Source organism: Salmo trutta, chromosome 2 (assembly GCF_901001165.1).
Source record: "Salmo trutta chromosome 2, fSalTru1.1, whole genome shotgun sequence".
Lineage (NCBI taxonomy): Eukaryota > Metazoa > Chordata > Actinopteri > Salmoniformes > Salmonidae > Salmo > Salmo trutta.
The window spans coordinates 66,502,406-66,631,450 of NC_042958.1; the positions used below are offsets into that span (position 1 = coordinate 66,502,406).

The 129,045-nt window shown below is 40.4% G+C and overlaps 3 protein-coding genes across 5 annotated transcripts; all 3 read right to left on the reverse strand.

Annotated features, from left to right (window-relative positions):
• Positions 1–62,926: 62,926 nt before the first annotated feature.
• On the reverse strand, positions 62,927–108,671 carry LOC115161028 (uncharacterized). 3 transcript variants are annotated; one of them, XM_029711712.1, is made up of 6 exons: positions 108,572–108,671; positions 64,615–64,726; positions 64,300–64,398; positions 63,866–64,079; positions 63,305–63,414; positions 62,927–63,196 (listed from the first exon to the last, which is right to left on the reverse strand). In XM_029711712.1, exons 2-6 carry the CDS (start codon positions 64,675–64,677, stop codon positions 63,026–63,028), a joined length of 657 nt encoding a protein of 218 aa, XP_029567572.1. In that variant the 5' UTR covers positions 64,678–64,726; positions 108,572–108,671; the 3' UTR covers positions 62,927–63,025. The 3 variants fall into 3 exon arrangements, with proteins under 3 accessions (XP_029567572.1, XP_029567564.1, XP_029567581.1); XM_029711704.1 differs by lacking the exon at positions 108,572–108,671 and adding an exon at positions 65,403–66,265 and having other exon boundaries at positions 62,928–63,196; XM_029711721.1 differs by lacking the exons at positions 64,615–64,726; positions 108,572–108,671 and having other exon boundaries at positions 62,940–63,196; positions 63,520–64,079; positions 64,300–64,569.
• On the reverse strand, positions 70,425–72,013 carry LOC115161047 (zinc finger C2HC domain-containing protein 1C-like). The gene is made up of 2 exons (XM_029711732.1): positions 71,610–72,013; positions 70,425–71,272 (listed from the first exon to the last, which is right to left on the reverse strand). The coding sequence occupies exons 1-2, from the start codon at positions 72,006–72,008 to the stop codon at positions 71,054–71,056; spliced, it is 618 nt and encodes a 205-aa protein (XP_029567592.1). The 5' UTR covers positions 72,009–72,013; the 3' UTR covers positions 70,425–71,053.
• On the reverse strand, positions 78,792–82,541 carry LOC115163409 (beclin-1-like). The gene is made up of 3 exons (XM_029715247.1): positions 82,530–82,541; positions 82,160–82,302; positions 78,792–79,004 (listed from the first exon to the last, which is right to left on the reverse strand). Exons 1-3 carry the CDS (start codon positions 82,539–82,541, stop codon positions 78,836–78,838), a joined length of 324 nt encoding a protein of 107 aa, XP_029571107.1. The 3' UTR covers positions 78,792–78,835.
• Positions 108,672–129,045: the final 20,374 nt, after the last annotated feature.

Sequence of the window (129,045 nt, forward strand, 5' to 3'; positions counted from 1 at the left end):
GTTTTGTTCCTATTTATCATCGATTATTTCACATAAACCCAGCTTTAGCCATAAGAGTCATTATGGCTACAATGATCGAATAGCCTAATGGACAGTATGACTTTGGTCCGTGTATCGTCTGTTCATAAAAAAAAATGTTAAGTCCAGAGAACAAAAAAAATGCTAGCTAGCTACTTACTTGTTCCGGTGGTGCTTGGCTTTCCTCTGATGGCTGTTCATCTGGTCGGGTGCAATCAAGTAGGTGTTGAAGGTGGTTTCTCTTTACATGATGGAAGGAATTGTACACTATATTCCTCAGAGCATCCGTCAATACCACAGAGCAGCCAGAAATCAGGGCTGCGACTGTGAAATCTATTGATATGGCTCAATAACAGTTTCAATGAAAAAGTAATAAAAACGCAGCAGATAACGCACCGTCAAAGCATCTTGAACGTTACTAAACGCAAGTAAAACGTTCCCACTGCTTTCGATGAAAAGGGCAGAAAGAAGTGAAAATGATGTTCAGTATTTATTATAAAACCAAGTAATTTATTGGAGTAGAGAACAACACCACTGGGACTTTTAACTATACATGTATCACTCCGCTTTACAGGTGTTCTAATAACCGTTAATTACATTAACAATCGTTATCTATCTTAAATTGTAACAAACTTCGCACGGCAAATATGAACATATTTCCACAAATAACATTTGAGTTAAATGATGAATGGTCGTCAGGAGAGGACGGTAACGTGTAGACCTACACAAAGTAGCAGTAGCAAGCTAGTGTGGAGGAAAATGTATATGTGTTGCTTGGCAACAGTCCAGTCCCAGACCAGTTGGGGAACTATGTGTGTTGGCGGAGCCAAATAAATGATGAAATAAATAAACAAATCATAATCTGTTGTTGCTTATTACTGTTAACTAAGAAATTGCGCTTGTAGAAGTGTTGTATAAAACCAATATCACACTCGAGGTCGTGCTGTTATACTGAATATTATTATCTTTGGCCTGCGGCCTCGTACCTACGACCGAATCACAGCCGTGCTGATATTCAGCACTCCCTCTCTTGTGATATTGCTTAACTGACGTACGTTCATCACATTATCTAGCTAAATAAGAGAGGCCTAAAAAACTAAAAAGTCAAATACGGTCCAAATCTTTGAGTCATCTAACAACACCATGAATGAAGATGGAATGGATGACACATATCCAGGCATGGACCATATATCAACCGCAGAATTAAAAGGTAATGTTCATTTGTTTACACCCGTCTATCTTTCTCCTTAGCAAGCTAACGTTAGCTAACGTTCATTTGAATTGGAAAGTTGGCAAACCAAGTTAGCATGCTACCCCCATGTAGATTTGTCAAAAGCTTTTGACACTGTAGACCATGCTATCCTTTTGAGTAAGCTGTCATCTATAGGACTGGGCACTGATGCCTGCCGATGGTTTTATGACTATCTTAAAGATAGAACTCAGGCCGTCATAGTCGACGGGGTCAAGTCTGACCCCCTACAGTTACTTAAAGGGGTCCCTCAGGGTTCAATAATTGGCCCACTATTGTTCTCACTTTATATAAAAAACATTGGTGATGATGTCAGATATTGTAAATTCCATTTATATGCAGATGACACAGTGATGTACTCTATTGCTCCAACAGCGGACCAAGCTTTAATGCAGTTGGAGTCTGATTTTAGGATACTACAGGGGTCTCCTTTACAGCTTAAACTTGTTTTAAACGCTAAGAAAACAAACGTCCTGTTTTTTTCTAGGTCTAAACTCTCAGTTAGAAACACTTTTGTAATCACTAGCTTGGATGGTACTCAAATCAAACAGGTCTCTGCATATAAATACTTAGGGGTATAGTGAGATGATAGGCTTTCTTTTAAAAACCATGTTACTGAATTGGGAAAAAAGCTCAAATTCAAGATAGGGTTCCTTGACAGAAACAGGGCTTGTCTGTCCTCCGTAAATAGAAAACAAATTGTGCAGGCTACTTTTATGTCCGTTTTAGATTATGGTGATATTATCTATATGCATGCATCGGCAAACACATTAAAACCACTGGATGCTATTTACTGGATGCTACCTCCATATATATCATCATTAATTTCCACTAGATATACTAATTTTAAAACCAGATCACAGATGTGGATTACATTAGAGACTCCTGTGGTCTCCACAGAGTTGGGTAGGACTGCCTTTAGTTCCTTTGCACCTTATTTATGGAACAAACTGCAGATCCAACTTAAGTTAGACACTCTGGTGTCCCTTGCCCATGTCAAAAATGTTATGGAGGATCAATATGATGTTGTCTGTGATTGTTTCTGTTGAATTGTGTCTTTGTTTTGTATGTTTGAAATGTTCTTGTCTGTAAACCTAAAACTGTACATGTCAACAGCCGTAAAAGAGATCCAGGTCTCAGTCTGTTTTCCCTGTTAAATTAAAGATTACATTTTTTTTAAATTAAATTTAATTATTGATGGTGCTCTTCTAAAATCACATCCCTTATTTTCAGAGAATCTGTCATCTGGATCTGTAATCCACTAGGATCCTTTGCATCAAAAAACAAGTTGTTAATGGTGTACTACACCCTAGGAAATATGAATCCAAAATACAGGTCTAAACTGGCTGCTATCAGGCTACTTGCCATGGCTAGATCAGCAGACCTCTGTCAATCTGGTGTAGATGTAATATTGAATAGAATCAAGGAAGACATGGATGCATTCATTGTACAGTGGGGTTAAAATGCTAACTATTAACGGCGAGAAAACGATATATGGTGCCATGGTCTCTCTGTCTGGAGACACCCTGGCACAACATGAACTAGCAGGGTTCAGAGGGTGTGGGCTTTGCCTACAGTAAGTGCAGACACTGAGTGTTCTTTTGAGGACATGCAGTCACACTTCAATGAGGATGCATATACTGAAAGGACATTGGAGAAGCATGTCAGATAGTGTGATGAAATAGAAAAGGCACAGACTGACTTGCTTCGCAACAGCCTGAGAACAACATATGGGATCAATAGAAGGAGCAAGTTAGTTGAATTCTCAGCCTTTGATATCATACAACAAACTCCGCAAGACATTATGCATGTAATTCTGGAGGGCATAGCCCCAATGTATTTTGAATCGTCTTGTGGTGTCAGGACAGATTGATCTGGACTAAGTGAATTCTGCTATTCTTGGTTTCTCTTATTCCCCTCTAGATGTTAGCGATCGGCCATCCCCAATTTCTGTTAGTACATTAACGTCAAGTGATGGAAAACTAAAACAGTCATCTGGGCAAATGCTTGTCCTGCTAAGGATATTGCCATTTGTTTTGGAGAGTTTGGAAGTCAATGCATATATACGACTGACAATTGAGCTAATAGAGATTGTACAGATAGTATTTGCACCTGTTCTTTCCATTGTGACTGTGTCTAGGTTGAAGTTACTCATTGTAAATCATTTGAAGCATTGGAAGGAGCTTTTTCCAGACCGCAATGTTACACCTAAACAGCTTTATATGATACATTTTCCATCACAGATAAAGTCATTGGGTCCAATGATTAGACATATGTGTATGCGGTTCGAGTCTAAACAATGTTTCTTTAAACAATGGGCTTCCAAGCTCAATATAAAAAAAAATATTTGCAAGTCTTTGATCAATCAGAACCAAATATATGAAAGTTGCCAAAATGTTGACAGTTCAATGCACCCACTTTTTCAAATGAAAGGGAGATGAGACCTGTATCAGAGGTTAAAGATCTACAATAGTTACGTGGAAAATTGAGGGACTTCCTAGGTTTCAATGAAGTTAACCATGCTGTATCAGTCAAATGGGTTGTAATGAATACATAACTCAGAAGTCGATGATCTTTGCAAAAGTACTGAATGGTAATATGCCAGAATTTGGACTGGTCAAAAACATATTTGCTTAGTTGATTCTCGGCTTTATTGTTTGGAATATTCAACCATTTCAAACTATATGCTTTGATAGAAACATCATGTCTTATCAAGTTGAGGTCCCACACTTTGCACAGGCCACTGAGTTAGTGGATGCTGAAAAGCTGGTTGGTTTTACCTCTCATTACACAATTAGCAACAAGAGCCAAACTTATGTACAAGTCAAATACCATCTTGGGGAAGTAATAGAATTGGACAACAGTTCAAATGACTCAGTGTGTTCCCCAGATATGAAAAGTGTACTGTCTTTGTTCTGTACTGTATTTTGTCTACATGATTGCTGTGCTGTGTGTATGATTTACAATAAAACAGTGAATTCCATTTGGTCATTATCTGTTCTTAATATGTGAAGAGATGAAAAGGATAAGATGCTTGAAATAAGAAATTTTGACTTTGACAAAGCAGTTTTGTACTTGTCAGTGTTGATCAAAAAGCTTTATAATTCTGGTATTTATAGTTTTGAGCATTAAATTACTCAGAACCAGTAACACAATCTCAGTAACAAGTTCTATTATCTTAAGATAATTAAGGACAAAAAGCTTGAAACAAGTGAAATGCTCCAACATACAAACTGGCTGATAAGAAGAAATATCTTGTCAGACCAAAAACAAGCATATATTGCCAGTATTTAAGATATTTAATCTCACTTAGATTTCAATTTTTGCAGTGCAGACGCGTCTTAACATCAACTGTTCAGAGGAGACTGCGTGAATCAGGCCTTCATAGTCGAATTGCTGCAAAGAAACCACTGCTAAAGGACACCAATAAGAAAAAGAGACTAGCTTGGGCCAAGAAACACGAGAAATGGACATTAGGCCGGTGGAAATCTATCCTTTGGTCTGATGAGTCCAAATTTGAGATTTGGTTCCAACCACCGTGTCTTTGTGAGACGAGGAGTAGGTGAACGGATGATCTCTGCATGTTTGGTTCCCACCGTGAAGCATGGATGAGGAGGTGTGATGGTTGTTACCAACAAGTGAGGTCTCGAACTAAAAGGTCCAGTACATGAACACACTTACCGCTGGCTACTATATGGAGACAAACAAACCTTTTTTAATGAGCTGTGAAAAAAAGAGTGAACTATTTTCCAATGCTCATTAGACTGGCCGAAGCCAACCCCAGTGAATAAGCCATGTTGTATATGGTACATTCCACTCTCTCTTTCTTCTTGCGTGTGTAGGAGCTACCACTGTACTGTACAGGGGGCCTGCGCTTCTTCTGGGACAACAAGTTTGACCATGCCATGGTGGCCTTCCTGGACTGTGTGCAGCAGTTCAAGGAGGAGGTGGAGAAGGGAGACACGGGATTCTGCCTGCCCTACAGGTCAGTCAACTAGTCTAGCAGATATCATAGAATTATAATTGTAATCATCCATGGATTATGTCGACAGTCCAAGGATAAAGCTGTCAAAAGCTGACCAACTTCAGTTATTTGTGTAAATTTGGTAAGTTATACAACTCAATTAATTAGTTGATCTTTCTTTTTTAAAACGCATGAAACAAAATCACTCCTTTTAATATTCAGATTTCACAAATATGTTCCCTTGTTTCTTAATATTTAATTTATTCTATTTTCCTGCACTAGTAACACATCTGACAGAATGATTTAGATGAGTGTTTGGATTTGATTTTATTGAGGTGTTTTATACAGGTGTTTCTGTAGATTTGAGGAACTGCAGAACACTGTTGGTTTAGACGTTTCTGGATACAATACTGCCTCCTAGTAGTACTGCCTCTTATTGGAACCCTCACAGATTCCAAGGTAGAAGTCCTCATTTGGGCAGCAGGTGGTTTATCAGTCACTGTATGTCTGTCTGTTCAATACAAAATAAGAAAGAGTGACAGACTCAGGTCCCTTGGTGCATCACACCACGGATCGCTTCACGTAGCCAGCCAGTACAGTGCCTTTGAGACGGTGCATGGTGGAGTCATAGACCCCTCGTCTAGAGCTCTTGGAGGAGAGCTTGGCATAGATCTCACTGTGTTTCTCCAGGCGGACTAGGATCAAAGCACCGGCCTGCAGTGCTCACACTGCTTCAGCTTGGAGTTGACTGCACTCATCCCAAATCGACGTTTCAACACCACCTGAATGAATGGATGTTATCAGATGGGCCAAATAATGGGCAGCTGGGCAACAAAGACAAGATATACAACATGTACAAACCAGATGAGGCTGGTGGGAGGAGCTCATTGTAATGGGCTCATTGTAATGGCTGGAATAGAACAAAAGGAACTGGTATCACACACATCAATCACATGGAAACCACGTTTGATTCCGAACAATTCATTTAATTCCAGCCATTACAACGATCCTATCCTCCTATAACTCCTCCCATCAGCCTCCTCTGATACAAACACACGTGATCACCAACACTACACTAGATCAGCAGTTAGCATGGCTTTGGAATGGCAAGCTACTTTACCTGTCTGTCCTCCTTTTTCTCTTCCATATTCAAACCTTTCTTGACTTCCTTTGGCTTGCTCACAGTGTATCTTGTGGCTGTCTGCTTTGGCTTACTTGCCACACTGCTTTCTTCTCCATTTCTCCTCACCTCTTTAATCCTTTCTTCCTCTTCTTCCTCTTCTTCGTTATCTCGTATCATCTCCCATAGGTCAGAATCCACCTTCATCAGGCAGATCTCCTGGATGAACTTCTCCACCTTTTTTCTCAACCGCACTTTTGCGTTTTTCTCCTCCAAAGCCTGAGCATCCATCTTGGCCCCACTCTTAATCAGTTTCAATTCTTGGGTGACACTGATCAGCTTGGCCTTCATATATGCCATCACCTGCTCAGCCTCTGAGTTAAAGACGTCCCATACCATCTCATCGGGGCATGGCGGTAGATCCTGTACAGTTAGGGTCTGAGTCTTGAACTGAACGTGTTTCTTCAGAACCTGCCTTCTGTAAGCAGGACGAGGGCTGCCCTCTGGTCTGACTGGCTGGAATGGCTTCTTCTTGGCATTAGATATTGTATATTTTATTTTCAATAAATGTGCAAAAATTTCAAAAAAACATGTTTTCACATTATCATTATGGGGTCTTATGTGTAGATGAGTGAGAAAAATATATATTTAATCCATTTTGAATTCAGGCTGTAACACAACAAAATGTGAATTGAGTCAAGTGGTATGAATACATTCTGAAGGCACTGTATCTGCACATATCTGACATAGCACAACATTTTCAGGGACACTTTGGGCTTGTGAGGGCTATATTCAGAACTACTGGCAAAAAACTATACAACAGTACAGAAGAATCATTTGTTAAACTATTTTTTTCTCCGAAAAATCTATTTTATCAATTAAATAATGTTTCTTATTCATGTACAACAACAAATCAAAATACCCAAAAATGACTTAAAACATACATTTTAAATGCAATATATTTTTATTACTATTCTAAAGTAATTATATTCATTTACAAACAGAAAAAATAAGTCTTCAAAGGTGGCAGTCTCCATGTGATCTCATTTGGTGATTCAATATCTGCTGCTTTTATTCAATGTCACTTGGTTTAAGAAGTAGTCCTCGGTCTTAATCGACACAAACCTCAGTGAGTCCGGAATGTGTGTAGCAGGGCTTCTCGGTTGCCTCGTAGTTGGATGCCTCAGTATTGTGAGATACAACTTCGGCTAGCTTGGTGTCGAATGGGTTCAATGCCACCTGGATGGCAGGCTCAGAGTCAGGCACAAGAAAGTTCTCTGGGATGCTAGGCAGAGGTGGCTCACACTCTCTCAGGCTGACGGCACTCTTTCCGGGTCTCTTTACCGTTTCAGATTTGTCCTTGGTGGAGATTGACTCCTTTGACTTGTGCAACTCTTTTGCCGAATTGTCAGAAATGTGGGCACACTGTGGTGTTGAGGATGCCTGTTTCAAACCAAAGTGTGAAGATATGCTCTCCCGAACTCTGGACACCAGTGTCTGTGGTTCATCGGTGGCTGGTTGTCTTTTCTTCAGCCTGGCAGCGGCCATAGCATCAGATCTCCTTCTAGCCTCCTTGGAGATTCTCACAGCATCATAGAGAACCACTATTACGATGAAGCCATAGAAAAAGAGCCCCAAAATCAGGTTCACCTTCACAAGTGGCTCGGAGTAAGAAGGGTCGGTCAATATGTTGACTCTGGGTTTGATCTTCAGGGTGCTCTTCTGAGCTTTTGGAGCTGAAGCCTGAACATTTTCTTTGAAGACGTCATCGTCACCATGTAATGCTGTTTGCTTGTAAGCCAGTAGATAAGGAATAAGTTTCTCCACAATCTTCTGGGGGACTTTAGCTTTACCTGGGAAAGTATCATCTTTCACCCTCTCAAGTTGTTCCAGCATCTGGTCCACTTGCACCATTTTGGTCAGTTTTGCAACATTGGGGATGTCCTGAACAGGGTGGTCCTTCACTGGCATCAAAGGCTTGTGCTCTGGAACAGAAATCAGGGGCTCCACAAGCTTCGAGGGGTACTTGGCAATTTTGGAGGAATATCCTTTTGTCAACTGGCCCACATTACCTGGAGAAGAATCGTCTTTCACCCGTAAACTCTCAAGTTGTTCCAGCAATGTCTTAAAATTGGTCTCTTTTGTAGCGTGAGGGTTGTTCCGAACAGAGTGGTCCTTCACTGGCATCAAAGTCTTCTGGTCCGAAGACGAAGAAGCCAACACATTTGTAGCAGCAGGCGATAGGAGACAGAAAATAACAGCCAAAAAGAACATCTTCATGTTGCACAGCCCACCTTTCTGGGCGAGCTGTGCCATTTTGATGAAAGAAATTGTCTTTCAAAAGTAGGCAGTACAAATTACAAGTCAAACTACTAACTGGTCAGCTGTGCTTTGTAAAAGTGATTTGGGTTTACTGTTCACTGTCAAAGATACATAAGATATGGACCCAACATGATGTAATAGAAGAGTCGATTATGACATCAAGAGTTCCAGAATGTTGACAGTGGACAATCAACAACTCTGTAACCTGCTCTTCATTTTATTCATTAATTCAAATAATTAATTCATCTCTTTGGAGACATTTGGCAATTTGTTTGACGTGCAGTCCCTGTCCCTCCCGTGCAGTCCCTGCCCCTCTCTGGCAACTTTGGCAAATGCCCCTGTGACCTACAGCTCCTCGTATACTACCAGATCATGATATCTACGCTGGTGCTTGCGATGACCCAGCTAATTATGAGCTTTCTGACCAAGGGAGTGAGACACTTTTGGGCCTTCCTCATGGCCCGCACCGCCCCCCTTGGAAACCAAATGTTTAAAAACAAGCTCTGATACTTTGGTCACGATGAAAGTATTTTTTTAAACCTCCTCGCTCTAGCTGGATGCATCAATATCTAGTTCATACACGCATAATCTGAGAGAAGAATTACTGTCTTACCTCAATTAGCCACGAAATCCCTAGTTTGAAAGCGACTGTTTTCTTGAAGCTGTACCACACCATTTTCCCTACATTTACCTCCACATTTACTTCCATGTGGGCCAGCTCCCTAGCAATTAGAATTCTAGCCAATGAGCTTCAGCCCCTCACAATTGAGTGACAGCTAGCAAGAGGTCTGCCCAGCTTTATCCAATGAGGTTGCAGGGCTAACAGCTCAGAGGACACAGCAGAGAGAGAGAGAGCGCGAGAGAGAGAAATTACTTGGTGCACATACAGTGCCTTCAGAAAGTGTTCACACCCCTTGACTTTTGCCACATTTTGTTGTGTTACAGCCTGAATTTAAAATTGATTAAATTGAGATTTTGTATAACTGGCCTATACACAATACCTTATAATGTCAAAAGTGGAGTTCTGTTTTTTGAAATTTTTACAAATTAATTTCAAATGAAATGTCTTCAGTCAATAAGTATTCAACGCCTTTGTTATGACAATCCTAAATAAGTTCAGGAGTAAAGTTTGCTTAACAAGCCATATAATAAGTTCATTGGACTGTGTTTGAAATAATAATGTTTAACATGATTTTTTAATTACTACCTCATCTCTGTACCCCACACATACAATTATCTGTAAGGTCCCTCAGTCGAGCAGTGAATTTCAAGCACAAATTCAACCACAAAGACCAGGGTGGTTTTCCAATGCTTCGCAAAGAAGGGCACCTATTGTTAGATGGGTAAAAATAGAAAAAGCAGACATTGAATATCTCTTTGAGCATGGTGAAGTTATTAATGACACTTTAGATGGTGTACCAATACACCGTCACTACAAAATACAGGCGTCCTTCCTAACTCAGTTGCTGGACCGGATGCTGGAGTGAGTAGTCGTGCTATACTTCGCTCTGCGGGTAATATTACATTTCATTATATTACAACGGAACGATTTTATTTGATTAGCTAGCTAGCTAGCTACATAGTTGTCTTTGCTGTCTTTGTATCAAGGATAAAGGTTCCCTTGGAGAGTTCATCAATGAGCTTGACGCCTTGATAAGTTCCTTTCCTGAGGATGGCTCACCCCTCACAGTTCTGGGTGACTTTAACCTCCTTACGTCTACCTTTGACTCATTTCTCTCTGCCTCCTTCTTTCAACTCCTCTCCTCTTTTGACCTCACCCTCTCACCATCCCCCCCTACTCACAAGGCAGGCAATACGCTTGACCTCATCTTTACTAGATGCTGTTCTTCTACTAATCTCACTCAACTCCCCTCCAAGTCTCCGACCACTACCTTGTATCCTTTTCCCTCCCGCTCTCCTCCAACACTACTCACTCTGCCCCTACTCAGATGGTATTGTGCCGTCGCAACCTTCGCTCTCTCTCTCTCCTGCTACTCTCTCCTCTTCCATCCTATCATCTCTTCCCTCTGCTCAATCCTTCTCCAACCAATCTCCTGATTCTGCTTCCTCAACCCTCCTCTCCTCCCTTTCTGCATCCTTTGACTCTCTATGTCCCCTATCCTCCCGGCCGGCTCGGTCCTCCCCTCCTGCTCCGTGGCTTGACGACTCATTGCGAGCTCACAGAACAGGGCTCCGGGCAGCCGAGCGGAAATGGAGGAAAACTAGCCTCCCTGCGGACCTGGCATCTTTTCACTCCCTCCTCTCTACATTTTCTTCCTCTGTTTCTGCTGCTAAAGCCACTTTCTACCACTCTAAATTCCAAGCATCTGCCTCTAACCCTAGGAAGCACTTTGCCACCCTCTCCTCCCTCCTGAATCCCCCCCCCCCTCCTCCCTCTCTGCGGATGACTTTGTCAACCATTTTGAAAAGAAGGTTGACGACATTCGATCCTCGTTTGTTAAGTCAAACGACACCGCTGGTCCTGCTCACGTTGCCCTACCCTATGCTTTGACCTCTTTCTCCCCTCTCTCTCCAGATGAGCCCCATATACTACCCACCACTGCGACCTGTACGCTCTCGTTGGCTGGCCTTCGCTACATAATCGTCGCCAAACACATTGGCTCCAGGTCATCTACAAGACCCTGCTAGGTAAAGTCCCCCCTTATCTCAGCTCGCTGGTCACCATAGCAGCACCCACCTGTAGCATGCGCTCCAGCAGGTATATCTCTCTGGTCACCCCTAAAGCCAACTCCTCCTTTGGTCGTCTCTCCTTCCAGTTCTCTGCTGCCAATGACTGGAACGAACTACAAAAATCTCTGAAACTGGAAACACTTATCTCCCTCACTAGCTTTAAGCACCAGCTATCAGAGCAGCTCCCAGATCACTGCACCTGTACATAGCCCATCAACAATTTAGCCCAAACTACTACCTCTTCCCCTACTGTATTTATTTATTTTGCTCCTTTGCACCATATTATTTATATTTTAACTTTGAACTTTCTTCAAACTACAAATCTACCATTCCAGTGTTTTACTTGCTATACTTTATTTACTTTGCCCCCATGGCCTTTTTTGCCTTTACCTCCCTTATCTCACATCATTTGCTCACATTGTATATAGTCTTATTTTTTTCTACTGCATCATTGATTGTATGTTGTTTTACTCCATGTGTAACTCTGTGTTTTTGTATGTTGTCGAACTGCTTTGCTTTATCTTGGCCAGGTCGCAATTGTAAATGAGAACTTGTTCTCAACTTGCCTACCTGGTTAAATAAAGGTGAAATAAATACATTAAAAAATGAAACCTTGCGACTTGTGACGGCCGGCAGCCCAACAACCTACCCGCTTGACCCTATCCCCTCCTCTCTTCTCCAGACCATTTCCGGAGACCTTCTCCCCTACCTCACCTCACTCATCAACTCATCCTTGACCGCTGGCTACGTCCCTTCCGTCTTCAAGAGAACGAGAGTTGCACCCCTTCTCAAAAAACCTACACTCGATCCCTCTGATGTCAACAACTACAGACCAGTATCCCTTCTTTCTTTTCTCTCCAAAACTCTTGAGCGTGCCGTCCTTGGCCAGCTCTCTTGCTATCTCTCTCAGAATTACCTTCTTGATCCAAATCAGTCAGGTTTCAAGACTGGTCATTCAACTGAGACTGCTCTTCTCTGTGTCACGGAGGCTCTCCGCACTGCTAAAGCTAACTCTCTCTCCTCTGCTCTCATCCTTCTAGACCTATCTGCTGCCTTTGATACTGTGAACCATCAGATCCTCCTCTCCACCCTCTCCGAGTTGGGCATCTCCGGCGCGGCTCACTCTTGGATTGCGTCCTACCTGACAGGTCGCTCCTACCAGGTGGGGTGGCGAGGATCCGTCTCCGCACCACGTGCTCTCACCACTGGTGTCCCCCAGGGCTCAGTTCTAGGCCCTCTCCTATTCTCGCTATACACCAAGTCACTTGGCTCTGTCATATCCTCACATGGTCTCTCCTATCATTGCTACGCAGATGACACGCAATTAATCTTCTCCTTTCCCCCTTCTGATAACCATGTGGCGAATCGCATCTCTGCATGTCTGGCAGACATATCAGTGTGGATGACGGATCACCACCTCAAGCTGAACCTCGGCAAGATGGGGCTGCTCTTCCTCCCGGGGAAGGACTGCCCGTTCCATGATCTCGCCATCACGGTTAACAACTCCATTGTGTCCTCCTCCCAGAGTGCTAAGAGCCTTGGCGTGACCCTGGACAACGCCCTGTCGTTCTCCGCTAACATCAAGGCGGTGACCCGATCCTGTAGGTTCATGCTCTACAACATTCGCAGAGTACTACCCTGCCTTACACAGGAAGCGGCGCCGGTCCTAATCCAGGCACTTGTCATCTCCCGTCTGGATTACTGCAACTCGCTGCTGGCGGGGCTCCCTGCCTGTGCCAATAAACCCCTACAACTCATCCAGAATGCCGCAGCCCGTCTGGTGTTCAACCTTCCCAAGTTCTCTCACGTCACCCCACTCCTCCGCACACTCCACTGGCTTCCAGTTGAAGCTCGCATCTGCTACAAGACCATGGTGCTTGCCTACGGAGCTGTGAGGGGAACGGCACCTCCGTACCTTCAGGCTCTGATCAGTCCCTACACCCAAAGAAGGGCACTGCGTTCATCCACCTCTGGCCTGCTCGCCTCCCTACCTCTGCGGAAGCACAGTTCCCGCTCAGCCCAGTCAAAACTGTTCGCTGCTCTGGCACCCCAATGGTGGAACAAGCTCCCTCATGACGCCAGGACAGCGGAGTCAATCACCACCTTCCGGAGACACCTGAAACCCCACCTCTTTAAAGAATACCTGGGATAGGATAAAGTAATCCTTCTAAACCCCCCCCCCCAAAAAAAGATATAGATGTACTATAGTAAAGTGGTTGTTCCACTGGATATCATGAGGTGAATGCACCAATTTGTAAGTCGCTCTGGAAAAGAGCATCTGCTAAATTACGTAAATGTAAAATGTAAATGAGAGCAGTGGTGGGAAAAGTACTGAAACGTCATACTTGAGTAAAAGTAAAGATACCTTAATAGAAAATGACTCAAGTAAAACTGAAAGTCACCCAGTAAAATACTACATGAGCAAAAGTCTAAAAGTATTTGGTTTAAAATATACTTAAGTTTCAAAAATTGCTCAAATGTACTTAAGTATAAAAAGTAAAAGTATTAATAATTTCAAATTCCTTATATTATGCAAACCAGCCAGCACAATTTATATTTTATTGTTTTATTTATGGATAGCCAGGAGCACACTACAACACTCTGACATTAATTTACAAACAAAGCATTTGTGTTTAGTGAGTCCACTAGATCAGAGGCTGTAGGGATGACCGGGGATGTTCTCTTGATAAGTGCGTGAATTGGACCATTTTCCTGACAAAATGTAAGTAGTACTTTTGGCTGTTAGGGAAAATGTATGGAGTAAAAAGTACATTCTTTTCTTTAGGAATGTAGTGAAGTAAAAGTAAAAGTTTCAAAAATATCAATAGTAATGTACAGATACCCACAAAAACTCCTTAAGTAGTACTTTAAAGTAGTTTTACTTAACTACTTTACACCACTGCTGGAGAGGAAGTAAACTGCTCAGGAATTTCACCATGAGGCCAATGGTGACTTTAAAACAGTTACAGAGTTGAATGGCTGTGATGGAGGATGGATCAACAACATTGTAGTTACTCCACAATACTAACCTAATTGACAGAGTGAAAAGAAGGAAGACAGTACAGAATAAAAAATATTCCAGAACATGCATCCTGTTTGCAACAAGGCACTGAAGTAATACTGCAAAACATGTGGCAAAGCAATTCACTTTTTGTCCCTAATACAAGCGTTATATTTGGGGCAAATCCAATACAGCACATTACTGAGTACCACGCTCCATATTTTCAAGCATAGTGGTGGCTGCATCATGTTATGGGTATGCTTGTAATAGTTAAGGACTGGGGAGTTTTTCAGGATAAAAAAGAAAGGGAATGGAGCTAAGCACATGCAAAATCCTAGAGAAAAACCTGGTTCCGTTAGACACTGGGAAATTAATTCACCATTCAGCAGGACAATAACCTACAACACAAGGCCAAATCTATACTGGAGTGTCACGTCCTGGCCAGTATAAGGGTTAATTAGTATTGTAGTTTGGTCAGGACGTGGCAGAGGGTTTTTGTTTTATGTGGTTCAACGTGGTGCGTGTGTTTAAAGGGTGTTTGATTTAGTATTTCCGGGTGTTTGGTTGATGGTCTATGTTTATGTATTTCTATGTGTAGTCTGGTGAGTGTGTTTCTATGTTGTGTTGATTGGGGTTGGGACTCTCAGTTGAAGGCAGGTGTTGTCTATCTGCCTTTGATTGAGAGTCCCATATATTAGGGTGTGTTTGTGTTTGTTATTGGTGGGTGATTGTTCTGTGTATAGCCTTGTGCCTTATCAGACTGTTTTTGTCGATCGTATTTCGTTTTGTTATTTTTTGTATGTTCATTTTGAAAATAAATAAACCTCGAGATGAGCCTACACGTACCTGCTGCGTTTTGGTCTACCTTGTCAGACGACGATTTCGCATTATCGTCAGAAGACGAAGACAGCCGTGACATGGAGTTGCTTATGTAACAATTGCTAAACACTATGTTTAAGCTTAAACTCTATTGGACCAGTTAGGTTCACTACTGGAGCAGTAGGGAGAAATGAAAACTACATAACTGAATAATTTAGAAAAAGAATGCCGGCTTGTATTTTGTAAACAAAAATACTTACAAAAAAAATGAATCACCTTGAGGAAATATTGATATGTGAAATTTGTACAATGAGCTCAATATGAATGAAATACATCAATAGTACAATAGACTTAGATACCGGCCATATATCCTGCCTATAGTTTACTAGGGTGCAGCCAACTCTATCTTAATCTGAGGGTCTCTCAGATTTCAATGGTCAAAGTTCAATAGCAATTCAATAAACATGAATCCACAGAAAAACACAACCCAATTCACAAATACTGACTTATAAACCACTATGAAATGGGTCAAATAAAAAAAAGAATAAAATAAATATATGGCAAGACTTCACAATGGTTGTCTATCAATGATCAACAATCAATTTGACCGGGGAACAAAATGGCGCCGTAGAGAGAACACGGTGTTTCAGCGAGCTCACGCGGTATTCGTAAATTTATATTCTTATATTAATCTCCTAGCTTGAAAAAGTGGTAGAATTGGCTAAATAAGTCACCCTACAATGAGTCTTGGCGACTATTTCTCAAAAATCATGCCCAACAGAGCTACTAAGAACTCGACCAAAACCACCATCCCTGTAGAGGTGCAGGAGGAGCTAGCTAACGTTAGCGAATCTAACAACATTGCGGATCCAGGCACAATGGACCTGTTGATTCAAAGGATGACAGATAACATTACTAAAGTGATCGTTGTTAAGATAAGAACGGTCCTGGAAGCAATAGCAGGCCATTCAGCTGAACTACAGAGGGTTGTCAAACGTGTTGATGAGGCGGAAGGAAGAATTGCTACTGTGGAAACTTCAACTACATCCATGGACACTAAGATAAAAGCACTTGAGAAGCAGGTGCGCGAAATGGCGGAGCACATTGACGACTTGGATAATCGAGGACGCAGATGCAATATCCGTGCTGTGGGACTCCCGGAAAATTCTGAAGGGACACGTTCAGTAAAATGTTTTGAGGAATGGATCCCTGGCTACCTACAAATGGACACTAAGGCTGGTCGTGTGAAGCTAGACAGAGCACATCGCTCTCAAGCACCGATACCCGGTCCCAATCAGCGCCCACGACCAGTGGTTATAAAGTTCCACAACTTTACCGACAAGCAGCGCGTCATGGATGCGGCTAGAAACATCGGTTCTGACGGTAGTCAACGTAAAGGTCCAAAGGTCTCATTCTTCAATGATTATTCCACAGCGGTTGTACGAAGGCGCAAAGCGTTTGATGAGGTGAAGGCTCGACTCAAGAGAATGAAGATCGACTACGCACTGCTGTACCCGGCCACATTGAAGATTATGGTCTACGGATCGCCTAAAAAACTCTACACATCTGAAGAGGCTGCTGCGTTTATTGACTCTCTCGGGTAAATAACCTTAAGCTGCACCTCCGCAGCATTGGATAACGTCTTATTTTATTTTGAATCTGATCATGAAACAGTGATGTAAGTTCTCATGTGCTCCTGTTCAGTAATATTCGTATCGGTATTATTTTTCTTGCTAAAGTAACTGCCGCCGTAGCTCAGACTGAGATATGTGTGAACCTATATTGGTGCCCAGGCTTGGTTTTAGGTGGAAGAGCCTCAATCTTCTATTGATTTTAATTTCCACATATATAAAGGATGAGGCTATTGAGTGGCAATGCGGACTTAAGAGTCTACATTGGAAAGTTGAAATCCCCTGCATGTTAGCTAGTGGGAAAACCCCCTTTTGGATTTTTACATGTTTAATTTTGGGGTTTTGTATAGTTCGAGTTCAGGGTTCATATCGTTTGTTTACGCTCAGTGAGATAGAGGAGAGTTCTACACATGGAAAAAGGTACCACCCCATTTTTACAGTAGGATTCAGTCTGAATATTGAATGGTCAAAGCGCAATGGCAGGTAACAGACTACGTGTATGTACTTGGAACATTAGAGGGAGCCATAACCCCATTAAAAGGAAGAAGATACTATCCTTTTTGAAAAAAGAAAATATTGATATTGCCCTGTTACAAGAAACCCATTTGAATGATAAGGAGCATCTGAAATTACAACAAGGGGGGTTTGGTCAAGTGTTTTTCTCATCATTTACATCCAGAAGTAGAGGTGTAGCAATTCTTGTGAAAAAGAACCTACCACTTAAGGTCTTGAAGTGTGTGAAAGATAAATTGGGTCGCTTTGTTATAATTAATGGTACTTTACAAGGGCAGAGCATTTCCATAATGAATATTTACTTCCCCCCTGCCCACCCCCCTGACTTCCTCACTAAGGTATTTCTAGACTTTTCAGAATTAAACTCAGACACTGCAGTGGTCGGAGGGGATTTTAATTGTTTGTTGAACCCCCTTATTGATAAGCTTCCCAGTGGTATAGCCTCACTCTCTCCTCAAGCTAAGTCACTTACAGCCATTTGTGATGATCTGGGGTATGCTGATGTTTGGAGAGCTTTTCATCCCTCCAACAGAGAGTTCACTTTTTTCTCTGCACCTCATGGATGTTAGACTAGAATAGATTACTTTTTTATGCCCAGGACGTCGCTGCAGTCTGTTTTATCCGCTAGGATAGGAAGCATAGTCATATCTGATCATGCGGAGGTGATCCTGGACATAAAACTCAACGGGGCATTCAATCAGTCAAGACATTGGAGGTTGAATACAACCATTCTTAAAGACCATACATTCACACCATATTTTATTACAGAGTTTAAAGCATTTTTCTCTATTAACTCTCAATCAACAGATAACCCCTCACTCCTTTGGGAAACCTGTAAGGCGTACGCCAGGGGTCTGATTATGTCATACGCAGCCACTAAGAGGCGGAAAAAGCGTGAAAAGCAAAAAACATTAGAGGGTGAATTGGGAACTAAAGAGAAGGACTACATTAAAACTCCCACTCCTGCCCTATTAAAGGAAATATCAGTCATTAGATCAACGCTGGACTCCCTCCTAACACAGGACGCTGAAAAGAAAATGAGATTTGTCAAGCAAAAGCTATATGAACATGGCGATAAGCCAGGAAACTACTTGGCGTACCTAGCTAAAAAGAGAGCTGACTCACAGTCAATTGCGGCTATTGCTGATTCTGATGGCAATCATTTATATGAAAATAAATTGATAAATGACTCATTTAAGACATTTTATGCAAATCTTTACGCCTCAGAACTGCCAAATGACGCACCCAAGTTAATGGAGAACTTCTTTTCTAAGATTGAGCTCCCTACTATCTCCGAAGAACAGAAGTCTCTCCTTAATGCCCCTATTACTGAGGAAGAGATAATGTCCGCAATTAAGAATCTGCAAAATGGTAAGGCCCCAGGACCGGACGGGTTTTGTTGTGAGTTCTATAAAGAGTTCCATGGCCTGATCCTTGAGCCATTGCGTGATATGTTTAACCACTCATTTTCAAATGACCAGCTCCCCCAAACGCTGCGAGAAGCCAACATATCACTTATTCTCAAAAAAGGAAAATGTCCGGAGTCTTGTTCCTCGTACAGACCAATTTCCCTTCTGAATGTGGATAGAAAATTGCTTTCTAAAGTTCTAGCCACAAGATTAGAGGACTCACTGCCACTAATTGTGAAAGGAGACCAAACTGGCTTCATTAAGGGACGTAGGTCATGTAGCAATGTCAGACGGCTCCTTAATGTAATTGAAGTCTACCAACAAAGTGCTATGGATGGTCTTGTGCTCTCCCTAGATGCTGAGAAAGCATTTGATCGTGTGGAGTGGTCCTACCTATTCTTTGCTCTAAATAAATTTGGTCTGGGGGACAACTTTATAAAATGGGTGAAAGTTTTATATGATGATCCTCAGGCTGCTGTCCTTACTAATGGACTACGGTCAAATAGCTTCTCTATACACAGAGGTACCAGACAGGGCTGTCCTCTGTCCCCCCTCCTATTTGCACTTGTTATGGAACCACTGGCCGAGGCCATCAGGGTAACGCCTGCTATACAGGGGCTGCTCATTGGTGATGTTCACCATAAAATAAGCTTGTATGCTGATGATGTCCTGATATTTATTTCTAATCCCGAGACTTCAATCACATCTCTGATTAACACTATGGAGTTATTCAGCGAATTCTCAGGCTACAAGATTAACCTAACTAAATCAGAGGCTATGCCACTTGGTAACCTTCACTCTGTACCTAACACTTCTCCCCCTTCCCTTTTAAATGGTCTCCCTCAGGTTTTACGTATCTGGGTATATTTGTAACTCCTAAATTCCAACAAATGTACAAAGCCAATTTTGTTCCCTTGTTTGACACAATAAGACAGGATCTGGAGCGCTGGAACTCTCTTCCGATTTCATGGTTGGGTAGAATATCCCTCTTGAAAATGAACATTTTACCTAGGCTACTTTACCCAATCCAAATGATCCCAGTATTACTCTCCAATAAGGTAATAAAGGATGTAAATGGATGGCTAAGTTCCTTTATATGGAGTAAACGCAAGCCAAGACTTAAGATGGCAATATTGCAGCTGCCAAATTCTATGGGTGGCTTGGATCTGCCCAATATCAGGCTCTATCAGTGGTGTGCCCACCTATGTTATATCTTGGACTGGATCACAAACGATGACTCCTCTATTTGGTTAGACATTGAGACTTCTCTTTCAAAATACCCTTTACAGGACCTTTTGTTTTTCACAAGTTTCAAGTCTGTAAAAGATCTCTGTAACGACCCCATTACACTTAACACACTCAAAGTATGGAGGTCAGTCCAACGTTTCCTGGGAAGGTCCAAACTAACCTCTGCTCTTACCCCAATTCTTAACAACCCAGATTTTGTCCCAGGATTGCTGGATGCTGGCTTTAACGTTTGGCTTAATAAGGGCATACGCAGACTAAATGACTTATTTGCGGATAAGATTTTATTGTCATTTGAGCAGATGGTCGAGAAATATCAACTCCCAAAGCAGGACTTTTTCCATTTCCTACAAGTAAGACACTATATTCTGAAGAGCACCACCTTAATTGGTAACCCTGATATGTCTGTCATTGAAAGAATGCTTTTTTTCCCCACAAAGGAAAATGTCTGTAAGTCTGTTTTATGATGCTTTTAAGGTCCTTTTCCGCTGTCGACACACAGAGGGTGAAACAAGTGTGGGAGAAAGAACTGTCTGTTACCATTGACGAAGAGATGTGGGAGGACATTTGGAAATATGCAAAAACAATATCTATATGTAATCGTACTAGAGCAATTCAATTAAGAATAATACACAGATTGCATATATCCCCAAATCGCAGACATGCATTTAGCCCCGCTTCCTCCTCTCCTCAGTGTCTCAAATGTAAAACTGATACAGGCACCCTAACACATTGTTTATGGTCATGTCCCAAAATACAAAGATATTGGTCTGGTGTTCTGCAAGAGATTGAAAAGATCCTAGGGGTCGATCTAGAATTGGACCCAGTTTCTCTACTGTTAGGTCTCCCAAGTAGGCATGTAACTTCTGTGGGTAAGAGGAGGCTTTACAACATCCTCACCTTCGCAGCGAGGAAAAACATACTTTTACAGTGGATTAGTGATAAGGTTCCCTCTATTAAAGATTGGCATAAGATACTATTTGAATGGGTGCCGCTGGAATATCTGACATGTACATTGCACTCTAAGACAGATCAGTTCTACAAAGTATGGGAACCTTACCTAAATTACCTAGAACCTGAAGTATCAGCTATTATGCTGCAAGGATTCTCTTAGAATGGTGATCTATGTATTCCAGAATTACACTGTACGGTCCGTGTGGGGAACTCAACTTCTTGGTTTAAACTGAGCATTTTATTTTATTTTATTTATTTATTATGTCTTTATTGTTATATTTTTCTGTTTATGTTTGTTTAAAATGTATGTATTGAGAGATGCAATGAGGGGGGTGGGGTGAGAGAAGCGGGGAGAGGGAAATGGTGGGTGTGTGTATGTGCGTGCATACATACGGATATGTGTAAGCGAGTGCTGTTTTTTTTTGCCTTGTCTTTGTTGTTGTATCTCTTAATATGGGTGAAAATTGTGAAACTCCAATAAAAAATAGTGTTACAAAAAAAAATAAAAAATCAATTTGACAGAGCTTGAAGATTTTTTTTTATAATAATGGGCAAATATCGTACAATCGAGGTGTACAAAACTCTGAGAGGCTTACCCAGAAAGACACAGCTGTAATTGCTGCCAAAGGGGATTATAACATGTATTGACTTAGGGGTGTGAATACTTATGTAAATTAGATATTGTATATTTTATTTTCAATAAATGTGCAAAAATTTCAAAAAAACATGTTTTCACATTATCATTATGGGGTCTTATGTGTAGATGAGTGAGAAAAAAATATATTTAATCCATTTTGAATTCAGGCTGTAACACAACAAAATGTGAATTGAGTCAAGTGGTATGAATACATTCTGAAGGCACTGTATCTGCACATATCTGACATAGCACAACATTTTCAGGGACACTTTGGGCTTGTGAGGGCTATATTCAGAACTACTGGCAAAAAACTATACAACAGTACAGAAGAATCATTTGTTAAACTATTTTTTTCTCCGAAAAATCTATTTTATCAATTAAATAATGGTCCTTATTCATGTACAACAACAAATCAAAATACTCAAAAATGACTTTAAACATACATTTTAAATGCAATATATTTTTATTACTATTCTAAAGTAATAATATTCATTTACAAACAGAAAAAATAAGTCTTCAAAGGTGGCAGTCTCCATGTGATCTCATTTGGTGATTCAATATCTGCTGCTTTTATTCAATGTCACTTGGTTTAAGAAGTAGTCCTCGGTCTTAATCGACACAAACCTCAGTGAGTCCGGAATGTGTGTAGCAGGGCTTCTCGGTTGCCTCGTAGTTGGATGCCTCAGTATTGTGAGATACAACTTCGGCTAGCTTGGTGTCGAATGGGTTCAATGCCACCTGGATGGCAGGCTCAGAGTCAGGCACAAGAAAGTTCTCTGGGATGCTAGGCAGAGGTGGCTCACACTCTCTCAGGCTGACGGCACTCTTTCCGGGTCTCTTTACCGTTTCAGATTTGTCCTTGGTGGAGGTTGACTCCTTTGACTTGTGCAACTCTTTTGCCGAATTGTCAGAAATGTGGGCACACTGTGGTGTGGATGATGCCTGTTTCAAACCAAAGTGTGAAGATATGCTCTCCCGAACTCTGGACACCAGTGTCTGTGGTTCATCGGTGGCTGGTTGTCTTTTCTTCAGCCTGGCAGCGGCCATAGCATCAGATCTCCTTCTAGCCTCCTTGGAGATTCTCACAGCATCATAGAGAACCACTATTACGATGAAGCCATAGAAAAAGATCCCCAAAATCAGGTTCACCTTCACAAGTGGCTCGGAGTAAGAAGGGTCGGTCAATATGTTGACTCTGGGTTTGATCTTCAGGGTGCTCTTCTGAGCTTTTGGAGCTGAAGCCTGAACATTTTCTTTGAAGACGTCATCGTCACCATGTAATGCTGTTTGCTTGTAAGCCAGTAGATAAGGAATAAGTTTCTCCACAATCTTCTGGGGGACTTTAGCTTTACCTGGGAAAGTATCATCTTTCACCCTCTCAAGTTGTTCCAGCATCTGGTCCACTTGCACCATTTTGGTCAGTTTTGCAACATTGGGGATGTCCTGAACAGGGTGGTCCTTCACTGGCATCAAAGGCTTGTGCTCTGGAACAGAAATCAGGGGCTCCACAAGCTCCGAGGGGTACTTGGCAATTTTGGAGGAATATCCTTTTGTCAACTGGCCCACATTACCTGGAGAAGAATCGTCTTTCACCCGTAAACTCTCAAGTTGTTCCAGCAATGTCTTAAAATTGGTCTCTTTTGTAGCGTCAGGGTTGTTCCGAACAGAGTGGTCCTTCACTGGCATCAAAGTCTTCTGGTCCGAAGATGAAGAAGCCAACACATTTGTAGCAGCAGGCGATAGGAGACAGAAAATAACAGCCAAAAAGAACATCTTCATGTTGCACAGCCCACCTTTCTGGGCGAGCTGTGCCATTTTGATGAAAGAAATTGTCTTTCAAAAGTAGGCAGTACAAATTACAAGTCAAACTACTAACTGGTCAGCTGTGCTTTGTAAAAGTGATTTGGGTTTACTGTTCACTGTCAAAGATACATAAGATATGGACCCAACATGATGTAATAGAAGAGTCGATTATGACATCAAGAGTTCCAGAATGTTGACAGTGGACAATCAACAACTCTGTAACCTGCTCTTCATTTTATTAATTAATTCAGATAATTAATGAATCTGTAAGGTCCCTCAGTCGAGCAGTGAATTTCAAGCACAAATTCAAGCACAAAGACCAGGGAGGGTTCCAATGCCTCGCAAAGAAGGGCACCTATTGTTAGATGGGTAAAAATAGAAAAAGCAGACATTGAATATTCCTTTGAGCATGGTGATGTTATTAATGACACTTTAGATGGTGTATCAATACACCGTCACTACAAAATACAGGCGTCCTTCCTAACTTAGTTGCTGGAGAGCAGTGTGGGAAAAGTACTGAAACGTCATACTTGAGTAAAAGTAAAGATACCTTAATAGAAAATGACTCAAGTAAAACTGAAAGTCACCCAGTAAAATACTACATGAGCAAAAGTCTAAAAGTATTTGGTTTAAAATATACTTAAGTTTCAAAAGTAAAAGTATTAATAATTTCAAATTCCTTATTATGCAAACCAGCCAGCACAATTTATATTTTATTGTTTTATTTACGGATAGCCAGGAGCACACTACAACACTCTGACATTAATTTACAAACAAAGCATTTGTGTTTAGTGAGTCCGCTAGATCAGAGGCTGTAGGGATGACCAGGGATGTTCTCTTGATAAGTGCGTGAATTGGACCATTTTCCTGACAAAATGTAAGTAGTACTTTTGGCTGTCAGGGAAAATGTATGGCGTAAAAAGTACATTATTTTCTTTTGGAATGTAGTGAAGTAAAAGTAAAAGTTTCAAAAATATCAATAGTAATGTACAGATACCCACAAAAACTCCTTAAGTAGTACTTTAAAGTAGTTTTACTTAACTACTTTACACCACTGCTGGAGAGGAAGTAAACTGCTCAGGAATTTCACCATGAGGCCAATGGTGACTTTAAAACAGTTAGAGAGTTGAATGGCTGTGATGGACGATGGATCAACAACATTGTAGTTACTCCACAATACTAACCTAATTGACAGAGTGAAAAGAAGGAAGACAGTACAGAATAAAAAATATTCCAGAACATGCATCCTGTTTGCAACAAGGCACTAAAGTAATACTGCAAAAAATGTGGCAAAGCAATTCACTTTTTGTCCCTAATACAAGCGTTATATTTGGGGCAAATCCAATACAGCACATTACTGAGTACCACGCTCTATATTTTCAAGCATAGTGGTGGCTGCATCATGTTATGGGTATGCTTGTAATAGTTAAGGACTGGGGAGTTTTTCAGGATAAAAAAGAAAGGGAATGGAGCTAAGCACAGGCAAAATCCTAGAGAAAAACCTGGTTCCGTTAGACACTGGGAGATTAATTCGCCTTTCAGCAGGACAATAACCTACAACACAAGGCCAAATCTATACCGGAGTTGCTTATGGAACAATTGCTAAACACTATGTTTAAGCTTAAACTCTATTGGACCAGTTAGGTTCACTACTGGAGCAGTAGGGAGAAATGAAAACCACATAACTGAATAATTTAGAAAAAGAATGCCGGCTTGTATTTTGTAAACAAAAATACTTACAAAAAAAATGAATCACCTTGAGGAAATATTGATATGTGAAATTTGTACAATGAGCTCAATATGAATGAAATACATCAATAGTACAATAGACTTAGATACCGGCCATATATCCTGCCTATAGTTTACTAGGGTGCACCCAACTCTATCTTAATCTGAGGGTCTCTCAGATTTCAATGGTCAAAGTTCAATAGCAATACAATAAACATGAATCCACAGAAAAACACAACCCAATTCACAAATACTGACTTATAAACCACTATGACATGGGTCAAATAAAAATAAAGAATAAAATAAATATATGGCAAGACTTCACAATGGTTGTCTATCAATGATCAACAATCAATTTGACAGAGCTTGAAGATTTTTTTTAATAATAATGGGCAAATATCGTACAATCGAGGTGTACAAAACTCTGAGAGGCTTACCCAGAAAGACTCACAGCTGTAATTGCTGCCAAAGGGGATTATAACATGTATTGACTTAGGGGTGTGAATACTTATGTAAATTAGATATTGTATATTTTATTTTCAATAAATGTGCAAAAATTTCAAAAAAACATGTTTTCACATTATCATTATGGGGTCTTATGTGTAGATGAGTGAGAAAAAAAAATATTTAATCCATTTTGAATTCAGGCTGTAACACAACAAAATGTGAATTGAGTCAAGTGGTATGAATACATTCTGAAGGCACTGTATCTGCACATATCTGACATAGCACAACATTTTCAGGGACACTTTGGGCTTGTGAGGGCTATATTCAGAACTACTGGCAAAAAACTATACAACAGTACAGAAGAATCATTTGTTAAACTATTTTTTTCTCCGAAAAATCTATTTTATCAATTAAATAATGTTTCTTATTCATGTACAACAACAAATCAAAATACTCAAAAATGACTTTAAACATACATTTTAAATGCAATATATTTTTATTACTATTCTAAAGTAATTATATTCATTTACAAACAGAAAAAATAAGTCTTCAAAGGTGGCAGTCTCCATGTGATCTCATTTGGTGATTCAATATCTGCTGCTTTTATTCAATGTCACTTGGTTTAAGAAGTAGTCCTTGGTCTTAATCGACACAAACCTCAGTGAGTCCGGAATGTGTGTAGCAGGGCTTCTCGGTTGCCTCGTAGTTGGATGCCTCAGTATTGTGAGATACAACTTCGGCTAGCTTGGTGTCGAATGGGTTCAATGCCACCTGGATGGCAGGCTCAGAGTCAGGCACAAGAAAGTTCTCTGGGATGCTAGGCAGAGGTGGCTCACACTCTCTCAGGCTGACGGCACTCTTTCCGGGTCTCTTTACCGTTTCAGATTTGTCCTTGGTGGAGGTTGACTCCTTTGACTTGTGCAACTCTTTTGCCGAATTGTCAGAAATGTGGGCACACTGTGGTGTGGATGATGCCTGTTTCAAACCAAAGTGTGAAGATATGCTCTCCCGAACTCTGGACACCAGTGTCTGTGGTTCATCGGTGGCTGGTTGTCTTTTCTTCAGCCTGGCAGCGGCCATAGCATCAGATCTCCTTCTAGCCTCCTTGGAGATTATCACAGCATCATAGAGAACCACTATTACGATGAAGCCATAGAAAAAGAGCCCCAAAATCAGGTTCACCTTCACAAGTGGCTCGGAGTAAGAAGGGTCGGTCAATATGTTGACTCTGGGTTTGATCTTCAGGGTGCTCTTCTGAGCTTTTGGAGCTGAAGCCTGAACATTTTCTTTGAAGACGTCATCGTCACCATGTAATGCTGTTTGCTTGTAAGCCAGTAGATAAGGAATAAGTTTCTCCACAATCTTCTGGGGGACTTTAGCTTTACCTGGGAAAGTATCATCTTTCACCCTCTCAAGTTGTTCCAGCATCTGGTCCACTTGCACCATTTTGGTCAGTTTTGCAACATTGGGGATGTCCTGAACAGGGTGGTCCTTCACTGGCATCAAAGGCTTGTGCTCTGGAACAGAAATCAGGGGCTCCACAAGCTCCGAGGGGTACTTGGCAATTTTGGAGGAATATCCTTTTGTCAACTGGCCCACATTACCTGGAGAAGAATCGTCTTTCACCCGTAAACTCTCAAGTTGTTCCAGCAATGTCTTAAAATTGGTCTCTTTTGTAGCGTCAGGGTTGTTCCGAACAGAGTGGTCCTTCACTGGCATCAAAGTCTTCTGGTCCGAAGATGAAGAAGCCAACACATTTGTAGCAGCAGGCGATAGGAGACAGAAAATAACAGCCAAAAAGAACATCTTCATGTTGCACAGCCCACCTTTCTGGGCGAGCTGTGCCATTTTGATGAAAGAAATTGTCTTTCAAAAGTAGGCAGTACAAATTACAAGTCAAACTACTAACTGGTCAGCTGTGCTTTGTAAAAGTGATTTGGGTTTACTGTTCACTGTCAAAGATACATAAGATATGGACCCAACATGATGTAATAGAAGAGTCGATTATGACATCAAGAGTTCCAGAATTTTGACAGTGGACAATCAACAACTCTGTAACCTGCTCTTCATTTTATTCATTAATTCAGATAATTAATGAATCTGTAAGGTCCCTCAGTCGAGCAGTGAATTTCAAGCACAAATTCAAGCACAAAGACCAGGGAGGGTTCCAATGCCTCGCAAAGAAGGGCACCTATTGTTAGATGGGTAAAAATAGAAAAAGCAGACATTGAATATTCCTTTGAGCATGGTGATGTTATTAATGACACTTTAGATGGTGTATCAATACACCGTCACTACAAAATACAGGCGTCATTCCTAACTTAGTTGCTGGAGAGCAGTGTGGGAAAAGTACTGAAACGTCATACTTGAGTAAAAGTAAAGATACCTTAATAGAAAATGACTCAAGTAAAACTGAAAGTCACCCAGTAAAATACTACATGAGCAAAAGTCTAAAAGTATTTGGTTTAAAATATACTTAAGTTTCAAAAGTAAAAGTATTAATAATTTCAAATTCCTTATTATGCAAACCAGCCAGCACAATTTATATTTTATTGTTTTATTTACGGATAGCCAGGAGCACACTACAACACTCTGACATTAATTTACAAACAAAGCATTTGTGTTTAGTGAGTCCGCTAGATCAGAGGCTGTAGGGATGACCAGGGATGTTCTCTTGATAAGTGCGTGAATTGGACCATTTTCCTGACAAAATGTAAGTAGTACTTTTGGCTGTCAGGGAAAATGTATGGCGTAAAAAGTACATTATTTTCTTTTGGAATGTAGTGAAGTAAAAGTAAAAGTTTCAAAAATATCAATAGTAATGTACAGATACCCACAAAAACTCCTTAAGTAGTACTTTAAAGTAGTTTTACTTAACTACTTTACACCACTGCTGGAGAGGAAGTAAACTGCTCAGGAATTTCACCATGAGGCCAATGGTGACTTTAAAACAGTTAGAGAGTTGAATGGCTGTGATGGAGGATGGATCAACAACATTGTAGTTACTCCACAATACTAACCTAATTGACAGAGTGAAAAGAAGGAAGACAGTACAGAATAAAAAATATTCCAGAACATGCATCCTGTTTGCAACAAGGCACTAAAGTAATACTGCAAAAAATGTGGCAAAGCAATTCACTTTTTGTCCCTAATACAAGCGTTATATTTGGGGCAAATCCAATACAGCACATTACTGAGTACCACGCTCCATATTTTCAAGCATAGTGGTGGCTGCATCATGTTATGGGTATGCTTGTAATAGTTAAGGACTGGGGAGTTTTTCAGGATAAAAAAGAAAGGGAATGGAGCTAAGCACAGGCAAAATCCTAGAGAAAAACCTGGTTCCGTTAGACACTGGGAGATTAATTCGCCTTTCAGCAGGACAATAACCTACAACACAAGGCCAAATCTATACCGGAGTTGCTTATGGAACAATTGCTAAACACTATGTTTAAGCTTAAACTCTATTGGACCAGTTAGGTTCACTACTGGAGCAGTAGGGAGAAATGAAAACCACATAACTGAATAATTTAGAAAAAGAATGCCGGCTTGTATTTTGTAAACAAAAATACTTACAAAAAAAATGAATCACCTTGAGGAAATATTGATATGTGAAATTTGTACAATGAGCTCAATATGAATGAAATACATCAATAGTACAATAGACTTAGATACCGGCCATATATCCTGCCTATAGTTTACTAGGGTGCACCCAACTCTATCTTAATCTGAGGGTCTCTCAGATTTCAATGGTCAAAGTTCAATAGCAATACAATAAACATGAATCCACAGAAAAACACAACCCAATTCACAAATACTGACTTATAAACCACTATGACATGGGTCAAATAAAAATAAAGAATAAAATAAATATATGGCAAGACTTCACAATGGTTGTCTATCAATGATCAACAATCAATTTGACAGAGCTTGAAGATTTTTTTTTATAATAATGGGCAAATATCGTACAATCGAGGTGTACAAAACTCTGAGAGGCTTACCCAGAAAGACTCACAGCTGTAATTGCTGCCAAAGGGGATTATAACATGTATTGACTTAGGGGTGTGAATACTTATGTAAATTAGATATTGTATATTTTATTTTCAATAAATGTGCAAAAATTTCAAAAAAACATGTTTTCACATTATCATTATGGGGTCTTATGTGTAGATGAGTGAGAAAAAAATATATTTAATCCATTTTGAATTCAGGCTGTAACACAACAAAATGTGAATTGAGTCAAGTGGTATGAATACATTCTGAAGGCACTGTATCTGCACATATCTGACATAGCACAACATTTTCAGGGACACTTTGGGCTTGTGAGGGCTATATTCAGAACTACTGGCAAAAAACTATACAACAGTACAGAAGAATCATTTGTTAAACTATTTTTTTCTCCGAAAAATCTATTTTATCAATTAAATAATGTTTCTTATTCATGTACAACAACAAATCAAAATACTCAAAAATGACTTTAAACATACATTTTAAATGCAATATATTTTTATTACTATTCTAAAGTAATTATATTCATTTACAAACAGAAAAAATAAGTCTTCAAAGGTGGCAGTCTCCATGTGATCTCATTTGGTGATTCAATATCTGCTGCTTTTATTCAATGTCACTTGGTTTAAGAAGTAGTCCTCGGTCTTAATCGACACAAACCTCAGTGAGTCCGGAATGTGTGTAGCAGGGCTTCTCGGTTGCCTCGTAGTTGGATGCCTCAGTATTGTGAGATACAACTTCGGCTAGCTTGGTGTCGAATGGGTTCAATGCCACCTGGATGGCAGGCTCAGAGTCAGGCACAAGAAAGTTCTCTGGGATGCTAGGCAGAGGTGGCTCACACTCTCTCAGGCTGACGGCACTCTTTCCGGGTCTCTTTACCGTTTCAGATTTGTCCTTGGTGGAGGTTGACTCCTTTGACTTGTGCAACTCTTTTGCCGAATTGTCAGAAATGTGGGCACACTGTGGTGTGGATGATGCCTGTTTCAAACCAAAGTGTGAAGATATGCTCTCCCGAACTCTGGACACCAGTGTCTGTGGTTCATCGGTGGCTGGTTGTCTTTTCTTCAGCCTGGCAGCGGCCATAGCATCAGATCTCCTTCTAGCCTCCTTGGAGATTATCACAGCATCATAGAGAACCACTATTACGATGAAGCCATAGAAAAAGAGCCCCAAAATCAGGTTCACCTTCACAAGTGGCTCGGAGTAAGAAGGGTCGGTCAATATGTTGACTCTGGGTTTGATCTTCAGGGTGCTCTTCTGAGCTTTTGGAGCTGAAGCCTGAACATTTTCTTTGAAGACGTCATCGTCACCATGTAATGCTGTTTGCTTGTAAGCCAGTAGATAAGGAATAAGTTTCTCCACAATCTTCTGGGGGACTTTAGCTTTACCTGGGAAAGTATCATCTTTCACCCTCTCAAGTTGTTCCAGCATCTGGTCCACTTGCACCATTTTGGTCAGTTTTGCAACATTGGGGATGTCCTGAACAGGGTGGTCCTTCACTGGCATCAAAGGCTTGTGCTCTGGAACAGAAATCAGGGGCTCCACAAGCTCCGAGGGGTACTTGGCAATTTTGGAGGAATATCCTTTTGTCAACTGGCCCACATTACCTGGAGAAGAATCGTCTTTCACCCGTAAACTCTCAAGTTGTTCCAGCAATGTCTTAAAATTGGTCTCTTTTGTAGCGTCAGGGTTGTTCCGAACAGAGTGGTCCTTCACTGGCATCAAAGTCTTCTGGTCCGAAGACGAAGAAGCCAACACATTTGTAGCAGCAGGCGATAGGAGACAGAAAATAACAGCCAAAAAGAACATCTTCATGTTGCACAGCCCACCTTTCTGGGCGAGCTGTGCCATTTTGATGAAAGAAATTGTCTTTCAAGAGTAGGCAGTACAAATTACAAGTCAAACTACTAACTGGTCAGCTGTGCTTTGTAAAAGTGATTTGGGTTTACTGTTCACTGTCAAAGATACATAAGATATGGACCCAACATGATGTAATAGAAGAGTCGATTATGACATCAAGAGTTCCAGAATGTTGACAGTGGACAACCAACAACTCTGTAACCTGCTCTTCATTTTATTCATTAATTCAGATAATTAATGAATCTGTAAGGTCCCTCAGTCGAGCAGTGAATTTCAAGCACAAATTCAAGCACAAAGACCAGGGAGGGTTCCAATGCCTCGCAAAGAAGGGCACCTATTGTTAGATGGGTAAAAATAGAAAAAGCAGACATTGAATATTCCTTTGAGCATGGTGATGTTATTAATGACACTTTAGATGGTGTATCAATACACCGTCACTACAAAATACAGGCGTCCTTCCTAACTTAGTTGCTGGAGAGCAGTGTGGGAAAAGTACTGAAACGTCATACTTGAGTAAAAGTAAAGATACCTTAATAGAAAATGACTCAAGTAAAACTGAAAGTCACCCAGTAAAATACTACATGAGCAAAAGTCTAAAAGTATTTGGTTTAAAATATACTTAAGTTTCAAAAGTAAAAGTATTAATAATTTCAAATTCCTTATTATGCAAACCAGCCAGCACAATTTATATTTTATTGTTTTATTTACGGATAGCCAGGAGCACACTACAACACTCTGACATTAATTTACAAACAAAGCATTTGTGTTTAGTGAGTCCGCTAGATCAGAGGCTGTAGGGATGACCAGGGATGTTCTCTTGATAAGTGCGTGAATTGGACCATTTTCCTGACAAAATGTAAGTAGTACTTTTGGCTGTCAGGGAAAATGTATGGCGTAAAAAGTACATTATTTTCTTTTGGAATGTAGTGAAGTAAAAGTAAAAGTTTCAAAAATATCAATAGTAATGTACAGATACCCACAAAAACTCCTTAAGTAGTACTTTAAAGTAGTTTTACTTAACTACTTTACACCACTGCTGGAGAGGAAGTAAACTGCTCAGGAATTTCACCATGAGGCCAATGGTGACTTTAAAACAGTTAGAGAGTTGAATGGCTGTGATGGACGATGGATCAACAACATTGTAGTTACTCCACAATACTAACCTAATTGACAGAGTGAAAAGAAGGAAGACAGTACAGAATAAAAAATATTCCAGAACATGCATCCTGTTTGCAACAAGGCACTAAAGTAATACTGCAAAAAATGTGGCAAAGCAATTAACTTTTTGTCCCTAATACAAGCGTTATATTTGGGGCAAATCCAATACAGCACATTACTGAGTACCACGCTCCATATTTTCAAGCATAGTGGTGGCTGCATCATGTTATGGGTATGCTTGTAATAGTTAAGGACTGGGGAGTTTTTCAGGATAAAAAAGAAAGGGAATGGAGCTAAGCACAGGCAAAATCCTAGAGAAAAACCTGGTTCCGTTAGACACTGGGAGATTAATTCGCCTTTCAGCAGGACAATAACCTACAACACAAGGCCAAATCTATACCGGAGTTGCTTATGGAACAATTGCTAAACACTATGTTTAAGCTTAAACTCTATTGGACCAGTTAGGTTCACTACTGGAGCAGTAGGGAGAAATGAAAACCACATAACTGAATAATTTAGAAAAAGAATGCCGGCTTGTATTTTGTAAACAAAAATACTTACAAAAAAAATGAATCACCTTGAGGAAATATTGATATGTGAAATTTGTACAATGAGCTCAATATGAATGAAATACATCAATAGTACAATAGACTTAGATACCGGCCATATATCCTGCCTATAGTTTACTAGGGTGCACCCAACTCTATCTTAATCTGAGGGTCTCTCAGATTTCAATGGTCAAAGTTCAATAGCAATACAATAAACATGAATCCACAGAAAAACACAACCCAATTCACAAATACTGACTTATAAACCACTATGACATGGGTCAAATAAAAATAAAGAATAAAATAAATATATGGCAAGACTTCACAATGGTTGTCTATCAATGATCAACAATCAATTTGACAGAGCTTGAAGATTTTTTTTTATAATAATGGGCAAATATCGTACAATCGAGGTGTACAAAACTCTGAGAGGCTTACCCAGAAAGACTCACAGCTGTAATTGCTGCCAAAGGGGATTATAACATGTATTGACTTAGGGGTGTGAATACTTATGTAAATTAGATATTGTATATTTTATTTTCAATAAATGTGCAAAAATTTCAAAAAAACATGTTTTCACATTATCATTATGGGGTCTTATGTGTAGATGAGTGAGAAAAAAATATATTTAATCCATTTTGAATTCAGGCTGTAACACAACAAAATGTGAATTGAGTCAAGTGGTATGAATACATTCTGAAGGCACTGTATCTGCACATATCTGACATAGCACAACATTTTCAGGGACACTTTGGGCTTGTGAGGGCTATATTCAGAACTACTGGCAAAAAACTATACAACAGTACAGAAGAATCATTTGTTAAACTATTTTTTTCTCCGAAAAATCTATTTTATCAATTAAATAATGTTTCTTATTCATGTACAACAACAAATCAAAATACTCAAAAATGACTTTAAACATACATTTTAAATGCAATATATTTTTATTACTATTCTAAAGTAATTATATTCATTTACAAACAGAAAAAATAAGTCTTCAAAGGTGGCAGTCTCCATGGGATCTCATTTGGTGATTCAATATCTGCTGCTTTTATTCAATGTCACTTGGTTTAAGAAGTAGTCCTCGGTCTTAATCGACACAAACCTCAGTGAGTCCGGAATGTGTGTAGCAGGGCTTCTCGGTTGCCTCGTAGTTGGATGCCTCAGTATTGTGAGATACAACTTCGGCTAGCTTGGTGTCGAATGGGTTCAATGCCACCTGGATGGCAGGCTCAGAGTCAGGCACAAGAAAGTTCTCTGGGATGCTAGGCAGAGGTGGCTCACACTCTCTCAGGCTGACGGCACTCTTTCCGGGTCTCTTTACCGTTTCAGATTTGTCCTTGGTGGAGGTTGACTCCTTTGACTTGTGCAACTCTTTTGCCGAATTGTCAGAAATGTGGGCACACTGTGGTGTGGATGATGCCTGTTTCAAACCAAAGTGTGAAGATATGCTCTCCCGAACTCTGGACACCAGTGTCTGTGGTTCATCGGTGGCTGGTTGTCTTTTCTTCAGCCTGGCAGCGGCCATAGCATCAGATCTCCTTCTAGCCTCCTTGGAGATTCTCACAGCATCATAGAGAACCACTATTACGATGAAGCCATAGAAAAAGAGCCCCAAAATCAGGTTCACCTTCACAAGTGGCTCGGAGTAAGAAGGGTCGGTCAATATGTTGACTCTGGGTTTGATCTTCAGGGTGCTCTTCTGAGCTTTTGGAGCTGAAGCCTGAACATTTTCTTTGAAGACGTCATCGTCACCATGTAATGCTGTTTGCTTGTAAGCCAGTAGATAAGGAATAAGTTTCTCCACAATCTTCTGGGGGACTTTAGCTTTACCTGGGAAAGTATCATCTTTCACCCTCTCAAGTTGTTCCAGCATCTGGTCCACTTGCACCATTTTGGTCAGTTTTGCAACATTGGGGATGTCCTGAACAGGGTGGTCCTTCACTGGCATCAAAGGCTTGTGCTCTGGAACAGAAATCAGGGGCTCCACAAGCTCCGAGGGGTACTTGGCAATTTTGGAGGAATATCCTTTTGTCAACTGGCCCACATTACCTGGAGAAGAATCGTCTTTCACCCGTAAACTCTCAAGTTGTTCCAGCAATGTCTTAAAATTGGTCTCTTTTGTAGCGTCAGGGTTGTTCCGAACAGAGTGGTCCTTCACTGGCATCAAAGTCTTCTGGTCCGAAGACGAAGAAGCCAACACATTTGTAGCAGCAGGCGATAGGAGACAGAAAATAACAGCCAAAAAGAACATCTTCATGTTGCACAGCCCACCTTTCTGGGCGAGCTGTGCCATTTTGATGAAAGAAATTGTCTTTCAAAAGTAGGCAGTACAAATTACAAGTCAAACTACTAACTGGTCAGCTGTGCTTTGTAAAAGTGATTTGGGTTTACTGTTCACTGTCAAAGATACATAAGATATGGACCCAACATGATGTAATAGAAGAGTCGATTATGACATCAAGAGTTCCAGAATGTTGACAGTGGACAATCAACAACTCTGTAACCTGCTCTTCATTTTATTCATTAATTCAGATAATTAATGAATCTGTAAGGTCCCTCAGTCGAGCAGTGAATTTCAAGCACAAATTCAAGCACAAAGACCAGGGAGGGTTCCAATGCCTCGCAAAGAAGGGCACCTATTGTTAGATGGGTAAAAATAGAAAAAGCAGACATTGAATATTCCTTTGAGCATGGTGATGTTATTAATGACACTTTAGATGGTGTATCAATACACCGTCACTACAAAATACAGGCGTCCTTCCTAACTTAGTTGCTGGAGAGCAGTGTGGGAAAAGTACTGAAACGTCATACTTGAGTAAAAGTAAAGATACCTTAATAGAAAATGACTCAAGTAAAACTGAAAGTCACCCAGTAAAATACTACATGAGCAAAAGTCTAAAAGTATTTGGTTTAAAATATACTTAAGTTTCAAAAGTAAAAGTATTAATAATTTCAAATTCCTTATTATGCAAACCAGCCAGCACAATTTATATTTTATTGTTTTATTTACGGATAGCCAGGAGCACACTACAACACTCTGACATTAATTTACAAACAAAGCATTTGTGTTTAGTGAGTCCGCTAGATCAGAGGCTGTAGGGATGACCAGGGATGTTCTCTTGATAAGTGCGTGAATTGGACCATTTTCCTGACAAAATGTAAGTAGTACTTTTGGCTGTCAGGGAAAATGTATGGCGTAAAAAGTACATTATTTTCTTTTGGAATGTAGTGAAGTAAAAGTAAAAGTTTCAAAAATATCAATAGTAATGTACAGATACCCACAAAAACTCCTTAAGTAGTACTTTAAAGTAGTTTTACTTAACTACTTTACACCACTGCTGGAGAGGAAGTAAACTGCTCAGGAATTTCACCATGAGGCCAATGGTGACTTTAAAACAGTTAGAGAGTTGAATGGCTGTGATGGACGATGGATCAACAACATTGTAGTTACTCCACAATACTAACCTAATTGACAGAGTGAAAAGAAGGAAGACAGTACAGAATAAAAAATATTCCAGAACATGCATCCTGTTTGCAACAAGGCACTAAAGTAATACTGCAAAAAATGTGGCAAAGCAATTAACTTTTTGTCCCTAATACAAGCGTTATATTTGGGGCAAATCCAATACAGCACATTACTGAGTACCACGCTCCATATTTTCAAGCATAGTGGTGGCTGCATCATGTTATGGGTATGCTTGTAATAGTTAAGGACTGGGGAGTTTTTCAGGATAAAAAAGAAAGGGAATGGAGCTAAGCACAGGCAAAATCCTAGAGAAAAACCTGGTTCCGTTAGACACTGGGAGATTAATTCGCCTTTCAGCAGGACAATAACCTACAACACAAGGCCAAATCTATACCGGAGTTGCTTATGGAACAATTGCTAAACACTATGTTTAAGCTTAAACTCTATTGGACCAGTTAGGTTCACTACTGGAGCAGTAGGGAGAAATGAAAACCACATAACTGAATAATTTAGAAAAAGAATGCCGGCTTGTATTTTGTAAACAAAAATACTTACAAAAAAAATGAATCACCTTGAGGAAATATTGATATGTGAAATTTGTACAATGAGCTCAATATGAATGAAATACATCAATAGTACAATAGACTTAGATACCGGCCATATATCCTGCCTATAGTTTACTAGGGTGCACCCAACTCTATCTTAATCTGAGGGTCTCTCAGATTTCAATGGTCAAAGTTCAATAGCAATACAATAAACATGAATCCACAGAAAAACACAACCCAATTCACAAATACTGACTTATAAACCACTATGACATGGGTCAAATAAAAATAAAGAATAAAATAAATATATGGCAAGACTTCACAATGGTTGTCTATCAATGATCAACAATCAATTTGACAGAGCTTGAAGATTTTTTTTTATAATAATGGGCAAATATCGTACAATCGAGGTGTACAAAACTCTGAGAGGCTTACCCAGAAAGACTCACAGCTGTAATTGCTGCCAAAGGGGATTATAACATGTATTGACTTAGGGGTGTGAATACTTATGTAAATTAGATATTGTATATTTTATTTTCAATAAATGTGCAAAAATTTCAAAAAAACATGTTTTCACATTATCATTATGGGGTCTTATGTGTAGATGAGTGAGAAAAAATATATTTAATCCATTTTGAATTCAGGCTGTAACACAACAAAATGTGAATTGAGTCAAGTGGTATGAATACATTCTGAAGGCACTGTATCTGCACATATCTGACATAGCACAACATTTTCAGGGACACTTTGGGCTTGTGAGGGCTATATTCAGAACTACTGGCAAAAAACTATACAACAGTACAGAAGAATCATTTGTTAAACTATTTTTTTCTCCGAAAAATCTATTTTATCAATTAAATAATGTTTCTTATTCATGTACAACAACAAATCAAAATACTCAAAAATGACTTTAAACATACATTTTAAATGCAATATATTTTTATTACTATTCTAAAGTAATTATATTCATTTACAAACAGAAAAAATAAGTCTTCAAAGGTGGCAGTCTCCATGGGATCTCATTTGGTGATTCAATATCTGCTGCTTTTATTCAATGTCACTTGGTTTAAGAAGTAGTCCTCGGTCTTAATCGACACAAACCTCAGTGAGTCCGGAATGTGTGTAGCAGGGCTTCTCGGTTGCCTCGTAGTTGGATGCCTCAGTATTGTGAGATACAACTTCGGCTAGCTTGGTGTCGAATGGGTTCAATGCCACCTGGATGGCAGGCTCAGAGTCAGGCACAAGAAAGTTCTCTGGGATGCTAGGCAGAGGTGGCTCACACTCTCTCAGGCTGACGGCACTCTTTCCGGGTCTCTTTACCGTTTCAGATTTGTCCTTGGTGGAGGTTGACTCCTTTGACTTGTGCAACTCTTTTGCCGAATTGTCAGAAATGTGGGCACACTGTGGTGTGGATGATGCCTGTTTCAAACCAAAGTGTGAAGATATGCTCTCCCGAACTCTGGACACCAGTGTCTGTGGTTCATCGGTGGCTGGTTGTCTTTTCTTCAGCCTGGCAGCGGCCATAGCATCAGATCTCCTTCTAGCCTCCTTGGAGATTCTCACAGCATCATAGAGAACCACTATTACGATGAAGCCATAGAAAAAGAGCCCCAAAATCAGGTTCACCTTCACAAGTGGCTCGGAGTAAGAAGGGTCGGTCAATATGTTGACTCTGGGTTTGATCTTCAGGGTGCTCTTCTGAGCTTTTGGAGCTGAAGCCTGAACATTTTCTTTGAAGACGTCATCGTCACCATGTAATGCTGTTTGCTTGTAAGCCAGTAGATAAGGAATAAGTTTCTCCACAATCTTCTGGGGGACTTTAGCTTTACCTGGGAAAGTATCATCTTTCACCCTCTCAAGTTGTTCCAGCATCTGGTCCACTTGCACCATTTTGGTCAGTTTTGCAACATTGGGGATGTCCTGAACAGGGTGGTCCTTCACTGGCATCAAAGGCTTGTGCTCTGGAACAGAAATCAGGGGCTCCACAAGCTCCGAGGGGTACTTGGCAATTTTGGAGGAATATCCTTTTGTCAACTGGCCCACATTACCTGGAGAAGAATCGTCTTTCACCCGTAAACTCTCAAGTTGTTCCAGCAATGTCTTAAAATTGGTCTCTTTTGTAGCGTCAGGGTTGTTCCGAACAGAGTGGTCCTTCACTGGCATCAAAGTCTTCTGGTCCGAAGACGAAGAAGCCAACACATTTGTAGCAGCAGGCGATAGGAGACAGAAAATAACAGCCAAAAAGAACATCTTCATGTTGCACAGCCCACCTTTCTGGGCGAGCTGTGCCATTTTGATGAAAGAAATTGTCTTTCAAAAGTAGGCAGTACAAATTACAAGTCAAACTACTAACTGGTCAGCTGTGCTTTGTAAAAGTGATTTGGGTTTACTGTTCACTGTCAAAGATACATAAGATATGGACCCAACATGATGTAATAGAAGAGTCGATTATGACATCAAGAGTTCCAGAATGTTGACAGTGGACAATCAACAACTCTGTAACCTGCTCTTCATTTTATTCATTAATTCAGATAATTAATGAATCTGTAAGGTCCCTCAGTCGAGCAGTGAATTTCAAGCACAAATTCAAGCACAAAGACCAGGGAGGGTTCCAATGCCTCGCAAAGAAGGGCACCTATTGTTAGATGGGTAAAAATAGAAAAAGCAGACATTGAATATTCCTTTGAGCATGGTGATGTTATTAATGACACTTTAGATGGTGTATCAATACACCGTCACTACAAAATACAGGCGTCCTTCCTAACTTAGTTGCTGGAGAGCAGTGTGGGAAAAGTACTGAAACGTCATACTTGAGTAAAAGTAAAGATACCTTAATAGAAAATGACTCAAGTAAAACTGAAAGTCACCCAGTAAAATACTACATGAGCAAAAGTCTAAAAGTATTTGGTTTAAAATATACTTAAGTTTCAAAAGTAAAAGTATTAATAATTTCAAATTCCTTATTATGCAAACCAGCCAGCACAATTTATATTTTATTGTTTTATTTACGGATAGCCAGGAGCACACTACAACACTCTGACATTAATTTACAAACAAAGCATTTGTGTTTAGTGAGTCCGCTAGATCAGAGGCTGTAGGGATGACCAGGGATGTTCTCTTGATAAGTGCGTGAATTGGACCATTTTCCTGACAAAATGTAAGTAGTACTTTTGGCTGTCAGGGAAAATGTATGGCGTAAAAAGTACATTATTTTCTTTTGGAATGTAGTGAAGTAAAAGTAAAAGTTTCAAAAATATCAATAGTAATGTACAGATACCCACAAAAACTCCTTAAGTAGTACTTTAAAGTAGTTTTACTTAACTACTTTACACCACTGCTGGAGAGGAAGTAAACTGCTCAGGAATTTCACCATGAGGCCAATGGTGACTTTAAAACAGTTAGAGAGTTGAATGGCTGTGATGGACGATGGATCAACAACATTGTAGTTACTCCACAATACTAACCTAATTGACAGAGTGAAAAGAAGGAAGACAGTACAGAATAAAAAATATTCCAGAACATGCATCCTGTTTGCAACAAGGCACTAAAGTAATACTGCAAAAAATGTGGCAAAGCAATTAACTTTTTGTCCCTAATACAAGCGTTATATTTGGGGCAAATCCAATACAGCACATTACTGAGTACCACGCTCCATATTTTCAAGCATAGTGGTGGCTGCATCATGTTATGGGTATGCTTGTAATAGTTAAGGACTGGGGAGTTTTTCAGGATAAAAAAGAAAGGGAATGGAGCTAAGCACAGGCAAAATCCTAGAGAAAAACCTGGTTCCGTTAGACACTGGGAGATTAATTCGCCTTTCAGCAGGACAATAACCTACAACACAAGGCCAAATCTATACCGGAGTTGCTTATGGAACAATTGCTAAACACTATGTTTAAGCTTAAACTCTATTGGACCAGTTAGGTTCACTACTGGAGCAGTAGGGAGAAATGAAAACCACATAACTGAATAATTTAGAAAAAGAATGCCGGCTTGTATTTTGTAAACAAAAATACTTACAAAAAAAATGAATCACCTTGAGGAAATATTGATATGTGAAATTTGTACAATGAGCTCAATATGAATGAAATACATCAATAGTACAATAGACTTAGATACCGGCCATATATCCTGCCTATAGTTTACTAGGGTGCACCCAACTCTATCTTAATCTGAGGGTCTCTCAGATTTCAATGGTCAAAGTTCAATAGCAATACAATAAACATGAATCCACAGAAAAACACAACCCAATTCACAAATACTGACTTATAAACCACTATGACATGGGTCAAATAAAAATAAAGAATAAAATAAATATATGGCAAGACTTCACAATGGTTGTCTATCAATGATCAACAATCAATTTGACAGAGCTTGAAGATTTTTTTTATAATAATGGGCAAATATCGTACAATCGAGGTGTACAAAACTCTGAGAGGCTTACCCAGAAAGACTCACAGCTGTAATTGCTGCCAAAGGGGATTATAACATGTATTGACTTAGGGGTGTGAATACTTATGTAAATTAGATATTGTATATTTTATTTTCAATAAATGTGCAAAAATTTCAAAAAAACATGTTTTCACATTATCATTATGGGGTCTTATGTGTAGATGAGTGAGAAAAAATATATTTAATCCATTTTGAATTCAGGCTGTAACACAACAAAATGTGAATTGAGTCAAGTGGTATGAATACATTCTGAAGGCACTGTATCTGCACATATCTGACATAGCACAACATTTTCAGGGACACTTTGGGCTTGTGAGGGCTATATTCAGAACTACTGGCAAAAAACTATACAACAGTACAGAAGAATCATTTGTTAAACTATTTTTTTCTCCGAAAAATCTATTTTATCAATTAAATAATGTTTCTTATTCATGTACAACAACAAATCAAAATACTCAAAAATGACTTTAAACATACATTTTAAATGCAATATATTTTTATTACTATTCTAAAGTAATTATATTCATTTACAAACAGAAAAAATAAGTCTTCAAAGGTGGCAGTCTCCATGGGATCTCATTTGGTGATTCAATATCTGCTGCTTTTATTCAATGTCACTTGGTTTAAGAAGTAGTCCTCGGTCTTAATCGACACAAACCTCAGTGAGTCCGGAATGTGTGTAGCAGGGCTTCTCGGTTGCCTCGTAGTTGGATGCCTCAGTATTGTGAGATACAACTTCGGCTAGCTTGGTGTCGAATGGGTTCAATGCCACCTGGATGGCAGGCTCAGAGTCAGGCACAAGAAAGTTCTCTGGGATGCTAGGCAGAGGTGGCTCACACTCTCTCAGGCTGACGGCACTCTTTCCGGGTCTCTTTACCGTTTCAGATTTGTCCTTGTTGGAGGTTGACTCCTTTGACTTGTGCAACTCTTTTGCCGAATTGTCAGAAATGTGGGCACACTGTGGTGTGGATGATGCCTGTTTCAAACCAAAGTGTGAAGATATGCTCTCCCGAACTCTGGACACCAGTGTCTGTGGTTCATCGGTGGCTGGTTGTCTTTTCTTCAGCCTGGCAGCGGCCATAGCATCAGATCTCCTTCTAGCCTCCTTGGAGATTCTCACAGCATCATAGAGAACCACTATTACGATGAAGCCATAGAAAAAGAGCCCCAAAATCAGGTTCACCTTCACAAGTGGCTCGGAGTAAGAAGGGTCGGTCAATATGTTGACTCTGGGTTTGATCTTCAGGGTGCTCTTCTGAGCTTTTGGAGCTGAAGCCTGAACATTTTCTTTGAAGACGTCATCGTCACCATGTAATGCTGTTTGCTTGTAAGCCAGTAGATAAGGAATAAGTTTCTCCACAATCTTCTGGGGGACTTTAGCTTTACCTGGGAAAGTATCATCTTTCACCCTCTCAAGTTGTTCCAGCATCTGGTCCACTTGCACCATTTTGGTCAGTTTTGCAACATTGGGGATGTCCTGAACAGGGTGGTCCTTCACTGGCATCAAAGGCTTGTGCTCTGGAACAGAAATCAGGGGCTCCACAAGCTCCGAGGGGTACTTGGCAATTTTGGAGGAATATCCTTTTGTCAACTGGCCCACATTACCTGGAGAAGAATCGTCTTTCACCCGTAAACTCTCAAGTTGTTCCAGCAATGTCTTAAAATTGGTCTCTTTTGTAGCGTCAGGGTTGTTCCGAACAGAGTGGTCCTTCACTGGCATCAAAGTCTTCTGGTCCGAAGACGAAGAAGCCAACACATTTGTAGCAGCAGGCGATAGGAGACAGAAAATAACAGCCAAAAAGAACATCTTCATGTTGCACAGCCCACCTTTCTGGGCGAGCTGTGCCATTTTGATGAAAGAAATTGTCTTTCAAAAGTAGGCAGTACAAATTACAAGTCAAACTACTAACTGGTCAGCTGTGCTTTGTAAAAGTGATTTGGGTTTACTGTTCACTGTCAAAGATACATAAGATATGGACCCAACATGATGTAATAGAAGAGTCGATTATGACATCAAGAGTTCCAGAATGTTGACAGTGGACAATCAACAACTCTGTAACCTGCTCTTCATTTTATTCATTAATTCAGATAATTAATGAATCTGTAAGGTCCCTCAGTCGAGCAGTGAATTTCAAGCACAAATTCAAGCACAAAGACCAGGGAGGGTTCCAATGCCTCGCAAAGAAGGGCACCTATTGTTAGATGGGTAAAAATAGAAAAAGCAGACATTGAATATTCCTTTGAGCATGGTGATGTTATTAATGACACTTTAGATGGTGTATCAATACACCGTCACTACAAAATACAGGCGTCCTTCCTAACTTAGTTGCTGGAGAGCAGTGTGGGAAAAGTACTGAAACGTCATACTTGAGTAAAAGTAAAGATACCTTAATAGAAAATGACTCAAGTAAAACTGAAAGTCACCCAGTAAAATACTACATGAGCAAAAGTCTAAAAGTATTTGGTTTAAAATATACTTAAGTTTCAAAAGTAAAAGTATTAATAATTTCAAATTCCTTATTATGCAAACCAGCCAGCACAATTTATATTTTATTGTTTTATTTACGGATAGCCAGGAGCACACTACAACACTCTGACATTAATTTACAAACAAAGCATTTGTGTTTAGTGAGTCCGCTAGATCAGAGGCTGTAGGGATGACCAGGGATGTTCTCTTGATAAGTGCGTGAATTGGACCATTTTCCTGACAAAATGTAAGTAGTACTTTTGGCTGTCAGGGAAAATGTATGGCGTAAAAAGTACATTATTTTCTTTTGGAATGTAGTGAAGTAAAAGTAAAAGTTTCAAAAATATCAATAGTAATGTACAGATACCCACAAAAACTCCTTAAGTAGTACTTTAAAGTAGTTTTACTTAACTACTTTACACCACTGCTGGAGAGGAAGTAAACTGCTCAGGAATTTCACCATGAGGCCAATGGTGACTTTAAAACAGTTAGAGAGTTGAATGGCTGTGATGGACGATGGATCAACAACATTGTAGTTACTCCACAATACTAACCTAATTGACAGAGTGAAAAGAAGGAAGACAGTACAGAATAAAAAATATTCCAGAACATGCATCCTGTTTGCAACAAGGCACTAAAGTAATACTGCAAAAAATGTGGCAAAGCAATTAACTTTTTGTCCCTAATACAAGCGTTATATTTGGGGCAAATCCAATACAGCACATTACTGAGTACCACGCTCCATATTTTCAAGCATAGTGGTGGCTGCATCATGTTATGGGTATGCTTGTAATAGTTAAGGACTGGGGAGTTTTTCAGGATAAAAAAGAAAGGGAATGGAGCTAAGCACAGGCAAAATCCTAGAGAAAAACCTGGTTCCGTTAGACACTGGGAGATTAATTCGCCTTTCAGCAGGACAATAACCTACAACACAAGGCCAAATCTATACCGGAGTTGCTTATGGAACAATTGCTAAACACTATGTTTAAGCTTAAACTCTATTGGACCAGTTAGGTTCACTACTGGAGCAGTAGGGAGAAATGAAAACCACATAACTGAATAATTTAGAAAAAGAATGCCGGCTTGTATTTTGTAAACAAAAATACTTACAAAAAAAATGAATCACCTTGAGGAAATATTGATATGTGAAATTTGTACAATGAGCTCAATATGAATGAAATACATCAATAGTACAATAGACTTAGATACCGGCCATATATCCTGCCTATAGTTTACTAGGGTGCACCCAACTCTATCTTAATCTGAGGGTCTCTCAGATTTCAATGGTCAAAGTTCAATAGCAATACAATAAACATGAATCCACAGAAAAACACAACCCAATTCACAAATACTGACTTATAAACCACTATGACATGGGTCAAATAAAAATAAAGAATAAAATAAATATATGGCAAGACTTCACAATGGTTGTCTATCAATGATCAACAATCAATTTGACAGAGCTTGAAGATTTTTTTTTATAATAATGGGCAAATATCGTACAATCGAGGTGTACAAAACTCTGAGAGGCTTACCCAGAAAGACTCACAGCTGTAATTGCTGCCAAAGGGGATTATAACATGTATTGACTTAGGGGTGTGAATACTTATGTAAATTAGATATTGTATATTTTATTTTCAATAAATGTGCAAAAATTTCAAAAAAAACATGTTTTCACATTATCATTATGGGGTCTTATGTGTAGATGAGTGAGAAAAAAATATATTTAATCCATTTTGAATTCAGGCTGTAACACAACAAAATGTGAATTGAGTCAAGTGGTATGAATACATTCTGAAGGCACTGTATCTGCACATATCTGACATAGCACAACATTTTCAGGGACACTTTGGGCTTGTGAGGGCTATATTCAGAACTACTGGCAAAAAACTATACAACAGTACAGAAGAATCATTTGTTAAACTATTTTTTTCTCCGAAAAATCTATTTTATCAATTAAATAATGTTTCTTATTCATGTACAACAACAAATCAAAATACTCAAAAATGACTTTAAACATACATTTTAAATGCAATATATTTTTATTACTATTCTAAAGTAATTATATTCATTTACAAACAGAAAAAATAAGTCTTCAAAGGTGGCAGTCTCCATGGGATCTCATTTGGTGATTCAATATCTGCTGCTTTTATTCAATGTCACTTGGTTTAAGAAGTAGTCCTCGGTCTTAATCGACACAAACCTCAGTGAGTCCGGAATGTGTGTAGCAGGGCTTCTCGGTTGCCTCGTAGTTGGATGCCTCAGTATTGTGAGATACAACTTCGGCTAGCTTGGTGTCGAATGGGTTCAATGCCACCTGGATGGCAGGCTCAGAGTCAGGCACAAGAAAGTTCTCTGGGATGCTAGGCAGAGGTGGCTCACACTCTCTCAGGCTGACGGCACTCTTTCCGGGTCTCTTTACCGTTTCAGATTTGTCCTTGGTGGAGGTTGACTCCTTTGACTTGTGCAACTCTTTTGCCGAATTGTCAGAAATGTGGGCACACTGTGGTGTGGATGATGCCTGTTTCAAACCAAAGTGTGAAGATATGCTCTCCCGAACTCTGGACACCAGTGTCTGTGGTTCATCGGTGGCTGGTTGTCTTTTCTTCAGCCTGGCAGCGGCCATAGCATCAGATCTCCTTCTAGCCTCCTTGGAGATTCTCACAGCATCATAGAGAACCACTATTACGATGAAGCCATAGAAAAAGAGCCCCAAAATCAGGTTCACCTTCACAAGTGGCTCGGAGTAAGAAGGGTCGGTCAATATGTTGACTCTGGGTTTGATCTTCAGGGTGCTCTTCTGAGCTTTTGGAGCTGAAGCCTGAACATTTTCTTTGAAGACGTCATCGTCACCATGTAATGCTGTTTGCTTGTAAGCCAGTAGATAAGGAATAAGTTTCTCCACAATCTTCTGGGGGACTTTAGCTTTACCTGGGAAAGTATCATCTTTCACCCTCTCAAGTTGTTCCAGCATCTGGTCCACTTGCACCATTTTGGTCAGTTTTGCAACATTGGGGATGTCCTGAACAGGGTGGTCCTTCACTGGCATCAAAGGCTTGTGCTCTGGAACAGAAATCAGGGGCTCCACAAGCTCCGAGGGGTACTTGGCAATTTTGGAGGAATATCCTTTTGTCAACTGGCCCACATTACCTGGAGAAGAATCGTCTTTCACCCGTAAACTCTCAAGTTGTTCCAGCAATGTCTTAAAATTGGTCTCTTTTGTAGCGTCAGGGTTGTTCCGAACAGAGTGGTCCTTCACTGGCATCAAAGTCTTCTGGTCCGAAGACGAAGAAGCCAACACATTTGTAGCAGCAGGCGATAGGAGACAGAAAATAACAGCCAAAAAGAACATCTTCATGTTGCACAGCCCACCTTTCTGGGCGAGCTGTGCCATTTTGATGAAAGAAATTGTCTTTCAAAAGTAGGCAGTACAAATTACAAGTCAAACTACTAACTGGTCAGCTGTGCTTTGTAAAAGTGATTTGGGTTTACTGTTCACTGTCAAAGATACATAAGATATGGACCCAACATGATGTAATAGAAGAGTCGATTATGACATCAAGAGTTCCAGAATGTTGACAGTGGACAATCAACAACTCTGTAACCTGCTCTTCATTTTATTCATTAATTCAGATAATTAATGAATCTGTAAGGTCCCTCAGTCGAGCAGTGAATTTCAAGCACAAATTCAAGCACAAAGACCAGGGAGGGTTCCAATGCCTCGCAAAGAAGGGCACCTATTGTTAGATGGGTAAAAATAGAAAAAGCAGACATTGAATATTCCTTTGAGCATGGTGATGTTATTAATGACACTTTAGATGGTGTATCAATACACCGTCACTACAAAATACAGGCGTCCTTCCTAACTTAGTTGCTGGAGAGCAGTGTGGGAAAAGTACTGAAACGTCATACTTGAGTAAAAGTAAAGATACCTTAATAGAAAATGACTCAAGTAAAACTGAAAGTCACCCAGTAAAATACTACATGAGCAAAAGTCTAAAAGTATTTGGTTTAAAATATACTTAAGTTTCAAAAGTAAAAGTATTAATAATTTCAAATTCCTTATTATGCAAACCAGCCAGCACAATTTATATTTTATTGTTTTATTTACGGATAGCCAGGAGCACACTACAACACTCTGACATTAATTTACAAACAAAGCATTTGTGTTTAGTGAGTCCGCTAGATCAGAGGCTGTAGGGATGACCAGGGATGTTCTCTTGATAAGTGCGTGAATTGGACCATTTTCCTGACAAAATGTAAGTAGTACTTTTGGCTGTCAGGGAAAATGTATGGCGTAAAAAGTACATTATTTTCTTTTGGAATGTAGTGAAGTAAAAGTAAAAGTTTCAAAAATATCAATAGTAATGTACAGATACCCACAAAAACTCCTTAAGTAGTACTTTAAAGTAGTTTTACTTAACTACTTTACACCACTGCTGGAGAGGAAGTAAACTGCTCAGGAATTTCACCATGAGGCCAATGGTGACTTTAAAACAGTTAGAGAGTTGAATGGCTGTGATGGACGATGGATCAACAACATTGTAGTTACTCCACAATACTAACCTAATTGACAGAGTGAAAAGAAGGAAGACAGTACAGAATAAAAAATATTCCAGAACATGCATCCTGTTTGCAACAAGGCACTAAAGTAATACTGCAAAAAATGTGGCAAAGCAATTAACTTTTTGTCCCTAATACAAGCGTTATATTTGGGGCAAATCCAATACAGCACATTACTGAGTACCACGCTCCATATTTTCAAGCATAGTGGTGGCTGCATCATGTTATGGGTATGCTTGTAATAGTTAAGGACTGGGGAGTTTTTCAGGATAAAAAAGAAAGGGAATGGAGCTAAGCACAGGCAAAATCCTAGAGAAAAACCTGGTTCCGTTAGACACTGGGAGATTAATTCGCCTTTCAGCAGGACAATAACCTACAACACAAGGCCAAATCTATACCGGAGTTGCTTATGGAACAATTGCTAAACACTATGTTTAAGCTTAAACTCTATTGGACCAGTTAGGTTCACTACTGGAGCAGTAGGGAGAAATGAAAACCACATAACTGAATAATTTAGAAAAAGAATGCCGGCTTGTATTTTGTAAACAAAAATACTTACAAAAAAAATGAATCACCTTGAGGAAATATTGATATGTGAAATTTGTACAATGAGCTCAATATGAATGAAATACATCAATAGTACAATAGACTTAGATACCGGCCATATATCCTGCCTATAGTTTACTAGGGTGCACCCAACTCTATCTTAATCTGAGGGTCTCTCAGATTTCAATGGTCAAAGTTCAATAGCAATACAATAAACATGAATCCACAGAAAAACACAACCCAATTCACAAATACTGACTTATAAACCACTATGACATGGGTCAAATAAAAATAAAGAATAAAATAAATATATGGCAAGACTTCACAATGGTTGTCTATCAATGATCAACAATCAATTTGACAGAGCTTGAAGATTTTTTTTTATAATAATGGGCAAATATCGTACAATCGAGGTGTACAAAACTCTGAGAGGCTTACCCAGAAAGACTCACAGCTGTAATTGCTGCCAAAGGGGATTATAACATGTATTGACTTAGGGGTGTGAATACTTATGTAAATTAGATATTGTATATTTTATTTTCAATAAATGTGCAAAAATTTCAAAAAAACATGTTTTCACATTATCATTATGGGGTCTTATGTGTAGATGAGTGAGAAAAAAATATATTTAATCCATTTTGAATTCAGGCTGTAACACAACAAAATGTGAATTGAGTCAAGTGGTATGAATACATTCTGAAGGCACTGTATCTGCACATATCTGACATAGCACAACATTTTCAGGGACACTTTGGGCTTGTGAGGGCTATATTCAGAACTACTGGCAAAAAACTATACAACAGTACAGAAGAATCATTTGTTAAACTATTTTTCTCCCCGAAAAATCTATTTTATCAATTAAATAATGTTTCTTATTCATGTACAACAACAAATCAAAATACTCAAAAATGACTTTAAACATACATTTTAAATGCAATATATTTTTATTACTATTCTAAAGTAATTATATTCATTTACAAACAGAAAAAATAAGTCTTCAAAGGTGGCAGTCTCCATGGGATCTCATTTGGTGATTCAATATCTGCTGCTTTTATTCAATGTCACTTGGTTTAAGAAGTAGTCCTCGGTCTTAATCGACACAAACCTCAGTGAGTCCGGAATGTGTGTAGCAGGGCTTCTCGGTTGCCTCGTAGTTGGATGCCTCAGTATTGTGAGATACAACTTCGGCTAGCTTGGTGTCGAATGGGTTCAATGCCACCTGGATGGCAGGCTCAGAGTCAGGCACAAGAAAGTTCTCTGGGATGCTAGGCAGAGGTGGCTCACACTCTCTCAGGCTGACGGCACTCTTTCCGGGTCTCTTTACCGTTTCAGATTTGTCCTTGGTGGAGGTTGACTCCTTTGACTTGTGCAACTCTTTTGCCGAATTGTCAGAAATGTGGGCACACTGTGGTGTGGATGATGCCTGTTTCAAACCAAAGTGTGAAGATATGCTCTCCCGAACTCTGGACACCAGTGTCTGTGGTTCATCGGTGGCTGGTTGTCTTTTCTTCAGCCTGGCAGCGGCCATAGCATCAGATCTCCTTCTAGCCTCCTTGGAGATTCTCACAGCATCATAGAGAACCACTATTACGATGAAGCCATAGAAAAAGAGCCCCAAAATCAGGTTCACCTTCACAAGTGGCTCGGAGTAAGAAGGGTCGGTCAATATGTTGACTCTGGGTTTGATCTTCAGGGTGCTCTTCTGAGCTTTTGGAGCTGAAGCCTGAACATTTTCTTTGAAGACGTCATCGTCACCATGTAATGCTGTTTGCTTGTAAGCCAGTAGATAAGGAATAAGTTTCTCCACAATCTTCTGGGGGACTTTAGCTTTACCTGGGAAAGTATCATCTTTCACCCTCTCAAGTTGTTCCAGCATCTGGTCCACTTGCACCATTTTGGTCAGTTTTGCAACATTGGGGATGTCCTGAACAGGGTGGTCCTTCACTGGCATCAAAGGCTTGTGCTCTGGAACAGAAATCAGGGGCTCCACAAGCTCCGAGGGGTACTTGGCAATTTTGGAGGAATATCCTTTTGTCAACTGGCCCACATTACCTGGAGAAGAATCGTCTTTCACCCGTAAACTCTCAAGTTGTTCCAGCAATGTCTTAAAATTGGTCTCTTTTGTAGCGTCAGGGTTGTTCCGAACAGAGTGGTCCTTCACTGGCATCAAAGTCTTCTGGTCCGAAGACGAAGAAGCCAACACATTTGTAGCAGCAGGCGATAGGAGACAGAAAATAACAGCCAAAAAGAACATCTTCATGTTGCACAGCCCACCTTTCCGGGCGAGCTGTGCCATTTTGATGAAAGAAATTGTCTTTCAAAAGTAGGCAGTACAAATTACAAGTCAAACTACTAACTGGTCAGCTGTGCTTTGTAAAAGTGATTTGGGTTTACTGTTCACTGTCAAAGATACATAAGATATGGACCCAACATGATGTAATAGAAGAGTCGATTATGACATCAAGAGTTCCAGAATGTTGACAGTGGACAATCAACAACTCTGTAACCTGCTCTTCATTTTATTCATTAATTCAGATAATTAAGAATCTGTAAGGTCCCTCAGTCGAGCAGTGAATTTCAAGCACAAATTCAAGCACAAAGACCAGGGAGGGTTCCAATGCCTCGCAAAGAAGGGCACCTATTGTTAGATGGGTAAAAATAGAAAAAGCAGACATTGAATATTCCTTTGAGCATGGTGATGTTATTAATGACACTTTAGATGGTGTATCAATACACCGTCACTACAAAATACAGGCGTCCTTCCTAACTTAGTTGCTGGAGAGCAGTGTGGGAAAAGTACTGAAACGTCATACTTGAGTAAAAGTAAAGATACCTTAATAGAAAATGACTCAAGTAAAACTGAAAGTCACCCAGTAAAATACTACATGAGCAAAAGTCTAAAAGTATTTGGTTTAAAATATACTTAAGTTTCAAAAGTAAATGGAATTGCTCATATGTACTTAAGTATAAAAAGTAAAAGTATTAATAATTTCAAATTCCTTATATTATGCAAACCAGCCAGCACAATTTATATTTTATTGTTTTATTTACGGATAGCCAGGAGCACACTACAACACTCTGACATTAATTTACAAACAAAGCATTTGTGTTTAGTGAGTCCACTAGATCAGAGGCTGTAGGGATGACCGGGGATGTTCTCTTGATAAGTGCTTGAATTGGACAATTTTCCTGACAAAATGTAAGTAGTACTTTTGGCTGTCAGGGATAATGTATGGAGTAAAAACTACATTATTTTCTTTAGGAATGTAGTGAAGTAAAAGTTTCAAAAATATCAATAGTAATGTACAGATACCCACAAAAACTCCTTAAGTACTACTTTAAAGTAGTTTTACTTAACTACTTTACACCACTGCTGGAGAGGAAGTAAACTGCTCAGGAATTTCACCATGAGGCCAATGGTGACTTTAAAACAGTTACAGAGTTGAATGGCTGTGATGGAGGATGGATCAACAACATTGTAGTTACTCCACAATACTAACCTAATTGACAGAGTGAAAAGAAGGAAGACAGTACAGAATAAAAAATATTCCAGAACATGCATCCTGTTTGCAACAAGGCACTGAAGTAATACTGCAAAACATGTGGCAAAGCAATTCACTTTTTGTCCCTAATACAAGCGTTATATTTGGGGCAAATCCAATACAGCACATTACTGAGTACCACGCTCCATATTTTCAAGCATAGTGGTGGCTGCATCATGTTATGGGTATGCTTGTAATAGTTAAGGACTGGGGAGTTTTTCAGGATAAAAAAGAAAGGGAATGGAGCTAAGCACAGGCAAAATCCTAGAGAAAAACCTGGTTCCGTTAGACACTGGGAAATTAATTCACCATTCAGCAGGACAATAACCTACAACACAAGGCCAAATCTATACTGGAGTGTCACGTCCTGGCCAGTATAAGGGTTAATTAGTATTGTAGTTTGGTCAGGACGTGGCAGAGGGTATTTGTTTTATGTGGTTCAGGGTGGTGCGTTTGTTTAAAGGGTGTTTGATTTAGTATTTCCGGGTGTTTGGTTGATGGTCTATGTTTATGTATTTCTATGTGTAGTCTGGTGAGTGTGTTTCTATGTTGTGTTGATTGGGGTTGGGACTCTCAGTTGAAGGCAGGTGTTGTCTATCTGCCTTTGATTGAGAGTCCCATATATTAGGGTGTGTTTGTGTTTGTTATTGGTGGGTGATTGTTCTGTGTATAGCCTTGTGCCTTACCAGACTGTTTTTGTCGATCGTATTTCGTTTTGTTATTTTTTGTATGTTCATTTTGAAAATAAATAAACCTCGAGATGAGCCTACACGTACCTGCTGCGTTTTGGTCTACCTTGTCAGACGACGATTTCGCATTATCGTCAGAAGACGAAGACAGCCGTGACATGGGGTTGCTTATGTAACAATTGCTAAACACTATGTTTAAGCTTAAACTCTATTGGACCAGTTAGGTTCACTACTGGAGCAGTAGGGAGAAATGAAAACTACATAACTGAATAATTTAGAAAAAGAATGCCGGCTTGTATTTTGTAAACAAAAATACTTACAAAAAAAATGAATCACCTTGAGGAAATATTGATATGTGAAATTTGTACAATGAGCTCAATATGAATGAAATACATCAATAGTACAATAGACTTAGATATCGGCCATATATCCTGCCTATAGTTTACTAGGGTGCACCCAACTCTATCTTAATCTGAGGGTCTCTCAGATTTCAATGGTCAAAGTTCAATAGCAATACAATAAACATGAATCCACAGAAAAACACAACCCAATTCACAAATACTGACTTATAAACCACTATGACATGGGTCAAATAAAAAAAAGAATAAAATAAATATATGGCAAGACTTCACAATGGTTGTCTATCAATGATCAACAATCAATTTGACGGGGGAACAAAATGGCGCCGTAGAGAGAACACGGTGTTTCAGCGAGCTCACGCGGTATTCGTAAATTTATATTCTTACATTAATCTCCTAGCTTGAAAAAGTGGTAGAATTGGCTAAATAAGTCACCCTACAATGAGTCTTGGCGACTATTTCTCAAAAATCTTCGACAACATGCCCAACAGAGCTACTAAGAACTCGACCAAAACCGCCATCCCTGTAGAGGTGCAGGAGGAGCTAGCTAACGTTAGCGAATCTAACAACATTGCGGATCCAGGCACAATGGACCTGGTGATTCAAAGGATGACAGATAACATTACTAAAGTGATCGTTGTTAAGATAAGAACGGTCCTGGAAGCAATAGCAGGCCATTCAGCTGAACTACAGAGGGTTGTCAAACGTGTTGATGAGGCGGAAGGAAGAATTGCTACTGTGGAAACTTCAACTACATCCATGGACACTAAGATAAAAGCACTTGAGAAGCAGGTGCGCGAAATGGCGGAGCACATTGACGGCTTGGATAATCGAGGACGCAGATGCAATATCCGTGCTGTGGGACTCCCGGAAAATTCTGAAGGGACACGTTCAGTAAAATGTTTTGAGGAATGGATCCCTGGCTACCTACAAATGGACACTAAGGCTGGTCGTGTGAAGCTAGACAGAGCACATCGCTCTCAAGCACCGATACCCGGTCCCAATCAGCGCCCACGACCAGTGGTTATAAAGTTCCACAACTTTACCGACAAGCAGCGCGTCATGGATGCGGCTAGAAACATCGGTTCTGACGGTAGTCAACGTAAAGGTCCAAAGGTCTCATTCTTCAATGATTATTCCACAGCGGTTGTACGAAGGCGCAAAGCGTTTGATGAGGTGAAGGCTCGACTCAAGAGAATGAAGATCGACTACGCACTGCTGTACCCGGCCACATTGAAGATTATGGTCTACGGATCGCCTAAAAAACTCTACACATCTGAAGAGGCTGCTGCGTTTATTGACTCTCTCGGGTAAATAACCTTAAGCTGCACCTCCGCAGCATTGGATAACGTCTTATTTTATTTTGAATCTGATCATGAAACAGTGATGTAAGTTCTCATGTGCTCCTGTTCAGTAATATTCGTATCGGTATTATTTTTCTTGCTAAAGTAACTGCCGCCGTAGCTCAGACTGAGATATGTGTGAACCTATATTGGTGCCCAGGCTTGGTTTTAGGTGGAAGAGCCTCAATCTTCTATTGATTTTAATTTCCACATATATAAAGGATGAGGCTATTGAGTGGCAATGCGGACTTAAGAGTCTACATTGGAAAGTTGAAATCCCCTGCATGTTAGCTAGTGGGAAAACCCCCTTTTGGATTTTTACATGTTTAATTTTGGGGTTTTGTATAGTTCGAGTTCAGGGTTCATATCGTTTGTTTACGCTCAGTGAGATAGAGGAGAGTTCTACACATGGAAAAAGGTACCACCCCATTTTTACAGTAGGATTCAGTCTGAATATTGAATGGTCAAAGCGCAATGGCAGGTAACAGACTACGTGTATGTACTTGGAACATTAGAGGGAGCCATAACCCCATTAAAAGGAAGAAGATACTATCCTTTTTGAAAAAAGAAAATATTGATATTGCCCTGTTACAAGAAACCCATTTGAATGATAAGGAGCATCTGAAATTACAACAAGGGGGGTTTGGTCAAGTGTTTTTCTCATCATTTACATCCAGAAGTAGAGGTGTAGCAATTCTTGTGAAAAAGAACCTACCACTTAAGGTCTTGAAGTGTGTGAAAGATAAATTGGGTCGCTTTGTTATAATTAATGGTACTTTACAAGGGCAGAGCATTTCCATAATGAATATTTACTTCCCCCCTGCCCACCCCCCTGACTTCCTCACTAAGGTATTTCTAGACTTTTCAGAATTAAACTCAGACACTGCAGTGGTCGGAGGGGATTTTAATTGTTTGTTGAACCCCCTTATTGATAAGCTTCCCAGTGGTATAGCCTCACTCTCTCCTCAAGCTAAGTCACTTACAGCCATTTGTGATGATCTGGGGTATGCTGATGTTTGGAGAGCTTTTCATCCCTCCAACAGAGAGTTCACTTTTTTCTCTGCACCTCATGGATGTTAGACTAGAATAGATTACTTTTTTATGCCCAGGACGTCGCTGCAGTCTGTTTTATCCGCTAGGATAGGAAGCATAGTCATATCTGATCATGCGGAGGTGATCCTGGACATAAAACTCAACGGGGCATTCAATCAGTCAAGACATTGGAGGTTGAATACAACCATTCTTAAAGACCATACATTCACATCATATTTTATTACAGAGTTTAAAGCATTTTTCTCTATTAACTCTCAATCAACAGATAACCCCTCACTCCTTTGGGAAACCTGTAAGGCGTACGCCAGGGGTCTGATTATGTCATACGCAGCCACTAAGAGGCGGAAAAGCGTGAAAAGCAAAAAACACTAGAGGGTGAATTGGGAACTAAAGAGAAGGACTACATTAAAACTCCCACTCCTGCCCTATTAAAGGAAATATCAGTCATTAGATCAACGCTGGACTCCCTCCTAACACAGGACGCTGAAAAGAAAATGAGATTTGTCAAGCAAAAGCTATATGAACATGGCGATAAGCCAGGAAAGTACTTGGCGTACCTAGCTAAAAAGAGAGCTGACTCACAGTCAATTGCGGCTATTACTGATTCTGATGGCAATCATTTATATGAAAATAAATTGATAAATGACTCATTTAAGACATTTTATGCAAATCTTTACGCCTCAGAACTGCCAAATGACGCACCCAAGTTAATGGAGAACTTCTTTTCTAAGATTGAGCTCCCTACTATCTCCGAAGAACAGAAGTCTCTCCTTAATGCCCCTATTACTGAGGAAGAGATAATGTCCGCAATTAAGAATCTGCAAAATGGTAAGGCCCCAGGACCGGACGGGTTTTGTAGTGAGTTCTATAAAGAGTTCCATGGCCTGATCCTTGAGCCATTGCGTGATATGTTTAACCACTCATTTTCAAATGACCAGCTCCCCCAAACGCTGCGAGAAGCCAACATATCACTTATTCTCAAAAAGGGAAAATGTCCGGAGTCTTGTTCCTCGCACAGACCAATTTCCCTTCTGAATGTGGATAGAAAATTGCTTTCTAAAATTCTAGCCACAAGATTAGAGGACTCACTGCCACTAATTGTGAAAGGAGACCAAACTGGCTTCATTAAGGGACGTAGGTCATGTAACAATGTCAGACGGCTCCTTAATGTAATTGAAGTTTACCAACAAAGTGCTATGGATGGTCTTGTGCTCTCCCTAGATGCTGAGAAAGCATTTGATCGTGTGGAGTGGTCCTACCTATTCTTTGCTCTAAATAAATTTGGTCTGGGGGACAACTTTATAAAATGGGTGAAAGTTTTATATGATGATCCTCAGGCTGCTGTCCTTACTAATGGACTACGGTCAAATAGCTTCTCTATACACAGAGGTACCAGACAGGGCTGTCCTCTGTCCCCCCTCCTATTTGCACTTGTTATGGAACCACTGGCCGAGGCCATCAGGGTAACGCCTGCTATACAGGGGCTGCTCATTGGTGATGTTCACCATAAAATAAGCTTGTATGCTGATGATGTCCTGATATTTATTTCTAATCCCGAGACTTCAATCACATCTCTGATTAACACTATTGAGTTATTCAGCGAATTCTCAGGCTACAAGATTAACCTAACTAAATCAGAGGCTATGCCACTTGGTAACCTTCACTCTGTACCTAACACTTCTCCCCCTTCCCTTTTAAATGGTCTCCCTCAGGTTTTACGTATCTGGGTATATTTGTAACTCCTAAATTCCAACAAATGTACAAAGCCAATTTTGTTCCCTTGTTTGACACAATAAGACAGGATCTGGAGCGCTGGAACTCTCTTCCGATTTCATGGTTGGGTAGAATATCCCTCTTGAAAATGAACATTTTACCTAGGCTACTTTACCCAATCCAAATGATCCCAGTATTACTCTCCAATAAGGTAATAAAGGATGTAAATGGATGGCTAAGTTCCTTTATATGGAGTAAACGCAAGCCAAGACTTAAGATGGCAATATTGCAGCTGCCAAATTCTATGGGTGGCTTGGATCTGCCCAATATCAGGCTCTATCAGTGGTGTGCCCACCTATGTTATATCTCGGACTGGATCACAAACGATGACTCCTCTATTTGGTTAGACATTGAGACTTCTCTTTCAAAATACCCTTTACAGGACCTTTTGTTTTTCACAAGTTTCAAGTCTGTAAAAGATCTCTGTAACAACCCCATTACACTTAACACACTCAAAGTATGGAGGTCAGTCCAACGTTTCCTGGGAAGGTCCAAACTAACCTCTGCTCTTACCCCAATTCTTAACAACCCAGATTTTGTCCCAGGATTGCTGGATGCTGGCTTTAACGTTTGGCTTAATAAGGGCATACGCAGACTAAATGACTTATTTGCGGATAAGATTTTATTGTCATTTGAGCAGATGGTCGAGAAATATCAACTCCCAAAGCAGGACTTTTTCCGTTTCCTACAAGTAAGACACTATATTCTGAAGAGCACCACCTTAATTGGTAACCCTGATATGTCTGTCATTGAAAGAATGCTTTTTTTCCCCACAAAGGAAAATGTCTGTAAGTCTGTTTTATGATGCTTTTAAGGTCCTTTTCCGCTGTCGACACACAGAGGGTGAAACAAGTGTGGGAGAAAGAACTGTCTGTTACCATTGACGAAGAGATGTGGGAGGACATTTGGAAATATGCAAAAACAATATCTATATGTAATCGTACTAGAGCAATTCAATTAAGAATAATACACAGATTGCATATATCCCCAAATCGCAGACATGCATTTAGCCCCGCTTCCTCCTCTCCTCAGTGTCTCAAATTTAAAACTGATACAGGCACCCTAACACATTGTTTATGGTCATGTCCCAAAATACAAAGATATTGGTCTGGTGTTCTGCAAGAGATTGAAAAGATCCTAGGGGTCGATCTAGAATTGGACCCAGTTTCTCTACTGTTAGGTCTCCCTAGTAGGCATGTAACTTCTGTGGGTAAGAGGAGGCTTTACAACATCCTCACCTTCGCAGCGAGGAAAAACATACTTTTACAGTGGATTAGTGATAAGGTTCCCTCTATTAAAGATTGGCATAAGATACTATTTGAATGGGTGCCGCTGGAATATCTGACATGTACATTGCACTCTAAGACAGATCAGTTCTACAAAGTATGGGAACCTTACCTAAATTACCTAGAACCTGAAGTATCAGCTATTATGCTGCAAGGATTCTCTTAGAATGGTGATCTATGTATTCCAGAATTACACTGTACGGTCCGTGTGGGGAACTCAACTTCTTGGTTTAAACTGAGCATTTTATTTTATTTTATTTATTTATTATGTCTTTATTGTTATTTTTTTTCTGTTTATGTTTGTTTAAAATGTATGTATTGAGAGATGCAATGAGGGGGGTGGGGTGAGAGAAGCGGGGAGAGGGAAATGGTGGGTGTGTGTGTACGTGCGTGCATACATACGGATATGTGTAAGCGAGTGCTGTTTTTTTTTGCCTTGTCTTTGTTGTTGTATCTCTTAATATGGGTGAAAATTGTGAAACTCCAATAAAAAATACTGTTACAAAAAAAAAATAATCAATTTGACAGAGCTTGAAGATTTTTTTTTATAATAATGGGCAAATATCGTACAATCGAGGTGTACAAAACTCTGAGAGGCTTACCCAGAAAGACTCACAGCTGTAATTGCTGCCAAAGGGGATTATAACATGTATTGACTTAGAGGTGTGAATACTTATGTAAATTAGATATTGTATATTTTATTTTCAGTAAATGTGCAAAAATTTCAAAAAAACATGTTTTCACATTATAATTATGGGGTCTTATGTGTAGATGAGTGAGAAAAAAATATATTTAATCCATTTTGAATTCAGGCTGTAACACAACAAAATGTGAATTGAGTCAAGTGGTATGAATACATTCTGAAGGCACTGTATCTGCACATATCTGACAGCACAACATTTTCAGGGACACTTTGGGCTTGTGAGGGCTATATTCAGAACTACTGGCAAAAAACTATACAACAGTACAGAAGAATCATTTGTTAAACTATTTTTTTCTCCGAAAAATCTATTTTATCAATTAAATAATGTTTCTTATTCATGTACAACAACAAATCAAAATACCCAAAAATGACTTTAAACATACATTTTAAATGCAATATATTTTTATTACTATTCTAAAGTAATTATATTCATTTACAAACAGAAAAAATAAGTCTTCAAAGGTGGCAGTCTCCATGTGATCTCATTTGGTGATTCAATATCTGCTGCTTTTATTCAATGTCACTTGGTTTAAGAAGTAGTCCTCGGTCTTAATCGACACAAACCTCAGTGAGTCCGGAATGTGTGTAGCAGGGCTTCTCGGTTGCCTCGTAGTTGGATGCCTCAGTATTGTGAGATACAACTTCGGCTAGCTTGGTGTCGAATGGGTTCAATGCCACCTGGATGGCAGGCTCAGAGTCAGGCACAAGAAAGTTCTCTGGGATGCTAGGCAGAGGTGGCTCACACTCTCTCAGGCTGACGGCACTCTTTCCGGGTCTCTTTACCGTTTCAGATTTGTCCTTGTTGGAGGTTGACTCCTTTGACTTGTGCAACTCTTTTGCCGAATTGTCAGAAATGTGGGCACACTGTGGTGTGGATGATGCCTGTTTCAAACCAAAGTGTGAAGATATGCTCTCCCGAACTCTGGACACCAGTGTCTGTGGTTCATCGGTGGCTGGTTGTCTTTTCTTCAGCCTGGCAGCGGCCATAGCATCAGATCTCCTTCTAGCCTCCTTGGAGATTCTCACAGCATCATAGAGAACCACTATTACGATGAAGCCATAGAAAAAGATCCCCAAAATCAGGTTCACCTTCACAAGTGGCTCGGAGTAAGAAGGGTCGGTCAATATGTTGACTCTGGGTTTGATCTTCAGGGTGCTCTTCTGAGCTTTTGGAGCTGAAGCCTGAACATTTTCTTTGAAGACGTCATCGTCACCATGTAATGCTGTTTGCTTGTAAGCCAGTAGATAAGGAATAAGTTTCTCCACAATCTTCTGGGGGACTTTAGCTTTACCTGTGAAAGTATCATCTTTCACCCTCTCAAGTTGTTCCAGCATCTGGTCCACTTGCACCATTTTGGTCAGTTTTGCAACATTGGGGATGTCCTGAACAGGGTGGTCCTTCACTGGCATCAAAGGCTTGTGCTCTGGAACAGAAATCAGGGGCTCCACAAGCTCCGAGGGGTACTTGGCAATTTTGGAGGAATATCCTTTTGTCAACTGGCCCACATTACCTGGAGAAGAATCGTCTTTCACCCGTAAACTCTCAAGTTGTTCCAGCAATGTCTTAAAATTGGTCTCTTTTGTAGCGTCAGGGTTGTTCCGAACAGAGTGGTCCTTCACTGGCATCAAAGTCTTCTGGTCCGAAGACGAAGAAGCCAACACATTTGTAGCAGCAGGCGATAGGAGACAGAAAATAACAGCCAAAAATAACATCTTCATGTTGCACAGCCCACCTTTCTGGGCGAGCTGTGCCATTTTGATGAAAGAAATTGTCTTTCAAAAGTAGGCAGTACAAATTACAAGTCAAACTACTAACTGGTCAGCTGTGCTTTGTAAAAGTGATTTGGGTTTACTGTTCACTGTCAAAGATACATAAGATATGGACCCAACATGATGTAATAGAAGAGTCGATTATGACATCAAGAGTTCCAGAATTTTGACAGTGGACAATCAACAACTCTGTAACCTGCTCTTCATTTTATTCATTAATTCAGATAATTAATGAATCTGTAAGGTCCCTCAGTCGAGCAGTGAATTTCAAGCACAAATTCAAGCACAAAGACCAGGGAGGGTTCCAATGCCTCGCAAAGATGGGCACCTATTGTTAGATGGGTAAAAATAGAAAAAGCAGACATTGAATATTCCTTTGAGCATGGTGAAGTTATTAATGACACTTTAGATGGTGTATCAATACACCGTCACTACAAAATACAGGCGTCATTCCTAACTTAGTTGCTGGAGAGCAGTGTGGGAAAAGTACTGAAACGTCATACTTGAGTAAAAGTAAAGATACCTTAATAGAAAATGACTCAAGTATAACTGAAAGTCACCCAGTAAAATACTACATGAGCAAAAGTCTAAAAGTATTTGGTTTAAAATATACTTAAGTTTCAAAAGTAAAAGTATTAATAATTTCAAATTCCTTATTATGCAAACCAGCCAGCACAATTTATATTTTATTGTTTTATTTACGGATAGCCAGGAGCACACTACAACACTCTGACATTAATTTACAAACAAAGCATTTGTGTTTAGTGAGTCCGCTAGATCAGAGGCTGTAGGGATGACCAGGGATGTTCTCTTGATAAGTGCGTGAATTGGACCATTTTCCTGACAAATTGTAAGTAGTACTTTTGGCTGTCAGGGAAAATGTATGGAGTAAAAAGTACATTATTTTCTTTAGGAATGTAGTGAAGTAAAAGTAAAAGTTTCAAAAATATCAATAGTAGTGACCATTGACCTCATGGTGAAATCCTTGAGCGTTTTCCTTCCTCTCCGGCAACTGAGTTAGGAAGGACACCAATGTCTTGGTACTGACTGGGTATATTGATACACCATCCAAAGTGTAATTATCAACTTCACCATGCTCAAAGGGATATTCAACGTATGTTTGTTTTGTTACCCACCTACCAATAGGTGCACTGCTTTGCGAGGCTTGGGAAAACCTCCCTGGTGTTTGTGGTTGAATCTGTGTTTGAAATTCACTGCTCATCTGAGGGACCTTACAATTATCTGTATGGGCCGGGTACAGAGATGAGGTCGTAATTCAAAAATCCTGTTAAACACTTATCAGATGAGTCCATGCAATTTGTGACTTGTTAAGCACATTTTTACTCCTGAACATCATGCTTGAGATACGTCACGCTGGCATAGATGTCCTCTTTTGGGAAGGTCACCACAGGCATGGTTCCAATGGCCAGTACGCAGTTGGTTTCGCAGATAATCACGACAGGGCTGAAGAGTAGTCTCTCCTGAAGAAAGGTGTTGGGGTCTTCTGCAGACTGACACAAACACAAAGAGAAAAACAAATATGACAACAAAGACAATTCACACTTTTTGTATGTTATGGTTAAGTAATGAAAATTCTAATACATGCACACATTTCTTACCTCAAGGATGTGAAGCATAGCCTCACTTGCATGTCCTAACTTCTTTGGTGGAGCCACAGGTGATGGGAATATATCTGGTAAAGCCTTCATCATAGCGATTGAGTGCTTCACTGTTAAAAACAAAAATAGTTTCATTTGATTTACTGCAGCCAGTTATTTAAACAAAAATGAATCTGTTCATGGGATTCTCCATTGTCAACAGAGCCAGTAATTACCTTTGTCCAGCAGCGGTGGCTTCATGACCTTTTTGAACACTACATAAAACTGTGCCTTGTTGTAAAAGGTCCCCCAGCAGGTCTTCAGTTCAGGTATAAAGCAGTTCCCTCGATCGAGGGATCCGCCGGAGTTCATCCATAACATGACAGACATACAGACATACAGACAACCAGACCGAATTATCGCGAGCTCACTGTTTTACATTTGCCTGAAGTAGTTTACCCCCGTCCCTGCTATGGCTTCTCACGCTGCTCAGTTCCCACACCGCATCTCATTTGAGATTCGGTCTGGTGTTAACCAGGATAAAGAAGCATAGGCCTACTTAAAATGAATACATTTGCTTACATGATCCAGTTCTCTGAAGCAGAGATACAGGGAAGTATCTTGGTAGGCCTGTCCTGCTCCTTAGTAGCATCAGAGTCGATGAAGGCCCGTCTTGCTTGGAATTCAAGGTCCAGGAGCTGGGAAACATCCTTCTGGTTGGGTCTGGCCTTGGTTTTGTACATCTCCTGTAGAGTTTTATAATGTCTCGCCTGGTTCTGTAGGCTCTCAGTAGTTTCTGATGCCAGAAAACATAACAAACCCGACCAATTAACATTTAAAAATGTAGACTGAAATTAAGACCAGTGATTCCGCTGGTACTACCACCCCAAACCTCTCATTCCACAGGAAACACTGAAGACTAAATAGTCACTTGGTTTCTAGTCCCTCATTTAGAGTAGTAGTAGAAGTTGCATTTATAAGGAAACACTATCCACTATTTCAATTTGTGTACTTACCACCCAACTGTTCAACCTCTGGGGTGCTGCATCTAGATAGTGGGGATCTCTCCAGGTCCCAGAGGAGGTGCCTGGTCTACACAGGTCTGATTCTTCACCCTGTATAAGACATACATTTATTCTATAGTAATTATAAAGGCAAAGAACACCACACTGTAACAACAACCTAACAGCAAACACCAAAACAAGTAGATCTGTAGATACATGTATTGTAATGATGGCCAGGAAATGCTACTTTGATAACAGGAAACACTGTCTGCATGGTTAGATTAAATGTCTCCCAAATGTCAAAATTTAACATGACCTCATTATCACCATGAGTAAATCTCCAAATGGTTCTCCTTCTGAAGAAGTGCTCTGGACCGGGAAAGAGATCATGTAAATCCTCCTTAGAGGCTGGGCAGCATGTCTGTGCTTATATTAGCAGCTGAAAAATACATGAAACCACATGGAAAATAGTTAAGTAATTAGCAACTAAATCATAGTTTATAGACGCAAAGTGTCAGGTTGATATAGGTTATGAGACATTAGCATGCTGTCTTCCCTTTCCAGTTAATGCAGGAATGATTTACCAAGATAGCTCATGTTAGCTAACAAAATGAGTTTACTAGTATATCATGAACGGTTAAGTCAATTACTTTAAACCAAAAGATAGTGCAAGCTAATGAAACTAACGTTAACGCTAAATTGTCTCCCATATTGAAAACCTTAGTTAATCTTTGCTTGCCTAGCTAAGATTGTAGACAATGACTGACACCATCGATAATTTAGCTTCGCCGTCTTTGGCGCCATTTCTATTTATTTTCTATTGTCAATAGAAAGGGCGCCAAAGACGGCGAAGCTAAATAATCGACGGCGTCAGTCATTAGGGCACATTTACACCTCATTAACACTATTTCTGGCAATAAAGCACTCAATCTAACCAAAGTTCAAGTTTTTTCAACGAATGGCCGTTCGTGCAGTTATTAACTGCAAAAAAGGCAACGTTACCTAGTTAAAATTAGCATGCTAACTTGGTTTGCCAACTTTCCAATTCAAATGAACGTTAGCTAACGTTAGCTTGCTAAGGAGAAAGGTAGACGGTATAAACAAATGAACATTACCTTTTAATACTGCGGTTGATATATGGTCCATGCCTGGATATGTCATCCATTCCATCTTCATTCATGGTGTTGTTAGATGACTCAAAGATTTGGACCGTATTTGACTTTTTAGTTTTTTAGGCCTCTCTTATTTAGCTAGATAATGTGATGAACGTACGTCAGTTAAGCAATATCACACGAGAGGGAGTGCTGAATATCAGCACGGCTGTGATTCGGTCGTAGGTACGAGGCCGCAGGCCAAAGATAATAATATTCAGTATAACAGCACGACCTCGAGTGTGATATTGCTTTTATACAACACTTCTACAAGCGCAATTTCTTAGTTAACAGTAATACGCGACAACAGATTATGATTTGTTTATTTATTTCATTATTTATTTGGCTCCGCCAACACACATAGTTCCCCAACTGGTCTGGAACTGGACTGTTGCCAAGCAACACATATACATTTTCCTCCACACTAGCTTGCTACTGCTACTTTGTGTAGGTCTACACGTTACCGTCCTCTCCTGACGACCATTCATCATTTAACTCAAATGTTATTTGTGGAAATATGTTCATATTTGCGGTGCGAAGTTTGTTACAATTTAAGATAGAGAACGATTGTTAATGTAATTAACGGTTATTAGAAGACCTGTAAAGCGGAGTGATACATGTATAGTTAAAAGTCCCAGTGGTGTTGTTCTCTACTCCAATAAATTACTTGGTTTTATTATAAATACTGAACATCATTTTCACTTCTTTCCGCCCTTTTCATCGAAAGCTGTGGGAACGTTTTACTTGCGTTTAGTAACGTTCAAGATGCTTTGACGGTGCGTTATCTGCTGCGTTTTTATTACTTTTTCATTGAAACTGTTATTGAGCCATATCAATAGATTTCACAGTGGCAGCCCTGATTTCTGGCTGCTCTGTGGTATTGACGGATGCACTGAGGAATATAGTGTACAATTCCTTCCATCATGTAAAGAGAAACCACCTTCAACACCTACTTGATTGCACCCGACCAGATGAACAGCCATCGGAGGAAAGCCAAGCACCACCGGAACAAGTAGCTAGCTTGCATTTTTTTTGTTCTCTGGATTTAAAAAAATAATTTAATGAACAGACGATACACGGACCAAAATCATACTGTCCATTAGGCTATTCGATCATTGTAGCCATAATGACTCTTATGGCTAAAGCTGGGTTGATGTGAAAATAATCGATGATAAATAGGAACAAAACACTTAAATAGCACTATTGGTGACACTAAATACAATTTCAAATAATCATCTGTTTCTTTGATGTGTGGTACACAGGACAACAGTCTTCTAGCTAACTCCAGCATCACTGATCAGCAACTCCATCCATCTGACTCAGATGATGGGCAAAGGGGCATTGACCAACATGGAGCTGTCACAGTGCAACAGGTAAGTTACTCGGTTGGTGGCAATCTACTGAAATGTACCATATTTTTTTAAGTACTTAGATTTACTAATAGCATTCATAGTCAGTCTTCGCAACCACTTCTCCTGTCACAAACATTATACTTGTCATGAACTTGTAATGTCCAGCCTCAGGATACTACATTCAATGTCAACATTCTTTTAGAATCTGACAACACATGCCACTGCTTTTGTGATAAATACCAGAGCCAAGCATCTTCTCTCACAGGTAAGATGCTTTTTCTGAGCAGAGCATTTGGTTTGTTACATTATGCAGATCATTTTGTAGTGGTTCAGTGATGGTTGAGTTCATTCTCAGTGCTAGGTTGTCTACCTTACTATTGTTGACCCCTTATGTCCTTATGTTAATGAATATGTCATAAGAAAATCTGAATATCATAGGTATACATGATGGTGTGTTCCAACCTCCATGATTGATGACATCCCCACCTCTCTCACTGTCTCATTTTCAGAAAGGTGTGAATGACATTGTTGCTGGGGTACAGCAGTATCAATCATCACTATTGGACAACCTCAGGAAGCAGATGGAGGCAGTGCTAAAGAAGCATTCAGGAAGCACATCAGGTCAACTTGAAAAAGATGCAATGGATATATTTGACAATTTCATTGACCCTTTTGCTGGCGTTGCAACAACATTTAGACAGGACAGTGTTATTAAGAAGCTGTTTGGACGCAGAGGAAATTCCAATTGCCTGAACCATATGCAGGATGAAATGTGGAGGATCAAAAGACATTTTCATCAAAGACAAATTATTTTATTATGTACCATTAGTCAAAAGTCTAGAGCAGTTCTTATCACACCCAAGGATTTTGTCTATGGTTGAAAAGGGACCCCAGATGTGCAGGGCAAGTTTTTTTCATGACATTGTTGATGGTGCTCTTCTAAAATCACATCCCTTATTTTCAGAGAAACCAAATGCATTGCAGATTGTTCTGTACACGGATGAAATAGAGATCTGTAATCCACTAGGATCCTTTGCATCAAAAAACAAGTTGTTAATGGTGTACTACACCCTAGGAAATATAAATCCAAAATACAGGTCTAAACTGGCTGCTATCAGGCTACTTGCCATGGCTAGATCAGCAGACCTCTGTCAATCTGGTGTAGATGTAATATTGAATAGAATCATGGAAGACATGGATGCATTCATTGTACAGTGGGGTTAAAATGCTAACTATTAACGGCGAGAAAACGATATATGGTGCCATGGTCTCTCTCTCTGGAGACACCCTGGCACAACATGAACTAGCAGGGTTCAGAGGGTGTGGGCTTTGCCTACTGTAAGTGCAGACACTGAGTGTTCTTTTGAGGACATGCAGTCACACTTCAATGAGGATGCATATACTGAAAGGACATTGGAGAAGCATGTCAGACAGTGTGATGAAATAGAAAAGGCACAGACTGACTTGCTTCGCAACAGCCTGAGAACAACATATGGGATCAATAGAAGGAGCAAGTTAGTTGAATTCTCAGCCTTTGATATCATACAACAAACTCCGCAAGACATTATGCATGTAATTATGGAGGGCATAGCCCCAATGTATTTTGAATCATCTTGTTGTGTCATGACAGATTGATCTGGACTCAGTGAATTCTGCTATTCTTGGTTTCTCTTATTCCCCTCTAGATGTTAGCGATCGGCCATCCCCAATTTCTGTTAGTACATTAACGTCAAGTGATGGAAAACTAAAACAGTCATCTGGGCAAATGCTTGTCCTGCTAAGGATATTGCCATTCGGTTTGGAGAGTTTGGAAGTCAATGCATATATACGACTGACAATTGAGCTAATAGAGATTGTACAGATAGTATTTGCACCTGTTCTTTCCATTGTGACCGTGTCTAGGTTGAAGTTACTCATTGTAAATCATTTGAAGTATTGGAAGGAGCTTTTTCCAGACCGCAATGTTACACCTAAACAGCATTATATGATACATTTGCCATCACAGATAAAGTCATTGGGTCCAATGGTTAGACATATGTGTATGCGGTTCGAGTCTAAACATTGTTTCTTTAAACAATGGGCTTCCAAGCTCAATTAAAAAAAATATTTGCAAGTCTTTGATCAATCAGAACCAAATATATGAAAGCTGCCAAAATGTTGACAGTTCAATGCACCCAGTTTTTTCAAATGAAAGGGAGATGGGACCTGTATCAGAGGTTAAAGATCTACAATATTTACGTGGAAAATTGAGGGACTTCCTAGGTTTCAATGAAGTAAACCATGCTGTATCACTCAAATGGCTTGTAATCAATACAAATAAAATACATAAATCAGAAGTCCATGATCTTTGCCAAAGTACTGAATGGTAATATGCAGAATTTGGACTGGTCAAAAACATATTTCTTGTTGATTCTAGGCTTTATTTTTTGGAATATCAACCATTTCAAACTATACACTTTGATAGAAACATCATGTCTTATCAAGTTGAGGTCCCACACTTTGCACAGGCCACTGAGTTAGTGGATGCTGAAAAGCTGGTTGATTTTACCTCTCATTACACAATTAGCAACAAGAGCCAAACTTATGTACAAGTCAAATACCATCTTGGGGAAGTAATAGAATTGTACAACACTTCAAATGACTCAGTGTGTTCCCCAGATATGAAAAGTGTACTGTCTTTGTTCTGTACTGTATTTTGTCTACATGATTGCTGTGCTGTGTGTATGATTTACAATAAAATTGAATTCCATTTGGTCATTATCTGTTCTTAATATGTGAAGAGATGAAAAGGATAAGATGCTTGAAATAAGAAATTCTGACTTTGACAAAGCAGTTCTGTACTTGTCAGTGTTGATGAAACAGCTTTATAATTCTGGTATTTTTAGTTTTGAGCATTAAGTTACTCAGAACCAATAACACAATCTCAGTAACAAGTTATATTATCTTAAGATAATTAAGGACAAAAAAGCTTGAAACAAGTGAAATGCTCCAACATACAAACTGGCTGATAAGAAGAAATATCTTGTCAGACCAAAAACAAGCATATATTGCCAGTATTTAAGATATTTAATCTTACTTAGATTTCAATTTTTGCAGTGCAGACGCGTCTTAACATCAACTGTTCAGAGGAGACTGCGTGAATCAGGCCTTCATAGTCGAATTGCTGCAAAGAAACCACTGCTAAAGGACACCAATAAGAAAAAGAGACTTGCTTGGGCCAAGAAACACGAGAAATGGACATTAGACCGGTGGAAATCTATCCTTTGGTCTGTTGAGTCCAAATTTGAGATTTGGTTCCAACCGCCGTGTCTTTGTGAGACGAGGAGTAGGTGAACGGATGATCTCTGCATGTTTGGTTCCCATCGTGAAGCATGGATGAGGAGGTGTGATGGTTGTTACCAACAAGTGAGGTCTCGAACTAACAGGTCCAGTACATGAACACACTTACCACTGGCTACTATATGGAGACAAACAAACCTTTTTTAATAAGCTGTGAAAAAAAGAGTGAACTATTTTCCAATGCTCATTAGACTGGCCGAAGCCAACCCCAGTGAATAGGCCATGTTGTATATGGTACATTCCACTCTCTCTTTCTTCTTGCGTGTGTAGGAGCTACCACTGTACTGTACAGGGGGCCCTGCGCTTCTTCTGGGACAACAAGTTTGACCATGCCATGGTGGCCTTCCTGGACTGTGTGCAGCAGTTCAAGGAGGAGGTGGAGAAGGGAGACACGGGATTCTGCAGACATCATCGAATTATAATTGTAATCATCCATGGATTATGTCGACAGTCCAAGGATAAAGCTGTCAAAAGCTGACCAACTTCAGTTATTTGTGTAAATTTGGTAAGTTATACAACTAAATTAATTAGTTGATCTTTCTTTTTTAAAACGCATGAAACAAAATCACTCCTTTTAATATTCAGATTTCACAAATACGTTCCCTTGTTTCTTAATATTTAATTTATTCTATTTTCCTGCACTAGTAACACATCTGACAGAATGATTTAGATGAGTGTTTGGATTTGATTTTATTGAGGTGTTTTATACAGGTCTTTCTGTAGATTTGAGGAACTGCAGAACACTGTTGGTTTAGATGTTTCTGGATACAATACTGCCTCCTAGTAGTACTGCCTCTTATTGGAACCCTCACAGATTCCAAGGTAGAAGTCCTCATTTGGGCAGCAGGTGGTTTATCAGTCACTGTATGTCTGTCTGTTCAATACAAAATAAGAAAGAGTGACAGACTCAGGTCCCTTGGTGCATCACACCACGGATCGCTTCACGTAGCCAGCCAGTACAGTGCCTTTGAGACGGTGCATGGTGGAGTCATAGACCCCTCGTCTAGAGCTCTTGGAGGAGAGCTTGGCATAGATCTCACTGTGTTTCTCCAGGCGGCTAGGATCAAAGCACCGGCCGCAGTGCTCACACTGCTTCAGCTTGGAGTTGACTGCACTCATCCCAAATCGACGTTTCAACACCACCTGAATGAATGGATGTTATCAGATGGGCCAAATAATGGGCAGCTGGGCAACAAAGACAAGATATACAATATGTACAAACCAGATGAGGCTGGAGGGAGGAGCTCATTATAATGGGCTCATTGTAATGGCTGGAATAGAACAAAAGGAACGGTATCACACACATCAATCACATGGAAACCACGTTTGATTCCGATCAATTCATTTCATTCCAGCCATTACAACGATCCTATCCTCCTATAACTCCTCCCATCAGCCTCCTCTGATACAAACACACGTGATCACCAACACTACACTAGATCAGCAGTTAGCATGGCTTTGGAATGTCAAGCTACTTTACCTGTCTGTCCTCCTTTTTCTCTTCCATGTTCAAACCCTTCTTGACTTCCTTTGGCTTGCTAACAGTGTATCTTGTGGCTGTCTGCTTTAGCTTACTTGCCACACTGCTTACTTCTCCATTTCTCCTCACCTCTTTAATCCTTTCTTCCTCTTCTTCCTCTTCTTCGTTATCTCTTATCATCTCCCATAGGTCAGAATCCACCTTCATCAGGCAGATCTCCTGGATGAACTTCTCCACCTTTTTTCTCAACCGCACTTTTGCGTTTTTCTCCTCCAAAGCCTGAGCATCCATCTTGGCCCCACTTTTAATCAGTTTCAATTCTTGGGTGACACTGATCAGCTTGGCCTTCATATATGCCATCACCTGCTCAGCCTCTGAGTTAAAGACGTCCCATACCATCTCATCAGGGCATGGAGGTAGATCCTGTACAGTTAGTGTCTGAGTCTTGAACTGAACGTGTTTCTTCACAACCTGCCTTCTGTAAGCAGGACGAGGGCTGCCCTCTGGTCTGACTGGCTGGAATGGCTTCTTCTTGGCATCACTGTTTGGCACAGTGACTCTGGCTCTAATGGGAGGCAGTGGCATCTTGGCGACCATATTGGCTCCATGGACTGCCTTCAATGGCTTGGCACTATGGAGGTAGATATCTTTCACCACGCATGTTTGATCCTTCTTGGTACGGATGGGTTGCAGTGGCTTCCGGATGGGAGGAACAGTAGCCTTCCCTGACTGCTGAGATGTTGGAGCTACATGCAGTCCTTGACTCTTCCCATTGCAGATGGACCTCTTCTTCTGAAGTACTGGGATTCTGGAGGGAGGATGTGGTTTCTTTTCCACAGCCTTCAAACTGGCAAGTCGCTGCAGAGCATCCTTTCTTTCTTCAGTCAACTCCAGTACTGGTATTGTGGAGGTATTTAAACTGTTTTGTTTGAGCGCTGGAAGCTTCTCATTGGCCTTGGGTTGAGATGGCAGGGCAGGCTGAACGGAGTTGCTACTGGCAGCTCCAAGGTTCCCTGTTAAAGAATTATCTTCCATTAGCGGCTGCAAGAATCTCCTCATCATCAAGGAGATTGACAGTGGCCTTCTTCTAACCTCGTTCTGCAACTAAGTTGTAGTCTAGTAGCCCTTTCTATATTTTATGGTGATCTACTGTGTTAACTATATCTCAGGAGGAATCTGCTAGATTGTCTTGGATACTAGTGTTCTATTTTCAGCAATCAGACACCAGAATGTTCAAACAGAACATTTGGAATTTATTGATCAGTTTTGACATCATAATATGTTCATAAATAATGAGACTTCTAGAATCTCACACACTTATGTGGATGTGATGTCATAATAGACCATAATATGCAGCCCAAAATGGTGAATGTGACCTACCTGTGTTGAACTGCTTGCCCTCATCTCATATTTGAACATGCCACTTTTCTTTGAGGTGAAACATATTACTGAACTCTCTGAATTGTCAATTTAAAGACATTTTGCCAATTTATTCATGTCTAATTAGCTAACATAGTTAGTTCTTACCTTTGCCTCGGCAGTCGCGTCCAGATCATCATGGCGTTTGTAGTTCTTTATGATAGCCACATTAGCAGATAATTAGCATTTCATTTTTGGGGGCTAAATGCAAGCAACTAAATTGATAAGTAACCTTTTTCTACAGATATTTACACTTGTTATTGAAACGTCACACAAGGGTAAACCTTCATGAAACACATCCCTTATTTTAAGTGTTTCTAAAATGTCCTATGGTGGAAAGACGGTTGGAACCATTTCTTGTTTGACCGCTATGTTTTATGGGTATTATGACTCATACTGTGGTACTCTATTGTACTTACACAAATATCTGGAGTTGGTCAGCTTTTGACAGCTTAATCCTTTGTCTCTGCACGATCATTTGCCTCCAACTAGTCACTAGCATGAGAAATCTGCAGATTATTTTGTCCTAGCATACTGGCCTTAGATAAAAAAACAATGCTCTCCTTGCTTCCCCATGTTTTGAGAGGGTGGGGAGAAGACTGGAGGAAGGACTTTTGAGATTCACCACTGGTGTGAGTTCAAATTCAATAAGTCTTGTTTCCTTGTTTGATTTCCATATTGACCGTTTGAAAGGACAAGATAAAAACTTAAATTATACACATTGAAGTCCACCTAGACTCGTAGGTGTTATGAAGGGAGATATCTGAGACTTTTGGAGCACATTCCAGGATTGAGTCCTAATAGTAGCTAAGTGGCTTCTGGTTGTGTCTTTTCCTTCATATGCACATATCTTATGACACTGGATAGGTGAAAGCTGTTGTTTCCAATTGACCTGTTCAATTCTTAAAGATCAGTACACATGAAGGGAAGGAGAGAAGGACACGTTGAACTACTGAGATGCAGCACTGGAATGGGTTCTTATGTATCACATGCTTCTTACTTTGCTCCAGAAGCAAAACTGGGGAGTCACGAATCTGGTTTTCTGACTATTTTTCTTCAATTGGTTTGTGTCTTTGTGGTTCAACTACACTCTAGCCACAGAATAATGTACATGTATGTTTTAATTGTTTTTCTTTTACTGTGCTGACGAGGTAAAGATGGTTTAAGTTCACCATGCATTGGAACAGCATTGGAATGTTTGCCTTGTCTGTTCTGTCTCCCCACTCGCACCAAGTGTCTCCCGAAAGCTTTGGCGTCAGGATTATGCTGTGCTTTTGTTCATTGGCAAATTCAACAAGGCAATCGTTTTACTACAAGTGACTCCTTGGTGTGGATATAAATGTAGACAAGGAGGCTTGTGGCAGTATTTAATGCCTAAATCACTGTATGATTTGGTTTTCAGGTTCATTACATTTATGAACATGTCAATAATGGACCCACACAGAACGCCTTATGTAAAAGGATATTTCCAATTCTAACATTTGTATAAAAAAAGGTCATAAAAATGTATAGATAGATCGATTGATTTATTGATTACGTAAGTATTCAACCTCTTGAGTCAATACATGTTAATTCGGGCTGAGAGTCTTTCTGGGTAAGTCTCTAAATGCTTTGCACACCAGGATTGCATGTTAGTCTTCAAGCTCTGTCAAGTTGGTTGTTGATCATTGCTACAAAGCCATTTAAGTTTTGCCATAGAATTTCAAGCCGATTTAAGTCAAAACTAACTAGGGCGCTCTGGAACATTCAATGTTGCCTTGGTAAGCAACTCCAGTGTGTATTTGGCCTTGTGTTTTAGGTCATTGTTCTGCTAAAAGTTGAATATCTCCCAGTGTCTGTAAAGCAGACTGAACCAGGTTTTCCTCTAGGATTTTGCCTGTGCTTAGCGCTATTCTGTTTTTTCATCATAAACATCTTTGCCGATGACAGGCATGTAGCCACCACCATGCTTGAAAATTTGAAGAGTGGTACTCAGTTATTTGTTGTTGGATTTGCTCCGAATATAAGGCTTTGTATTCAGGAAATAAAGTCAATTTCATTGCCACATTCTTTTCAGTGCCTTCAGTGCCTTATTGCAACCAGGATGAATGTTTTTGAATATTTTTATTCTGTACAAACTTCCTTTCCACTATGTCATTCAGGTTAGTATTGTGAAGTAACTACAATGTAGTTGATCCATCCTCAGTTTTCTATCACTGTCACAGGCATCGATGAACGATGACCAAAATGCAGCGGGTATAGTGCTCATCTTTCTTCTTTGTTTAGAAAAGAACACTCAAAACCAAATAAACAGACGACGAAACAGTTCCATAAGGCACACAGGCTATACAGAAAATAACCACCCACACAACCCAAAGGAAAACAGGCTGCCTAAGTATGGCTTCCAATCAGAGACCACGAAAGACACCTGCCTCTGATTGGAAACCACACTCGCCCAGGGGCGAAAATCTGATATCAACTTTGGGGGGGACAATTACATGAAATTTTCTCAAGAGCAATTCCTGAGGGGGACACCAAAAGTAGTGCTGTAACACATAGCCTACATTGTAATATGGTAAATGTATATTGAGGAACCAAAGAAATAAGATGTTTTCCGTACTCCTAACTACCGGTACCCAAAACTACACAACTACTCACAACCGCAATAGCATTGCCTTTAACAAATCGTAGTTCAGTCACCAGTTTAAGTTGAGAGTGGGGGTATCCATGGCATTTTCCAATTATGTTCCTATTTTACAAGTCAAAAAAATTGAGAACCTTTCATAATGTTGCCAAACAAAGACTCAACAAACTTACCTGAGACTCCGTCTCTGCCAGTCTGTCCCTGCATATCTGTCCCCAACTCTGCTGTCTGTGTGCCATCTGTTGCCTGCTCTGCCTAATGACATCATTCTGAAACATTTCCATTAGAATTTCATTTCTTTCTTATGAACATTTTATCAACTAGTCTTTGAGATATTAGGCTACTAGGGTTCTTACTATGCGTTTTGGTGTACTGAAAAATACTCTGATGTCCGTCTTTTATTTTTCTGCCATTTTTCTACCTGGCTGGCTGGCTACACACACACACAGTATGTAGGTTATTTACAGTAGGAGATGGGCTTCTATCATCTTATCTTTTATCATTCTATTTGGGCTTCGATCTAAAAGGTAGCTAGCAAATGTGAAACGGATTAAAATGACAAGAGTTGACAGCTGTATGAGTTCACCATTTACACAACATATGCTGCAACCTTTTGTAATTTTAATATTTTGTTTCATATTGGCTGGCTTCCAACAATAGCTGAATTTGCAAAGCTAGCGAGCACCAATTCAGTTTCAGTGGTGTTTGCTATAATCTTTGCTACCCGGGTTAAATAAAATAAATAAATTAAAGTTCCCTTGCGACAATTTAGCTTTTGCAACGAGACCATTCAATATATTTAAGACAATGGTAGAAGAGAGTGTAGTTCTGTTCAGTTTGGACTTCAGTTTATCGCTAACCTTATCACAGGGACTTTGAAGCACTAACTTACATCATCTGCATGCTGATCTTGGAATAAATTGACGATAGCAAAGATTCCATCTTTGACAAGGCCACATAAATGGAATAGGTACTAGCTAGCTTAATAGTTAATATTTGCGCGCTAGCTCTGCATATTCAGCTAGTGTGTGTGCGCGATTGACTGGATTAACCTCACGTCAGTTACGTTCATTGAGTGCCTTTCAGACAGTGGCTACGACCCCTCTGTTACCTTGCCAGTGGAGCAAACCATTGTGAGGAAAAGGGTGGGGGGGTCGCAATCTTTTGAAACTTAAAAACGCGCTATTAAGTGTCTATAATCAGCACAATTGCTTTCATTGCGTATTATTAATATTATTTAAATTACATAGTTATGTTTCAGTGATATATTGGGGGGGACAAATCATATTTTTCCCAGGATGGGGGGGTCGTGTCCCCCCCGTCAACCTGGAAAACGAAACATAGAAAATAAAAACTAGAACCAAAATCTCCTAGACCAAAAACCACAACACACACAAAACAAACACCCCCTGCCATGCCCTGACCATACTACAATGACAAATGACCCCTTTACTGGTCAGGACGTGACAATCACCGCCGTTAAATATTTTTAAAGTCACCATTGGCCTCAGTGAAATCCCTGAGCGGTTTCCTTCCTCTCCGGCAACTGAGTTAGGAAGGACGCCTATATCTTGGTATTGACTGGGTATATTGATACACCATCCAAAGTGTAATTATCAACTTCACAATGCTCAAAGGGATATTCAATGCCTGTTTGTTTTTTTACCCACCAACCAATAGGTGCACTTTTTTGCGAGACATGGGAAAACCTCCCTGGTCTTTGGTTGAATCTGTGTTTGAAAATTCACTGCTCATCTGAGGGACCTTACAATTGTCTGTATGTGTCGGGTAGAGATGAGATAGTAATTCAAAAATCCTGTTAAACACTTATCAGATGAGTCCATGCAATTTGTGGCTTGTTAAACACATTTTTACTCCTGAACTTCATGCTTGCCATCACAAAGGAATTGAAACTTATTAACACAATACTTTTAATTAATTTGTAAAAATCTCTAGAAACATAATTCCACTTTCACATTATGGGGGATTGTGTGTAGGCCAGTGAAACTCAATTTAATCCAAACAACAAAATGTGGAAAAAGTCAAGTGGTGTGAATACTTTCTGAAGGCACTTTTAGATTGGCTCTTCAGGCAGTCATTGGGTTGCTAGCCTTGTACGTAGCATGTAGCTAGCTCTGTATGACTATGTTTAAGTATTACCAGTTAGGCTATTCTGCTTTTCTCTGGTAAACAACACATCTATGCTCAAGCGTGAAATCACATTTCACAAAAATAACTTTTTTATACTGCACAATTTGCAATAAATGAGAATTATCTTTGACGTAACTCCTTGCTAACAAACCACAAAGTCAGACCAAAAGTCGGTTAAATGGTTTATATGCATTTCTATTAAGTCTCTCCCTCTCCATTTTGGGGGAAAGCCTCATGAAAAAATATGGACAACCATCCAAATAAAGTAAACTCCCAGTCCAATATCCAAGAAAATATTTAAATCTGATCAAATCAGTCAAAAGTGATGATCCTAGTGATAATGACCTCTTTCTTTCACTTGACAGTTTAGATGTGTGTAAAACGTAACAGTGTTGTATCAGCCAGGCATGCCTTCAACTTTGGTCATCAAAAATAGAAACTCCCCCTTCATTTGAGGGGGGGTGCAATTGATTATATTATTTGGAAATATATAGAGTTCAACTTATGATACAACTCAAGCAAGAATTTATAAAAAAGCCTTTCTTTCAAAACTGAGGACTGCCAGCCAACTGCTGGAGAAAGAAAATGGCAGACGGAAGGGAAGGTGGTGCGGCTTCTCAACAGCTTTCACCTATCCAGTGTCATAAGATATGTGCATATGAAGGAAAAGACACAACCAGAAGCCACTTAGCTACTATTAGGACTCAATCCTGGAATGTGCTCCAAAGGTCTCAGATAGCTCCCTTCATAACACATACGAGTCTAGGTGGACTTCAATGTGTATAATTTAAGTTTTTATCTTGTCCTTTCAAACGGTCAATATGGAAATCAAACAAGGAAACAAGACTTATTGAATTTGAACTCACACCAGTGGTGAATCTCAAAAGTCCTTCCTCCAGGTTTCTCCCTACCCTCTCAAAACATCATAGGAGAGAGCAAGGAGAGCATTGTATAAGAATTTTTGAGAGTCCCACATTGTGATGAAATGGTGGTTTTAGAAGGGTCAAGGGGCACACCCAGGGTGAGTCCTCATCTATCGGTTGTAAAACTGAGACGACACCCACGCCAGGCCCCACTTGAGGTTGGTCAACATGAATTTGAGCGCCTTGGTCCACTGCTCCTCTGAGTTGAACTGGGTCTTGATGGAGTAGGAGCCGCCGCTGCCTCCTGTGTCCTCAATCTTGCCCTTCTCGACATCCATCCTGACCCATAAAAGAAAAAGGTGCATTAAAACTCAAACCCCCAAGAGTTTATTTCTTGAAGGGTATGAAAGAAACTGGTGAAACATCTACAGCTGCTAACACCACATTAAAAAAAAAAAAATCTAAGGCCAGGACGCTAAGACAAAATCATCTGCAGATGTCTCATGCTAGTGACTAGTTGGAGGCAAAGGATTAAGCTGTCAAAAGCTGACCAACTCCAGTTATTTCTGTAATGTGTCATACCACAGTATGTGTCATAATACCCATAAAACATAGCGGTCAAACAAGGAAATGGTTCCAACTGTTTTTTCACCATCGGTTTTTCCCCATAGAAATTTTTTGAAACACTTAAAATTAGGGATGTGTTTCATGTAGGCTTACCCTTGTGTGACGTTTCGATAACCGTGTAAATATCTGTAGGACAAGGTGACTTATCAATATATTTGCCGGTATTTAGCCCCCAAAAATGAAATGCTAATTGGCTGCTAATGTGGCTATCATAAAGAACTACAAATGCCATGATGATCTGGACGAGACTGCTGAGGCAAAGGTAAGAATCTCTGAACTAACTATGTTAGCTAAATTTAGTAATGAATAAATTGGCAAAATGTCTTTAAATTGACAATTCAGAGTTCAGTAATATGTTTCACCTCAAAGAAAAGTGGCATGTTTAAATATGAGATGAGGGCAAGCAGTTTAACACAGGTAGGTCACATTCACCATTTTGGGCTGCATATTATGGTCTATTATGACATCACATCCACATAAGTGTGTGAGATTCTAGAAGTCTCATTATTTGTGAACCAATTATGATGTCACAAATGATCAATAAATTCCAAATGTTCTGTTTGAACATTCTGGTGTCTGACTGCTGAAAATAGAACACTAGTATCCAAGACAATCAAGCAGATTCCTCCTGAGATATAGTTAACACAGTAGATCACCATAAAATATAGAAAGTGCTACTAGATGAAAACTTAGTTGCAGAAAGGGGTTAAAAGGCCACTGTCAATCTCCTTGATGATGAGGAGATTCTTGCAGCCGCTACAGGAACATAATGCTTTAACAGGGAACCTTGGAGCTGCCAGTAGCAACTCCGTTCAGCCTGCCTTGCCATCTCAACCCAAGGCCACTGAGAAGCTTCCGGCGATCAAACAAAACAGTTTAAACACCTCCAGAATCCCAGTACTGGAGTTGACTGAAGAAAGAAATGGTGCTCTGCAGCGACTTGCCAGTTTGAAGGCTGTGGAAAAGAAACCACATCCTCCCTCCAGAATCCCAGTACTGCAGAAGAAGAGGTCCATCTGCAATGGGAAGAGTCAAGGACTGCATGTAGCTTCAACACCTCAGCAGTCAGGGAAGGCTACTGTTCCTCCCATACGGAAGCCACTGCAACCCATCCGTACCAAGAGGGATCAAACCTGTGTGGTGAAAGACATCTACCTCCATAGTGCCAAGCCATTGAAGGCAGTCCATGGAGCCAATATGGTCGCCAAGATTCCACTGCCTCCCATTAGAGCCAGAGTCACTGTGCCAAACAATGATGCCAAGAAGAAGCCATTCCAGCCAGTCAGACCAGAGGGCAGCCCTCATCCTGCTGCTTCAAAGTACAGAAGGCGGGTTGTGAAGAAACACGTTCAGTTCAAGACTCAGACACTAACTGTACAGGATCTACCGCCGTGCCCCGATGAGATGGTATGGGACGTCTTTAACTCAGAGGCTGAGCAGGTGATGGCATATATGAAGGCCAAGCTGATCAGTGTCACCCAAGAACTGAAACTGATTAAGAGTGGGGCCAAGATGGATGCTCAGGCTTTGGAGGAGAAAAACGCAAAAGTGCGGTTGAGAAAAAAGGTGGAGAAGTTCATCCAGGAGATCTGCCTGATGAAGGTGGATTCTGACCTATGGGAGATAATAAGAGATAACGAAGAAGAGGAAGAAGAGGAAGAAAGGATTAAAGAGGTGAGGAGAAATGGAGAAGAAAGCAGTGTGGCAAGTAAGCCAAAGGAGACAGCCACGAGATACACTGTGAGCAAGCCAAAGGAAGTCAAGAAGGGTTTGAACGTGGAAGAGAAAAAGGAGGACAGACAGGTAAAGTAGTTTGACATTCCAAAGCCATGCTAACTGCTGATCTAGTGTAGTGTTGGTGATCACGTGTGTTTGTATCAGAGGAGGCTGATGGGAGGAGTTATAGGAGGATAGGATCGTTGTAATGGCTGGAATGAAATTAATTGATCGCAATCAAACGTGGTTTCCATGTGATTGATGTGTGTGATACCGTTCCTTTTGTTCTATTCCAGCCATTACAATGAGCTCCTCCCACCAGCCTCATCTGGTTTGTACATGTTGTATATCTTGTCTTTGTTGCCCAGCTGCCCATTATTTGTCCCATCTGATAACATCCATTCATTCAGGTGGTGTTGAAACGTCGATTTGGGATGAGTGCAGCCAACTCCAAGCTGAAGCAGTGTGAGCACTGCGGCCGGTGCTTTGATCCTAGTCGCCTGGAGAAACACAGCGAGATCTGTGCCAAGCTCTCCTCCAAGAGCTCTAGACGGGGGGTCTATGACTCCACCATGCACCGTCTCAAAGGCACTGTACTGGCTGGCTACGTGAAGCGATCCGTGGTGTGATGCACCAAGGGACCTGAGTCTGTCACTCTTTTGTATTTTGGATTGAACAGACAGACATACAGTGACTGATAAACCACCTGCTGCCCAAATGAGGACTTCTACCTTGGAATCTGTGAGGGTTCCAATAAGAGGCAGTACTACTAGGAGGCAGTATTGTATCCAGAAACGTCTAAACCAAGTGTTCAGCAGTTCCTCAAATCTACAGAAACACCTGTATAAAACACCTCAATAAAATCAAATCCAAACACTCATCTAAATCATTCTGTTAGATGTGTTACTAGTGCAGGAAAATAGAATAAATTAAATATTAAGAAACAAGGGAACGTATTTGTCAAATCTGAATATGAAAAGGAGTAAAAAATGAAGAAACATGAACTAATTAATTTAGTTGTATAACTTACCAAATTTACACAAATAACTGAAGTTGGTCAGCTTTTGACAGCTTAATCCTTGGACTCTCGACATAATCCATAGATGATTACAATTATAATTCTATGATATCTGCTAGACTAGTTGACTGACCTGTAGTGCAGGCAGAATCCCGTGTCTCCCTTCTCCACCTCCTCCTTGAACTGCTGCACACAGTCCAGGAAGGCCACCATGGCATGGTCAAACTTGTTGTCCCAGAAGAAGTGCAGGCCCCCTGTACAGTACAGTGGTAGCTCCTACACACAAGAAGAAAGAGAGAGTGGAATGTGCCATATACAACATGGCCTATTCACTGGGGTTGGCTTGGGCCAGTCTAATGAGCATTGGAAAATAGTTCACTCTTTTTTTCACAGCTCATTAAAAAAGGTTTGTTGTTTGTCTCCATATAGTAGCCAGCGGTAAATGTGTTCATGTACTGTACCTTTTAGTTCGAGACCTCACTTGTTGGTAACAACCATCACACCTCCTCATCCATGCTTCACTGTGGGAACCAAACATGCAGAGATCATCCGTTCACCTACTCCTTGTCTCACAAAGACACGGCGGTTGGAACCAAATCTCAAATTTGGACTCATCAGACCAAAGGATAGATTTCCACCGGTCTAATGTTCATTGCTCGTGTTTCTTGGCCCAAGCAAGTCTCTTCTTCTTATTGGTGTCCTTCAGTGGTTTCTTTGCAGCAATTCGACTCTGAAGGCCTGATTCACGCAGTCTCCTCTGAACAGTTGATGTTAAGATGCGTCTGCACTGCAAAAATTGAAATATAAGTAAGACTAAATATCTTAAATACTGGCAGTATATGCTTGTTTTTGGTTGGAGCATTTCACTTGTTTCAAGCTTCAAGCTAATTATCTTAAGATAATATAACTTGTTACTGAGATTGTGTTATTGGTTCTGAGTAACTTAATGCTCAAAACTATAATTAACAGAATTATAAAGCCGTTTGATCAACTCTGACAAGTACAAAACTGCTTTGTCAAAGTCAGAATTTCTTATTTCAAGCATCTTATCCTTTTCATCTCTTCACATATTAAGAACAATTAATGACCAAATGGAATTCACTGTTTTATTGTCAATCATACACACAGCACAGCAATCATGTAGACAAAATACAGTACAGAACAAAGACAGTACACTTTTCATATCTGGGGAACACAATGAGTCATTTGAACTGTTGTCCAATTCTATTACTTCCCCAAGATGGTATTTGACTTGTACATAAGTTTGGCTCTTGTTGCTAATTGTGTAATGAGAGGTAAAATCAATCAGCTTTTCAGCATCCACTAACTCAGTGGCCTGTGCAAAGTGTGGGACCTCAACTTGATAAGCCATGATGTTTCTATCAAAGCGTCTAGTTTGAAATGGTTGAAATTCCAAACAATAAAGCCCAGAATCAATAAGCAATATGTTTTTGACCAGTCCAAATTCTGCCATATTACCATTCAGATCATGGACTTCTGAGTTATGTATTTATTAGAATTGATTACAAGCCATTTCAGTGATACAGCATGGTTTACCTCTTTGAAACCTAGGAAGTCCCTCAATTTCCCACGTAACTATTGTAGATCTTTAACCTCTGATACAGGTCCCATCTCCCTTTCATTTGAAAAAACTGGGTGCATTGAACTGATTACATTTTGGCAGCTTTCATATATTTGGTTCTGATTGATCAAAGACTTACAAATACTTTTTAAATTCAACTTGGAAGCCCATTGTTTAAAGAAACAATGTTTAGACTCAAACCGCATACACATACAGTGAGGGAAAAAAGTGTTTGATCCCCTGCTGATTTTGTATGTTTGCCCACTGACAAAGAAATTATCAGTCTGTAATTTTAATGGTAGGTATTATTTGAACAGTGAGAGACAGAATAAAAACAAAATAATCCAGAAAAATGCATGTCAAAAATGTTAGAAATTGATTTGTATTTTAATGAGGGAAATAAGTATTTGACCCCCTCTCAATCAGAAAGATTTCTGACTCCCAGGTGTATTTTATACAGGTAACGAGCTGAGATTAGGAGCACACTCTTAAAGGGAGTGTTCCTAATCCCATCTTGTTACCTGTATAAAAGACACCTGTCCACAGAAGCAATCAATCAGATTCCAAACTCTCCACCATGGCCAAGACCAAAGTGCTCTCCAAGGATGTCAGGGACAAGATTGTAGACCTACACAAGGCTGGAATGGGCTACAAGACCATTGCCAAGCAGCTTGGTGAGAAGGTGACAACAGTTGATGCGATTATTCGCAAATGGAAGAAACACAAAAGAACTTCAATCTTCCTCGGCCTGGGGCTCCATGCAAGATCTCACCTCGTGGAGTTGCAATGATCATGAGAACGGTGAGTCAGAACGTTCTGATTCAGAACGGTGAATCAGACCAGAACTACACGGGAGGATCTTGTAAAGAATGTCAAGGCAGCTGGGACCATAGTCACCAAGAAAACAATTGGTAACACACTACGCCGTGAAGGACTGAATTCCTGCAGCGCCCGCAAGGTCCCCCTGCTCAAGAAAGCACATATACATGCCCGTCTGAAGTTTGCCAATGAACATCTGAATGATTCAGAGGACAACTGGGTGAAAGTGTTGTGGTCAGATGAGACCAAAATGGAGCTCTTTGGCATCAACTCAACTCGCCGTGTTTGGAGGAGGAGGAATGCTGCCTATGACCCCAAGAACACCATCCCCACCGTCAAACATGGAGGTGGAAACATTATGCTTTAGGGGTGTTTTTCTGCTAAGGGGACAGGACAACTTCACCGCATCAAAGGGATGATGGACGGGGCCATGTACCGTCAAATCTTGGGTGAGAACCTCCTTCCCTCAGCCAGGGCCTTGAAAATGGGTCGTGGATGGGTATTCCAGCATGACAATGACCCAAAACACATGGCCAAGGCAACAAAGAAGTGGCGCAAGAAGAAGCACATTAAGGTCCTGGAGTGGCCTAGCCAGTCTCCAGACCTTAATCCCATAGAAAATCTGTGGAGGGAGCTGAAGGTTCGAGTTGCCAAACATCAGCCTCGAAACCTTAATGACTTGGAGAAGATCTGCAAAGAGGATTGGGACAAAATCCCTCCTGAGATGTGTGCAAACCTGGTGGCAAACTACAAGAAACGTCTGACCTCTGTGATTGCCAACAAGGGTTTTGCCACCAAGTACTAAGTCATGTTTTGCAGAGCGGTCAAATACTTATTTCCCTCATTAAAATGCAAATCAATTTATAACATTTTTGATATGTGTTTTTCTGGATTTTTGTGTTGTTATTCTGTCTCTCACTGTTCAAATAAACCTACCATTAAAATTATAGACTGATAATTTCTTTGTCATTGGGCAAACATACAAATCAGCAGGGGATCAAACACTTTTTTCCCTCACTGTATGTCTAACCATGGGACACAATGACTTTATCTGTGATGGCAAATGTATCATATAATGCTGCTTAGGTGTAACATTGCGGTCTGGAAAAAGCTCTTTCCAATGCTTCAAATGATTTACAATGAGTAATTTCAACCTAGACACAGTCACAATGGAAAGAACAGATGCAAATACTATCTGTACAATCTCTATTAGCTCAATTGTCAGTCGTATATATGCATTGACTTCCAAACTCTCCAAAACAAATGGCAATATCCTTAGCAAGACGAGCATTTGCCCAGATGACTGTTTTAGTTTTACATTACTTGACGTTAATGTACTAACAGAAATTGGGGATGGCCGATCTCTAACATCTAGAGGGGAATAAGAGAAACCAAGAATAGCAGAATTCACTGAGTCCAGATCAATCTGTCCTGACACAACAAGATGATTCAAAACACATTTGATTTCCAATGGGGTTATGCCCTCCAGAATTACATGCATAATGTCTTGCGAAGTTTGTTGTATGATATCAAAGGCTGAGAATTCAACTAACTTGCTTCTTCTATTGATCCCATATGTTGTTCTCAGGCTGTTGCGAAGCAAGTCAGTCTGTGCCTTTTCTATTTCATCACACTGTCTGACATGCTTCTCCAATATCCTTTCAGTATATGCATCCTCATTGAAGTGTGACTCCATGTCCTCAAAAGAACACTCAGTGTCTGCACTTACTGTAGGCAAAGCCCACACCCTCTGAACCCTGCTAGTTCATGTTGTGCCAGGGTGTCTCCAGACAAAGAGACCATGGCACCATATATCGTTTTCTCTCCGTTAATAGTTAGCATTTTAACCCCACTGTACAATTTTTTTTTATTTTACCTTTATTTAACCAGGTAGGCAAGTTGAGACCAAGTTCTCCTTTACAGATTCGACCTGGCCAAGATAAAGCAAAGCAGTTTGACACATACAACACAGAGTTACACATGGAGTAAAACAAACATACAGTCAATAATATAGTAGAAAAATAAGTCTATATACAAAGTGAGCAAATGAGGTGAGATAAGGGAGGTAAAGGCAAAAAATGCCATGGTGGCGAGGTAAATACAATATAGCAAGTAAAACACTGGAATGGTAGATTTGCAGTAGAAGAAAGTGCAAAGTACAAATAATGGGGTGCAAAGGAGCAAAATAAATAAATAAATACAGTAGGGGAAGAGGTAGTTGTTTGGGCTAAATTATAGATGGGCTATGTGCAGGTGCAGTACTCTGTGAGCTGCTTTGACAGCTGGTGCTTAAAGCTAGTGAGGGAGATAAGCGTTTCCAGTTTTAGAGATTTTTGTAGTTCGTTCCAGTCATTGGAAGCAGAGAACTGGAAGGAGAGGCGGCCGAAGGAGGAATTGGCTTTGGGCGTGACCAGAGAGATATACCTGCTGGAGCGCGTGCTACAGGTGGGTGCTGCTATGGTGAACAGCGAGCTGAGATATGGGGGAACTTTACCTAGCAGGGTCTTGTAGATGACCTGGAGCCAGTGGGTTTGGCGACGAGTATGAAGCGAGGGCCAGCCAATGAGAGCGTACAGGTCGCAGTGGTGGGTAGTATATGGGGCTTTGGTGACAAACGGATGGCACTGTGATAGACTGCATCCAATTTATTGAGTAGGGTATTGGAGGCTATTTTGTAAATGACATCGCCGAAGTCGAGGATCGGTAGGATGGTCAGTTTTACAAGGGTATGTTTGGCAGCATGAGTGAAAGATGCTTTGTTGCGAAATAGGAAGCCAATTCTAGATTTAACTTTGGATTGGAGATGTTTGATATGAATCTGGAAGGAGAGTTTACAGTCTAACCAGACACCTAGGTATTTGTAGTTGTCCACATATTCTAAGTCAGAACCGTCCAGAGTAGTGATGCTGGACGGGCAGGAAGGTGCAGGCAGCAATCGGTTGAAGAGCATGCATTTAGTTCTACTTGTATTTAAGAGCAGTTGGAGGCCACGGAAGGAGAGTTGTGTGGCATTGAAGCTCGTCTGGAGGGTAGTTAACAAAGTGTCCAAAGAAGGGCCCGAAGTATACAGAATGGTGTCGTCTGCGTAGAGGTGGATCAGAGACTCACCAGCAGCAAGAGCGACATCATTGATGTATACAGAGAAAAGAGTCGGCCCAAGAATTGAACCCTGTGGCACCCACATAGAGCCTGCCAGAGGCCCGGACAACAGGCCCTCTGATTTGCACACTGAACTCTATCAGAGTAGTTGGTGAACCAGGCGAGGCAATCATTTAAGAAACCAAGGCTGTTGAGTCTGCCGATTAGGATGTGATGACTGACAGAGTCGAAAGCCTTGGCCAGGTCAATGAATACAGCTGCACAGTATTGTTTCTTATCGATGGCGATTAAGATATCGTTTAGGACCTTGAGCGTGGCTCAGGTGCACCCATGACCAGCTCTGAAACCAGATTGCATAGTGTAGAAGGTCCGGTGGCATTCGAAATGGTCGGTAATCTGTTTGTTGACCTGGCTTTCGAAGACTTTAGAGAGGCAGGGTAGGATAGATAAAGGTCTGTAGCAGTTTGGGTCAAGAGTGTATCCCCCTTTGAAGAGGGGGATGACCGCAGCTGCTTTCCAATCTTTGGGAATCTAAGATGACACGAAAGAGAGGTTGAACAGGCTAGTAATAGGGGTTGCAACAATTTCGGCAGATCATTTTAGAAAGGGTCCAGATTCTCTAGCCCGGCTGATTTGTAGGGGTCCAGACTTTGCACCTCTTTCAGAACATCAGCTGACTGGATTTGGGAGAAGGAGAAATGGGGAAGGCTGGGGAAATTGCTGTGGGGGTGCGTTGCTGTTGACCGGGGTAGGGGGAGCCAGGTGGAAAGCATGGCCAGCCGTAGAAAAATGCTTATTGAAATTCTCAATTATAGTGGATTTATCGGTGGTGACAGAGTTTCCTATCCTCAGTGCAGTGGGCAGCTGGGAGGAGGTGCTCTTATTCTCCAAGGACTTTACTGTGTCCCAGAACTTTTTTGAGTTTGTGTTGCAGAAAGCAAATTTCTGCTTGAAAAAGCTAGCCTTGGCTTTTCTAACTGCCTGTGTATATTGGTTTCTAACTTCCCTGAAAAGTTGCATATCACGGGGGCTGTTCGATGCTAATGCAGAACACCACAGGATGTTTTTGTGTTGGTTAAGGGCAGTCAGGTCTGGAGAGAACCAAGGGCTATATTTGTTCTTGGTTCTAAATTTCTTGAATGGGGCATGCTTATTTAAGATGGTGAGGAAGGCATTGAAAAAAAATAACCAGGCATCCTCTACTGAAGGGATGAGGTCAATATCCTTCCAGGATACCCAGGCCAGGTCGATTAGAAAGGCCTACTCGCTGAAATGTTTCAGGGAGCGTTTGACAGTGATGAGGGGAGGTCGTTTGACCGCTGACCTATTACGGTTGCAGGCAATGAGGCCGTGATCGCTGAGATCTTGGTTGAAAACAGCAGAGATGTATTTAGAGGACAAGTTGGTTAGGATGATATCTATGAGGTTGCCCGTGTTTACAGCTTTGGGGTGGTACCTGGTAGGTTTATTGATAATTTGTGTGAGATTGAGGGCATCAAGCTAAGATTGTAGGATGGCTGGGGTATTAAGCATGTCCCAGTTTAGGTCACCTAGCAGCACGAGCTCTGACGATAGATAGGGAGCAATCAGTTCACATATGGATACATCCATGTCTTCCTTGATTCTATTCAATATTACATCTACACCAGATTGACAGAGGTCTGCTGATCTAGCCATGGCAAGTAGCCTGATAGCAGCCAGTTTAGACCTGTATTTTGGATTTATATTTCCTAGGGTGTAGTACACCATTAACAACTTGTTTTTTGATGCAAAGGATCCTAGTGGGTTACAGATCTCTATTTCATCCGTGTACAGAAAAATCTGCAATGCATTTGGTTTCTCTGAAAATAAGGGATGTGATTTTAGAAGAGCGCCATCAACAATGTCATGAAAAAAACTTGCCCTGCGGGGTCCCTTTTCAAACATAGACAAATTCCTTGGGTGTGATAAGAACTGCTCTAGACTTTTGACTAATGGTACATAATAAAATAATTTGTCTTTGATGAAAATGTCTTTTGATCCTCCACATTTGATCCTGCATATGGTTCCAGCAATTGGAATTTCCTCTGCGTCCAAACAGTAAACTGTTTCTTAGTAACACTGTCCTATCTAAATGTTGCAACGCCAGCAAAAGGGTCAATGAAATTGTCAACTATATCCATTGCATCTTTTTCAAGTTGACCTGATGTGCTTCCTGAATGCTTCTTTAGCACTGCCTCCATCTGCTTCCTGAGGTTGTCCAATAGTGATGATTGATACTGCTGTACCCCAGCAACAATGTCATTCACACCTTTCTGAAAATGAGACAGTGAGAGAGGTGGGGATGTCATCAATCATGGAGGTTGGAACACACCATCATGTATACCTATGATATTCACATTTTCTTATGACATATTCATTAACATAAGGACATATGGGATCAACAATAGTAAGGTGGACAACCTAGCACTGAGAATGAACTCAACCATCACTGAACCACTACAAAATGATCTGCATAATGTAACAAACCAAATGCTCTGCTCTGTTCAGAAAAAGTATCTTACCTGTGAGAGACGATGCTTGGCTCTGGCATTTATCACAAAAGCAGTGGCATGTGTTGTCAGATTCTAAAAAAAATGTTGACATTGAATGTAGTATCCTGAGGCTGGACATTACAAGTTCATGACAAGTATAATGTTTGTGACAGGAGAAGTGGTTGTGAAGACTGACTATCAATGCTATTAGTAAATCTAAGTTAAAAAAAAATATGGTCAATTTCAGTAGATTGCCACCAACGGAGTAACTTACTTGTTGCACTGTGACAGCTCCATGTTGGTCAATGCCCCTTTGCCCATCATCTGAGTCAGATGGATGGAGTTGCTGATCAGTGATGCTGGAGTTAGCTAGAAGACTATCGGGTTGAATGTTGTCCTGTGTACCACACATCAAAGAAACAGATGATTTGAAATTGTATTTAGTGTCACCAATAGTGCTATTCAAGTGTTTTGTTCCTATTTATCATCGATTATTTCACATAAACCCAGCTTTAGCCATAAGAGTCATTATGGCTACAATGATCGAATAGCCTAATGGACAGTATGACTTTGGTCCGTGTATCGTCTGTTCATAAAAAAAAAAGTTAAGTCCAGAGAACAAAAAAAATACTAGCTAGCTACTTACTTGTTCCGGTGGTGCTTGGCTTTCCTCCGATGGCTGTTCATCTGGTCGGGTGCAATCAAGTAGGTGTTGAAGGTGGTTTCTCTTTACATGATGGAAGGAATTGTACACTATATTCCTCAGTGCATCCGTCAATACCACAGAGCAGCCAGAAATCAGGGCTGCGACTGTGAAATCTATTGATATGACTCAATAACAGTTTCAATTAAAAAGTAATAAAAACGCAGCAGATAACGCACCGTCAAAGCATCTTGAACGTTACTAAACGCAAGTAAAACGTTCCCACTGCTTTCGATGAAAAGGGCAGAAAGAAGTGAAAATGATGTTCAGTATTTATAATAAAACCAAGTAATTTATTGGAGTAGAGAACAACACCACTGGGACTTTTAACTATACATGTATCACTCCGCTTTACTGGTGTTCTAATAACCGTTAATTACATTAACAATCGTTCTCTATCTTAAATTGTAACAAACTTCGCACGGCAAATATGAACATATTTCCACAAATAACATTTGAGTTAAATGATGAATGGTCGTCAGGAGAGGACGGTAACGTGTAGACCTACACAAAGTAGCAGTAGCAAGCTAGTGTGGAGGAAAATGTATATGTGTTGCTTGGCAACAGTCCAGTTCCAGACCAGTTGGGGAACTATGTGTGTTGGCGGAGCCAAATAAATGATGAAATAAATAAACAAATCATAATCTGTTGTTGCTTATTACTGTTAACTAAGAAATTGCGCTTGTAGAACTGTTGTATAAAACCAATATCACACTCGAGGTCGTGCTGTTATACTGAATATTATTATCTTTGGCCTGCGGCCTCGTACCTACGACCGAATCACAGCCGTGCTGATATTCAGCACTCCCTCTCTTGTGATATTGCTTAACTGACGTACGCTTATCACATTATCTAGCTAAATAAGGGAGGCCTAAAAAACTAAAAAGTCAAATACGGTCCAAATCTTTGAGTCATCTAACAACACTATGAATGAAGATGGAATGGATGACACATATCCAGGCATGGACCATATATCAACCGCAGTATTAAAAGGTAATGTTAATTTGTTTACACCCGTCTACCTTTCTCCTTAGTAAGCTAACGTTAGCTAACGTTCATTTGAATTGGAAAGTTGGCAAACCAAGTTAGCATGCTAATTTTAACAAGGTAACGTTGACTTTTTGCAGTTAATAACTGCACGAACGGCCATTCGTTGAAAAAACTTGAACTTTGGTTAGATTGAGTGCTTTATTGCCAGAAATAGTGTTAATGAGGTGTAAATGTGCCCTAATGACTGACACCGTCGATTATTTAGCTTCGCCGTCTTTGGCGCCCTTTCTATTGTTAATAGAAAATAAATAGAAATGGCGCCGAAGACGGCGAAGCTAAATTATCGATGGTGTCAGTCATTGTCTACAATCTTAGCTAGGCAAGCAAAGATTAACTAAGGTTTTCAATATGGGAGACAATTTAGCGTTAACGTTAGTTTCATTAGCTTGCACTATCTTTTGGTTTAAAGTAATTGACTTAAACGTTCATGATATACTAGTAAACTCATTTTGTTAGCTAACATTAGCTAGCTTGGTAAATCATTCCTGCATTAACTGGAAAGGGAAGACAGTATGCTAATGTATCATAACCTATATCAACCTCACATTTTGCGTCTATAAACTATGATTTAGTTGCTAATTACTTAAGTATTTTCCATGTGGTTTCATGTGTTCTTCAGCTGCTAATATAAGCACAGACATGCTGCCCAGCCTCTAAAGAGGATTTACATGATCTCTTTCCCGGTCCAGAGCACTTCTTCAGAAGGAGAACCTTTTGGAGATTTACTCATGGTGATAATGAGGTCATGTTAGATTTTTACATTTGGGAGACATTTAATCTAACCATGCAGACAGTGTTTCCTGTTATCAAAGTAGCATTTCCTGGCCATCATTACAATACATGTATCTACAGATCTACTTGTTTTGGTGTTTGCTGTTAGGTTGTTGTTACAGTGTGGTGTTCTTTGCCTTCATAATTACTATAGAATAAATGTATGTCTTATACAGGGTGAAGAATCAGACCTGTGTAGACCAGGCACCTCCTCTGGGACCTGGAGAGATCCCCACTATCTAGATGCAGCACCCCAGAGGTTGAACAGTTGGGTGGTAAGTACACAAATTGAAATAGTGGATAGTGTTTCCTTATAAATGCAACTTCTACTACTACTCTAAATGAGGGACTAGAAACCAAGTGACTATTTAGTCTTCAGTGTTTCCTGTGGAATGAGAGGTTTGGGGTGGTAGTACCAGCGGAATCACTGGTCTTAATTTCAGTCTACATTTTTAAATGTTAATTGGTGGGGTTTGTGATGTTTTCTGGCATCAGAAACTACTGAGAGGCCTACAGAACCAGGCGAGACATTATAAAACTCTACAGGAGATGTACAAAACCAAGGCCAGACCCAACCAGAAGGATGTTTCCCAGCTCCTGGACCTTGAATTCCAAGCAAGACGGGCCTTCATCGACTCTGATGCTACTAAGGAGCAGGACAGGCCTACCAAGATACTTCAAGGGTATCCCTGCTTCAGAGAACTGGATCATGTAAGCAAATGTATTCATTTTAAGTAGGCCTATGCTTCCTGGTTAACACCAGACCAAATCTCAAATGAGATGCGGTGTGGGAACTGAGCAGCGTGAGAAGCCATAGCAGGGACGGGGGTAAACTACTTCGGGCAAATGTAAAACAGTGAGCTCGTGAGAATTCGGTCTGGTTGTCTGTATGTCTGTCATGTTATGGATGAACTCCGGCGGATCCTCGATCGAGGGAACTGCTTTATACCTGAACTGAAGACCTGCTGGGGGACCTTTTACAACAAGGCACAGTTTTATGTAGTGTTCAAAAAGGTAATGAAGCCACCGCTGCTGGACAAAGGTAATTACTGGCTCTGTTGACAATGGAGAATCCCATGAACGGATTCATTTTTGTTTAAATAACTGGCTGCAGTAAATCAAATGAAACTATTTTTGTTTTTAACAGTGAAGCACTCAATCGCTATGATGAGGGCTTTACCAGATATATTCCCATCACCTGTGGCTCCACCAAAGAAGTTAGGACATGCAAGTGAGGCTATGCTTCACATCCTTGAGGTAAGAAATGTGTGCATGTATTAGAATTTTCATTACTTAACCATAACATACAAAAAGTGTGAATTGTCTTTGTTGTCATATTTGTTTTTCTCTTTGTGTTTGTGTCAGTCTGCAGAAGACCCCAACACCTTTCTTCAGGAGAGACTACTCTTCAGCCCTGTCGTGATTATCTGCGAAACCAACTGCGTACTGGCCATTGGAACCATGCCTGTGGTGACCTTCCCAAAAGAGGACATCTATGCCAGCGTGACGTGTCTCATGGCGCGTTATTACGCCTTTCACCTCACATATCCCAAGTGCATAGCCACACTCCTCTCTGTGCTGCAGACAGAAGTCCTCTCGTACGCCATCCACGACCGGGACGTGACTTCTTCATATAAAAAGGTTATGGCCGAGTGGAAAAAGTTCATTACTGACTAGGGTTACACAATAATAATAAAAATCATTTCTGGTCCCAATAACAGAACTGTGTGTACTGGCCCATCCGAGAACCGATCCGATAACCTTTAAGAAGTTAAAAAAGAAAATTAATCTAATTTCTTTTCACTTTATTGAGGACTCAGTATATCCAGAGGCTGATATGGCCAGAACAAAAGATGCAAAAACAACAATGGCCATTGGTGGTCAAGGTGAAAATGTAAGACCAATGGGAAGATACCAAACATAAGTGCTTTAAACCTTCTTATAATAAACAACAAACACCCTGCCTATTTATTAAGCAAGCCGATCTCATTTCTAGTAGTAGTACAAGTACATTTATCTTAGTGAGGATTAATTATTTTAAGCACAATATGCTATTTTTCTGTAAATTCCTTGGCATATTGTAACGATTGCAGTAGTGGGTGTGGAGTCAGCCGCAGGAAACAGGAGTAGTTGCTAACAGGCTTTTAATGAATTGCACCGTAAAAGAAAAGTACACCCACGAAAACACAACTGGGTGTGATTCAACAAACACAATGATCCAATAACACGTACCACTGCATCAACAACAGTCGACAACAGAAAGTAAGCCCGCACACAGAACAGGTGGGGAAACGGGCTTAAATACTCAACTAAACACTAATCATATACAGGTGATACTAATAAAGTCAAAACCAACAGAAAAGGAAAAAGGCATCGGTGGCAGCTAGTATGCCGGTGACGACGACCGCCGAGCGCCACCCGAACAGGGAGAGGAGTCACCCTCGGCAGGAGTCGTGACAATAAGCAAATAAGTGGAATGTTTTTTTGGGTCATTGTATTTTCATTACACCCTGTTGTTATTTTGGGTGTATACTCTCTTTGATGGTGCATTTATTAAAGCACGATAGCAAACGCTCTTGTTTCCTGCGCCTGACTCCACACCCACTACATCAAGCGTTACACTTATTTAAGGTAATATTTCTTGCATTTTTTTTGTTTTTTTTGTTTTTGAGAGCTGACTTTTTGCAGTGTATGTTGATTTGTTTAACCCTTTTGGGTTACTACATGATTCCAAATGTGTTATTTCATAGTTTTGATGTGTAGACTATTATTCTGCAATGTAGAAAATAGTTTAAAAATAGAAAAGCCCTTGAATGAGTAGTGTGTCCAAATGTTTATCTGGTTCTGTGTGTGTATCTATCTGTCTATTGGGGGATTGGAAATGATGCAGACAATTACATTGATGGAAGCCACAATCTATATGCGATATTAAAGCTGATCTACCCCCTAAAAAACAAATAAACATCTCACTTCGGTGCCTTTATCTCTCTCTCTCTCTCTGTCAGGCCTTCATCTGCCTTTACCTGGCCTACCACAAGGAGGAGCGCATCGACGTGCTGCAGCTGGCCCAAGAACCCTTTATCATGCCCCCCTTCCGCAAGGCCCTGGCCACCGGTCCTAGGCCGTTGGCGTCGGGCTCCATGCCCTCCACCTCCAGCGCATACAACGGCAGTGCCTCGAACTGAGGTGCCCAACACCATCCCAGAGGCACCCGGTGGGGGCCACATTACTCAAATGTCCTCCCTTCTAGATAGGGGGAAGGAAGATGGAGGGGGTAAAAACAGACTAAAGGATGGAGGAGGAATATCTGAAGTGCCCTCCCTATCCTCACCCCTCCTAAGACATGAAGGGGCAGTGCCAGTCTATGGCTTGTCTGTAAGACCCAATGGCTGTACATGTACACACCCCTGCCACAATGAAGAGAAAGACCTTGCTTGGCCTGTCCAGTGGGCTGCATCACAGGGTCATAGGAAAACAGACTGAAGTCACAGTATGTTGTGTGTGTGCATACCTGTTTTCAGGAAAACCAAACAGCTCAAATCAAATTGTATTTGTCACATATATGTGTTTAGCAGATGTTATTGCGGGTGTAGTGAAATGCTTGTAAGCTAGAAGCATTGCAGCCCTATCTGTCGGCACCATTTTCTTACATATCCATTCCATTTGATATTTTGAGAGAAAGGCTTTTTTATAAATTATTGCTTGAGTTGTATCATAAGTTGAACTCTATATATTTCCCAATAATAGAATCAATTGCCCCCCTCCCTCTTTCGGAAGGGCACAAATGAAGGGGGAGTTTCTATTTTTGATGACCAAAGTTGAAGGCATGCCTGGCTGATACAACAATGTTACGTTTTACACATGTCTAACTGTCAAGTGAAAGAAAGAAATAATTTTCACTAGGTTCATCACTTTTAACTGATTTGATCAGATTTAAATATTTTCTTGGATATTGGACTGGGAGTTTACTTTGTTATTTGGATGGTTGTCCATATTTTTTCATGAGGCTTTCCCCCAAAATGGAGAGGGAGAGACTTAATAGAAATGCATATAAACCATTTAACCGACTTTTGTTATAACTTTGTGGTTCGTTACGTCAAAGATAATTCTCATTCATTGCAAATTGTGCAGTATAACAATCTAAATTCCAACATGACTTAAATAATTGCAAAGTTATTTTAGTATATTGTGAAACATGATTTCACGCTTGAGCATCGGTGTGTTGTTTACCAGAGAAAAGCAGAATAGCCTAACTGGTAATACTTAAATATACACAGCCATACAGAGCTAGCTACATGCTACATAACAAGGCTAGCAATACAATGACTGCCTGAAGAGCCAATCTCAAAGTGCCTTCAGAAAGTATTCACACCACTTGACTTTTTCCACATTTTGTTGTATGAATTAAATTGAGTTTCACTGGCCTACACACAATCCCCCATAATGTGAAAGTGGAATTATGTTTATAGAGATTTTTACAAATTAATGAATTAAAAGTATTGTGTAAATACGTATTCAATCCCTTTGTTATGGCAAGCATGTTCAGGAGTAAAAATGTGCTTAACAAGTCACAAATTGCATGGACTCATCTGATAAGTGTTTAACAGGATTTTTGAATTACGACCTCATCTCTGTACCCGGCACATACAGATAATTGTAAGGTCCCTCAGATGAGCAGTGAATTTCAAACACAGATTCAACCACAAACACCAGGGAGGTTTTCCCATGCCTCGCAAAGAAGTGCACCTATTGGTAGGTGGGTAAAAAAACAAACATACGTTGAATATCCCTTTGAGCATGGTGAAGTTGATAATTACACTTTAGATGGTGTATCAATATACCCAGTCAGTACCAAGACATTGGTGTCTTTCCTAACTCAGTTGCCGGAGAGGAAGGAAAACGCTCAAGGATTTCACCATGAGGTCAATGGTCACTTTAAAACAGTTTAACGGCTGTGATAGAAAACTGAGGATGGATCAACTACATTGTAGTTACTCCACAATACTAACCTAAACGACATAGTGAAAAGGAAGTTTGTACAGAATAATAATACTCCAAAACATGCATCCTGTTTGCAATAAGACACAAGTAATACTGCAAAAAATGTGGCAATGAAATTAACTTTATGTCCTGAATACAAAGCGTTATATTTGGAGCAAATCCAACAACAAATAACTGAGTACCACTCTTCACATTTTCAAGCACGGTGGTGACTTCATGCCTGTCATCGACAAGGATGTTTATGATGAAAATAAACAGAATAGCGCAAAGCACAGGCAAAATCTGTCACGTCCTGACCAGTAAAAGGGGTTATTTGTCATTGTAGTTTGGTCAGGGTGTGGCAGGGGGTGTTTGTTTTGTGTGTTTCAGTGTTTTTGGTTTATGTTCTATATTTTCTATTTCTATGTGTATATCTACTTTTCTATTTTGGTTTTTGGCAATGACCTCCAATTAGAGGCAGCTGGTTGTCGTTGTCTCTATTTGGAGGCCATATTTAGTTGGGTTTGTTTTCACTTGTGTTCTGTGGGTGGTTATTTTCTGTATATTCTGTGTGCCTTATGGAACTATTATCGTCGTTTGTTTATTTTGTTTAAGTGTTCACGTTACTTTAAATAAATTAAGAAGATGAGCACTTTACCCGCTGCGCCTTGGTCCAAACCTTATGACGCCCATGACAAAATCCTAGAGGAAAACCTGGTTCAGTCTGCTTTACAGACACCGGGAGATATTCAACTTTTAGCAGAACAATGACCTAAAACACAAGGCCAAATATACACTGGAGTTGCTTACCAAGACAACATCGAATGTTCCAGAGCGCCCTAGTTAGTTTTGACTTAAATTGGCTTGAAATTCTACGGCAAGATTTAAATGGCTTTGTAGCAATGATCAACAACCAACTTGACAGAGCTTGAAGACTAACATGCAATCCTGGTGTGCAAAGCATTTAGAGACTTACCCAGAAGGATTCTCAGCTGTAATCGCTGCCAAAGGTGATTTTTAACATGTATTGACTCAGGAGGTTGAATACTTACGTAATCAATAAATCTGTCTATACATTTTGATTACCTTTTTTTTATACAAATGTTAGAATTGGAAATATACTTTTACATAAGACGTTCTGTGTGGGTTCATTATTGGCATGTTCATGTGTAATGAACCTGAAAAACCAAATCATACAGTGATATGGGCATTAAATACTGCCACAAGCCTCCTTGTCTACATTTATATCCACACCAAGAAGTCACTTGTAGTAAAAGGATTGCCTTGTTGAATTTACCAATGAACAAAAGCACAGCATAATCCCAACGCCAAAGCTTTCGGTAGACACTTGGTGCGCCCTGCGAGTGGGGAGACAGAACAGACAAGGCAAACGTCCCAATGCTGTTCCAACACATGGTGAAATGAAACCATCTTTACCTTGTCAGCACAGTAAAAGAAAAACTATTAAAACATAATAAATATACATTATTCTGTGGCTAGAGTGTAGTTGAACCACAAAGACACAATCAATTGAAGAAAACTAGGCAGAAAACCAGATTCGTGACTCCCCAGTTTTGCTTCTGGAGCAAAGTAAGAAGCATGTGATACATAAGAACCCATTCCAGTGCTGCATCTCAGTAGTTCAACGTGTCCTTCTCTCCTTCCCTTCATGTGTACTGATCTTTAAGAATTGAACAGGTCAATTGGAAACAACAGCTTTCACCTATCCAGTGTCATAAGATATGTGCATATGAAGGAAAAGACACAACCAGAAGCCACTTAGCTACTATTAGGACTCAATCCTGGAATGTGCTCCAAACGTCTCAGATATCTACCTTCATAACACCTACGAGTCTAGGCGGACTTGAATGTGTATAATTTAACAGTTTTTAATCTTGTCCTTTCAAATGGTCAATATAGAAATCAAACAAGGAAACAAGACTTCTTTGATTGGAACTCACACCAGTGGTGAATCTCAAAAGTCCTTCCTCCAGTCTTCTCCCCACCCTCTCAAAACATGGGGAAGCAAGGAGAGCATTGTTTTTTTATCTAAGGCCAGTATGCTAGGACAAAATAATCTGCAGATTTCTCATGCTAGTGACTAGTTGGAGGCAAATGATCGTGCAGAGACAAAGGATTAAGCTGTCAAAAGCTGACCAACTCCAGATATTTGTGTAAGTACAATAGAGTACCACAGTATGAGTCATAATACCCATAAAACATAGCGGTCAAACAAGAAATGGTTCCAACCGTCTTTCCACCATAGGACATTTTAGAAACACTTAAAATAAGGGATGTGTTTCATGAAGGTTTACCCTTGTGTGACGTTTCAATAACCGTGTAAATATCTGTAGAAAAAGGTTACTTATCAATTTAGTCGCTTGCATTTAACCCCCAAAAATGAAATGCTAATTAGCTGCTAATGTGGCTACCATAAAGAACTACAAACGCCATGATGATCTGGACGCGACTGCCGAGGCAAAGGTAAGAACTAACTATGTTAGCTAAATTTAGACATGAATAAATTGGTAAAATGTCTTTAAATTGACAATTCAGAGTTCAGTAATATGTTTCACCTCAAACAAAAGTGGCATGTTTAAATATGAGGTGAGGGCATGCAGTTCAACACAGGTAGGTCACATTCACCATTTTGGGCTGTATATTATGGTCTATTATGACATCACATCCACATAAGTGTGAGATTCTAGAAGTCTCATTATTTGTGAACCAATGATGATGTCACAACTGATCAATAAATTCCAAATGTTCTGTTTGAACATTCTGGCGTCTGATTGCTGAAAATAGAACACTAGTATCCAAGACAATCTAGCAGATTCCTCCTGAGATATAGTTAACACAGTAGATCACCATAAAATATAGAAAGTGCTACTCGACGAAAACTTAGTTGCAGAACGAGGTTAGAAGAAGGCCACTGTCAATCTCCTTTATGATGAGGAGATTCTTGCAACCGCTCCAGGAAGATAATGCTTTAACAGGGAACCTTGGAGCTGCCAGTAGCAACTCCGTTCAGCCTGCCCTGCTATCTCAAACCAAGGCCAATGAGAAGCTTCCAGCGCTCAAACAAAACAGTTTAAACACCTCCAGAATCCCAGTACTGGAGTTGACTGAAGAAAGAAAGGGTGCTCTGCAGCGACTTGCCAGTTTGAAGGCTGTGGAAAAGAAACCACATCCTCCCTCCAGAATCCCAGTACTGCAGAAGATGAGGTCCATCTGCAATGGGAAGAGTCAAGGACTGCATGTAGCTCCAACATCTCAGCAGTCAGGGAAGGCTACAGTTCCTCCAATCCGGAAGCCACTGCAACCCATCCGTACCAAGAAGGATCAAACCTACGTGGTGAAAGACATCTACCTCCATAGTACCAAGCCATTGAAGGCAGTCCATGGAGCCAATATGGTCGCCAAGATGCCACTGCCTCCCATTAGAGCCAGAGTCACTGTGCCAAACAGTGATGCCAAGAAGAAGCCATTCCAGCCAGTCAGACCAGAGGGCAGCCCTCGTCCTGCTTACAGAAGGCAGGTTGTGAAGAAACACGTTCAGTTCAAGGCTCAGACCCTAACTTTACAGGATCTACCGCCATGCCCCGATGAGATGGTATGGGACGTCTTTAATTCAGAGGCTGAGCAGGTGATGGCATATATGAAGTTCAAGCTGATCAGTGTCACCCAAGAATTGAAACTGATTAAGAGTGGGGCCAAGATGGATGCTCAGGCTTTGGAGGAGAAAAACGCGAAAGTGCGGTTGAGAAAAAAGGTGGAGAAGTTCATCCAGGAGATCTGCCTGATGAAGGTGGATTCTGACCTATGGGAGATGATAAGAGATAACGAAGAAGAGGAAGAAGAGGAAGAAAGGATTAAAGAGGTGAGGAGAAATGGAGAAGAAAGCCGTGTGGCAAGTAAGCCAAAGCAGACAGCCACAAGATACACTGTGAGCAAGCCAAAGGAAGTCAAGAAGGGTTTGAACGTGGAAGAGAAAAAGGAGGACAGACAGGTAAAGTAGTTTGACATTCCAAAGCCATGCTAACTGCTGATCTAGTGTAGTGTTGGTGATCACGTGTGTTTGTATCAGAGGAGGCTGATGGGAGGAGTTATAGGAGGATAGGATCGTTGTAATGGCTGGAATGAAATGAATTGATCAGAATCAAACGAGGTTTCCATGTGATTGATGTGTGTGATATCGTTCATTTTATTCTATTCCAGCCATTACAATGAGCCCATTATAATGAGCTCCTCCCACCAGCCTCATCTGGTTTGTACATATTGTATATCTTGTCTTTGTCTCCCAGCTGCCCATTATTTGTCCCATCTGATAACATCCATTCATTCAGGTGGTGTTGAAACGTCGATTTGGGATGAGTGCAGCCAACTCCAAGCTGAAGCAGTGTGAGCACTGCGGCCGGTGCTTTGATCCTAGTCGCCTGGAGAAACACAGCGAGATCTGTGCCAAGCTCTCCTCCAAGAGCTCTAGACGGGGGGTCTATGACTCCACCATGCACCGTCTCAAAGGCACTCTACTGGCTGGCTACGTGAAGCGATCCGTGGTGTGATGCACCAAGGGACCTGAGTCTGTCACTCTTTCTTATTTTGTATTGAACAGACAGACATACAGTGACTGATAAACCAACTGCTGCCCAAATGAGGACTTCTACCTTGGAATCTGTGAGGGTTCCAATAAGAGGCAGTACTACTAGGAGGCAGTATTGTATCCAGAAACGTCTAAACCAACAGTGTTCAGCAGTTCCTCAAATCTACAGAAACACCTGTATAAAACACCTCAATAAAATCAAATCCAAACACTCATCTAAATCATTCTGTCAGATGTGTTACTAGTGCAGGAAAATACAATAAATGAAATATTAAGAAACAAGGGAACGTATTTGTCAAATCTGAATATTAAAAGGAGTGATTTTGTTTCATGCGTTTTAAAAAAGAAAGATCAACTAATTATTTTAGTTGTATAACTTACCAAATTTACACAAATAACTGAAGTTGGTCAGCTTTTGACAGCTTTATCCTTGGACTGTCGACATAATCCATGGATGATTACAATTATAATTCGATGATGTCTGCTAGACTAGTTGATTGACCTGTAGGGCAGGCAGAATCCCGTGTCTCCCTTCTCCACCTCCTCCTTGAACTGCTGCACACAGTCCAGGAAGGCCACCATGGCATGGTCAAACTTGTTGTCCCAGAAGAAGCGCAGGCCCCCTGTACAGTACAGTGGTAGCTCCTACACACACAAGAAGAAAGAGAGAGTGGAATGTACCATATACAACATGGCTTATTCACTGGGGTTGGCTTCGGCCAGTCTAATGAGCATTGGAAAATAGTTCACTCTTTTTTTCACAGCTCATTAAAAAAGGTTTGTTTGTCTCCATATAGTAGCCAGCGGTAAGTGTGTTCATGTACTGGACCTTTTAGTTCGAGACCTCACTTGTTGGTAACAACCATCACACCTCCTCATCCATGCTTCACGGTGGGAACCAAACATGCAGAGATCATCCGTTCACCTACTCCTCGTCTCCCAAAGACACGGCGGTTGGAACCAAATCTCAAATTTGGACTCATCAGACCAAAGGATAGATTTCCACCGGTCTAATGTTCTCGTGTTTCTTGGCCCAAGCAAGTCTCTTTCTTATTGGTGTCCTTTAGCAGTGGTTTCTTTGCAGCAATTCGACTATGAAGGCCTGATTCACGCAGTCTCCTCTGAACAGTTGATGTTAAGACGCGTCTGCACTGCAAAAATTGAAATCTAAGTAAGATTAAATATCTTAAATACTGGCAATATATGCTTGTTTTTGGTCTGACAAGATATTTCTTCTTATCAGCCAGTTTGTATGTTGGAGCATTTCACTTGTTTCAAGCTTTTTTGTCCTTAATTATCTTAAGATAATATAACTTGTTACTGAGATTGTGTTACTGGTTCTGAGTAATTTAATGCTCAAAACTAAAAATACCAGAATTATAAAGCTTTTTGATCAACACTGACAAGTACAAAACTGCTTTGTCAAAGTCAGAATTTCTTATTTCAAGCATCTTATCCTTTTCATCTCTTCACATATTAAGAACAGATAATGACCAAATGGAATTCACTGTTATATTGTCAATCATACACACAGCACAGCAATCATGTAGACAAAATACAGTACAGAACAAAGACAGTACACTTTTCATATCTGGGGAACACACTGAGTCATTTGAACTGTTGTCCAATTCTATTACTTCCCCAAGATGGTATTTAACTTGTACATACGTTTGGCTCTTGTTGCTAATTGTGTAATGAGAGGTAAAACCAACCAGCTTTTCAGCATCCACTAACTCAGTGGCCTGTGCAAAGTGTGGGACCTCAACTTGATAAGCCATGATGTTTCTATCAAAGCGTATAGTTTGAAATGGTTGATATTCCAAACAATAAAGCCTAGAATCAACAAGAAATATGTTTTTGACCAGTCCAAATTCTGGCATATTACCATTCAGTACTTTGGCAAAGATCATGGACTTCTGAGTTATGTATTTATTACAAGCCATTTGACTGATACAGCATGATTACTTAATTGAAACCTAGGAAGTCCCTCAATTTTCCACGTAACTATTGTAGATCTTTAACCTCTGATACAGGTCCCATCTCCCTTTCATTTGAAAAAACTGGGTGCATTGAACTGTCAACATTTTGGCAACTTTCATATATTTGGTTCTGATTGATCAAAGACTTGCAAATATTTTTTTTTAAATTGAGCTTGGAAGCCCATTGTTTAAAGAAACATTGTTTAGACTCAAATCGCATACACATATGTCTAACCATTGGACCCAATGACTTTATCTGTGATGGCAAATGTATCATATAATGCTGTTTAGGTGTAACATTGCGGTCTGGAAAAAGCTCCTTCCAATGCTTCAAATGATTTACAATGAGTAACTTCAACCTAGACACAGTCAAAATGGAAAGAACAGGTGCAAATACTATCTGTACAATCTCTATTAGCTCAATTGTCAGTCGTATATATGCATTGACTTCCTAACTCTCCAAAACGAATGGCAATATCCTTAGCAGGACAAGCATTTGCCCAGATGACTGTTTTAGTTTTCCATCACTTGACGTTAATGTACTAACAGAAATTGGGGATGGCCGATCGCTAACATCTAGAGGGGAATACGGGAAACCAAGAATAGCAGAATTCACTGAGTCCAGATCAATCTGTCCTGACACAACAAGATGATTCAAAACACATTTGATTTCCAATGGGGTTATGCCCTCCAGAATTACATGCATGTCTTGCGGAGTTTGTTGTATGATATCAAAGGCTGATAATTCAACTAACTTGCTCCTTCTATTGATCCCATATGTTGTTCTCAGGCTGTTGCGAAGCAAGTCAGTCTGTGCCTTTTCTATTTCATCACACTGTCTGACATGCTTCTCCAATGTCATTTCAGTATATGCATCCTCATTGAAGTGTGACTGCATGTCCTCAAAAGAACACTCAGTGTCTGCACTTACTGTAGGCAAAGCCCACACCCTCTGAACCCTGCTAGTTCATGTTGTGCCAGGGTGTCTCCAGACAGAGAGACCATGGCACCATATATCGTTTTCTCCCCATTAATAGTTAGCATTTTAACCCCACTGTACAATTTTTATTTATTTTTATTATACTTTCGACCTGGCCAAGATAAAGCAAAGCAGTTTGACACATACAACACAGAGTTACACATGGAGTAAAACAAACATACAGTCAATAATATAGTAGAAAAATAAGTCTATATACAAAGTGAGCAAATGAGGTGAGATAAGGGAGGTAAAGGCAAAAAAGGCCATGGTGGCGAGGTAAATACAATATAGCAAGTAAAACACTGGAATGGTAGATTTGCAGTAGAAGAAAGTGCAAAGTACAAATAATGGGGTGCAAAGGAGCAAAATAAATAAATAAATACAGTAGGGGAAGAGGTAGTTGTTTGGGCTAAATTATAGATGGGCTATGTGCAGGTGCAGTACTCTGTGAGCTGCTTTGACAGCTGGTGCTTAAAGCTAGTGAGGGAGATAAGCGTTTCCAGTTTTAGAGATTTTTGTAGTTCGTTCCAGTCATTGGCAGCAGAGAACTGGAAGGAGAGGCGGCCGAAGGAGGAATTGGCTTTGGCGGTGACCAGAGAGATATACCTGCTGGAGCGCGTGCTACAGGTGGGTGCTGCTATGGTGAACAGCGAGCTGAGATATGGGGGAACTTTACCTAGCAGGGTCTTGTAGATGACCTGGAGCCAGTGGGTTTGGCGACGAGTATGAAGCGAGGGCCAGCCAATGAGAGCGTACAGGTCGCAGTGGTGGGTAGTATATGGGGCTTTGGTGACAAACGGATGGCACTGTGATAGACTGCATCCAATTTATTGAGTAGGGTATTGGAGGCTATTTTGTAAATGACATCGCCGAAGTCGAGGATCGGTAGGATGGTCAGTTTTACAAGGGTATGTTTGGCAGCATGAGTGAAAGATGCTTTGTTGCGAAATAGGAAGCCAATTCTAGATTTAACTTTGGATTGGAGATGTTTGATGTGAATCTGGAAGGAGAGTTTACAGTCTAACCAGACACCTAGGTATTTGTAGTTGTCCACATATTCTAAGTCAGAACCGTCCAGAGTAGTGATGCTGGACGGGTGGGAAGGTGCAGGCAGCAATCGGTTGAAGAGCATGCATTTATTTCTACTTGTATTTAAGCGCAGTTGCAGGCGACGGAAGGAGAGTTGTGTGGCATTGAAGCTCGTCTGGAGGGTAGTTAACAAAGTGTCCAAAGAAGGGCCCGAAGTATACAGAATGGTGTCGTCTGCGTAGAGGTGGATCAGAGACTCACCAGCAGCAAGAGCGACATCATTGATGTCTACAGAGAAAAGAGTCGGCCCAAGAATTGAACCCTGTGGCACCCACATAGAGCCTGCCAGAGGCCCGGACAACAGGCCCTCTGATTTGCACACTGAACTCTATCGGAGTAGTTGGTGAACCAGGCGAGGCAATCATTTAAGAAACCAAGGCTGTTGAGTCTGCCGATTAGGATGTGATGACTGACAGAGTCGAAAGACTTGGCCAGGTCAATGAATACAGCTGCACAGTATTGTTTCTTATCGATGGCGATTAAGATATCGTTTAGGACCTTGAGCGTGGCTCAGGTGCACCCATGACCAGCTCTGAAACCAGATTGCATAGTGTAGAAGGTCCGGTGGCATTCGAAATGGTCGGTAATCTGTTTGTTGACCTGGCTTTCGAAGACTTTAGAGAGGCAGGGTAGGATAGATAAAGGTCCGGTTCGCCTGAGGAACCGGACCGTGAATCATCGCCGGAGGATCTGAACTGGAAACCCCCGCTGGAGGTTCTGGACTGCAGACCGCCGCTGGAGACTCCGGACCGCGGACCGCCGCTGGAGACTCCGGACCGCCGCTGAAGACTCTGGACCGGGGGACGTCGCTGTAGGCTCCGAACCATGGATTATCACTGGAGGCTCCGGGCCATGGATTATCACTGGAGGCTTCGTGCCATGGATCATCCCTACAGGCCCTGGGCCATGGATCATCACTGGAGGCTTCGTGCGATGGATCATCCGTCCAGGCTCCGGGCCATGGATCATCACTGGAGGCTTCGTGCCATTGATCATCACTACAGGCTCCGGGCCATGGATCATCACTGGAGGCTTCGTGCCATGGATCATCACTGGAGGCTTCTAACGTGGAGCTGGAACCGGTCTCACCGGACTGGGGAGACGTACTGGAGACCGGGTGCGCAGAGCAGGCACAGGGTGTACTGGGCCGTGGAGGCGCACTGGAGGTCTGGAGCTTAGGGCTGGCACAACCCGTCCTGGCTGGATGCTTACTTTAGGCCGGCAAGTGCAGGGCGCTGGCACAGGACGCACTGGGCTGTGAATGCGCACTGGCGACACAGTGCGCGGAGCCGGCGCAGGATATCCTGGACCGAGGAGGTGTACTGGAGACCAGGAGCGCTGAGCTGGCACCACCCTTCCTGGCTGAATGCTCACTCTAGCCCGGAAATCACAGGTTCCAGAGGAGGTGCCTGGTCTACACAGGTCTGATTTTTCACCCTGTATAAGACATACATTTATTCTATTGTAATTATAAAGGCAAAGAACACCACACTGTAACAACAACCTAACAGCAAACACCAAAACAAGTAGATCTGTAGATACATGTATTGTAATGATGGCCAGGAAATGCTACTTTGATTACAGGAAACACTGTCTGCATGGTTAGATTAAATGTCTCCCAAATGTCAAAATCTAACATTACCTCATTTTCACCATGAGTAAATCTCCAAATGGTTCTCCTTCTGAAGAAGTGCTCTGGACCAGGAAAGAGATCACGTAAATCCTCCTTAGAGAGGCTGGGCAGCATGTCTGTGCTTATATTAGCAGCTGAAAAATACATGTAACCACATGGTAAATAGTTAAGTAATTAGCAACTAAATCATAGTTAATAGACGCAAAGTGTCAGGTTGATATAGGTTATGAGACATTAGCATTCTGTCTTCCCTTTCCAGTTAATGCAGGAATGATTTACCAAGCTAAATTACACTACCAGTATATCATTAACATTAATGTCAATTACTTTAAACCAAAAGATAGTGCAAGCTAATGAAACTAACGTTAACATTAAATTGTCTCCCATATTGAAAACCTTAGTTAATCTTTGCTTGCCTAGCTAAGATTGTAGACAATGACTGACACCATCGATAATTTAGCTTCGCTGTCTTTGGCGCCATTTCTATTAATTTTCTATTGTCAATAGAAAGGGCACATTTACACCTCATTAACACTATTTCTGGCAATAAAGCACTCAATCTAACCAAAGTTCAAGTTTTTTCAACGAATGGCCATTCGTGCAGTTATTAACTGCTAAAAGTCAACGTTATCTAATAAAAATGAGCATGCTAACTTGGTTTGCCAACTTTCCAATTCAAATGAACGTTAGCTAACGTTAGCTTGCTAAGGAGAAAGGTAGACGGGTGTAAACAAATGAACATTACCTTTTAATACTGCGGTTGATATATGGTCCATGCCTGGATATGTGTCATCCATTCCATCTTCATTCATAGTGTTGTTAGATGACTCAAAGATTTGGACCGTATTTGACTTTTTAGTTTTTTAGGCCTCCCTTATTTAGCTAGATAATGTGATGAGCGTACGTCAGTTAAGCAATATCACAAGAGAGGGAGTGCTGAATATCAGCACGGCTGTGATTCGGTCGTAGGTACGAGGCCGCAGGCCAAAGATAATAATATTCAGTATAACAGCACGACCTCGAGTGTGATATTGCTAATATACAACAGTTCTACAAGCGCAATTTATTAGTTAACAGTAATATGCGACAACAGATTATGATTTGTTTATTTATTTCATCATTTATTTGGCTCCGCCAACACATAGTTCCCCAACTGGTCTGGGACTGGACTGTTGCCAAGCAACACATACATTTTCCTCCACACTAGCTTGCTACTGCTACTTTGTGTAGGTCTACACGTTACCGTCCTCTCCTGACGACCATTCATCATTTAACTCAAATGTTATTTGTGGAAATATGTTCATATTTGCGGTGCGAAGTTTGTTACAATTTAAGATAGAGAACGATTGTTAATGTAATTAACGGTTATTAGAACACCTGTAAAGCGGAGTGATACATGTATAGTTAAAAGTCCCAGTGGTGTTGTTCTCTACTCCAATAAATTACTTGGTTTTATTATAAATACTGAACATCATTTTCACTTCTTTCAGCCCTTTTCATCGAAAGCAGTGGGAACGTTTTACTTGCGTTTAGTAACGTTTAAGATGCTTTGACGGTGCGTTATCTGCTGCGTTTTTATTACTTTTTAATTGAAACTGTTATTGAGCCATATCAATAGATTTCACAGTCGCAGCCCTGATTTCTGGCTGCTCTGTGGTATTGACGGATGCACTGAGGAATATAGTGTACAATTCCTTCCATCATGTAAAGAGAAACCACCTTCAACACCTACTTGATTGCACCTGACCAGATGAACAGCCATCGGAGGAAAGCCAAGCACCACCGGAACAAGTAAGTAGCTAGCTAGTATTTTTTTTGTTCTCTGGATTAAAAAAAATAATTTAATGAACAGACGATACACGGACCAAAGTCATACTGTCCATTAGGCTATTCGATCATTGTAGCCATAATGACTCTTATGGCTAAAGCTGGGTTTAATGTGAAGTCTTCTAGCTAACTCCAGCATCACTGATCAGCAACTCCATACATCTGACTCAGATGATGGGCAAAGGGGCATTGACCAACATGGAGCTGTCACAGTGCAACAAGTAAGTTACTCGGTTGGTGGCAATCTACTGAAATTGACCATATTTTTTTAAGTACTTAGATTTACTAATAGCATTCATAGTCAGTCTTCGCAACCACTTCTCCTGTCACAAACATTATACTTGTCATTAACTAGTAATGTCCAGCCTCAGGATACTACATTCAATGTCAACATTTTTTAAAAATCTGACAACACATGCCACTGCTTTTGTGATAAATACCAGAGCCAAGCATCATCTCTCAGGTAAGATGCTTTTTCTGAACAGAGCATTTGGTTTGTTACATTATGCAGATCATTTTGTAGTGGTTCAGTGATGGTTGAGTTCATTCTCAGTGCTAGGTTGTCTACCTTACTATTGTTGATCCCTTATGTCCTTATGTTAATGAATATGTCATAAGAAAATGTGAATATCATAGGTATACATGATGGTGTGTTCCAACCTCCATGATTGATGACATCCCCACCTCTCTCACTGTCTCATTTTCAGAAAGGTGTGAATGACATTGTTGCTGGGGTACAGCAGTATCAATCATCACTATTGGACAACCTCAGGAAGCAGATGGAGGCAGTGCTAAAGAAGCATTCAGGAAGCACATCAGGTCAACTTGAAAAAGATGCAATGGATATATTTGACAATTGTATTGACCCTTTTGCTGGCGTTGCAACAACATTTAGACAGGACAGTGTTATTAAGAAGCTGTTTGGATGCAGAGGAAATTCCAATTGCTGGAACCATATGCAGGATGAAATGTGGAGGATCAAAAGACATTTTCATCAAAGACAAATTATTTTATTATGTACCATTAGTCAAAAGTCTAGAGCAGTTCTTATCACACCCAACGATTTTGTCTATGGTTGAAATGGGACCCCAGATGTGCAGGGCAAGTTTTTTTTCATGACATTGTTGATGGTGCTCTTCTAAAATCACATCCCTTATTTTCAGAGAAACCAAATGCATTGCAGATTGTTCTGTACACAGATGAAATTGTCATAATCGTGTATGTAGGTGGCAGGGAAGTCAGGCACAGGAGAAACCAAATTGGTTAGACTGGAGTATTTAATAACAAAATAAACTCCAAAACCAAAGTACAAAATAACATGGGTAAACATAACCCGTCGCACCCCGATACAAAAAACACACGTAACTTCACATACAATCACCGACAAGGACATGAGGGGAAACAGAGGGTTAAATACACAACATGTAATAAATGGGATTGGAAACAGGTGTGTAGGAAGACAAGACAAAACCAATGGAAAATGAAAAACTGATCAATGATGGCTAGAAGACTGGTGACGTTGACTGCCGAGCACCACCCGAGCAAGGAGGGGCATCGACTTCGGGAGAAGTCATGACAGAAATAGAGATCTGTAACCCACTAGGATCCTTTGCATCAAAAAACAAGTTGTTAATGGTGTACTACACCCTAGGAAATATAAATCCAAAATACACAGGTCTAAACTGGCTGCTATCAGGCTACTTGCCAGGGCTAGATCAGCAGACCTCCATTAATCTGGTGTAGATGTAATATTGAATAGAATCATGGAAGACATGGATGCATTCATTGTACAGTGGGGTTAAAATGCTAACTATTAACGGCAGAAAACGATATATGGTGCCATGGTCTCTCTCTCTGGAGACACTCTGGCACAACATGAACTAGCAGGGTTCAGAGGGTGTGGGCTTTGCCTACAGTAAGTGCAGACACTGAGTGTTCTTTTGAGGACATGCAGTCACACTTCAATGAGGATGCATATACTGAAAGGACATTGGAGAAGCATGTCAGACAGTGTGATGAAATAGAAAAGGCACAGACTGACTTGCTTCGCAACAGCCTGAGAACAACATATGGGATCAATAGAAGGAGCAAGTTAGTTGAATTCTCAGCCTTTGATATCATACAACAAACTCCGCAAGACATTATGCATGTAATTCTGGAGGGCATAGCCCCAATGTATTTTGAATCATCTTGTTGTGTCATGACAGATTGATCTGGACTCAGTGAATTCTGCTATTCTTGGTTTCTCTTATTCCCCTCTAGATGTTAGCGATCGGCCATCCCCAATTTCTGTTAGTACATTAACGTCAAGTGATGGAAAACTAAAACAGTCATCTGGGCAAATGCTCGTCTTGCTAAGGATATTGCCATTTGTTTTGGAGAGTTTGGAAGTCAATGCATATATACGACTGACAATTGAGCTAATAGAGATTGTACAGATAGTATTTGCACCTGTTCTTTCCATTGTGACTGTGTCTAGGTTGAAGTTACTCATTGTAAATCATTTGAAGCATTGGAAAGAGCTTTTTCCAGACCGCAATGTTACACCTAAACAGCATTATATGATACATTTGCCATCACAGATAAAGTCATTGTGTCCCATTGTTAGACATACAGTGAGGGAAAAAAGTATTTGATCCCCTGCTGATTTGTATGTTTGCCCACTGACAAAGAAATTATCAGTCTATAATTTTAATGGTAGGTTTATTTGAACAGTGAGAGACAGAATAACAACACAAAAATCCAGAAAAACGCATGTCAAAAATGTTGTAAATTGATTTGCATTTTAATGAGGGAAATAAGTATTTGACCGCTCTGCAAAACATGACTTAGTACTTGGTGGCAAAACCCTTGTTGGCAATCACAGAAGTCAGACGTTTCTTGTAGTGGGCCACCAGGTTTGCACACATCTCAGGAGGGATTTTGTCCCAATCCTCTTTGCAGATCTTCTCCAAGTCATTAAGGTTTCGAGGCTGATGTTTGGCAACTCGAACCTTCAGCTCCCTCCACAGATTTTCTATGGGATTAAGGTCTGGAGACTGGCTAGGCCACTCCAGGACCTTAATGTGCTTCTTCTTACGCCACTTCTTTGTTGCCTTGGCCATGTGTTTTGGGTCATTGTCATGCTGGAATACCCATCCACGACCCATTTTCAAGGCCCTGGCTGAGGGAAGGAGGTTCTCACCCAAGATTTGACGGTACATGGCCCCGTCCATCATCCCTTTGATGCGGTGAAGTTGTCCTGTCCCCTTAGCAGAAAAACACCCCTAAAGCATAATGTTTCCACCTCCATGTTTGACGGTGGGGATGGTATTCTTGGGGTCATAGACAGCATTCCTCCTCCTCCAAACACGGCGAGTTGAGTTGATGCCAAAGAGCTCCATTTTGGTCTCATCTGACCACAACACTTTCACCCAGTTGTCCTCTGAATCATTCAGATGTTCATTGGCAAACTTCAGACGGGCATGTATATGTGCTTTCTTGAACAGGGGGACCTTGCGGGCACTGCAGGAATTCAGTCCTTCACGGCGTAGTGTGTTACCAATTGTTTTCTTGGTGACTATGGTCCCAACTTCCTTGACATTCTTTACAAGATCCTCCCGTGTAGTTCTGGTCTGATTCCTCACCGTTCTCATGATCATTGCAGCTCCACGAGGTGAGATCTTGCATGGACCCCCAGGCCGAGGAAGATTGACAGTTCTTTTGTGTTTCTTCCATTTGCGAATAATCGCACCAACTGTTGTCACCTTCTCACCAAGCTGCTTGGCAATGGTCTTGTAGCCCATTCCAGCCTTGTGTAGGTCTACAATCTTGTCCCTGACATCCTTGGAGAGCACTTTGGTCTTGGCCATGGTGGAGAGTTTGGAATCTGATTGATTGCTTCTGTGGACAGGTGTCTTTTATACAGGTAACAAGATGGGATTAGGAGCACTCCCTTTAAGAGTGTGCTCCTAATCTCAGCTCGTTACCTGTATAAAATACACCTGGGAGTCAGAAATCTTTCTGATTGAGAGGGGGTCAAATACATTTTTGACATGCATTTTTCTGGATTATTTTGTTGTTATTCTGTCTCTCACTGTTCAAATAATATCTACCATCAAAATTATAGACTGATAATTTCTTTGTCAGTGGTCAAACGTACAAAATCAGCAGGGGATCAAATACTTTTTTCCCTCACTGTATGTGTATGGGCTTCCAAGCTGAATTTAAAAAGTATTTGTAAGTCTTTGATCAATCAGAACCAAATATATGAAAGCTGCCAAAATGTAGACAGTTCAATGCACCCAGTTTTTTCAAATGAAAGGGAGATGGGACTTGTATCAGAGGTTAAAGATCTACAATAGTTACATGGGAAATTGAGGGACTTCCTAGGTTTCAAAGAGGTAAACCATGCTGTATCACTGAAATGGCTTGTAATCAATTCTAATAAATACATAACTCAGAAGTCCATGATCTGAATGGTAATATGGCAGAATTTGGACTGGTCAAAAACATATTTCTTGTTGATTCTAGGCTTTATTTTTTGGAATATCAACCATTTCAAACTATACACTTTGATAGAAACATCATGGCTTATCAAGTTGAGGTCCCACACTTTGCACAGGCCACTGAGTTAGTGGATGCTGAAAAGCTGGTTGATTTTACCTCTCATTACACAATTAGCAACAAGAGCCAAACTTATGTACAAGTCAAATACCATCTTGGGGAAGTAATAGAATTGTGCAACAGTTCAAATGACTCAGTGTGTTCCCCAGATATGAAAAGTGTACTGTCTTTGTTCTGTACTGTATTTTGTCTACATGATTGCTGTGCTGTGTGTATGATTGACAATAAAACAGTGAATTCCATTTGGTCATTATCTGTTCTTAATATGTGAAGAGATGAAAAGGATAAGATGCTTGAAATAAGAAATTCTGACTTTGACAAAGCAGTTTTGTACTTGTCAGTGTTGATCAAATGGCTTTATAATTCTGTTAATTATAGTTTTGAGCATTAAGTTACTCAGAACCAATAACACAATCTCAGTAACAAGTTATATTATCTTAAGATAATTAGGGACAAAAAAGCTTGAAACAAGTGAAATGCTCCAACCAAAAACATGCATATATTGCCAGTATTTAAGATATTTAGTCTTACTTAGATTTACATTTTTGCAGTGCAGACGCATCTTAACATCAACTGTTCAGAGAAGACTGCGTGAATCAGGCCTTCAGAGTCGAATTGCTGCAAAGAAACCACTGAAGGACACCAATAAGAAGAAGAGACTTGCTTGGGCCAAGAAACACGAGCAATGGACATTAGACCGGTGGAAATCTATCCTTTGGTCTGATGAGTCCAAATTTGAGATTTGGTTCCAACCGCCGTGTCTTTGTGAGACGAGGAGTAGGTGAACGGATGATCTCTGCATGTTTGGTTCCCACCGTGAAGCATGGATGAGGATGTGTGATGGTTGTTACCAACAAGTGAGGTCTCGAACTAAAAGGTACAGTACATGAACACATTTACCGCTGGCTACTATATGGAGACAAACAACAAACCTTTTTTAATGAGCTGTGAAAAAAAGAGTGAACTATTTTCCAATGCTCATTAGACTGGCCCAGGCCAACACCAGTGAATAGGCCATGTTGTATATGGCACATTCCACTCTCTCTTTCTTCTTGTGTGTGTAGGAGCTACCACTGCACTGTACAGGGGGCCTGCGCTTCTTCTGGGACAACAAGTTTGACCATGCCATGGTGGCCTTCCTGGACTGTGTGCAGCAGTTCAAGGAGGAGGTGGAGAAGGGAGACACGGGATTCTGCCTGCACTACAGGTCAGTCAACTAGTCTAGCAGACATCATTCAATTATAATTGTAATCATCTATGGATTATGTCGAGAGTCCAAGGATTAAGCTGTCAAAAGCTGACCAACTTCAGTTATTTGTGTAAATTTGGTGAGTTATACAACTAAATTAATTAGTTCATGTTTCTTCATTTTTCCAATTCATAAAAAAAATCACTCCTTTTCATATTCAGATTTGACAAATACGTTCCCTTGTTTCTTAATATTTAATTTATTCTATTTTCCTGCACTAGTAACACATCTGACAGAATGATTTAGATGAGTATTTGGATTTGATTTTATTGAGGTGTTTTATTCAGGTGTTTCTGTAGATTTGAGGAACTGCTGAACACTGTTGGTTTAGACGTTTCTGGATACAATACTGCCTCCTAGTAGTACTGCCTCTTATTGGATCCCTCACAGATTCCAAGGTAGAAGTCCTCATTTGGGCAGCAGGTGGTTTATCAGTCACTGTATGTCTGTCTGTTCAATCCAAAATACAAAAGAGTGACAGACTCAGGTCCCTTGGTGCATCACACCACGGATCGCTTCACGTAGCCAGCCAGTACAGTGCCTTTGAGACGGTGCTTGGTGGAGTCATAGACCCCCCGTCTAGAGCTCTTGGAGGAGAGCTTGGCACAGATCTCGCTGTGTTTCTCCAGGCGACTAGGATCAAAACACCGGCTGCAGTGCTCACACTGCTTCAGCTTGGAGTTGGCTGCACTCATCCCAAATCGACGTTTCAACACCACCTGAATGAATGGATGTTATCAGATGGGCCAAATAATGGGCAGCTGGGCAACAAAGACAAGATATATAATATGTACAAACCAGATGAGGCTGGTGGGAGGAGCTCATTGTAATGGGCTCATTGTATTGGCTGGAATAGAACAAAAGGAACGATATCACACACATCAATCACATGGAAACCACGTTTGATTCCGATCAATTCATTTAATTCCAGCCATTACAACGATCCTATCCTCCTATAACTCCTCCCATCAGCCTCCTCTGATACAAACACACGTGATCACCAACACTACACTAGATCAGCAGTTAGCATGGCTTTGGAATGTCAAGCTACTTTACCTGTCTGTCCTCCTTTTTCTCTTCCATATTCAAACCTTTCTTGACTTCCTTTGGCTTGCTCACAGTGTATCTTGTGGTTGTCTGCTTTGGCTTACTTGCCACACTGCTTTCTTCTCCATTTCTCCTCACCTCTTTAATCCTTTCTTCCTCTTCTTCCTCTTCTTCGTTATCTCGTATCATCTCCCATAGGTCAGAATCCACCTTCATCAGGCAGATCTCCTGGATGAACTTCTCCACCTTTTTTCTCAACCGCACTTTTGCGTTTTTCTCCTCCAAAGCCTGAGCATCCATCTTGGCCCCACTCTTAATCAGTTTCAATTCTTGGGTGACACTGATCAGCCTGGCCTTCATATATGCCATCACCTGCTCAGAGTTAAAGACGTCCCATACCATCTCATCGGGGCATGGCGGTAGATCCTGTACAGTTAGGGTCTGAGTCTTGAACTGAACGTGTTTCTTCAGAACCTGCCTTCTGTAAGCAGGACGAGGGCTGCCCTCTGGTCTGACTGGCTGGAATGGCTTCTTCTTGGCATCATTGTTTGGCACAGTGACTCTAGCTCTAATGGGAGGCAGTGGCATCTTGGTGACCATATTGGCTCCATGGACTGCCTTCAATGGCTTGGCACTATGGAGGTAGATGTCTTTCACCACGCAGGTTTGATCCCTCTTGGTACGGATGGGTTGCAGTGACTTCCGGATGGGAGGAACAGTAGCCTTCCCTGACTGTTGAGGTGTTGGAGCTACATGCAGTCCTTGACTCTTCCCATTGCAGATGGACCTCTTCTTCTGCAGAACTGGGATTCTGGAGGGAGGATGTGGTTTCTTTTCCACAGCCTTCAAACTGGCAAGTCGCTGCAGAGCACCCTTTCTTTCTTCAGTCAACTCCAGTACTGGGATTCTGGAGGTGTTTAAACTGTTTTGTTTGAGCGCTGGAAGCTTCTCATTGGCCTTGGTTTGAGATGGCAGGGCAGGCTGAATGGAGTTGCTACTGGCAGCTCCAAGGTTCCCTGTTAAAGCATTATCTTCCTGGAGCGGTTGCAAGAATCTCCTCATCATAAAGGAGATTGACAGTGGCCTTCTTCTAACCTCGTTCTGCAACTAAGTTTTCGTCGAGTAGCACTTTCTATATTTTATAGTGATCTACTGTGTTAACTATATCTCAGGAGGAATCTGCTAGATTGTCTTGGATACTAGTGTTCTATTTTCAGCAATCAGACGCCAGAATGTTCAAACAGAACATTTGGAATTTATTGATCAGTTGTGACATCCTAATTGGTTCACAAATAATGAGACTTCTAGAATCTCACACTTATGTGGATGTGATGTCATAATAGACCATAATATACAGCCCAAAATGGTGAATGTGACCTACCTGTGTTGAACTGCTTGCCCTCATCTCATATTTAAACATGCCACTTTTCTTTGAGGTGAAACATATTACTGAACTCTCTGAATTGTCAATTTAAATACATTTTGCCAATTTATTAATGTCGAAATTTAGCTAACATAGTTAGTTCTTACCTTTGCCTCAGCAGTCGCGTCCAGATCATCATGGCGTTTGTAGTTCTTTATGATAGCCACATTAGCAGCTAATTAGCATTTCATTTTTGGGGGCTAAATGCAAGCAACTAAATTGATAAGTAACCTTTTTCTACAGATATTTACACGGTTATTGAAACGTCACACAAGGGTAAACCTTCATGAAACACATCCCTTATTTTAAGTGTTTCTAAAATGTCCTATGGTGGAAAGACGGTTGGAACCATTTCTTGTTTGACCGCTATGTTTTATGGGTATTATGACTCATACTGTGGTACTCTATTGTACTTACACAAATATCTGGAGTTGGTCAGCTTTTGACAGCTTAATCCTTTGTCTCTGCACGATCATTTGCCTCCAACTAGTCACTAGCATGAGAAATCTGCAGATTATTTTGTCCTAGCATACTGGCTTTAGATAAAAAACAATGCTCTCCTTGCTTCTCCATGTTTTGAGAGGGTGGGGAGAAGACTGGAGGAAGGACTTTTGAGATTCACCACTGGTGTGAGTTCCAATCAAAGAAGTCTTGTTTCCTTGTTTGATTTCTATATTGACCATTTGAAAGGACAAGATTAAAAACTGTTAAATTATACACATTCAAGTCCGCCTAGACTCGTAGGTGTTATGAAGGGAGATATCTGAGACTTTTGGAGCACATTCCAGGATTGAGTCCTAATAGTAGCTAAGTGGCTTCTGGTTGTGTCTTTTCCTTCATATGCACATATCTTATGACACTGGATAGGTGAAAGCTGTTGTTTCCAATTGACCTGTTCAATTCTTAAAGATCAGTACACATGAAGGGAAGGAGAGAAGGACACGTTGAACTACTGAGATGCAGCACTGGAATGGGTTCTTATGTATCACATGCTTCTTACTTTGCTCCAGAAGCAAAACTGGAGTCACAAATCTGGTTTTCTGCCTATTTTTCTTCAATTGGTTTGTGTCTTTGTGGTTCAACTACACTCTAGCCACAGAATAATGTACATTTATTATGTTTTAATAGTTTTTCTTTTACTGTGCTGATGAGGTAAAGATGGTTTAAGTTCACCATGCGTTGGAACAGCATTGGAACGTTTGCCTTGTATGTTCTGTCTCCCCACTCGCAGGGCGCACCAAGTGTCTACCGAAAGCTTTGGCGTCGGGATTATGCTGTGCTTTTGTTCATTGGTAAGTTCAACAAGGCAATCCTTTTACTACAAGTGACTTCTTGGTGTGGATATAAATGTAGACTAGGTGGCAGTACTTAATGCCCATATCACTGTATGATCTGGTTTTTCAGGTTCATTACACATGAACATGCTGGTTGGTTGTTGATCATTGCTACAAAGCCATTTAAAGCTTGCCATAGAATTTCAAGCCAAAACTAACTAGGGCGCTCTGGAACATTCAATGTTGTCTTGGTAAGCAACTCTAGTGTATATTTGGCCTTGTGTTTTAGGTCATTGTTCTGCTAAAAGTTGAATATCTCCAGGTGTCTGTAAAGCAGACTGAACCAGGTTTTCCTCTAGGATTTTGTCATGGGCGTCGTAAGGTTTGGACCAAGGCGCAGCGGGTAAAGTGCTCATCTTCTTAATTTATTTAAAGTAACGTGAACACTTAAACAAAATAAACAAACGACGATAACAGTTCCATAAGGCACACAGGCTATACAGAAAATAACCACCCACAAAACACAAGTGAAAACAAACCCAACTAAATATGGCCTCCAAATAGAGAAAACGACAATCAGCTGACTCTAATTGGAGGTCATTGCCAAAAACCCAACATAGAAATAGAAATATAGAACATAAACCAAAAACACTGAAACACACAAAACAAACACCCCCTGCCACGCCCTGACCAAACTACAATGACAAATAACCCCTTTTACTGGTCAGGACGTGACAGATTTTGCCTGTGCTTTGCGCTATTCTGCTTATTTTCATCATAAACATCCTTGCCGATGACAGGCATGTAGTCACCACCGTGCTTGAAAATGTGAAGAGTGGTACTCAGTTATTTGTTGTTGGATTTGCTCCAAATATAATGCTTTGTATTCAGGACAAAGTTAATTTCATTGCCACATTTTTTGCAGTATTACTTGTGTCTTATTGCAAACAGGATGCATGTTTTGGAGTATTATTACTGTACAAACTTCCTTTTCACTATGTCGTTTAGGTTAGTATTGTGGAGTAACTACAATGTAGTTGATCCATCCTCAGTTTTCTATCACAGCCGTTAAACTGTTTTAAAGTCACCATTGACCTCATGGTGAAATCCTTGAGCGTTTTCCTTCCTCTCCAGCAACTGAGTTAGGAAGGACACCAATGTCTTGGTACTGACTGGGTATATTGATACACCATCCAAAGTGTAATTATCAACTTCACCATGCTCAAAGGGATATTCAATGTATGTTTTTTTTTTCCCACCTACCAATAGGTGCACTTCTCTGCAAGGCATGGGAAAACCTCCCTGGTGTTTGTGGTTGAATCTGTGTTTGAAATTCACTGCTCATCTGAGGGACCTTACAATTATCTGTATGTGCTGGGTACAGAGATGAGGTCGTAATTCAAAAATCCTGTTAAACACATCAGATGAGTCCATGCAATTTGTGAATTGTTAAACACATTTTTACTCCTGAACTTCATGCTTGCCATAACAAAGGGATTGAATACGTATTTACACAATACTTTTAATTCATTCATTTGTAAAAATCTCTATAAACATAATTCCACTTTCACATTATGGGGGATTGTGTGTAGGCCAGTGAAACTCAATTTAATCCATACAACAAAATGTGGAAAAAGTCAAGTGGTGTGAATACTTTCTGAAGGCACTTTTAGATTGGCTCTTCAGGCAGTCATTGTGTTGCTAGCCTTGTACGTAGCATGTAGCTAGCTCTGTATAGCTGTGTATATTTAAGTATTACCAGTTAGGCTATTCTGCTTTTCTCAGAGAGAGAGAGATAAAGGCACCGAAGTGAGATGTTTATTTCTTTTTTAGGGGGTAGATCAGCTTTAATATTGCATATAGATTGTGGCTTTCATCAATGTAATTGTCTGCATCATTTCCAATCCCCCAATAGACAGATAGATAGGTAGATACACACACACAGAACCAGATAAACATTTGGACACACTACTCATTCAAGGGCTTTTCTATTTTTAAACTATTTTCTACATTGCAGAATAATAGTCTACACATCAAAACTATGAAATAAAACATTTGGAATCATGTAGTAACCCCAAAGGGTTAAACAAATCAACATACACTGCAAAAAGTCAGCTCTCAAAAACAAAAAAAATGCAGGAAATATTACCTTAAATAAGTGTAACGCTTGATGTAGTGGGTGTGGAGTCAGGCGCAGGAAACAAGAGCGTTTGCTATCGTGCTTTAATAAATGCACCATCAAAGAGAGTATACACCCAAAATAACAACAGGGTGTAATCAAAATACAATGACCCAAAAACACATTCCACTTACACAATACACAGTGCAAGAAAGAAAAAAGCCCGCACACAGAACAGGTGGGGAAACGGGCTTAAGTACCCAACTAATCACTAATGGAACACAGGTGATACCAATAAAGTCAAAACCAACAGAAAAGGAAAAAGGGATCGGTGGCAGCTAGTAGGCCGGTGACGACGACCGCCGAGCGCCACCCGAACAGGGAGAGGAGTCACTCTCGGCAGGAGTCGTGACAATAAGCAAAATTATCTGCTAACAGAACTGGAAAATTTTACTTGCCAAGATGTTTTAAACAAGTAAAAATATCTAGCCTCAAACAACGCACAGATATCTTAAACCTGCGTTTCGACTAAAAACAAGTCATTTTTCTGGATACAAAGAAAAGATTTAAGAATAATTTTCTGAATATGTAGGAAAATGTGCTTAAATTTAGCAAATGCTAGTGCCATCATCTTGAAATAAGGCTGTATGTTTAGTAAATACATCTTAAAACCAGTACAGCTACACTAAAAACAAGTACATTTGTCTGGATACAAAGAAAATATTTAAGAATTATCTTCTCAATATGTAGGAAAATGTGCTTAAATTTAGAATCCAATGCTATTGCAATCGTCTTGAAATAAGGCAATATGTGTCACGACTCCTGCCGAGGGTGACTCCTCTCCCTGTTCGGGTGGCGCTCGGCGGTCGTCGTCACCGGCCTCCTAGCTGCCACCGATCCCCTTTTCCCTTTTCTGTTGGCTTTGTCTTGATTGTTTGCACCTGTATATGATTAGTGTTTAGTTGAGTATTTAAGCCCGTTTCCCCACCTGTTCTGTGTGCGGGCTTACTTTCTGTTGTCGACTGTTGTTGATGCAGTGGTACGTGTTATTGGATCATTGTGTTTGTTGGATCACACCCAGTTGTGTTTTCGTGGGTGTACTTTTCTTTTACGGTGCAATTCATTAAAAGCCCGTTAGCAACTACTCCTGTTTCCTGCGCCTGACTCCACACCCACTACTGCAATCGTTACAATATGCCAAGGAATTTACAGAAAAATAGCATATTGTGCTTAAAATAATTAATCCTCACTAAGATAAATGTACTTGTACTACTACTAGAAATGAGATTGGCTTGCTTAATAAATAGGCAGGGTGTTTGTTGTTTATTATAAGAAGGTTTAAAGCACTTATGTTTTGTATCTTCCCATTGGTCTTACATTTTCACCTTGACCACCAATGGCCATTGTTGTTTTTGCATCTTTTGTTCTGCCCATATCAGCCTCTGGATATACTGAGTCCTCAATAAACTGAAAAGAAATTAGATTAATTTTCTTTTTTAACTTCTTAAAGGTTATCGGATCGGTTCTCGGATGGGCCAGTACACACAGTTCTGTTATCGGGACCAGAAATGATTTTTATTATTATTGTGTAACCCTAGTCAGTAATGAACTTTTTCCACTCGGCCATAACCTTTTTATATGAAGAAGTCACGTCCCGGTCGTGGATGGCGTACGAGAGGACTTCTGTCTGCAGCACAGAGAGGAGTGTGGCTATGCACTTGGGATATGTGAGGTGAAAGGCGTAATAACGCGCCATGAGATACGTCACGCTGGCATAGATGTCCTCTTTTGGGAAGGTCACCACAGGCATGGTTCCAATGGCCAGTACGCAGTTGGTTTCGCAGATAATCACGACAGGGCTGAAGAGTAGTCTCTCCTGAAGAAAGGTGTTGGGGTCTTCTGCAGACTGACACAAACACAAAGAGAAAAACAAATATGACAACAAAGACAATTCACACTTTTTGTATGTTATGGTTAAGTAATGAAAATTCTAATACATGCGCACATTTCTTACCTCAAGGATGTGAAGCATAGCCTCACTTGCATGTCCTAAGTTCTTCGGTGGAGCCACAGGTGATGGGAATATATCTGGTAAAGCCTTCATCATAGCGATTGAGTGCTTCACTGGTAAAAACAAAAATAGTTTAATTTGATTTACTGCAGTCAGTTATTTAAACAAAAATGAATCCGTTCATGGGATTCTCCATTGTCAACAGAGCCAGTAATTACCTTTGTCCAGCAGCGGTGGCTTCATGACCTTTTTGAACACTACATAAAACTGTGCCTTGTTGTAAAAGGTCCCCCAGCAGGTCTTCAGTTCAGGTATAAAGCAGTTCCCTCGATCGAGGATCCGCCGGAGTTCATCCATTTTTATTTTTTATTTCACCTTTATTTAACCAGGTAGGCAAGTTGAGAACAAGTTCTCATTTACAATTGCGACCTGGACAAGATAAAGCAAAGCAGTTCGACAACATACAACAACACAGAGTTACACATGGAGTAAACAACATACAGTCAATAATACAGTAGAAAAAAAATAAGACTATATACAATGTGAGCAAATGATGTGAGATAAGGGAGGTAAAAGCAAAAAAATGCCATGGTGGCAAAGTAAATAAAGTATAGCAAGAAAAACACTGGAATGGTAGATTTGTAGTTTGAAGAAAGTTCAAAGTTCAAATATAAATAATATGGTGCAAAGGAGCTAAATAAATAAAATAAATAAATAAATACAGTAGGGGAAGAGGTAGTAGTTTGGGCTAAATTATAGATGGGCTATGTACAGGTGCAGTGATCTGTGAGCTGCTCTGACAGCTGGTGCTTAAAGCTAGTGAGGGAGATAAGTGTTTCCAATTTCAGAGATTTTTGTAGTTCGTTCCAGTCGTTGGCAGCAGAGAACTGGAAGGAGAGACGACCAAAGGAGGAGTTGGCTTTAGGGGTGACCAGAGAGATATACCTGCTGGAGCGCGTGCTACAGGTGGGTGCTGCTATGGTGACCAGTGAGCGGAGATAAGGGGGGACTTTACCTAGCAGGGTCTTGTAGATGACCTGGAGCCAATGTGTTTGGCGACGATTATGAAGTGAAGGCCAGCCATAACAAGGCCAGCCATAACATGACAGACATACAGACATACAGACAACCAGACCGAATTCTCGCGAGCTCACTGTTTTACATTTGCCCGAAGTAGTTTACCCCCGTCCCTGCTATGGCTTCTCACGCTGCTCAGTTCCCACACCGCATCTCATTTGAGATTCGGTCTGGTGTTAACCAGGATAAAGAAGCATAGGCCTACTTAAAATGAATACATTTGCTTACATGATCCAGTTCTCTGAAGCAGGGATAGAGGGAAGTATCTTGGTAGGCCTGTCCTCCTCCTTAGTAGCATCAGAGTCAATGAAGGCCTGTCTTGCTTGGAATTCAAGGTCCAGGAGCTGGGAAACATGCTTCTGGTTGGGTCTGGCCTTGGTTTTGTACATCTCCTGTAGAGTTTTATAATGTCTCGCCTGGTTCTGTAGGCTCTCAGTAGTTTCTGATGCCAGAAAACATAACAAACCCGACCAATTAACATTTAAAAATGTAGACTGAAATTAAGACCAGTGATTCCGCTGGTACTACCACCCCAAACCTCTCATTCCACAGGAAACACTGAAGACTAAATAGTCACTTGGTTTCTAGTCCCTCATTTAGAGTAGTAGTAGAAGTTGCATTTATAAGGAAACACTATCCACTATTTCAATTTGTGTACTTACCACCCAACTGTTCAACCTCTGGGGTGCTGCATCTAGATAGTGGGGATCTCTCCAGGTCCCAGAGGAGGTGCCTGGCCTACACAGTTCTGATTCTTCACCCTGTATAAGACATACATTTATTCTATAGTAATTATAAAGGCAAAGAACACCACAATGTAACAACAACCTAACAGCAAACACCAAAACAAGTACATCTGTAGATACATGTATTGTAATTATTGTAATGATGGCCAGGAAATGCTACTTTGATAACAGGAAACACTGTCTGCATGGTTAGATTAAATGTCTCCCAAATGTAAAAATCTAACATGACCTCATTTTCACCATGAGTAAATCTCCAAAAGGTTCTCCTTCTGATGAAGTGCTCTGGACCGGGATAGAGATCATGTAAATCCTCCTTAGAGGCTGGGCAGCATGTCTGTGCTTATATTAGCAGCTGAAAAATACATGAAACCACATGGAAAATACTTAAGTAATTAGCAACTAAATCATAGTTTATAGACGCAAAGTGTCAGGTTGATATAGGTTATGAGACATTAGCATGCTGTCTTCCCTTTCCAGTTAATGCAGGAATGATTTACCAAGATAGCTAATGTTAGCTAACAAAATGAGTTTACTAGTATATCATGAACGTTTAAGTCAATTACTTTAAACCAAAAGATAGTGCAAGCTAATGAAACTAACGTTAACGCTAAATTGTCTCCCATATTGAAAACCTTAGTTAATCTTTGCTTGCCTAGCTAAGATTGTAGACAATGACTGACACCATCGATAATTTAGCTTCGCCGTCTTTGGCACCATTTCTATTTATTTTCTATTGTCAATAGAAAGGGCGCCAAAGACGGCGAAGCTAAATAATCGACGGCGTCAGTCATTAGGGCACATTTACACCTCATTAACACTATTTCTGGCAATAAAGCACTTTCAATCTAACCAAAGTTCAAGTTTTTTCAACGAATGGCCGTTCGTGCAGTTATTAACTGCAAAAAGTCAACGTTACCTTGTTAAAATTAGCATTCTACCTTGGTTTGCCAACTTTCCAATTCAAATGAACGTTAGCTAACGTTAGCTTGCTAAGGAGAAAGGTAGACGGGTATAAACAAATGAACATTACCTTTTAATACTGCGGTTGATATATGGTCCATGCCTGGATATGTGTCATCCATTCCATCTTCATTCATGGTGTAGTTAGATGACTCAAATATTTGGACTATTTGACTTTTTAGTTTTTTAGGCCTCTCTTATTTAGCTAGATAATGTGATGAACGTACGTCAGTTAAGCAATATCACACGAGAGGGAGTGCTGAATATCAGCACGGCTGTGATTCGGTCGTAGGTACGAGGCCGCAGGCCAAAGATAATAATATTCAGTATAACAGCACGACCTCGAGTGTGATATTGCTTTTATACAACGGTTCTACAAGCGCAATTTATTAGTTAACAGTAATAAGCGACAATATATTATGATTTGTTTATTTATTTCATCATTTATTTGGCTCCGCCAACACACATAGTTCCCCAACTGGTCTGGGACTGGACTGTTGCCAAGCAACACATATACATTTTCCTCCACACTAGCTTGCTACTGCTACTTTGTGTAGGTCTACACGTTACCGTCCTCTCCTGACGACCATTCATCATTTAACTCAAATGTTATTTGTGGAAATATGTTCATATTTGCCGTGCAAAGTTTGTTACAATTTAAGATAGAGAACGAATCGTTAATGTAATTAACGGTTATTAGAACACCTGTAAAGCGGAGTGATACATGTATAGTTAAAAGTCCCAGTGGTGTTGTTCTCTACTCCAATAAATTACTTGGTTTTATTATAAATACTGAACATCATTTTCACTTCTTTCAGCCCTTTTCCTCGAAAGCAGTGGGAACGTTTTACTTGCGTTTAGTAACGTTTAAGATGCTTTGACGGTGCGTTATCTGCTGCGTTTTTATTACTTTTTCATTGAAACTGTTATTGAGCCATATCAATAGATTTCACAGTGGCAGCCCTGATTTCTGGCTGCTCTGTGGTATTGACGGATGCACAGAGGAATATAGTGTACAATTCCTTCCATCATGTAAAGAGAAACCACCTTCAACACCTACTTGATTGCACCCGACCAGATGAACAGCCATCGGAGGAAAGCCAAGCACCACCGGAACAAGTAAGTAGCTAGCTAGCATTTTTTTTGTTCTCTGGATTTAAAAAAATAATTTAAGAAAAGACGATACACGGACCAAAGTAATACTGTCCATTAGGCTATTCGATCATTTTAGCCATAATGACTCTTATGGCTAAAGCTGGGTTATTGTTATAATAATCGATGATAAAAGGAACAAAACACTTAAATAGCACTATTGGTGACACTAAATACAATTTCAAATCATCTGTTTCTTTGATGTGTGGTACACAGGACAACAGTCTTCTAGCTAACTCCAGCATCACTGATCAGCAACTCCATCCATCTGACTCAGATGATGGGCAAAGGGGCATTGACCAACATGGAGCTGTCACAGTGCAACAGGTAAGTTACTCGGTTGGTGGCAATCTACTGAAATTTACCATATTTTTTTAAAGTACTTAGATTTACTAATAGCATTCATAGTCAGTCTTCGCAACCACTTCTCCTGTCACAAACATTATACTTGTCATGAACTAGTAATGTCCAGCCTCAGGATACTACATTCAATGTCAACATTTCTTTTAGAATCTGACAACACATGCCACTGCTTTTGTGATAAATACCAGAGCCAAGCATCGTCTCTCACAGGTAAGATGCTTTTTCTGAACAGAGCATTTGGTTTGTTACATTATGCAGAGCATTTTGTAGTGGTTCAGTGATGGTTGAGTTCATTCTCAGTGCTAGGTTGTCTACCTTACTATTGTTGATCCCTTATGTCCTTATGTTAATGAATATGTCATAAGAACATGTGAATATCATAGGTATACATGATGGTGTGTTCCAACCTCCATGATTGATGACATCCCCACCTCTCTCACTATCTCATTTTCAGAAAGGTGTGAATGATATTGTTGCTGGGGTACAGCAGTATCAATCATCACTATTGGACAACCTCAGGAAGCAGATGGAGGCAGTGCTAAAGAAGCATTCAGGAAGCACATCAGGTCAACTTGAAAAAGATGCAATGGATATAGTTGACAATTTCATTGAAACTTTTGCTGGCGTTGCAACAACATTTAGACGGGACAGTGTTATTAAGAAGCTGTTTGGACGCAGAGGAAATTCCAATTGGTGGAACCATATGCAGGATGAAATGTGGAGGATCAAAAGACATTTTCATCAAAGACAAATTATTTTATTATGTACCATTAGTCAAAAGTCTATCACAGTTCTTATCACACCCAAGGATTTTGTCTATGGTTGAAAAGGGACCCCAGATGTGCAGGGCAAGTTTTTTTCGTGACATTGTTGATGGTGCTCTTCTAAAATCACATCCCTTATTTTCAGAGAAACCAAGTGCATTGCAGATTGTTCTGTACACGGATGAAATAGAGATCTGTAATCCACTAGGATCCTTTGCAGCAAAAAACAAGTTGTTAATGGTGTACTACACCCTAGGAAATATAAATCCAAAATACAGGTCTAAACTGGCTGCTATCAGGCTACTTGCCATGGCTAGATCAGCAGACCTCCGTCAATCTGGTGTAGATGTAATATTGAATAGAATCAAGGAAGACAAGGATGTATACATATGTGAACTGATTGCCCCCCATCTATCGTCAGAGCTCGTGCTGCTAGGTGACCTTAACTTGGACATGCTTAACACCCTAGCCATCCTACAATCTAAGCTTGATGCCCTCAATCTCACACAAATTATCAATGAACCTACCAGGTACCACCCCAAAGCTGTAAACACGGGCAACCTCATAGATATCATCCTAACCAACTTGCCCTCTAAATACAT

Coding starts and splice junctions, on each gene's coding strand:
- LOC115161047 (XM_029711732.1), bottom strand. CDS start 72,008: ATGGTATGGGACGTCTTTAACTCAGAGGCTGAGCAGGTGATGGCATAT. Junction 71,273..71,609: donor AGAAAAAGGAGGACAGACAG/GTAAAGTAGCTT, acceptor CCATTCATTCAG/GTGGTGTTGAAACGTCGATT.
- LOC115161028 (XM_029711712.1), bottom strand. CDS start 64,677: ATGATCTCTTTCCCGGTCCAGAGCACTTCTTCAGAAGGAGAACCATTT. Junction 64,399..64,614: donor CATTTGGAGATTTACTCATG/GTGATAATGAGG, acceptor TGTCTTATACAG/GGTGAAGAATCAGACCTGTG. Junction 63,415..63,865: donor GCTTCAGAGAACTGGATCAT/GTAAGCAAATGT, acceptor TGTTTTTAACAG/TGAAGCACTCAATCGCTATG.
- LOC115163409 (XM_029715247.1), bottom strand. Junction 79,005..82,159: donor GGATTCTGCCTGCACTACAG/GTCAGTCAACTA, acceptor TTTATGGGTCAG/GATGGATGTCGAGAAGGGCA.